We start from the raw sequence: 144,179 nt of genomic DNA, 5'->3' as shown, positions 1-144,179 counted from the left end.
AACAGTCTTATCGTTGTAATTTTAGGCCAGATTGCTGCATAGCTCTACTGCACTGTACACACCAGCCTACACAGGTAAATCTAACAATGCCCTTGTTTCTTTTCATTGCTGTGTCTGGGCCTCAACAGAAATGAATGGGCAATCTGAACTTTAGAAAGAATGTAGGACACAATGGGGATACAAATAACATTAAAGCTGTCCTTCTTTAAGATGCCCAAACTTTTATAACATTCACCAAACACATTACTTTTCTGATGTTTCATCTCAGTGTTGTCCACATTTCATTTCTGCAGCCAGAAAAGTAACACAAGTAGCACTGCACCTTTTAGGAAGTACAGGACAAAAGTGGTCTACACTACCACCTGGTGGCAAATAATAAAAGCGACTGCTCTGTTACAGGCATGAATGAGGTCATTCATCACCTGGTCAGACATATTTAGTTCTAGCTAATTGCTAGTTGTATATTTAGCATTCAACACATTCTGTAAAGTAAAGGTTTTATTGTACAGTTTAGTAACCAATTTTTTGGCATATTGATTACAGTTTTTTGTAGTTTTACTACACTGCTGTGCTGTATAAATCAGTGGTAGAGGATTGCATCATTGCAGGGGCACAAAATATGCTGATGGGTTTGAACCAAAAGAACAAATAAACTGATAAAAATGTATACCTCGTAATGCACTGTAAGTCACTTTGGATAAAAGTGTTTGCCAAATGCGTAAGTGTATTTGTTATGGATTATTTTACGTAAAAAAACATGTTTAATATCCGTAAGGTTTTTTTGGTGCTGTTGTGTATAAAGTCCACCTCTCAAAGTGCCTGTCCGATTAAGATATGCTTGAGGAAGAGGGTTAACAGATTCCGTTAATTGTTGAGCTGTGAAAATGTTTGCTGAAATAACAGGATATAGGGGTGTGTGCATGTCTACTATGACAGCAAGAGAGATTTATAGAAAAGAGATCAAATGATAGACCGTGATTTTCTTTCTAAAATAAACGCTAGATCTCCTTTCATTCCTAATGCTTCTACATAGCTGCGAGCTCCTGTTTAAAAGCGGATGTGTTTCTATATATATACAATAAGAAACGTGAAACATGAATCAATCCTCATAGACATTTAATATCCGATCAGTATGATCAAAATGCAACAACAGTTATCAGTGCACAGATTCAATTACACAGAAGGCTTGCGGGTCACAATACCATATAACCATGATCAACAACACAACACCCTAACGCATCATGCAAGTGCCACATATCATTTTATATGTAGTATCTCATCTATATCCAATTATATAACATTGCTGAGAAACATTTTATAGATATATTTTTATCTGATGCTAAGAAACAAATAGATCTTGGCTTTGTATACAATACAGTACATATGATAATGTTAATGCACAATACAAACAAAAGCTGTACTCTTTAATTGATGAAACAGGGCAACAGGTCTTATCTGGCAGACAACAACTGCAATCACACCTGATTCGAGTTTAAGGAGTGGTTTCCCAGACAGGGTTTAGGTTAAGCCAGGACATTTACTTAGTTTTTACAAACATACATTACAAAAAACAATAGTGAGACAAAACAATGGCACTATATGTCAGGGTGTTTTTAAATTAAGGCAGATCATACATGCATTATAGTCTAGGATAAGCCCTGTCCGGGAAACTGTCCTTTAATGTAAATATAAATTCGATCCATTCTGCACATTCTGAGGTTTTAATGACCACGATTAAGCTACACATCAAATTGGTCTTTTTAATATTGAATCAAAGAGCCTGTCTTTAAAAAAGCATTCCCTTTAGGGTGATGTCACATACACTGAATGCAACCTGCATACACTTAGATATACTACATTGTGGGAATTAAAAAAGGTTTACATTTTCAAATAATGTAGTAAAACTGTCAAACCGACATAAAAAAAAAATTTCCGCAGCTGCATAAGACCCAGCAGGTTTGTTAGTTAAACTGGCCTGTACCAGAGCAGGATCTTTATTATCTTAAATATTTAGAGAGTCTTTCTTCTTCTGTCTCTATTCTGCCAACATTAAGGCTTTTGGTGATAGATGTGCTTTCTTCTCAGACATCTGTGTTTGTGATTCAGCAGGGGACATTTTCAAAGAGGCAACATCTGATAACATCTGCAGGACCAGAGATGATTGAGGGGTGAAAGAGAGGGTGAGAAAGAAAAAATAAAAAAAGAGAAAAGAGAGAGAGAGAGAGAGAGAGAGAGAGAGAGAGAGAGAGAGAGAGAGAGAGAGAGAGAGAGAGAGAGAGAGAGAGAGAGAGAGAGAGAGAGAGAGAGAACTGAGAAGTGCACTAAAAGTACAAGAGTCCATAACCAGAGCTCAAACAGTTTTTGAACTAAAGCGAACAAACTAAAAGTGTTGTTTTAAACACATTGGGGACAAAAATGAAAGAAAACCATTTTAAGTACATTTCAGGTGTTTCTGTCTCTCTTTATATCATTTAAGGCAGAAATTATATTTTATAGTCTTTTATAAGAAACTTTGACTGAATTTTAGGAAAACCAAATTTTTTTCTATTCATTGAGGGACCTATAGTATCCATTTGAATGTATGCTTCACTAGCAATGTTATCATTAAAAATACTGTAATTTAATTTTGTGAGATAATTTGACTTTAGATTGAGGTCGAGTAAAATATCCAATCTGTCTTTTTAAGCATAGGTGTCATTTACACTGGGGACGCTGGGGACATGTCCCCACCACTTTTTGAAAGCATTTGGATAAAATGTTCTTAAAAATCAAACAATACCTGTGCGACTTACACTGCAAAAATGACTTTCTTACTTGGTATTTTTGTCTTTTTTTCAGTAGAAATATCTAAAAATTCTTAAATCAAGATGCTTTTTCTTGATGAGCAAAATGACCTAAGAAAATAAGTCTAGTTTTTAGACAAAAACTTGACAATTTAAGTGAATTTGTGATTAAGCAAAAATATCTGCCAATGGGGTGAGACAAAAATCAAAAAATAAGATTTATTTTTTCTTAAACACTTAATTTAAGAAAAATGTTTCACCCCTTGGCAGATATTTTTGCTTGTTTTAAGCACAAATTCACTTACATTGTATAGTTTTTGTCTAAACACTAGACTTGTTTTCTTACATCATTTTGCTCATCTTGATTAAAGAATTTTTAGATATTTCTAATGAAAACAAGACAAAAATATTAAGTAAGAAAGTCAGATTTTAAATAAAAAAATTCTTGTTTTCAGTAAAAATATCTAACAATTCTTAAATTAAGATGCATTTTCTTGATAAGCAAAAATCTAGTTTTTAGACAAAAAATATCACATTTAAGTGATTTTGTGCATAAAACAAGCAAAAAAAAATCTGCTAATGGGGTAAGCAATTTTTTATTGAATTTTTCTTGAATTTAGTGTTTAAGAAAAATTTTCAAGATTTTTTGCTTACCCCATTGGCAGATTTTTGTGCTTGTTTTATGCACAAAATCACTTACAATTGGTATTTTTGGTCTAAAAACTAGATTTATTTTCTTAAGCCATTTTGCAAATCAAGAAAAAGCATCTTAATTTAAGATTTTTTAGATATTTTTACTGAAAACAAGACAAAAATACTGAGACATTTTTTTTCTTGAAAATCATTTTTTGTAGTCTACGACTGGTTTTGTGGTCCAGGGTCACATATGTTGCGTTGTGCTTATAGTGTATTTTCTTTTACATATGTAATGAATTTCATTGTAATCATTGACTTGACGTGCTGCTGTTATCTACAGTATGGTGTATTGTCACTGTGCAGTCGACATTGTTGAGGGTTTTATGCTGAGTATTTTTGTGTTGTTGACCGGCCTACACTATGCCCATTTTTGATGGGCCGTTATTCAACACTTTTCCCGTCCTGCTGTAATGTTTTTTCATCTGATCTTTTGTCCCCACCACTTTTCAACACAAAGTGACGCCCTTGTTTTTAAGTACATACTGGCAAGTGTTTTGTGATATATCATATAATGGACCTCTGTTATGCAGATTAACTGTGGGGATTCTGTAAAATTCTATTGAACTGAAATTAAAATTCAATTTGAGGCTGGTTTGTTTATACAGTGACAGCTCTCCTTGTGTTCCCACATCAAACCCGCTTTAAAAGCCTCTTCCAGTCGCCATGCACTGAAAATAAACAGCTAAGCCAGCAAGTGCACTTTGCTCACAGGGGTTAAAAAGGTCGGCCATCTTCCTCCGCTTCATTGAACGAGCCCTGAAAGCGTTTAATTTAGTCATGCAAAATAACCCACATCTGCGAGACCGTCTCGATCAGGACATTATGTAACCATGTCTTTTAATGTTTGATGAGAACAAGCTTGAGTAACTCCTCGTGTGGTTTCCCAAAGATCTGTCACTGTGAACATGTACATTATACAACCTAAAAAGGTTTCAATGATTTACAGGAAAGACTTAAATATTTCAACACCAAGAGCTTCATTCATCTGCAACACTAGCGACATTCCAAAAAAACACATTCATGATATCTGTAAAACATTCACATAACCACATTTAAAAGGGACATGTACCTAAAAAATTTTGTCATTTACCCAACATCATTTATTATTACAACAGCTAAAATTATGAAGAACAAAAAACATGAGTATGTGCAAATAATGGAAGAATCTTCTCTTTTTTTGTGAACTGTATCGCTTTAAGAGAAGCTATTTTAGTGGGAAATGACAGAACATATCAAAACTCATTTGTTAAGCCACATGTCTTAACTTTATAAATATTGTAGCATGTTTTCTTTTCCCTGCAAAGGACAGAACAATAAATAACACAGTAAAGAAAGCACTTGGAATGGCTGGACATCAGTAGGACAAAGTTAACATTATTGGATCTTTGTTGAAAGCTTGCATCTCTGGGGTCAGTTAACACAGCGCTCAGACCTGTGATTCACATTAAATATTCAGTCTATTCTACAATCAACACTTTTGTGTCACAGATGACAGCAAACATCACTGTAAAAGATGTTGGGTTATTTTTCAACCAAACGTTGGGTCAAAAATGCACAAACCTAGCTGTTGGGTTAAATTAACCCAGAAAATGTTTATATTTGACCCAATAATGGGTTTAAACAACCCAGTATTTTGGATTGGAGCCATCCAGCATATGTTAAATTATAACCCAACGCTTTTTTAACAACCATTCTGTTCTTTGGATTAGATGGCAACTCATTATGTGCATGTAAAGTGTTAATATATTTAGTTAGATTATCTTTTTCATCAAGTGAGCTGTGTGTAAGTTTATAGGTGTTAAATGCGTGGTCTTATGAGGCACACAATTATATTTCTTTTGTATTTCTCTACATATAGTGGAATGCCAAAAAAGCTCACTTGAACTTAACGTTACACTGACCATAATTTATAAAGACGATTAATTTATTTTCAAAAAAAGTTGCTGTACTAGCACCATAATGGTTGAATTATATATTCTTATATACTTATTAATGAATGTACGTCATATGAAGAGTTTGGTTCCAAAACTCAATAAATGCTATTTAAAAAAAAAAGTGTTATCGCCAAAATCAGTATTGTATCAGGTCAGTATTAAAAAGTAAATTCTTAATGTTATGCAAAATCCAATATCCGTTGTATTATTGTGTCACATTTTATCCCTTTTTTACCAGAACGCGATAAACGCCAGTCCTAATTCTCTGCAGAATGCAATAAATCCGCTCAACAAATCGCAGCGCACCATTCCACGCATTGTATACAACAATGGCGGCGCGTTGAATACACATTGAATCTTAGTTTTTCTCATCTACTTCGTACTTTCTGATCAACAAACAAACAAAAACAAAATAATACTTTTGATGGCATTGATAAACCTGTGGTAGCCATCAAAATCGAATAATTTATGAGAGAGGCACTCGGGAGACGGAAAAATGCCGGCTGTTGCTTATTCTCCCGACAGCATCAAGCTTCTGTCATGCTAACACATTGCCCCAAGTGATCTTATAAAAAACTTTCCATTATTTTACTCAAAGCCAATGAAAATCTAGCAGGACCAAAACATTTCACAGCTGATCGCTGTCAAAAAAGTTCAGTGACGATATCCCAATGATGACCGCAGTAATGACAGTGTTATTATTATGACAAAGCAAGTGTTTTGATTAATGCCATTAATGTTTAATCAGTGTATACCACTAGTAAAATAAATAAATATAACATGGTAAAGATGAATAGACATTTATATATTGATTCAAATCATTTATAGCATTTTGAAGAAAAAAAACTTAAACTTATGTGGAAAAATTAATCAATCAAATATTTAAAAATCAAATTATGGATTTGAATTTTTATGTTTTTATAACCTATAGCTGCTATGTGAACGTTTGTAACAGAAAATAGTGGTTTTCATCTCGTCACATTCTTGGTATAGAAAACACATTTTTACCGAAATTAGTCAAAATGGATTTATTGCGTTTTGGAAGCAAACTCTTCATATATTCTTCATCAGAGTATATGATCTCTCATTTAATATGCACCTTAAGTGTAGATGTGTAGTTGTCTCACTGTCATGGCAAAAACTTTTTATGATGAAAAGAAATTGATTTAAACACTATTCAAACTATTTTTGGAAACCAAACCATAGTTTTGTTGGTGAAAAGAAGAACTACGTGGTGATGTCTGCGCTTTTGGGAGAGAGAGGGGCGACCTCCCTCTGTGAACGTTTGATGGCGCTTGAAATCGATGATGTGGAGGCATTGGCGGGGCTGCGCTGGTGATGCAGGGGCCGGGGAGGGTGCAACGGGGCCCCTCGAAACATCACAACGTCCCTCACCGCTGCTCTGAAGGGCTTGCTGACAAAACAGTACAGAAAGAAATTCACAGCAGTGTTTAGCATGGCTATCATGTTGGCTAGGTCGTAGGCGAGATGCACGCGCCAGTCTCTGTACACCGATGACACGTAGAGATGATAGAGCACCACTCCGGTACGAGGTGCCCATAGCACGGCGAACACAGAAGTCACGGCTAACAGCATAGCTGTGGTTTTACCCAGCTTGCATGGCAATGCCAGCTGCTGCCCGACGTCCTCTTGGCACATGTGCTTCTTCTGTCTATTCCGAAGCCTTAGGATGATCAATGAGTTTAGCATCAGGAAGATGCTGCATGGAAGAAAGTAAATAATAGTCACATGGCTCCAAATCAGGGCGGTGTCCAATGAGTTAGGTGGATGGCCGACCCTCCACATGTCCGACCACCAGAAGAACGGCACACCGGATGCCAAAGCTAACGTGAGCACCACTGCAATGATCCGTCGGGCCCGTGCCGGGTAACTGATCTGCCGGTGAAGCAGCGGGTGGCACAGAGCAACGTAGCGGTCTACCGTGAGAGGTACGGTGGCCCAGATGGAGGCATGGTTAGCGGCAAACTCCAGCATGTTGACGGACCGGAGCAGCAGCACAGGGACGTCTCGGTGGAACACGGCCGTTTCCAGGAGGAAGCCCACGAAGATGATGAAGAGCTGGCTGAGGATGTCCGAGCCAGTTAGAGCCAAAAGATACACATAGAGCGATTTCTGGGTCCGAACAGCCAGTCGGGAGAGAGCCACTAATGTCAGGATGTTCACTGGAAAAGAGGGAATAGGGATTAGAAATAATAAGGTAGAGGAGGATAGACATAGCATAAACGGAGTGTTGGAGGCCACAAAAGGGAAAACAGAAGAACGGGGGGAGTTGAAACAGCAGGATTGATGGGAAGTAAAAGATTAGGGGGTCAGATTTAAAAAACATACCGGCCCCTGGAACCTTTGCCCTGGTTTTCCACAAAGAAAAGTTTACACTAATGCAGAAATTGTGCTTGTTTTTCTTCTTCAAAAGATAAGGATATTTCAAGTGCTTTATTAATAAAGATTTATATACTAAAGCTATTCAGGGAAAAATCTGTACCACAGAGGAGTCTGAGGAGTGAAACTAGAGAAAGATGGATAATTTAACTCACAGATATTACATGTTTCATGATTAAAATATTTTCATAGCTGTTAAAAATGCAAAAAAACCCTGATTATTCATGCTCATGAGTTTTTGAACACATCCTTTTTATAAGTTTATATATACGTTTTTCGCAGCAACAACATAAACAAATGGCTTTTGCGTCTCTCCGTCTCATGAGTCTGAGGAATGAAACTGGAAAAAGATGGATAATTTAACTCACAGATATTACATAATAATATCATGATAAAACGGTTTCATAGATGTTAAAATGAAAAAAAAAGAGTGATCATTTACTCATGCTTATGTCATTAAATTCAAGCTCATATAGACGGTTTCGGCAGCAACAACATAAACAAACGGCTTTTGTGGACTAAATGCAAGTTCCGGTAGACTATTTATTTTTGATAACAAGGAAAATAAATTACAAATAAATTACTTTTATTCATATATCATATCTAACGCGTATCAACTACTACTGTACACTGAGCTAATGTTACTGTGTAAAATTAATTGAGTTCTTGCCGGACTGCCAAATCTCTCCGAGCAGTTGTGATTCATGCTCATTGTCTCCCCTCATCCAAAGCATTTTATTTTTGACAAGGTATTTGTTTCAGAGATTAGTTTAGCCACTAGCCAGACTATTAAATAAATACAGACCGGAACTTCATTTGAATTCAGACGCGTAACCGCAACAATGCATGTGCGCCGTCTGATGAAACTATAGTGGTCTATAGTTGTCTAATGCTCTAAAGTGGTCAAAATATAATCATTTAAGTCCATATGACTTTTTTTAGGGAAATAATGCTTTGTGTCTCTTGCACTTTCAGATAAAAAAATGCTGTCAAAAGTGTTATGTTGCCAATTCTTCAAAGATTCAGACAAAACGACAGAAACAAGAGGGTGAGTAAACAATTCACGCATTTACATTTTCTCCTATTGATCGGATCAGAGATTGGACTACACCACCCCTTTCAATACGATCGAAATTTGCATCCAGTTGACCTCAATCGCATTGATTAAGGTGTTACATGAAGACTTTTCAATACGATTAAGCCATCAATACGATTACAAACAGATTATTTGGTTGCATGTAAACCCACCTTTTGCCAGAATATTTATTGTTAGAGAAATTATTTCTTCAAACTTAAAATCTTTATAATACTATTTTTTAGTGATGCACCGATGTATCGGCCGCCGATATTTATCGGCCGATTTTTGATGAATTTGAAACCATCGGCATATCGGCAATAGCACGAGAAAGGCAGATACCGATTGTTTATTAATTAACTGCATAAAGAAATCCATTATATGTAAAAAATTAGTTCATGTCGTTAATAAAATAAATGCTGAATAGCAAAAACCACCTTTGAAGGTTGTCATATTGTCTTCTTATATTTGTTTTAGCTTAATTTGTGCCTCTCTTATTATGTTGGTCAGTTGAATGTTAATTAGATCCAATCCGTGTTCAGGTAAAAATAATTTGATGCAGAAATAAACTAGCTAATAGACCAACTGTATAGTATTGTATACAAGTGTTTAATATCGGTATCGGCATCGGCCAGAAGTTGTCTGTTTAAATCGGTATCGGCCCAAAAAAATCCTATCGGTGCATCCCTACACCTTTTTGCTCTTTATATATCATCTTCCTCATTTATGTTACCTCAAAGGTACATACTGGTACCCAGTGTTCGAATTGAAGGGGGTCTGGGGGGGTCCCGGACCTCCTATAAGCCTTAAGGGACCCCCCATAAAGCACAAAAATATAAATTAGGGGGGGTCCCCTGGTTTTTATTAAAATTTAAATAATACATGAATTTAAAATTCTCATGTTGCGTGTCACAAAGCGAAACTGTCTTTATTTGTCCCAATTTCGCAATAAACTAATTCAAATGACTTCTGTCTGAAATAAATAAACTCGCAAGTGCGCCTCATGCTGTTTTCTGGAGGAATTGACAGACAAACAGTGGCAAATCTATCCTCTCAGTCTGACGGCTGGTCCACCCAGTCACACAAAATATTTTATTGGGGAAGCAGAAGAAATCACGCTTAAATGATAATAAATGATAGTCTCAACTGCGTTTGTGAGCGGCATTGACAAGTACATAAACCCTGTGCATGTTTGCTGTGATTGTTTTTAATGATAGAGAACACGAACCATTTGATATTTCAGATGAAATAAAACTTATCACTAAGTTAAGCAGATCTTACTTGTAATTGTCATCTATGTGACGCGACAGTCAGCACTCAGCAGCACATCATCATTTCAAATCCGTTTACAAGATGAATTCTCTTGTTGTGTTAAATATGAAGTTTACATTGCGTTGTAAAAATGATGAAATTATCTTCATACGTGCTTAATTCATAATGAGAACGTATTAATACAAGCTTTTTTATGCTGCTATATTATATAACAAAATAAACAATACATGTCATTTTATATACAAACTATAATTCTATCTTGACAAGCACATTATCTGCTTCATGTTGGTCCGGTTTAATTCAGAGGACTCATTGCTTTGGTGTATTCATTTTCATTTTAAGCCTTTAAAAAGTAATTATTTTAGATGCAATTTTGTAATATTTATAGCTTAAATTATCTAATATAATTTTTAAAACATTTAAAATCATTTTGCAGAATTCCGCATATTTTTCCAAAACATTTCCAGAGATAAAGTAAAAAAAGTCTGCATATTTCGTCTGGCCCGATTTATCGCTCAAATACGCATCATTCAGAAATAAATAACTATATTTATAGAAAGTATCTTTTGCATGTTTTTTTTAACCTTGCAAATGTTAACATGCAAGCAATTTTAGACAATTTGAGCGGAAGATGTTAAAGTGGGCTGTTTTATGTGCGCAAAGACAAGGACGCGTCGCGCACACATACTTAAATGGACGCAACACTCATAAGCGGACGCACGGAGACGCGCGATTCCTAAAGCATGCAAACACAAAATTATTTGGAAATACCACAGTCTTGGCACCTATTCTCATAAAAACATTCAGTTATGTTTTAAAGTAAGTGCAATCAGTTCAGAAAGAAATCAGATGTTTGTGTTGGTCTGAAAGTAGCAGTTCCCTTTCAGTCGGTCACTACGACGTCACGTCGTGACCGACGAATTGGGAACTCGCTTAGAGAGACCAATCTGCTTCGAATACTACTAAAACGCCAATGAACTTGGCATTGAGATATTTGCATAATGCTGGCGCCGCCCCGCCAGGTGCGTATATAAGCAGCAGGTGCAAATAAGGAAATTAGCTTTTTATCGCTTCGAAAGCCGGCAGTATCTGCTACTGAGAAGCTACTCTACTCTGGTGGGATTCGATTGCTGAAGTTGGTTGGACTAGCAGTACCACAGCGGACGCTTCGCTTAATTCCACGACTCTACACCTGTTTGTTGTTTTGAGTTTAGTGTGTGCGTTGCCTTTCCCTGTGCGCATCATCAACTGAGCATCTGAGTGAATTTCCCTAAAAGAGTGATACGAGAGAGCTTTGTGCCTTGTTAAAGGCAGCCACTCTCTCGTATATCCGGACATCAGCGTCCTTTTCAGGATGGCTTTTCGTCCGTGCGATCTTGGGTGCGGCAAATACATGGGTCCGAAGGACGGTCACGAGCGTTGTCTTTCGTGTTTGGGCATCGAGCACGCAGAGGCAGCGTTCGCTGGGGGTAAGTGTTCTCACTGCGAGAACATGTCCCTTGTGGATTTGCGCAGACGGTTGTCTTTCCTCCGGGAAAAACGCAACCCTCGTCATGCGAGTGCTGAACGCCGCCACGGTGCGGCTGTGAAGCTCTCTAAAGACGACCTGCGCATCACTGTGCTGAGCCGAGCGGGGGATTCGTCCTCAGGCTCTCAGCCTCCTCATCCACAGCCGGTTGATGTGCCGATGGAGACTTCAGCGTCGTGTTCTACGATGTCTCTAGAATCCATCGTGCCGCCCTCCGGGTCCACCGACGCCGCAGCATCCGAGGGTGGGCCTCCTCCCCCTGACGTGGACCCCGACGCCCTTCCTCCCTCTGGTCGGGTTGGGACGCCGGAGTTCGATCCAGAGATGGTGGCCGTGCTCGCTCGAGCGGCGGAGACCGTAGGGTTAGAGTGGGTTCCCCCCCCTCAGCCCGAACCGTCCCGCCTGGATGATTGGTTCTTTGGAGCTGCCCGGGTTTCACAACCCTCTCCACCGGTGCCTTTCTTCCCCGAGGTGCACGAGGAGCTGACTAGAACCTGGAAGTCGCCGTTTTCCATGAGATTACGGCCGTTTCAGCCCTCCCCCCTCACCTCCCTCACCAGCGGAGCCGCTAAGGGTTATACGGGGATCCCTCCCGTGGAGCGTGCTGTCGCGATGCAGCTGTGTCCGGCACACGCTCCCTCTTGGAAGGACCGCCCAACCCTCCCCTCTCGTGCCTGCAGACAGTCCTCCGGTTTAACGGGCGCTGCCCACCAGGCATGTGGAGAGGCGGCCTCAGCCCTGCACGCAATGGCGTTGCTGCAGGTTCACCAAGCCAAAGCCTTGAGGGATCTGCACGAGGGAGGACACGACTCGCCTGTCCTTTCGGAGCTCCGGGCTGCCACTGACCTGGCTCTTCGCGCTACGAAGGTGACAGCGCAGGCGATTGGTCGTGCCATGTCCACGATGGTGGTCCAGGAACGCCACTTATGGCTATGTCTGGCCGACATGTCGGATGCGGAGAAGAACAAGTTCTTGGACGCTCCAGTGTCGCAGGCTGGCCTCTTCGGTGAGTCGGTGGAGTCTTTTGCCCAGCAGTTCTCCGCCGCCCAGAAGCAGACAGAGGCGATCGCTCAGATCATGCCCCGGCGCAAGCGACCTGCATCTCGCCCTCCAGCGCCGGCGGGCCCGTCTGCTCCTCGCCGAGGGCGCCCTGCGGCGGCTGCCTCCACCCCCCCCACTAGAACATCTTCCAGGCCACGGAGGGGGAACAGCCGTCGGCAGCCCGCCCCGCCCGCCCCACCCGCTTCCCGTGGTAAACGGAAATCGAAGCGGCCCTGAGACGGGCGACCTGGAATCGGATGGGATCACTCTTCGGGAGACGGTGACGGCACCGCTCCCTCCACCGGTAGAGGGCCGGATGGAGAATCCTTGGTTTCGTTTTGTTTTTGTTCCGCCGGCTTCTCAGCCGGCACCCACAAAACCACAAAAAGAGTGCATTCCTATTCCTTCTCCAGGTCTTCAGAGGATCGAGAGAGATGTGAGCGGGCATTCACATGCTCTTCCTCCCTCTCCTCTATCGCCAGCGGGCGTTCTGAGGAGTTCCAGCTCTCCGCTGAGGAGACGGGACCACCAGCACCCTCTTCGGAGTCTGTGCTCTCCGCTGAGGAGACCAGACGACCGTCACCCTCAGCGGGCTCAGGTCAGTGTCACACACACACATACTGTAGATACTTATGCTGTCCCAGCAGACGTACCGGCAGTACCACCTGTCCCGCTCCGCCGCCCCCCCGCGGGTACCCCGGTAGTGCCGTTAATTCCCCTCGTACGGTCCCTGGGGGCTTGGCTTCAGCTTCCCAGCCCGTCTCGTTGGGTTTTACGCACTGTCCGCCTCGGTTACGAAATACAATTCAACCGGCACACTCCCAAATTCTCGGGCATTCGTTTCACCACGGTGAAAGCGTCCGATGCACATGTACTGCGTGCAGAGGTCGAAGTCCTGCTGGCGAAGGACGCGATCGAGCCGGTCCCTCCAACCGAGATGAGATCGGGCTTCTACAGCCCGTATTTTATAGTACCCAAAAAGGGCGGGGGGTTACGACCGATCTTGGATTTGCGCGTTCTGAACAAATCTCTGCAGAGGAGGTCTTTCAGGATGATAACACCGAAGCAAATATTCAATTCAATTCGCCCCCAAGATTGGTTTGCGGCTATAGACCTGAAAGACGCGTACTTTCATGTGTCCATTCTCCCTCGTCACAGACCGTTTCTCCGGTTTGCATTCGAGGGACGGGCATACCAGTACAAAGTTTTACCGTTCGGGCTATCCCTCTCTCCCCGTGTGTTCACGAAAGTAGTAGAGGCGGCGTTAAAACCCCTCAGAGAGAGCGGCGTTCGCATATTGGCTTACCTCGACGATTGGCTTATAATAGCGCATTCTCGACGGACGCTTTGCGAACACAGAGATTTAACGCTTCGGCATCTCGCCCGTTTGGGTCTTCGGGTCAACTGGGAAAAGAGCAAACTCTGCCCCACGCAGAGGATCTCTTTTCTCGGGATGGAACTGGACTCGATCGATTTATCGGCGCGTTTGACAGAAGAGCGCGTCCAGTCAATTCTGACTTGCCTCGGTTCATTCCGAGGGAAGAATGCGGTCCCGCTGAAACAATTTCAAAAGCTCCTGGGGCATATGGCAGCAGCAGCGGCCGTGACACCGCTCGGACTGCTCCATATGAGACCGCTTCAGCGTTGGCTTCACGATCGAGTCCCGAGGAGAGCGTGGCGCGCCGGCATCCATCGTGTAACCATTACACCTGCGTGTCGCCTAACATTCCCCCCGTGGTCGGACCCCGCGTTTCTCAGGTCCGGTGTGTCCATGAGACAGATCGCTCGGCATGCTGTTGTACATACAGATGCGTCCGACACGGGCTGGGGTGCCACGTACGACGAGCTTACGGCTTCAGGGGTGTGGACAGCACCCCAGTTGCACTGGCATATCAATTGCCGAGAGTTGTGGGCAGTATATCTGGGACTTGTACGCTTCGCTACGGAGCTGCGAGGGAAGGATGTACTAGTACGCACCGACAACACTGCGACCGTTGCGTATATCAACCGTCAAGGCGGTTTGCGCTCCCGTCACCTGTCGCATCTCGCTCGTCATCTCCTCCTTTGGAGTCAGAAGCATCTGAGGTCCCTTCGTGCCATTCACATTCCGGGCTCGCTCAATACAGCGGCGGACGCGCTTTCTCGAGCTGCGCGCCCCGGCGAATGGCGACTCCACCCCCAGACGGTCCAGCTAATTTGGAAGAAGTTCGGTCGTGCGCAGATAGATCTGTTTGCGTCGCCGGACGATACCCACTGTCGCCTATTTTATTCACTAACCGAGGGCAGCCTCGGCGTGGACGCATTGGCACACAGCTGGCCTCGGGGGATGCGCAAATACGCATTCCCCCCAGTGAGCTTAATCGCACAGACACTGTGCAAAGTCAGGCAGGACGAGGAGAGCCTTTTACTGATCGCCCCATATTGGACGAGCAAGAATTGGTTTCCAGAGTTAATGCTCCTCGCGACAGCCCCTCCCTGGCGGATTCCCCTGAGGAAGGACCTTCTTTCTCAAGGAGGGGGCACATTATGGCACCCGCGCCCCGACCTGTGGGATCTCCATGTGTGGTCGTTGAGCGCGCGCAAGGTTTAGGTGATTTACCGCAAGCGGTATCTAACACAATCAACGCGGCACGAGCTCCGTCTACGAGACGGGCTTACGCGTTTAAATGGAACCTTTTCGTCACCTGGTGCTCTTCGCAACGCGAGGACCCCAGAGAATGCCCTATTAACACCGTGCTTTTATATCTTCAACATAGGTTAGACGGTAGGCTGTCACCCTCCACCATTAAAGTTGATATCGCTGCTATTTCTGCTCATCACTCACTTATTAACGGCAGAACAGTTGGCCAGCATGATTTGGTTGTTAGATTTCTAAGAGGCGCTCGTAGGCTAAACCCCTCGCGCCCTCCTTCTATTCCTCCCTGGGACCTGTCCATGGTGCTGAAAGCCCTTCAGGCCCCCCCGTTCGAGCCTTTGCAGTCTGTGAGTCTGAAGCTTTTATCAATGAAAGCTCTGACCCTGCTAGCATTGGCCTCAGTGAAGAGAGTAGGGGATTTACATGCATTCTCTGTTGACGACTCGTGCCTTCAGTTTGGTCCTGCTGCCTCAAGCGTAACATTGAGGCCCAGACCAGGCTACGTGCCCAAAGTTCCCACGACTCCTTTCAGAGACCAAGTGGTGAGCTTGCAAGCGCTGCCTCCGGAGGACGCAGACCCAACCATGGCTTTGTTGTGCCCCGTACGCGCACTGCGACTCTACGTGGATCGCACGCAAAGCCTCAGGACCTCAGACCAGCTCTTTGTTTGTTATGGTGGCCAGCAGAAAGGGAAAGCTGTCACTAAGCAGAGGATGTCTCATTGGATAGTTGATACTATCGCCCTGGCTTATAATCTTCAGGGTATTCCTTGCCCCTTTAATTTGAGAGCGCACTCCACACGGAGCGTTGCCTCATCTTGGGCTCTAGCTCGTGGTTCCTCGCTAACAGACATCTGTAGAGCTGCTGGTTGGGCGACACCTAATACGTTCATTAGATTTTACAGTGTTCGTATTGAGCCTGTATCCTCTCGTGTTCTTTCCTCACCAGGGGGAGCACGGAGAACAGTCTCACAGGTCGGCTTGCAGCCTCCAACTGATGCTTCATAACTGTGTCAGTATGGAAGGCCTTCAGAACAAAAATGCGTAATGGTTTGAATTGTTCTTCCTCCGCTGCCCTGGCAGCCTTTGTTGCGGAGCATTGGCTGTCAGCCTTTCACTAGCTGTATCCTCGCGAACCTACGTGTCTGGCTCGGGCTCCACATTGTGTCCCACCGGGTTCCTTTGTGAGTATTTTTCCGTGGGGTTAATCCTACCAGCCCACGTTTCCCTTAGCAGAGCACTGCTTTGCTTACACAGCCACGGCTGTCTTTATTCCTCAACTACGGTTGACTTTCGCCCACCATTAGCCCTTAAGACGGGCGGTGGCTTCCGCAGCGTTCCTATCCCGCTCAGGTAGGGCGCTTCCCAGTCGCTGGCACTTCTGTGGGGTTAAAGGAACATCTAGTGCCCGGCCTTCTGCCCTAAAACCTACCTCCTCCTCCTTAAGTGGAACCGGAGGGCTTTTACGCAGTCACTGGAAGAGGTCAGCCCCTAGTGGCGTTTTGATAGGGATTCCCAATTCGTCGGTCACGACGTGACGTCGTAGTGACCGACTGAAAGGGAACGTCTCGGTTACGGATGTAACCCTCGTTCCCTGAAGGAGGGAACGGAGACGTCACGTCCCGTCGCCACAGGTGCTGCCACCTGCTGTTACGGCCGGTCACACTTTCCGGCTTTCTCAGCGAAAAAGAAGCTAATTTCCTTATTTGCACCTGCTGCTTATATACGCACCTGGCGGGGCGGCGCCAGCATTATGCAAATATCTCAATGCCAAGTTCATTGGCGTTTTAGTAGTATTCGAAGCAGATTGGTCTCTCTAAGCGAGTTCCCAATTCGTCGGTCACGACGTGACGTCTCCGTTCCCTCCTTCAGGGAACGAGGGTTACATCCGTAACCGAGACGTTCTTATCTGCTTGTGTTTCTGTCATTTATATTAATTAAACAACAGAAAACACTTCTAAAAATTTCTATTAAAAAGGAAAATCACTTCTGTATCTAAAAACAGATTAATTATTCAATGAAGAAGACAGTGTTATTATTCATTTGATTCTATTTATGTACCTAAATATATCTTACTTTATTTGTAACTTTGTTCTTTTCTATTTTTAATGCTCATAATTTCTTAATTTGTTCTTATGTTATTTTCCCACCCCCAGTTTTGCTGATCTGAAAAGTATTCGATCTATGACTCAAAAAACGCAATGTAATCCATTTAACCACTACTATACTGTATAGTAAAATTATGTAATTTAAAAATAAGGTCCACCCTATTTCACCCCTATTCTGTGTAAAATTTCTGCCCTTGCCAGTGTTTCACACTAATTTGAGGGGTAAAAAATGTTTTAGAGTTTGAGTTAAGGGTAATTTGGGGTTTCTTTGATTAAAACCAGGATCAGATGATTACTGATCAAGGACGATCACATCTTACTTTGTGAAATCACAGCGACCCTATGATAAGGGGGTGGGGCTTGGCCAGGGGGTGGGGCTTGGCCAGGGGGTGGGGCTTAGCTAGGGGACCCCCCATAAGCTTTGACATAATTCGAACACTGCTGGTACCAAATGTATACATATCTGTACCTAAATGGTAGGACGCATGACATCTTGGGATAATTTTTTACCAGTATTTTCTAACAATCTAGCAGTGGCGGCCATTGACTTCTTTTTTTCGAGGGCCCTCGATGTGAAGTTTGTCACAACATGTATGTAGCTCGTCATGTGTGTGGTTCCTTTTTTCAAAATATGTGTTCTGCGCATCGAGAGATCCTGTGTGAATCACGTGTCTTGACAAAATAAGTGCCTGCTGCAGATGCGTCTAAAGGGTTTATGATAAAAGAGACGCTCACGTTTGCCAGATACTCGCATAATCTCATGCGTAATCATAATTTAGTGTTAAGGGAGTGACTTAGGTGTTTATTTTGTTAACGTGACTGATTCTTTTATCATAAACGGTTTTGACAAAACACGTGCACATGACGCAACAAACACATATTTTGAATTAGCGCCCCTCGGATGAGCAGTCACGAACCGCCACTGCAATGTAGTAAATGGTTTAAAAATGTCCAAAGACTGTTAAATGTCAAGCATCTAGTTTACATCAGCAGTGTGACCTTCAAACAGGCGACTAATTAATCATTCGTTTATGCATTGATTTATTGATTGGCTTATTTCCCTCCAGACAGCTTTGTGTCAGACTAGTCTGAAGTGGCTGCAGTGAAATGTTTATGGATACTTAAGGATTTCTTGTTTGGTCTGGTGTGTGACTCATTTAAATGAATCCACCATGACCTTCAGAAAGATTTGTTTTAAATGTGTGAATGAGAAAATTTATGGAGAATTCAAATAAAAAGTATTATAGTAGTTAGTGAAGAATTTAAACAGGTATTAAAATACTCATACCTGGGACTCCAACACACAAGAGAGCACTGTAGTAGATGACAGGAATGTAAGACAGCACACACTTTGATCGCTCCTCAATGCTGTGTTCGTCCTCCATGGGACCGGGCACCGTGCCATTGTGCCAGTCAATCATGACCTCTGACTTCCTCTTGTGACAGGAAAGAAAACAGAATTTTTTTCTGAAATTGACCTAAAACTATGAAGAAGAAAGGAAAATAAAGAGAGCACCAGTGCACATTTTTATAATTAAAATACACAACATGACCTCACAAATTCCGTGTAATAGTCACGAAATATTTTGCTAATTTTTCTGTGTCATTGTCATGTATTTCCGCCATTTTACGTGTCTTTCTTTTCGTGTCAGTTTCACGTATTGGTTACTCAACTGTTTTTCCTATTTTTAAACCATTGTCGTTTGGTTTGGTGTTAGATTTGCTTTTTGCGCTAGGATGTCACTTTCAGTATTGGTTTATACTATTTTTTTTGTATGCTTTTTAAACCATTGTTGCCTGATGTTAAGGTTAGAGTTGGGTTTGGCTAAGGATGTCATTTTATGTAACAGAAAGTCGTTCTTACCCCAAACCGAAAATGGTAAGAAAATAGGAAAAAGAGTTGAGTAACCAATACGTGAAACTGCCACAAAAAGAAAGTCGTGGCACGGACATGTAAAATGGCGGAAATACATGACAATGACATGAAAAAATGAACAAAATATTTCGAGACTATTTCACGTAATTTGTGGGATCAGGTTGCATATTATGCAAAATACACTTTTACAAGGTGTTTGGACATGAGTGTGTGTTGGCAGTGTGGGAACACAACCCTACAATGAAAAAAATCCACCCACTCCTCCTTTTTTAATCGCTATTAAACCAAATCAATATTATTAGACATGCCGTTTTGATTTTCTTGGTAATGTGATGTCACACAAACAAAGCCCCACCCACGGCCACTGGCTGACTGGTTCATTTGACCCAAAAGCTTGGTTTGTGAGCACATTATAGCTCTAATGCGGCTAAAGATACTATTGTCTCAGACTGCACTGCACAGTTTTTTTTTTGCTGCCTTAAATTTTTTTGTCGAATCAACTCAAAAAATCTACCAATCATTTCAACTTAGTATTATTTTATTATTTATTTATTATTATGAGTTGCTTAAACTTATAAAATTAAGTTGACTTCTTTCAACTATTTCAACTATATAAAATATAACAATAAGTTAACAACTCATCTCTAGTCAAGATAAATAATAGTAAGTTGAAATGACTTGTAAATCTGAGTTGATTAAAGGCGGGGTGCATGATCTCTGAAAACCAATGTTGACATTTGAAGTCACCTAAACAAACACGCCCCCACCCCAATAGAATCTGGACCTTCTTTTGATAGACCAGCCCCACACATACACAACCCAGGCAACAATGTTGGTTAGTAGACGCCCCTTACTGCTGATTGGCTACAAGTGTGTTTTGGTACGCACCCCGCCTTTATAAAAATAAGAGAAAAAATTAAAATAATGAAGGCAGCAAATACATTTTAAAAGTGTACTTTTTAAACACAACATCACAGAAGCCGTGTGATGGGCCAGCACGACCTTACGTTTTACGTAACCATGTCGAAATGACGTATGTGAAACTACTGCTCCAGTGTTTACAAGTGTGTAGATGGAGCACCGTTCCGACGTTGTTGTAAAATTATGCTAATTAATGTCTTTGGGTCAGTTTATTGTTTAAAATGGTCCACAGGTGTGTGTTTTATATATGTAACGCCTGACCTTTAGATGTTACATAATATTTAAGGTCGCGCTGGTGTGTCACGCGGCTAGTGCAAGATGAGAAGTTGTGTTTAAATTTTTTTTTTAGGTGAGAATGACAATAGTTTTGCTAGATAAGACCCTAATGCTCCGGTTGGGATCATTTAGAGCCCTTTAAACTGCATTAAAACTGCAATTTTAAACTGCATTGAAATCATTAAAATTCTTTTTGACTTAACAAAGACAAACAGCGCCTTTTTTTTCTTACCCCATTGGCAGATTGTCATGCTTGTTTTATGCACAAAATCACTTACATTTGATAAATTTTGTCTAAAAACTAGATTTTTAGATATTCTTACTGAAAACAAGACAAAAATACTAAGCAGAAAATGATATGACAAGAATAAGCTCTAAATTTAACTGGCCCCTCTAACAGTACAACTGGCCCCTGATTCCCCCCCCCCAGTTGAAATGGTCTAGGTCCTCCACTGGATATGATTTGCCACGAAAACACGCGCTATTCACCTCAAACGCATCTTTTCCCAAGTTGAAAATATTCAACTTGAGGAAAAAATTCGCATGACACAAAGTTAAATCCCGCAAGTAATCTAGAGCGACGCGTTTGGTGTGTACGTAGCATTAGGCCACCATGCTACCATTATATTTGTTGTTTTTGCAATGGTATAATGATCATATATAATTATTTCTAAGTCTCTTTATTAGAATACAACCAGAAAATATAGGAAATGTGAATGAAGTATTAAAAACAGTATAAAAGTATAAGCTGAAGTGAAGTGTTAGGTATTTAGGGTAAACTCCCCTTAAACTTGAACAATAGCAGGCAGCTGCAGGATCTCTTAAACATATGTATTTCTAATTTTAATCAAATGACTTCAGGACTTCAGTCTTCCCAAAAAAGCTCAAGATGGGTTTCGTGCCAATAGAGGTCACACTAAATGCTGACTGATGCCTGAAGAAGATATTTAGTTCTGAAAATTGTTTTGTTTTTAATTTCGTGCACATATTTCCAGTTTTTTCTATTTGTATGTTAAAAAGAGGGAAAAATGAATATGGATGGACATTAAAACTTTGCTAAAACAACAAAGCTGGTGATGGTGGCCTAAGACTTTTGCATATACTGTATATATATAAATATATAGAGAAGCATCATTCTTTTCACCTGTCAAACAGACAATAATCAAAAGGTTTATGTTGTGGAACATTATTGTGTTGTGGTTTATTGGCCGCTGGCTCTGCCTCTGCAAAGTCACAACATGGGTGAGAATTGAAGAAAGCAGGAATGATTGGTTTTCTGTCACCTTATAATTACTTCTGGGCCTCACTGAGGATTTACCGTATGTGAGGAGCATAAAGAATTCTTCTCTGTTTACAGTTGATGTTTATTTTCTAAAGGACAATCTACTTGGCAAACTTGTACATAAATATCCAATGGCTCTTTCTGTGAATCGGTTAGGAAACAGTAAACTTGAAACACTTTAAACATCCATTTTTTTTTCATATGTTTGGAAGTCTAAAATTGTAAGAACTAGTGATGGGGACGAGACCGCCTATGCCGAGTCCGAGTCAAGACCGAGTCCTTTAGGAGTCGAGACCGAGTCGAGACCAAGACCATAAAAACATATTCATGATTTATTATCACCCCAGTTTATAATCAACAGTTAGGCATAGAGACTAAGAGAAGCAGTCTTAATGTCTTAATATGGACTATATGCTTTTACTATCATTAAAAAAAATCCTTAATACATGCATCAACTCTGACTATTTTTCTAGAGATAAATAAATGGCTCTGATGGCAGTATCTTTGCATTGCACCATGGGATGTCATTTTCAGATAATGCCCGTCAACATTTCATTTTATTATTGTTGTTGTTAAAATGCGTTGGTCTCGAGGACTCGGTCTGAAATTACGAGTCCTTCTCCTCCAACGGTGGTCCAAGACTAAGTAAAGACCGAGTCTTTGAAGGAACGAGTCAGAGAAAGCAGAAATCGGTCTCGAGACCGGTCTTGAGTCCGAAAGATTTATCATCCAGCTCCGAGACCGGACTGAGTAAGGACCTCCAGAATTGCAAATAGCTCTTCCCAGCAAGCAATAACCATTATTTTACCACCTATAGTAACACACTTATAGCCAAACCAACATGATCTCACAAAGTTCCGTGGGATAGTCACGGAATTTTGTGCTCATTTTTCCGTGGCATTCTCACGGATCTCCGCATTTTTCCGTGGCCCTGCTACGGACTGTCTTTTTCCGTGGCATTCTCACGGATTGGTTACTCAACTGCTTTTTCCTATTTTCAAACCATTTTCGCTTCGGATTAGGGTTAGATTTAGTGTTTGCATTAGTATGTCACTTTAACTATTGGTTTATATAATTTTTTCTGATTTATTCTTTTATATTTTCTAAACTTTAAACAATTGTCGCCTGGCGTTGGGGTTAGAGTGGGGTTTGGTTAGGGATGTCATTTCATGTAAATCTAACCCTAAACCGAAGCGAAAATGGTAAGAAAATAGGACAAAACAGTTGAGTAACCAATCCGTGAGAATGCCACGGAAAAAGACAGTCCGTAGCAGGGCCACGGAAAAATGCGGAGATCCGTGAGAATGCCACGGAAAAATGAGCACAAAATTCCGTGACTATGCCACGGAAATTCGTGAGATCAGGTTGGCCAAACTAAACTTGAATTTGGTTAAATGTCATTTTGCCATAATAACTTAGCAAAATGTATGATATTTCATCATGTAGGCAAAGTCAACAGTGATTACAAGGTGAATGGTTTTGATTAATTTATTAATTTTCAGCCCAAATTTTTGTCTTGTTTTGGCCTAGATGTCTGCAATGGGTTTGTACGTCTTTTAAATGCACAATGCATGTTCGATTATTACGAATCCACAAATAATAATATTAAAAATAACGTGTCTCTATTATTTTCACTTCCAGTTGAGCGTGATTATTTTTTATAGTAGTAATATATGTTGTTATGAGTCTTTTATGAGCCCTTATCATCCATCACTCCGTAGCATTTCTGAAACAGAAGCAGAGCTGGATGATAAATCTTTAACCACAGGTAACGTTTGCTAGGCTACAGAAGAGATGCTTTCCCTAAAAGACTTTAAGCCATTCACTTATGTTGTTTATCCTCTGAAAATATTCAGTAGATTCACAAGCGTGGTGAGGAGCTTACATGTTTGTAAATGGGTCTGTATGTTTATATATAATCTGAGTATTAAAGCACGCATCTAAGGCAAAATCAACTGTTACAAAAGTTCTGTATCTCCTCCAGACAGTGTATGTATCACACATTGTAAATGTTTTGGTGACACAATTTCTCAGTGGGGAAAAGTCTTCTAGAAAGTTTATTGAGAAAGAAACTGTTCCCATGCTTTAGGCGTTATTGTTTGTTTTGGTAAAAACATTAATATACCCACATCAAGGGAAATTGTTTAGGGATGCTACTGAGTGTATTCTCAACGGCAAACTTCTTCTTCTTAATAAATACAATTGTACATCTATTATAGATGCATAGATGTATTATCTTCAATTTTATAGATGCAAGTCCATGACAAATTGAATTAGGGGAGGAATAAAGGAAAAATGTAAACCTTCTGCCCAAATCTGACCTGGTCTTGCACTTTATATTCCTTTAAAAGATCTTAAATCCACGATCAGGGAATTCTCCAGTTCCCATTTATAAGCCACTGTGCTGAATCAGGGTCCCAGAAATACTTATACAGAATAATTCATACAAGCTGTTTAAGCTCAAAGCATGACGTTTTAGCTCGAAGCATACACTGTAAAAAACTTCCGTAGAAATTGCAGCTGGGTTGACGGTAATTTACCGTAGATTTACATTTATGTTATTTACTGGCAAGAGTTTGTTCAAAGTTAAATGAACATTAAACATTTACAAGTCTTTGTCTTTACAGAGTAAAACTAAAAAAAAAAACAGTATCAAGCAAAACATTCTGGAAAACAAAATCTGAAGCAAAAACAGAAAAAGGTTGATGATGATTTCTGGTTCCCAGAATGCTTTGCATGAGGCTGTTATTGTATAGTTTTATTCTGTAAAGATAAAGACTTGTTAATATTTAAAATGTATTTTACTTTGAACAAACTCTTGCTAGTAAATAACATAAACGTAAATCTACGGTAAATTTCCGGCAACCCAGCTGCAATAACATTGTAATTTCTACTGATTTTTTTTACAGTGTAGTCAGCTTTGTATTACGAGGCCAGTTCACATGTATTGCTTTGTGCCTGAGGGTACCCAGCCAAGCAAACATCTACATCATCTACATCTGTTTAAACAGAGGATCAGTGCTTAAGCATGAGGGGACAAAAATGGCTAAATGGGAAGGGATGTTTTTTTCTGAATGATGCACTGAGGCTTTGTTTAAACAATCTTATGGTAAATCACTTCATGTTGTAGTATCACCGCAGACTCACTGTGCAGTAAAACCAATATAATCAAACAATAAAACTGGGGGAACCAAAAACATATTTGTCAGCCAATGATCTGGATATTTGTGGTGATATATAGACTCTGTGTTGTATAGCATCTGAGTAAAACCAGTGCTTTACCACTGCTGCCTGGAATTTCTTCTGGTTTGACTATGAGGACTCGCCTATATAATCCTTAAACAACTGTAAAATACTTGGTGTCATAACAGACATTAACACTTTTAGCCTATCGGAAGCATATTTAAAATTTGTTGCACTACACAGATTTCCATCCAATCAGAAACTTTTAAGTTTGCAAATGTCCATCAGCAAGTACCAAATTATGGATGATGAATTTTTTAATTCAACTAAAGTCTACTGGCTATACAAAAGAAGGGACAGGCTTTCAATACGTCCCACCTAAACCTTCAGTGTCAGGAAATACGTCAATGCAGAAAAACCTGCACTGGTCAACTGATCCCATGGGTTCATCCGAGTCAAAAATAGCCAATGTTCACTGTTTTGCAGTCTGGGATGTTGATGTGTAAGGTTTCAGATCTCTCTCCATGGACTTTTTGCTCTACTGAACACTCTTAATTATTCATATTGAGCTGGTACACCTGAGACAATAGTTATGAGCTCAAGGACAATGATATAGCAATACCATCCATACATCAGGGTCCACAAATACAAATAGTGTGCATTACATAGTTTTCTGAATAATGGAAAATGATCCATAGAGAAAACTGAGGCATTGCTAACAAACAGTGTTATGGATGCCAGAAATCATTTTCGCAGCTTTTTTTTGGAAAACAAGGGTAAGGGTTTTCTTGACTTCCAGGGCTGACCTCTGGATATCCTGTCGTTCTGAGAAAATAATACTGTACGTTGAAATAACACCAAAAATGAACCAAATTTTCTAAGGCATGGTTTTACAAACAAGGCTTAGTTGAATTAAGATGTTTAAGCATCTTCATGTTTACATTTCTGAATGTATCTTTAAGCTTTGACAGAATATATGTAATCCTGGACCACAAAACCAGTCTTAAGTAGCACAGGTATATTTGTAACAAAGCCAGAAATATATTGGGTCAAAATTATCGATTTTTCTTTAATGCCAAGGTTATTAAGTGAACATCATGTTCAATGAAAAGATTAGGTAAATTTCCAACTGTATATATTTTAAAACTTTATTTTTGTATTTTATAAAAACTTTTATATGTGAATTACTTTAAAGGGATATTTTTTTTCAATATATTGATTTTTGCACCATTAGATTCCAGATTTTCAAATAGTTTCTTGGCCAAATATTGTCCTATCCTAACAGTTTATTTATTCAACCTTCAGATGATGTATAAATCTGAAAAAACTGACCCTTATGACTGGTTTTGTGGTCCAGGGTCACATATAAAACACAACAGAAGGAACACATTCAACAGGTATAAATCAAACTAAATTATTTTTACATACAAACACTTTAAAGTAAATATGCATGTTGCATGGTTTTATGTAATTGTTTCATTTAATTCAAAATGAAACGTGCAAATGGTCTCTTTTTTCTTAAAACAGATAAATATACTAGGGATGCACCGATAGGATTTTTTTGGGCCGATACTGATTTAAACAGACAACTTCTGTCCGATACCGATATTAAACACTTGTTTACAATACTATACAGTTGGTCTATTAGCTAGTTTATTTCTGCATCAAATTATTTTTGCTGAACATGGATTGGATCTAATTAACATTCTTAAAACAAATATAATAAGACAGCATGACAACCTTCAAAAGTTGTTTTTGCTATTTAGCATTTATTTTATTAACAACATTAACTCATTTTTTACATATAATGGATTTCTTTATGCAGTTAATTAATAAACAATCGGTATCGGCCTTTCTCGGGCTATTGCCGATATGCCGATGGTTTCAAATTCATCAAAAATCGCCCAATAAATATCGGGGGCCGATATATCGGTGCGTCACTAAAATATACAAATGATGTCCAACTTTGTTTAAATATTTTATTAAAGATGCATTAAAATGTTTGTATGCATGTTGCATTTGTGATAAAGTTAAGAAGAATTTAAGGAGGCTTAGCAAAAAAAACATATATGTGAAAAGTTAAAAAAAATGTAGCCCAGAACAATGACTAACCAAATATTAGATTGATAACAGATGAAATTGGTGTGCGTTATTACCTGTGAGATTTTGTTGTATATTTGAAAAAATAAGTTTGCCCCTATTTGCCTTATTTATTTTGTAGAAATAAATACCTTAAAAGTTTGGTCCATTTTCTACCATATTTTAATGGTGTAATTTAACCTGAAGGGGAAATTAAAAGCAAATATTGTACAAATCCCCCAGACATCCCTTTTGACCACTTCTGCACATGTACACATGCATAAAAAAGAATGGACAGGCAGACTTACCCTCACAAATCACTAAAGGCCCCCATCTGCGGACCCCAAGCGGCGTCCTGACCATCAATGCCCGACAACGGAGCTCTTGAGGAGGACAATGAAGAACAGAGATCTTTGCATAATAGACTCATCACTGCAACCAGCGAGTGAGTTTGAGGTTACAGAGAGAGAGAGAGAGAGAGAGAGAGAGAGAGAGAGAGAGAGAGAGAGAGAGAGAGAGAGAGAGAGAGAGAGAGAGAGAGAGAGAGAGAGAGAGAGAGAGAGAGAGAGAGGGGGGGGGGGGGGGTAAGGAGGGAGGGGATAGGGAAGTGAGATACATTTCTATTGGGAGGATTTTGGTAAACAAGTGAAGCATAAAGAGATAAAATGATAGAGGGCTGAGGTGGGGGGTATAGGTGTACCTTTATCTGGGTGTTGGGCGTAGTGCCAGTTAGCAAGACATGAAGAAGAGGGTGTATAATTTCACACAGCAATGCTTTCAGACCCATGGGACTTCTTATCTGATGTAATTGTATTTTTCATTAGAGCTCATCATAGCTTTCTTCAGCAGTGATCCAAAAATAAATTTGGCATAAACTAAAAAATAGATAATACTTTCATCTCTAAACTTTAAGCAGTGCAAATAAGAACTCGATTTTTGCATTGTGCAACGCAAATTTTAAAGGTGCTTATTCTTGCAAAATCTCCCTAGGATGTTCTGAGTGGTTGCCATGACATTACAATGTGGTTGCTTAGGTCTTCTGAGTGGTTTTTAGCATCATGATGTTGTTGCTACTGGGCTTTGGAAGGTTACGTACAAGTCAATAGCCCCACTTGATGTGCAAGTATGAACAACAGTAGCATTAATGTTTAATTCATGCATCACCAACCTAAGGCTTAACTTAAAGACAATAAAAATGCACAAAAGAGAATCAATACTGTGGTATTCAAGATCTGGTGGGCTGCAAATGCTTTCTAGACGAATCCAGCAACATCTTCAGATGGATAAACAAAATTATCTGGACACGGAGGAGAGAAAGTGAGAAGGCACGGATGCTCTCTCTCTCTTTCTTTCTCTCTCTCTCTCTCTCTCTCTCTCTCTCTCTCTCTCTCTCTATCCTGAATGGTAAATATTGAGTGTTAACTTTGATGAATTGCCTCTAAACTGGCCTTGCACTATAGCAGAGAGTTGGTCAAGCAGAAAATGAACTGTGTAAACTTGCTGTCATTGGTTGTGGTGTCAGCAGTGGGTTTGTGGGATTGTAAATGTATTAATGTAGTATAGATGTGAATGTTTTTACTTCGTTTTGTCTTAATAACATTCACCATCCCAATATGAACCAAATTAATTTCAATAGATTGTTTAATTTACTTTATACATTTTGGCAGTTGGAAAACACGGGTTATATTGATTAAAGGAACTTTGTTAAAAATTATTATGTATTACCAATTATTATTTTTTTAGATAAAATAATGCATTGCAAAATAAAGCTGGTTTCACTTATAACAGATAAAAATGCATAATAAAACAAACGTAAAAAAAAAAAAAACATAGTTTCTAAAAAGGGTTCCTCACAGTTTTGCGAAACAGAAAGGTTCTCTGGATGTAAACAGTACTTTATAGAATAAAAGGAGGACAGAAAATATAAATCAACATGCTCTTTTACTGGTCTTGGCAGTTACTAAACTATGAAAACATGGATTCCACGTTCAGACCACACAAAGATGATTCACTCCTTGAAAAAGTGAAATGTTTTATTGAAGTATGTCTGGAATCTAAAACGCTATGATACAAGGCTGCTTTCACATCACTAGAGAGATGCAGAACTTTTATTCATACTGCAGAACATGGTCTTAGGATCAGGGGAAACAGAAAAATAATATAAGACATATTTTTAAATATATTAATATTTTAATGATTCTGTTATATTCTATTCCATATAATACAATTGGCCACGCTATATTGTGTCATTTATAATAATGATATTTAGTATTGACTATACAGTACACTCACCTAAAGGATTATTAGAAACACCATACTAATACTGTGTTTGACCCCCTTTCCCCTTCAGAACTGGCTTAATTCTACGTGGCATTTATTCAACAAGGTGCTGAAAGCATTCTTTAGAAATGTTGGCCCATATTGATAGGATAGCATCTTGCAGTTGATGGAGATTTTTGGGATGCATATCCAGGGCACGAAGCTCCCGTTCCACCACATCCCAAAGATGCTCTATTGGATTGAGATCTGGTGACTGTGGGGGCCATCTTAGTACAGTGAACTCATTGTCATGTTCAAGAAACCAATTTGAAATGATTCGAGCTTTGTGACATGGTGCTGGAAGTAGCCATCAGAGGATGGGTACATGGTGGTCATAAAGGGATGGACATGGTCAGAAACAATGCTTAGGTAGGCTGTGGCATTTAAACGATGCCCAATTGGCACTAAGGGGCCTAAAGTGTGCCAAGAAAACATCCCCCACACATTACACCACCACCACCAGCCTGCATAGTGGTAACAAGGCATGATGGATCCATATTCTCATTCTGTTTATGCCAAATTCTGACATTTTTCCAGTCTTCAACTGTCCAATTTTGGTGAGCTTGTGCAAACTGTAGCTTCTTTTAGTGGTGATGATAAGTGGTACCTGATAGGGTCTTTTGCTGTTGTAGCCCGTCCGCCTCAAGGTTGTGCGTGTTGTGGCTTCACAAATGCTTTGCTGCATACCTCGGTTGTAACGAGTGGTTATTTCAGTCAAAGTTGCTCTTCTATCAGCTTGAATCAGTCGGCCCATTCGTCTCTGACCTCTAGCATCAACAAAGCATTTTCACCCACAGGACTGCCACATACTGGATGTTTTTCTGTTTTCACACCATTCTTTGTAAACCCTAGAAATGGTTGTGCATCAAAAACCCAGTAACTGAGCAGATCAGACCGGCCCGTCTGGCACCAACAACCATGCCACGCTCAAAATTGACATTCTGACATTCAGTTTGGAGTTAAAGAGATTGTCTTGACCAGGAACACACCCCTAAATGCATTGAAGCAACTGCCATGTGATTGGTTGATAATTGCATTAATGAGAAATTGTAAAAATTATAAAAAATATTATAGACAGACATTTTAGTTAAAATTATGAGTTACAAAAAAATTTGTCTCATCATTTTAACTAAAATGTCTGTCTATAATATTTTTTTCATTTGGAAGCTATGCAACATAAACATAAACACTCACCTAAAGGATTAGGAACACCTGTTCAATTTCTCATTAATGCAATGTTGTCATGAAGGGCAAAATTAGCTATACAGACCAAAAACACTTTTTGTACCAGGCTGTAAACATATTCTACTGTAAAGTTGGGCATTTCAACATGGAGGTCTATGGGAATTAACTCCCTTTTGGAGCCAGCCTCAAGCGGCCAGACAATTCCGTATTGGCTTCATCAGAGAAATCGGAAGGCTGCCCCTCGAAAATACCATATAGACAATTTATTAAAGCATGTTTAAATTGCTACTTTGTACACTCTCAGAAAAAGAAAAGGTTCATGAAGGTACAAAAGTTGTCACTGGGGTGGGACCTTTTCAAAAAGTTCACTTTTGTACCTTTAAGGTGCATATTGGTACCTAAAATGTACACATTGGTACCTTAGAGGTATATTGGTTCCTACATGTCTGTACCAAAATGGTACATATTAGGATCTTTTTAAAGGTACCGCCCCAGTGACAACATTTGTACCTTTATTTCTGAGAGTGTAGGTGTGAGCAAAAATTTCGTTTTTGTGTGTGTCCTTTTAAATGCAAATGAGCTGATCTCTGCACAAAATGGCAATGGCGTGGTTGGATAGTGCAGATTAAGGGGCGGTATTATCCCCTTCTGACATCACAAGGGGAGCCTATTTTTTCACATGCTTGCAGAGAATGGTTTACCAAAACTAAGTTACTGGGTTGATCTTTTTCACATTGTCTAGCTTTATAGAAGCACTGGGGATCCAATTATAGCACTTAAACATGGAAAAAGTCAGATTTTAATGATATGTCCCCTTTAAGATATGTACTGTATACATTTGATAACAATATGTACATTTGAGGTACTAATATGCACTCTTTGGTACCAGTATACCTCTAAGTAGGGTTGCATAATATATTGCAATGATTAAAATGTCGCAGATGTTATACGGCAATATGCATATCGCAATAGTTATTGCAATAACTCATTAATTTTACTTTCAATTGTTATGTATAATCCAAGTTTTATCAAAGAAGCTGACGTGTGGAAAATTATGTGAATATGAAACATGTATGCTTATGAAACATTTTATTGAAAAATTAAAAACATTGAGTTCAAATTAATTTTATAAACTTGAAGCATAAACTGTTAAAGCACTGTATATCGAATAATTTAGCAAGTTATCACATGTGGCATATCTGAGGTACTATGACCTCTTTAGGTGCAAAGGTGTTGTTTTTGAAAGAGTACCGACCAAAAATGTTTTGACCATTTCAAACCAACTTTATGAAGTTCAATTTCTTTATTATTTTTTATTATTTTTAACTGTTGAATCAATTGTTTCACAAAGCAATAGAAGTCAATAATCAAACACCAATCCCAAAATCCCTCAATCTCAACATCTGTGTAGGAATTTTAGGCATTGCTCTACAAAGGCCAATTCATCTTAACTCTAATTTTTATTTATCCCTGAAGTCATTGTACACAGTTCCACTGAAAAGCCATAAAGCACTGCGGTGTTAAAGGAAAACACCACAGTTTTTTAATATTTTACTATGTTCTTATCTCATCTTAGACGAATTAATGCATACCCATCTTTTTTCAATGTGTGCACTTTTAATCTTTGTACAGCGCCTCGTGAATGTGTTAGCATTTAGCCTAGCCCCATTCATTCCTATGGCTCCAAACAAGGATGAATTTAGAAGCCACCAAACTTCCAAACACTTCCATGTTTTCCCTTTTTAAAGACTGTCACATAGTTACACAAGTATGGTGGCACAACATAAAACTTTTGTTTGGAGCCATAGAAATGAATGGGGCTAAGCTAAATGCTTACACATTCAAAAAGCGCTGTACAAAGATTAAGGGCTCTATCTTACACCTGGCGCAATGCAGCGCAATGGGCGACGCAAGTGTCTTTCGCTAGTTTCCACCCTAATTTTCACGTTTAGCGCCGCGTTGTTTAAATAGCAAATGCATTTGCGCCCCCTTTTGTGCCCATGGGCGTTCTGGTCTAAAAACGAGGTGTGTTCAGGCGCATTGTTGGCGCGTTGCTATTTTGAGGCAACTAAAATAGACTACGCCATTGACCAACAAAAACCTGGTCTAAAGTCTAAAGTCAATGGCGCAATATATTTTATGTTATTTAAAGAGCGCAATAGTAAAATGCGCCTATAAACGGGATGACAACGCAGGTTTGCTTATCACAAAGTACATGAATGCGCAGCAGCACAAAAATGCTTTTAAATATGAAAGATTAAAGGATTGAATGTAAAAGATTATTATTGAGTCTCTTGGACATAAATGAGGAGTAATTATGAGACGTTAAAGGCGCAAAGAGCTGCTTCACCTGCAGCCTGGTAAGTAAATAAATGCTTTCCTTTAAACAAATGCATCTGTTTTTAAATGTTTTTTTAATGCTACCTCACGGATTTATTGTATATGATGACTCTGTATCTGCGGATATGGTGAGATGAGAAACATTTTTAAGTAATGCTTAAAAAAAACTCTTTGCTAAAAAAAACGCTGTCCAAAGTGATGAAATGTGAGGAGAGCCGTTTGTAAATTCTTTATCTCCTGTTTGTTAAAAAAATTTTTTTTTAGAGTACAAACCTTATCTTACATACTTGTAAATTATGTTTTGATGATATTGGATAGCCATACATTTAAAGCAATTACAAGCCTGCTTTTTTACTTCCATGACTAAAAGAAAACGGGTTTTAAAAGTTTTTAATAAAAAAAATAACAATTTCAATACAAGTAAAAAAAACACAAATATTTAACATTAATCTTAAACTGGGGATCTTCTCCCTCCGCTTAGTTTTTCAGTTTACAAAGTCCGTCATCTAAATAGGGATATGACATAGCGCCAGCGCAACTTGCCTTTAAAGGGGATGAGAGCTGAGACTCTCATTGGTTTACTGCACGTTACACCCAAAATACTCCCATTACAATAGGACCAACCCTTTTCGACCATGCGCTCGGCGCAAAAACAATTTTTCCCGTCGTTAAATTAGCAAAAGTGGATTCAGACACGCCCATTTAGACGTTGCGCTGTGCGCTTTAGACAATGCGCTTAGATCGTTAAAATAGGGCCCTAAAAGTGCACGCATTGAAAAAAGATATATGTATTCATTCATCTAAGTTGAGGTAAGAACATAGTAAAATATAGAAAAACGGTTGTGTTTGCAATATTTAAACTCTTTCCACACTACTGTTCGCTTTCATTTATCTCAACTTTTTGTATTTTTGCACTTGCATGGCTAGGCTGAATTCACCAGCAGAGAAAGAAAAATTGACAATGCAAACCCATAGTTGAACCCCTTAACAGAAGGGTATTTTTTATTTAAATACATTAATTCATAACAGCACATAATGTAATTACTTTGAGCAGGGTCACCGAGGCTAACATTATTAATGTGATTTTAATTATGCATCATTTTTAGTCATGTGGGGGAGATGAAGCAGCAGATAAAAGAGTTAATGGAGAGATGTAAAAAGTATAAAGATAGAGAGATATGATATGAATGACATTATGATTGCTTTGTTTCTATAACAGCAGAAAATGGGTTATACAGTACAATGCAAATTTCTTTTGACAAGACTGCCCTCTAGTGACAATAGTCATAAGTGTAGTAAAATGCACAGTGTTGTTGATTTCTATGGAGATATGTAAAATAATAGCATGTGAAATCATTTACTTAAAAAACTAAAAGAAAAAGTAAACAAATTTAGTAAACACACACACAACCCGTGAATACAAATTATATGCTGTCTAGCTCTTTCATGATGTCTTTAAAGAGCAAACTCAGACATAACGCATTAAAAGGTGTCAAGTAGGTCAAATATGGAGAGATAGAGAGAGAGACAGAGAGAGAGAGAAATACTGGGTCAATGTATCACTGGTTTTGACATCCTCATTAACAATAATCAATATAACTGCAGGCCAACCAGAATGGCTTCCTCTTGAGTGACATAACTGACTTAAATATAATTGTGTAGCCTAATTCATTTTAGTAACATGTTATAATTAGGTTTCATTTGTTAACCTTAGATAATGCGACAAAATAGCATGAAATAACAAATCACTTTTTTTCCCTTTTTTTTTTTAAAAATAAACACTTTACACGCTGCTGTAACGGGATGTTATTGATTATGGACACACCAAAAAATTATCAGTTTTTTTGTCTTGTTTTCAGTAGAAAATCAAAAAATTCTTAAATCAAGATGTATTTTCTTGATCAGCAAAATTACGTTAGAAAATAAGTTTAGTTTTTAGACAAAAACTATACAATTTAAGTGAATTTGTGCTTAAAACAAGCTAAATTATCTGCCAATGGGGTGAGAAAATTTTGCTTAAATTAAGTGTTTAAGAAAAAGAAAACTTATTTTTAGATTTTTTGTTTCTCACCCCATTGGCAGATATTTTTGCTTGTTTTAAGCACAAATTCACTTAAATTGTATATTTGTGGTCAAAAAACTAGACTTTTTTCTAAGATCATCTTGCTCATCAAGAAAAAACATCTTATAGATATTTTTACTCAAAACAAGACAAAAATATTAAGTAAGAAAGTCATTTTTTGCAGTGCATCAACTAATGTTATAATGATTTGTTACAGTAATATAATTTCTGTATTAAGAATGATAATATCTTGGTCACCTTTTGGTCTAACCATGATTAAACTACAGTACATAAGACATCATTTCTAAGCTTTGTATATTGTAAATACATCGCCATGTGGATATAAACAGTATATGCCGGTGACTGTAGATGAGAACATTCTGGTTAATTGCAATGAGTCATCACTAATACAGTATTTACTGTGCTAACATGCCATAATATTGACTGTTCCTATAGGTTACCAATGAAACACTATAAACATTGTGTTTAATCCATGTTTTTTTTAGCATTCACCAATATTTGACAAGCTCCAGGTAAACTCTTTTAATACCATTTGTTCTACGAAACCAACTTCTTTAAGATAATATAACTGGTTTGGTGTGTATCTTATTTAAATTAAATGAGAAGTACTTTAAATTGGTAAGCTTTGCGTGGACACTCATTATTATTGCACGTTACGTGTGAACACGTGCAATGAGGCGTCATCAGATCTAGTAAACTTTGTCCGTGACCCAAATAAAAATAAAATCAATTTTGATGTATGCACACCGCGAGGCAAATCCATTCACAACTTTCGGCCTAGTTCAGGAGCTATGACAGGGTTTCTCATAAGTAAATGATTTACCTAGATTTTCCTTGGAAGTCCCTCACACACGCACACCACACCCACTCAACTACACAAACATGCGTATATCTCTTCCTACTGTTGCTGTTTCTGGCATTCCTCACCAAATTTCCATTTCTCCACAGCCATAAGCAAACATATGACATAACCTGTAACTAAAAGTCTTTCCAGCTGGGAAAGATGTCCTTACATACAGGGAGAAAAATAGACTTCTTCTAATCCCAAGTGTTGACAAAATGAAACAGTATCGACACGTTCAGCTTGGATAAGTGACTCGCACAGTGCTTAGCATCAACCACATCCCAAATTCTGCCTAGTGGAATAGATATTTCTGTCTGGAGTATTTCACAATGATACATGCAATATGAGAATCAACCAATGAGGAGATCTTCAGAAGTTTATTTCTATTTGTGGATAAAGCAAGCATCACTTTTTCTATTTTTCATACGAAGGGACCTGTACCCCAACTTATTTTAATAACATTTGGCATGTATTTCATCCAGTACTGTACTGCTACAGTATAAAAACCCCATAGCATCATGCATGAAGTTTGGCATTGCCATGCGCTCTTGAGTTAAAAAAATATATTACTATTGAGAAAAAGCGTGCATCCAGTTATGCATGCAAATGCATTTGCATAAACATGTGGATAATTCATGCATGCAAACGCAATTTCGTTCCAACACGATTCATGCATGCTTCGACTGAACATCTGAGGATCTATATCATATAATATTGAAAAAGAGAAAAGTCAAAGCCGTTGGCATGGCAACAGGCGTTCCTTCCCACCAAAACTAACTCCCCACCCCCTATAGGTTCCATTGATCGATATGATAGCATGAGGGTGGAACTGACCCAAAACAATCAGTAACCTACATGCCAGCCATGTACCATAGACTTTATGCAACGTAAAGAGAACCTTCAGGATATCCATCATCCACGAAGTAGAAACAGAAAAACAAAGATATAAAAGAGATAAAGAAAGGGGAAGATACAGAACAGAGTCAGAAAATAGAAAGGAAATAAAAAATGGGAAATTTGGTTGATGCCCACATCTACCTGACGTTCTTGCTGTTGGTCGTCTTGGCCCATAAGCAACTTGTCCTTGGAGGTAAGGGAATTTCTCTTTTGTTTTCGTGCACAGATGATAAAGACAGTCTTGGAGGCAAAAGAGAGCTGCACGTCAAGATTTATATAATTTATATAACAGCATAAAATTAATGACAAAGAAGTCATTTTTCTTAAAGACATTGATATACTTGATCATGCCAGGCCAGTTAAAGCAAAAACAAAATTGATTGATTAATAATACCATTGTTAAATAAATCAGCTTTTATTGATTTCTGTCTATATTGCATTATGTTATTAAGGACATTTATTACGACTCATAATGGTTGTGCTATAAGTGGTTTGTTCACATGCACACACTTCAAAGCAAATACCTGAGCACAAACAGATGACGGGATTTCTAAGAAGTCTAATATTCTAGGAAATACAGAGACTTTTATGAAGTGGATAATCTTTTTGAGGATGTAGATCCACTTGTACATGATCAAACACTTGCTGTTTAAACATACTTGTTCCCTTCTGGGCAAACAGGAAGGTTAAGACACATCTATGTGTAATTTTAACAATGAAAAAGAGGAAACACTGAACCTTAATACAACACACGCTCTAAAAAAATGCTGGGTTATTTTCAACCCGCCATTGGGTCAAAAAGGGACGAGCGCAGGCTGCTGGGTTGTAATTTACCCATGCTGGGTTGTTCAAAACAAAATGCTGGGTTGTTTTAAAGGAATAGTTCGGCCAAAGATAATATTAACCCATGATTTACTCACCCCCAAGCTGTCCGAGATGCATATGTCCATCATTTTTGAGACAAACACATTTTTAGTTATTTTAGAAAATGTTTTAGATCTTTCAGTTAATCAAATGTTAAGTTACAGGGTCCACTTCCTAAAGTCCAAAAAATTTGCATCCATCCTTCACAAAGTGAAGGATTTATACCCAGCCTGTTGGGTTGTAATCTATCCTAATCTTTGGTTATGCCAATGATGCTAATGGTCTAATCAGATTCAATGAATTGTGCTAAGCTATGCTAAAAATGGTACCGCCAGACCGGAAGATCGGCTGAATGGATTCCAAAACGGTAAAAATCAAATGTTTAACTCTAGGGGAGCTGGTTAAAGGGCATATTTTCAAAAAAGGAGGAGTGTTCCTTTAAGTGAAAGTAGTTAAATATAAAGAAATGCCATGTACAATATTATTACACCATTTCTCACCTGCAGCAGGTCTGAGGACAGAAGGTCTGCTAGAGGACACCACAGATGTGATCAGTCATTCTCAGGGGTTCTTGGCACGGCTGGAGGGTCTTCTGGTGCTGGGGAATAACAGTGACATTTCTGTGCGTGTGGAAACCGTGGATGCGGACGAGGTCAAGGTCATCCAAGCCCACACGCTGGTGTTGTCGCTGCAAAGCCGAGTATTTGATGAGATGCTCAGAAACCGCAATGGGAGCACGTTGGTGCTGCGAGAAACGGCAGAATGTACTGCTGTGTTTGATAAGTTCATCAGGTGAGAACCTTTACCTTTAGGAGGGAAGTATGGGATTAACTTAAAGGTGCCAAAGAATGCATTGAAATAATATGTCTTTATTAAGTGCAGAAATTATCCAGAGACGGTTTTACATGTCCATTTACAACCTTAGGATTTTCCTTTAGAATTAAATGATCTATATTATTGCCTTATTTGAAAGGGTCATGATGAATAATAATCTTGAGCTCTGCTCTGATTGGCTGTTTCACAAACCAGATCCTTCAGAGGCTCTCTGTGTGTGTAAACAGACCTTAAGTACAAAGTTACAGAATTTGAGGAATAATCAATTGTTTGGAGATTGTTAATAGACGTTTCTGAGTGGTAAGTTTGAGTTTTTTTCAGTACGGACCTGCAAAACTTAATGGTAACGTCAATAATAGAACTTTAGCTTAAACGTTAGCATATAGCATTAACTAGCATATAGCGCTTACTTTGTTCTTAGCATTGTAACAACATTGTAATTAATTTAATGTGTAATTTAATGTTGGGGGCATAATCTCGACTGTAACATCACAATTGATGTTGAGATTGGCTTGTTTTCCAACAGTCTTTGCATGCCCAAGGTGTACATAAGAAGGAGGAAACAATCACGTTTGAGGCTCACGATATGTCATTACCATGTACAGAACTCTTATTACTCATTTATGCCTAGGTAAATACAGTTTTACATTCCACTTCACCTTTCAAGGGACACTCCACTTTATTTTTTAAATAGACTAATTTTTCAGCTCTCCTAGAGTTAAACATTAGATTTTTTACTCGGAGATTCAGCCAATCTCAGAGTTTGGTGGTACCACTTTTAGCATAGCTAAGCATAATCCATTGAATCTGATTAAACCATTAGCATAATTAGCATAAACAAAGAGTTTCGATTTTTCCTATTTAAAACTTGACTCTTCTGTAGTTACATCGTGAACTAAGACAGATGGAAAATTAAAAGTTTTGATTTTCTAAGCCGATATGGCTATGAACTATACTCTCATTCTGGTGTAATAATCAAGGACTTTGATGCCGTACCATGGCTGCAGCAGGCTCAGCAATATTACGCAGTGCCCGAAAAAAGTTCCCTGCTATTGAAAGTTACCAAGCTTTAAATAGGAAAAATATTGAAACAATTTAGTTATTTTTGAGCGTTATGCTAATGGCCTATGCTAAGATTCAATAGATTATGCTAACCCAGCTAGCAAAAATTGTGCGGGCCGAAAGCGGAACGATTAAGGCTGGAACAGTCGGCCGATCCTCGGCATGAATCTAGGTCCGATTGCTCTGCGAGCGCTCGGTTTTAACGCGGCCCGAACACAAGGCCGAGCACTCGGTTTTAACGCGGCCCGAGCACTCGGTTATAACGTGGCCCGAACACACGTCCGAGCACTCGGTTATAACGCGTCCCGAGCACTCGGTTATAACGTGGCCCGAACACACGGCAGAGCACTTGTTTTTGACGCGGCCCGATTGCAGAACCCCGAGTGAGAGGACGTAAGCTCCCCTCCAATCCCGTTCCTTATTTAGGCTTGTATAAACCTTATTGATTTATTGTTTGGTTAATACTAAAATTGCTAAGCAACTGTAATGCAACATAAACTAAAATTAAAACAGCACAAGGAAGACGAGTTTCATGTTTAATGCATTTTTATTCACTTGAACACACATTCTTTCTCTGACACACATACACACACACGTTTTGTGGGGACATTCCATAGACGTAATGCATTTTATACCGTACAAACTGTACATTCCCCTTCCACTAACCCAAACCCAAACCATCACAGAAAACTTTCTGCTACCTTAGATTTTCAAGAAACATCATTCTGTTTGAAACTCTCAGACCGTAAAAAAACATGCACAGACAAATCCAAATTAAACCCTGCTGCTCGTAACGACACAATGATGTCCTCCGAAATGAAACGATCGTTTTGAGCGAGAAACCGAACAGTATTTATATATTTTTTACCTCAAACACAGTATAGTATGCCTAGACAAATGAGCCCGTGCACAGCACCTTCTTATTTTGATTTTTTACCCCGAATACAACGCCTTCTTCTTCCTTTGAGTTTTAATGACGGGTTGCGAAGCAAGTTCATAGTTGCATACCGCCACCTAATGTTTCGGTGGCCCTGTATAGCCCTCAAGCCGTACACCCGATACAGTAGGTGGCAGTATGGAACTATGAACTTGCTTTGCAACCCGCCATTAAAACTCAAAAGAAGAATAAGGCGTTGTATTCGGGGTAAAAAATTATATAAATACACTTCGGTTTGGACTAAAACGGTTGGAGTTACAAATCCACATTTGTGTTGAAGAAAAAAGTCACCTACATCTTTGGCCTCCATTAAAACCATCCTTGATTTAACATAAGCTGAGTCATTTCCAGAAGTGGTCCAGATCATACAGCCAGAGCTGGGTTACTTACGGTGAACATGAATCGAACCAGAGCTTACACCCGTAACAAAAATGCATGTGCCAGATCGAGCTGCGGGGCACGATCGGCCAGGTTAACACACGCCGATGCCGAGTCTGAGCCGCAGGTCCCGCAGGGCAGCCGAGCTCGGGACGCTTATACATGCTAGCTGGGAAGCTATGCTAAATGTGGTACCGCCAGCCCCCGAGATCGGCTGAATGGATTCCAAAACGGTAAAAATCAAATGTTTAACTTTAGAGGAGCTGGAAAATGAGCATATTTTAAAAAAGATGGAGTGTGCCTTTAATCAAAACATTTGAAATTGTAATTTTAGAATGTATATATTTTTACATTGACAATTGTTTGTAAGGACTATGTGATGAAGGTGAGTGTATAATGCTGCATTCCAGATAAATTATGTATTTACATTTTATGATTTAATTATTATTAATTAATTGTTTTTCATCAACTCATGAACCCTATTGGGAAACCCTGCCATATGAGAAGACACATAAAAAAGGCATTTCTTTCTACAGATTTTATGTACAAAATATCAGACAAAGGTCCTAAAGGTAATAATAACAATAACTATGTTGAATTTTACTAATAAAAACTTTAAAAATGGAAAAAAAATGTTTTCGAAGTTCAATATGCAAATGTGCTATTCAATTATTTAAATATTTACTTAAAAATTCAGGGGGTACATCTAAGCAAAAACATTTCCTAGTTCAGTGGTCAAAATATCATTGACATCTAATTTGTTATCATCTATATCTAAAAAGGACAAAACATTTTTGAATGTTTCATAATATAATTGTTGTGGGTTTGCGAAGAACAGAACACCAAAAAACCTGGACCGTCCTTTGAAAAAGGGGACATCTTTAGGTGCATCAGATATATAGGTCAGGGGGTCAAGTTTGAAACCCCCTGTCCTATGGCATTGGTGCAGAGAAACCCTTTAGAACAATAATTTTAAAGAGCATAGATGAGAAAAACGTGCTGTGATGTACCATACCAAAAACATGTCAGGACATGTAGTGTATATGATCATCACATTCCCACATGTCCAAGACTCTACCTAATGGACAATGTTGGAATTACAACCCCCCTGTTAATATTAGTGCAGATACAATCAATGAAACATAACAATGATTTAAATCTTTCTGATCTTGCGTAAGCCAGCATTACTGTATGATAACCAGGTGATATTACAATGGTAAAGTGTGGCTAGCGTGAGAAGATGTTTTGGTTTCAAGAGCACACACCGCCTACACAGTCAGAATTAGCTGAACTCCTTTGTTTAGGGTTTTATTAGCTCTATAGCAATCCAATGGATAAGTCAACAAAGACACAGTTAAAAGGATTTTAAAGAGATGAAATCAATTCGACTGGTAGACAAGATTGACTATACAATACTTAAATGATACATTAAATCTTCCTATAATGCCAGGTGTATTTAGATTTACATTTTTGTGCACATTGCTTTATCGGATTATGACTCACAGAGCACATACTGTACTTGCTATATTGAATCGAAGAACTGTCTCTCTTTCGGTTCATAAGGAATTTAAATGTGCCGCACCCTGCAGGATGTTTAATTGGACTGACAGGAGAATTTTTACTGAATTGCATTTGAAAAAAAAAAAAACTTGACACAATAAAGCAATGGTGTGCTCTTCTGCCATGGTCTATAAATAAATGTTTATTTATTGTAATTACATACAAATAAATACTGTATGTGTCAAGTAAATGCAATTTTTTTAAATGGCATTTAAAATATTGATCATTGATCTACACTCTCAGAAACAAAGGTACGAAGCTGTCACTGGGGCAGTCGACTTCAAAAGGTCCTATGAACCATTTAGGTACAGTTATGTATACAGTTGCTACTAATATGTACCTTTAAGGTAGTAATAAGGTATAAACTAATTTAAGGTATGAACTTGTATGTTTCGGAAGGGTACTACCCCAGTGATTATTTTTCTTTTTAAAATTTATTTTATTTAAATTTCTTAGAAAGATATATATATATATATATATATATATATATATATATATATATATATATATATATATATATATATATATATATATATTAGGGCTGGGCATAGATTCATCTAGATTCATCTCATACAAAATAAAAGTAATTTTTTGCATAATATATAAGTTTGTGCTGTGTGTAAATATTATGCATATTTAAAAACACACACATACATATACACACATATATATACACATTTAAGAAATGTTTTATTTATATATAGTTTTTATTTATATATAATATAGAATATATAAAAATATAAATAAATATATATAGATATGTAAATGTTTCTTAAATACATACATAAATGTGTGTGTACTTATATATATATATACATAATAATTACACACAGCACAAACTCATATTTTATGCAAAAAATTACTTTTATTTTGTATGATATTAATCTAGATTAATCTATGCCCAGCACTAATATATATATTTCAAAAAAAGAAAAACATATGATAATGTGCTTATGTGTAATCTATAATGAAAAAATATAGATTAATTTCTTTAAATACACATTAAGTAATTACACATTTATGAATTTCGCAGATGCTTTTGTGTAAAGTGACTTAAAGTAAATTTTAAGGTTTCTTTTATCAGTATGATTTTTCTCTGTGAATGTGGACACACTTTCACGGCCTTCACTTTGTATCTAAATAAAAAAAATAAAAATAAACATCTATTTCACTATTATATTATTTTTTAAAAAATAAACAAAATATCTATTTCACTATTTTCCAAAATGGACTTCAAAATACAAACTTCATCATATAACCGATTTTAATGAAAAAAAAAAGGTTTTTATGGAAGCAACACCCCACCCCACACACACATTTTGGCATATGTGGTACACACGGATACGCATATTTTTACACAACTTTATTAGTAACTTTTTGCCATTTAATTCCTTTTTATTACAGTGCAATGATCTATTGTACCAATTAAGCTACAGGAACACCATGTAACTACATTTAAGATAATTTCTATTCCATTAATTTTTTATAAAATTTAGTAATTATATAGGTACACAGCCCTGCAAAATTTTGTATAAGAAAGGTATTAATTTTTTCTTTGTTTGCAGATATCTGTATTGTGGAGAGCTCTTGCTACAGTTGGACCAGGCCACACCACTGCACAGATTGGCTACCAAGTATGGCATATCCAGCCTCCAGCAAGGTCTTACCCGGTACATGAGCCAGAATTTGGCCAGTGATTCACTGGGCGGTCATGTGGTGAGTTGGTTCCAGTATGCCACAACGGTTGGAGACACAGTGTTGAAACACAACTGCCTTCAGTTTTTGTCGTGGAATCTGTCATCTGTGCTTCAGAGTTCAGAATGGCCAACGGTTAGCGTGGAACTGCTAATGACCCTGTTGCAGCGCTCTGACTTAGTACTGAAGAGCGAGCTAGAACTATTCGAGGCCCTTGAAATCTGGCTCACCCAGAATGACCCGGACAGCCTAACTGCAGAGAACGCCCTTCGCCTGGTGCGCTATGCCATGATCCCTCCGAGAGATCTCTTTCGCCTGCAGCGGCATTCGCCGATGCTGACACGCTACCTCGAGTCGGTGCGTGATTTGCTTTACATGTCGTACCAGTTCCACTCTGCTTCACCACTTCAGCTGGCGAAGTTCTTCGAAGTAAACTGCAACCTCTTCGTGCCCCGCAACTATCTCTCGCCCGTATGGGGCTCCCAGTGGATCATTAGTAACCCGTCACGAGATGACCGCAGCAGCAGTTTTCAGACGCAGCTTGGCCCGAGTGGTTTTGATTCTAGTAAGCGGGTGACGTGGAACGCCCTGTTCTCGCCCCGTTGGCTTCCTCTCAGCATGCGGCCTATGTTCACTGAGCAGGGTGCCATGCCGCCTCTGCGCTCAGATGGAGGAAACGGAGCCGGCCGGCCTCGTATCATCATCACACCTGCTACTTCCAGTGCCGATTTTGCGGGGGTTAGTTTCCAGAAGACTGTGCTCATCTCAACAAAGCAGCAAGGAAAACTTGTGGTCCGGCATGTTTTCAGCTTTCACCAAAGCACAGAGGAGGTGGACTTCCTTTCTGATGTGGACCTGCAACAACGTACATCTGAGTACCTGGTGGATGGAGCACTGCACTTGCGCATCATTGTAAAGCCTATCTACCAGACTATTGTAGCAAACAAGAAATAATGTAAAAGAAACACTAGTTTGATACATTTGGCAGACATTTTTATCTAAAGCAATCTTGGTGCATTTTCATTTTTTACATTTCTATCAGTTAATGTTCTTACAAAGGGACTTAAGCATCATGGCCTAGTATTTGAGTTCCAAAAAACACAGAAAGTAGGATGACATATGCATGTTTTAGAAGGTCAAAGCAATATTAAAATGCAATATAAGAATAGAGAAGAGATACATCCCACCTATCTTACATAATGGGTTAGATAAAAGCAAAAAATTAAATACTATGTAAACTCTGTGAATATGGCTTATGTTACTAAATGAATATAGACTTTGACGTACACCCAGTGGCGGCTCGTGACTCAAAATAAGTTTTTTTGAGTGTCATGTGTGTTGCTTGCGTTTTCAAAATATGCATTGCGTCATGTGAACCATGTGCATCGCATGTTTTGTCAAAATAAGTGCCTGTGGCACACGCGTCAAAACCGTTTATGATAAAAGAGACGCTCACGTTCACAATATACACGCAAGACACTCACTTAATTTTTTAAGATTATGCGAGTATCTGGCTAACGTGAGTGTCTCTTTTATCATAAACCCTTTACGGCGCATTCACACGGGGCGTCAGTGTTAACGCTTCCCATTCACTTTTAATCGGTGATGTAATGCGTTTCAGAACTGAATTGTGGATCTGTCGGCGCCGCGTCAGTGCCGTTGCTCGCGGCAGAAGTTGAAAATTTCTCAACTTTTCAAGCGGCAACGCGTGCGTCAGCCAATCAGATCGCCTTATGCAAATAACCTAGGCAGAGCCAGCCAATTACGTTTATGGAAGAATGGAGAATGTGTAGCCACCACTGTGATTGGCTGTTGGCCACGCTTCAGACAAGCATTCCATTAAAAGTTAACGCTTACGCCCCGTGTGAATGCGCCGTTAGATGCGTCTGCAGAAGGCATTTATTTTGACAAGACACGTGATGCACACAGGATCTCTCGACTCGCAGAACATTTTGAAAAAAGGAACCACACACATGACGGGTTACATACATGTTGTGACGAACTTCGTATCGAGCGCCCTCGAAAAAGAAGTCATCGGCCGCCACTGCATACACCACATTATTATTTAATATTTAAAGGGTTTTTATGTGCTAATGAAAATTATGAGAAATATTAAAGATATTGGATATTAGAGGCACTCCTATTACAATGAATAGGCGACGATGCAACGCTCAATATGGCCGCTCTGGTGACAAAAGTCCCGCCTTCCAGTTAAAGAGCCAATCATCAATTGATAAAGACTGACGATTCTCTATCACAAGATTGAGCACTCCTATTACTATGAATAGGGGACGATGCAACGCTAAATAAGGCCGCTCTGGTGACGGAAGTCCAACCTTCCAGTTAAAGAGCCAATGGATAAAAACGTACGATTCTCTGGGGGAGGGGCTCTATACAAAGTCACGTGAGAAGCCAACCTGTGCACATGCTCACTAGTTAAAATGACTTCAAATTTTGTTTTTTGAGCTGAAGAAAAAGGGTGGTGATGATGTCAAGTTTAATTGTTGGTTTAATTGTGATTTTAGCATGTGATTTAAGAGATATCTCTCTTTTCCCATTCAAGTAGATAGGACTTTAGTCTTGCATGATTGAAAAGCCTGGAGGAGTTGAAATCATAGCTGCCGGTGGCGCGACATTACTAAATCAACTTGATTTACACTAATATGTCAAGCTTTATTATGTAGATTAACTTTGATATATTATTCGGTGTGATCCTGTCCATGGCTGTACAATTTTTAAATAGATTATGTATGTTTAGTAGGCATATGCATTGTCTCATTCAACAGGTTACATAATAAAGCGCTCCCTGTGTTTGTGTGTTTTCCCACTTTGTACATGGCTACTTACCAAAGAAATAAAGCAACAAATCATCAAAATTTGGTTTGAGTTTACATTTTATAAACTGTTTTTCTTATTTACAATACTTATCAACATAAACATTCCATTTGAAAGAGTGACCAAAAATGTAAATAATATAAGCCTTGGAAATTTAAAGGGATAGTTCACCAAAAAATTATGTCATAATTTACTCACTCTCATGTTGTTGGGTCAGTGACAAAAACGATTTGGAGAAAAAAGATGAGAAATTCAAAAATATTTTTAAAAGCATGCATCAGGTTTATTTCAATGCACATAGTGTATTTATGTTGATTTTATGCAATAAAAAATGACATTTGCACAATTTTTATGAAAGTTAACACTCAATGGACCTGAAAATGTCAAATGGTGTAACTGCCAATCGTGCCAAAGAAACATTAAATATTTTATCCACCTTGATGGCATGTAAGCGTAATCAAAAAAAAAAAAAAAAAAATATATATATATAAAATAATTAAAATATCATTTTATTAGTTATTTCTAAATGTAAAGTTTAATGCGTTTTTGTAACATTTGTCCTGACATATGCTGAAAACAGCTCTGTTTTCTAAATACTCTTTGACAAATGATGTAAAAATGTATGTAAAAATCATATTACACAAAAACTATATGATTATATTTTGTTCTAAATTAATATTTTTATTTTTTAATAAAAAAAAAAATACTAGTTACACCAATTGACACAGACTGGTAACAACATATTGACATTTTTGCAATTATAGCCCAAATATTCTTTTAAAATGAAATAAAACCAGAAATTTTAGACTTGGTCCTCAAAAAAGAGAATGTATGAAAGTAATCTTCAAATTTATTTTTAAATTTTAACCCTTTTAAATTTAATTGAACCACACGGACACAAAATAATTAACGTTACGTCATTGACCCTGTTACAACTCTGTATAAATTTCTTTGTTTTGATGTACAGGAAGGAAGATATTTTAAAAGAATGTTTGTAACCACACTGTTCATGAGATCCATTCTCTTCCATAGTATTCTTTTTTTTCCTACTATGGAAGTGAATGGGGCTCATCAACGGTTTGGTTACAAACATTCATTAAAATATCTTCCTTCGAGTTCATCCAAAAAAAGACATTTATACAGGTTTATAACAACATGAGGGTAAGTAAATGAGGACATAATTTTTATTTTTGGGTGAACTATCCATTTAAATGAGTAAAAGTGCTGAGAAGAAATAATATCTATCTATCTATGTCTGTTTTTGGAGCACAGTTGACTTGGAAAGTATTTTTCCTACTATAGAAGTCAATGGTGATCCAAAACTGCTTGATTACAGACATTAATCAAAATATTTTCTTTGAACAACTTAAGGGTAAGTAGTTACATGATGACATAATTCTCATTTTTGGGTAAACTATCACTTTCAAAGTATATTATAATTTAGCATTAGCCTACTTTGAATATAAACTATTCAAACAAGTAGTCTACTAAATAATAATACTTCAGTAATGAAGTACTGTAAGTAAATTAGTTAACATCCCTTACACAACCTACCTACCATACACACTTTTGTTGCCTGTATGAGCACAACGGCTCCTCCTGTTTTACCGACGCGCACCATTTACGTGAAACTACCAAACCCATGATCCCTTGCGCCAGGCAGGAAGAACGCGTGTTAGCAGGGGCTCGCGCCGATCCAAGTTAGGAGCTCTCAGCTGCTAGCCTTGGCCCATGATGTAAAGTGCCTGCCGAGGTTTCTTTTGCAGAGCGCTTGCAGAAATCTCCCAGTCGCGCTTTGCGAAGCGTGCAATTGAAATTCAGTCGTTTGCACGGAGAAGAGCTCACCCGACGGCCAAAGCGTCCTAGTGCATGAAGATCGGGGCTTGTATTTTGCACCTTTGTTGCAAAGCAAGCCCGCTCGAAGCCTCGCCGCGAGGGATAGATGGAGGGAGGGAGCGACAAGGAAGGCAAAGTCTTTTGTGCTTCCCCTTCCCCCAATCCAAAAGGGGAGATGTCTGTGCCAAAACCAGGAGGTAAGTACTTTTTATTTGATCCGTGCAAAACCTCGGAAATGCAGCCAGCGTTGCACGGCATGCAAAGTGCACGATGCATCTTAAAAGTTTGATGGCTCGCGAGGGTCACTTGCATTTCCTGTTTTAATCAACTGCCCGTTTTTGCAGAGTTTCTGGGGAGGCGAATCACCCCTTACTCGCTATTTGCATTCTCGTTCTGCCAGGATTATTAAAAAGATACGCCTTCTTTCCGCGTTGAGGAACTGCCTAGCCAGCAATGCGAGCGATTGTGCAACGGCAGCGTCGCCCGCGCCCCACTTAATAACGCGCGCGCAAGGCGATTTTCTGTGGGGAAAGGGGTTCGATTGTGACGTCACGCGGGTTTCGGTCGCGATCCGACGATTTAAACTCGCGTGCGGGACTTCTGACGTCGTTGCACGCGAGGTGCATTCAATAACGCTAAACTTTGGCCGACGGCTGCAGATAGGTAAACTGGGACCTGACAACCAGGTTGCGCACTGAAAAAGACGACGACGACGAACTTAAGACGATTTTTATGAGTTGCCCGTTTCGTCCCCGCCGATGGGCGTAATGGAAAATAATTGGGATGCTCTGTCATGCAAGCAAGCTTTGTTCCAGCAGTAATGCATAGGTGGACGCTGCAAAAATAAAGAGCTAAATATAGTTTTGTTGCGAGCGTCTGCCGCTGCACACGGGGTTCATATGTGCAAGTCTCCATGCACAATGAAGATCCATGCAATCTCAAGCCAAAAGCTGCAAAAGACAGCTGGTGCTTGCCCCACACCCTGTGCATGCAAGATTACTGCTAACCTGTTTAGTACCTTTTAAAGAAGCAATGCTGGAATTAGACTTCATAGCTACACTGGTTTACATAGGAGCACTGTATAGAGCCTGCATGTTAAGTTTCTCACACCTTTGGCCAAACTGGCTTGCATGCATGCATGAGTCCGAATCAATGTAAAGGTCAGCTGTTGGACCTGATTTTGCAGGGCCGGTGCCTGATCCCTGGTTGCAATGCAAGAATGTTTTAATTCGAAACACACAAGGAATCGTGCATTAGTAGGCGTGGTTCAAGAATGTCTGACACCATAATGAGGTGATTTTTTTTTTTATCGTTGAATAAGCAGTAATGGCGTTGTTGTGCAACAGTGACACACCTGATGAACTAAATCCCTGTGAACCCACCCCTCTGTGGTGCAAACAAACACAGCTTTACCTGTGCAGGGAGGGAAGTTCTAGGTAGTGGATTGTGAAGAAGACGTTAAGAAGAACCTCCTCTTGTTGCAGTTTGGCTGCTTTTTATTGCATGATTGTTTAAACAGTAATGTAAGCTCAAAATGATGCATTACCCTCCTCCTTTAAGGCATGCAATTCTGCATGCATTATATTTCATGCATATACCTGTTATTTTAGGTTTAAGTTACTTAATTTCATGCATTTTTTGTCATCATTCGAAAGCACAAATGTATTTTCACTGTGAAAGTATCTTGAATGTGCAAAGCTCTTTATGCCAAGTGAAAGTGCGACTGCAGGACTGTTTTGAGTACAGTGTGTACCGTGAGGAAATGCAAGTAGATGTTTAAGCCTTGGCAACTGTTTTCCTGGCCTGGAAGTGATCTCTTGGAAATACAGCCCCCCCTCTGTCAGTCGGGGTCTATCTTGTGCATATTAGCCGCTGATTTACTGAGTTTGCACTACTGCTGAGAATGGGCCGAGTTACATAGTGTGCCCCCCTCTTGACCCAGCGGTGCACACATGCCATGCCTTTCCCCCTGCAGCCGGCCCTGCTGTTTTGCAGCGTGCTGCTGCCACACGCAATTGTTACGTTTGTCATGCAAATAGGAGCCGTAAGCTTCGGTCGCAGAGATGCTAAATCCCCCGTGCGGATGGCTCAATTGTTCGTGACCATTCAGCCTTGCTGTGTTTTTTGATGCAATAGCAGTAGAATTGTTTTAAGCTTCGTGCATCTGACCTTTCACCTTTTGGCTGCATGCATGATGAATAGGACGAGCATGCCTCCTCGTTCATGTTAGTGCATGCATATGCTTGAATGCTGCAAATCAGGGCATTGGATCCATACTGGATGCTTGCATGCAAATGCCAGACTACAGGTTAACAGGCGTGCACCTTAGTCTCTGTGGCTAGTAAAAGCAATGCATGCATTTTCATATGCGACTAACCTGTGTTTAATGGGGCACAGAGCTGACAAGCATGGGAGTGTCCGGCTATTGAATTGTTTGGGTGTGACTATTCTGATGACTCTATTGGCTCTTAGGGAGGCCCGCGTCTACTGTCTTTTTATTTTCCGTTTCTCTCTCTATCTCTTTGTCTTCTGTGGGACATGAGCTTTGCTTGGTCGCAGGAACTGCATTCTGACATTGATCTATCTTATTGCAGACTTCTGAATAATTGACTACATTTAGAGGTTTTTTTCCTCAAAGACAGCCAGGGTGTCTCTTACCATAGTATTACCAACAGTATCACTTTTCCACAAAAGACAGGCGTTAGTTTTTTGGGATTAGGGTTGTCATAACAGCAATTTCAGCTAGCAAAACCAATGCCAGTGCAATTTTTGAGATTCTTTGTACTAGTGTCGACACCAAAAAAATGAAATGCAATTTCATTTATAAGTATTTGGGATGCTCCTATCAGGATATTTGCGGCTGATTTGATCAGCCTTCTGGAGACCGTACAAAAGACGAGGGCAAGTCTATCCTGCATATTGATCATTTGAATGTATAGGCCATTTGGTTCACACCTTGTAGACACGTGTGTCTTTACACATGAAAAAAATTTGCACAAATTCCCACAGCCGATACCAAGTTCCGATTCTTCAAGCTGTGATTCTTCTGTCTTTGATATTGTCATCGTTAAATGTACACTGATTCTTATGAAGTACAGCAAAGAGATGTTTGCTCTGTATTCGTGCTGAATGACAGGCTTAGGTGTCTGTGTGCGCGACGGGTGTTTGTGGACAGGATTAGCTGGAGGTGAAATGAAAGTTTAAACTGTCAAAACTTGAAAACGCATGCAAATTATAAACTTTCGACATGATGATGCAATGTCCGCAATAGACATACATGCTGTTTGATGGGATGTGAAGGCATTGCATGTTAGGACTGGAGAATGCAATGCATCATGATTTTAATGATGATGCTAATCCAAATTTGCATGTCGTACATGAACAACTCTTTGTTAAAATGCTAGAACTGAGTAAAAATGGTTTCTAAATGCGCCCGTATTCAGGAGCCTGATCATGAAATGCATGTTTGTGATGCATTTGGGTGATTCTCACGAAATCCAGATTTAGAAGGTGTCCAGCATCAGATTTTTAAAAAGCCCTTGAAGCCGATTTTTTGCACATATAAGATTAAGGTCTGAACTTACTATAACCATTATTTTTAGAGGATTTAGCAAATATATTTCCTAAAGAATTATTTACATTTTTTAGATTATCATTTTCAAAAATTACCATTACCGCAACATTACATTAAATATATGCATTTACAAACTCATGTTTCGGTAATGAGAACTAAAAGTTGTCTAAGTACTATGACAAACAAAATGTCAACTTTTATCTGGAGAGAAAAAATTAGAACTGCTTACCTGGTAGCCATCTTGAGTGTCAGTCATTTATGTCCCTTCCAATATTATTTTTGAAAAAGTTAGTTCCTTGAGGGCTTAAACAATGATTGAAAATTGTTGCGGAGAATGAGAAAATTTGTCTTTGACACATTTATATTCCTTATTATTGTCTCTACATTTACCAATGATTACCAAATAACACACATTTCTTTACTGTAAATGTTTACAGTATAACATGCACTGAAGCTTTTTATCTTTTTGATTTTTTTTATCAAAATTATGTCCATGTCAAAGAACCCAAATCTAGTCATGGACACGTTGCGGTAGTGAAAATTCTCCCCTTAAATGTGGAAAAACAACAAAATTGGTTTATAAGATGTCATTTGAAATCTTGTGCAAAAGAGTACGTGAAGAGATGTTTATAACGGTATGCTTCTTATTTTGATACCCTTTCTTTGCATTTACATTTTTTATCAAAATGTTTCATGACACCTCATAAGTCTAATTTCATCAGAATCACCCAACGGCCGAAAAAGACGTGGTCCGTCATGTCTGGAGGATAGCCAGTTGATAAAACGCGTGTCCGTGAGAACTGTAAGTGGACTTATGTTTTGGGGTTATTTAAGCCTGTTACTGTATTAGTTCTTGCAAATTTAAAGTAAGTTAGCTGGTGATTTTGTTGTTTGAGCAACCTGCTAGCTAGGTTTCACGTGCCTGTTGATTAGATATAATTGTGGAGCGCTCTTGATCATGTTATTTAGGTGCATTATTTACATGCTACAGTTGTTGCACTCCTTTAAAGGTGCAAAAGAGGATGTTTGTTTTATACATTTTTGCAATATTACTTGAAACTGTCTTTACTAAATGATAAAAGACTATTTATTAGCTGCACTGAAAGTAATATTATTAATATACGTCATCTGTGCACAAGATAGGGCCTTAAAACATCAGCCAATTCATCATGCGGTCATCGCATAAGCGATTGGCCCTCTGGCTTGTCAATCACTGCCATTACGATTCTTGTGAGAGACGTGCGCTCTCCAGTAACTAAACACAGGCGATGCATGCGCATAGCGCATGAAACTCCGTCTTATAGGGGTGTCAACAATAATCGATTCGGCAATGCATCGCAATGCGCACATGCACGATTCAGCATCGATGCAGCAAATGCCATAATCGATTATGTCACTGTTTATTTTCTGGAGATGACCGTGATAGACGGGTAAATAAAAACGCACCCTTTTCCATGGAAAGTGGACATATGGGCACATTTCGGATTCTATGAAGTTAATGGGGAACAAGACTTACGCTGTGTGTAAAATTCTCATCTGGGGCAGGGCTCGCAAAATCGCTAGCCCAACGTCTCGTTTCAATTGTGAATTCCTGTCGGGGTACCAAAATGTATCTCCACCCTGCCCGTCGGGCTATCTTGGGGAGGAAATAATATTTTAATGTTTTTGCTTTGTCTCAGATTTAGTTAGGTAATTATAGTGTATGTATTTCGGTGTCCTCTTGTCAGTCATTATCCTCACGTACCAAGTGAAACTGTCAGGAAATGAAGTGAAAGCATAAATAAACTCATCCTCTAATGTGCATGTCTGATATATGCGCGCGACCCTCTGGACGCGCTTCTACCGGCTAGATTCTTCACGAGCACCTGCTTGCGCGAACTCAAGTCATTTAATAAAATAACGTCATTTCATTTTTACCTCATAGACTAACATTGTTTTATCGTATTTTTTTTCTTTCTTCAGTTAGTAACTTAAATATGTGAGAAGGAAAATATGTTTGAGTGATTTACGTCTAGGCTATTGAGAGTATGATGTTACAAGCTGATAGGTGACTAAACAGCAGTGGTAAGATATGTTTACCTAAAGCAAATGGAATGTGTGTTTGTCATTTCGTTTTACCTCAGAGTCTAACATTAGGGGAACATAAAGGGAATTATGTTTATTCCTTTTTAATAAATATCTGCTTTAACTCTTCTATATTGTGTTAAAGTCACTGGTTGTTTATATATTTGATAAAATGCCATGTTATCTAAATAAAATGTGTGATGTGTTGAGGTATTTTTTATAAAAAATAACCTGTGTTATAATACATTCATATAATATTTCAGTAATATAACAATTAAATTATTATAACGTTAGGGGATCGTTAAAATAACCTAAAAATAACATTAGGGGAATGTTTATTTTCTTAAAGAAAACATTCCTGGCTAACCAAAAACCTTGGAAAATAGGGGAACGTTTTGGGAACCAAATTGTTAGCTGGGATGGGCAGGAATATTTGGCTTACATGGAAATCCAGGATTTATCAATATTCTACATTAAACAGAGTATTTTTTATTCTGGCTACTTATATTCATTTCGGGCTACCAAAAATTAAAGAGTGTCTGCCCGAAGGGCTACCAGGGATTTTAAAATTTTGCGAGCCCTGGTCAGCTTTCGTTTTTGTTGAGAATAGTTGCACTTGAGTTTACTTCTTGACTTATCAAAAATTTGCCTTGTTGTGTACAGTAGAATTCTGATGCATCGCAATGCATCGTAGAATCGAATTGAATCGAATCGTTACCTGGTGAATCGTAATTGAATTGTGAGGGCAGTGCCAATGCACACCCCTACCGTCTTAAGTTTCGTTTTGTTTTCATTGTCGATCCTGCTTTCCTCCTCGAATTTGCACCACGGTAGAGAAGAAACTCGAAGGAGGACGCAAAAGAAAGACTTTTTTAAGCCGCTGGCAATAGGAGAAAATTGTCAGAAGAACGTAACAATGTAACCAGAGTCGTTATTGGAGAAACATTTCAACACTGGAGAGCAATGAAGGAACAGAGAGGTGTCAAGACAGACGCGCAGTTCGCAAAATTCTTCCCGACAGGTAACAGTGATTATTCTTTCTTTGTGGAATAATTATTGTTGTACTGTTATTCAAGTATATTGATGTTGTTCTTGTACTGTAGTTGTAAGGCAGTGACCAGTCTGCTACATGCTAGTTGAAATGGGAGTAGCGTCGACTGATCTAAAGTTTTAACGTCTTATTTGTTTATTATCATCATTTCACACAATGAATCCACTGATGTGAGTCACGCGACACAGCATATGCCGGTGTTAAACAAACACTCGTGTTCAAATATTCGTGCACGAGTTTTGGAAGGCGTTCCCTAGAAATGAGCTGTGAAGAAGGGAGGCTGTTCTTACGCATGCGCTCATTTAAAAAACTCAGTAACCGTTTTTGGATTCTCAGTCGGCGAAAAACATCTTCCTTTGCGCCTTTTAAGATAGTGGGAAATAATAAGTTTTTTATAATGATAATCTTTTATCGTTCGCCTGACGTTCAACAACATCTGCTTTAGTTTGTGTTTATTAACCCTTTAGTTTCACTTCATCACACAGCTATTCCAATTAGATGTATCTGTTAAAAACATTTAATTAATTAATAATCTCGTATGTGTTCATTTTCTATCATAGTTTCTTCTAAATTAAGTTTTATTTGAGTGTTTTAAATAAAAATATTTTAATTTTCATCGTGACACATACGCCCTGCCCCTTTGATTGTCACGCTCTCTGCCCCGCCCACTCGCCCAACGCTACCATCTTAACTAACAAATTTTCAGCGGGAAACCCTGAACTTATTGTTAAAATGCTAGCACTGTAATGCAATGTAAAAATGGTCTCAAAATGTGCCCATATTCAGGAGCCCCATGAAATGCATGTTTGTGATGCATTTCTGAATTGCTTTAAGGAAACGGTTGTGCATTCTGTTTAATTGTAATGCAAGTTTTTTTGCTTTCTCGTCAAGGTTGTTGTTTACTAAACAGGTCTGTTTGGCCTAATGCACAGGTCTCGTGTTTTGAGATGCATTTTCCCCCTTCTGTCTGTTTACTTTCACACACGCCAAAATTGCATTGTTACCTCGATTTTGGCCATTTACGATTACAGATCCTTACCGTGAAAAACAGGCGCTCTTCATAGAGCATGCATGGAAATGCTCATGTGAGCTTTAGAAAGCAGACATCTCAGTCAGACGCTGTTGTGGTAAATTAAGTTAGTATTTGGTACCACTGATGTTCTAGATAGACTCGCATTGTTACTTTATTTAGAATCGACCTATGTACCAAGCCCAGCTTACATCTCTAATTTCGATTTTGCTTTCGAAGAGCGTGTCAAACAGATTTAGTATTTACAGCAGGAGGAAGGACGTTTTTTCTGCAGGGGGCAGTAAATTGCTTTCTGTTGTTATCCAAATGCATTTGGTATCATGTGCACAATTGTCTGAAACTCCCTTATATGCAGAAGTAATCTTGCAAGGTCTCCAGTCAGATTGACTCTTAGGAAAACAATGCGTTTATGAAGACATTAAGAATTGTGCTCATAACATTCAGCATGCTTTTCTACACATTATGGATTGGTTTTAAGTATAGTCTGCTTAATATTTACCCGTAACAGTGGTGGTTTATCTAATGCTTGCATTTCTACTGTTATCATCTTGCAACCAATTATGCTAAGTGCTGAATAAAAGCGAAAGATTTGATATTTCACTTATTCTGACTGCTGCAGTGTTGTATGAAAGTCGAAGTGGAGATGAACTCTCAACAGGTTGTCGACTCCGCCCACCAATCCTCCCTCCCGCCTTGCTCTGATTCTGTCGAATGGTCCATGCATCATGAAATTGGGACACATCCGGGGGTTACACCATGTGTCCCAATTTCTTATGCTTGGAGGTGAATAAAAACATTATTGACCAGGGACTGATGCAAATCTTATCTACTCATTATAAATAAACCACACAAAATAAATGGACTATTTTTGAACAGGTTTCCCAAACTCTCCCCCTTCTTCGATAACGTACTTTTTAACATATTGCCAACATTATTTAAATGCTAGTCATTAGGGATGCACCGATAGGATTTTTTTGGACCTATACCGATTTAAACAGACAACTTCTGGCCGATACCGATATTAAACACTTGTATACAATACTATACAGTTGGTCTATTAGCTAGTTTATTTCTGCATCAAATTATTTTTACTGAACATGGATTGGATCTAATAACATTCAACTGACCAACATAATAAGAGCGGCACAAATTAAGCTAAAACAAATATAATAAGACAGCATGACAACCTTCAAAGGTGGTTTTTGCTAGTCAGCATTTATTTTATTAACAACATTAACTCATTTTTTTACATATAATGGATTTCTTAATGCAGTTAATTAAGAAGCAATCGGTATCAGCCTTTCTCATGCTATTGCCGATATGCCGATGGTTTCAAATTAATCAAAAATCGGTCGATAAATATCGGCGGCCGATACATCGGTGCATCACTACTAGTCATGTTTTGATTAGGGCTGGGTATCGAAGCAGATGGATCGATTCGATTTCGATTCACAATCGATTTCCTGTTCGATTTCGATTCTCTGAATTTTTTTTATTAGGGGTGCACCGATAAATGCCGGTATACATTGATAATACGTGGCCAATAACTATTCTTAATAGCACAGCCGATAATATTCACAGCTATTTCATGTACTACGGCTTTTGATCAGTAAGTCCGTATAATGAAAAACGCCATTTTAAGCACTGAATGAATGAATGACAGGCTCGCCTCTCGCTCCTTGGTAACATCGTGCAAGGAAAATAAAAGGGTGACATCTAGTGGAGATGTTTGCAGAAATAAATATGAAAAAAAAAATGGATTCATGGCCTTTGAGAATCGGTTTTGAAACGACCACATAAAAACGATTAATCGAAAAATCTTTTTTTTGCCCAGCCCTAGTCTTGATAGAGATGTAGTGTGTCAAAAGAAATTGCACACAATAAATAAAGTTTTCCCGTCTTTCATTGGTTGGATTGTCCAGCTTCAAGCCATTGGTTAAACCAGTGTTTCTGCTATTGGGCTTGTTAAATGCTAAGAGTAATGTTTTAAAATAGATGTAGTGTAGTGTGTGTACTTAATAGTCGATTCCTCCCAAAATTACTGACTTATGGTTGCTTATTAAGTATCGATAGAATATACTATGTTTTGTACTTTGTAGTCATTATTGGCACTTATTACACGGCTCTCTGAAATGCTTGATTCTGATTAGTCAGTTCAGACATTTGCAGGTTCGTTCTTTTCAAATAATAACCGCTCCAAAGTAATAACGCATAGCCGGTACTACTTGTACGATTAAAATCGCTCCGCGCCAATACAGATTACTAGCTGTTTGGCGCCATCTTGTGACAAACACTGGACCACCATAATTTTAATATGTACGGAAAAAACAAAACATTTAAACAGTGGATAGAAGAACGAACAACGACAAGACACAGAGAGCTTACTGAGACTGAACTTGACAAAACAGAGCATGACAGCTACGAAGCCAACACACAAAAAAATACAGAATGGGCATTAAAACTTCTCAAAGACTGGCTAAAAGAGAAAAAAATGGAGACAGACAAGTATGAAGCAGAGGATCTTAATAAGGTATTACGATCATTTTATGCATCTGTGCAAAGTTTCGCGGAAGGATAAAAATGTTAACTTTAAAACAAAAATGCCAATAAAATGTTTCAAATTCATATTCATGTCCAGTTTTTTTCTTATTTGGCAAGTAACCGTGTAATAAGCGGTACTGATCACACTGCTTCGCGTCGGGTCCTGATCACACTGTCGGGGCTTATTTCCCGATAACTACCGGCTGCCTCTACATTATCCCTTACATAGAGTATTTGCTTGATAACACAGACTGTTATTCGTCTCGGCCCAAGATGACATGTCATTGTGGGACGGACCTGTCAGTAAAAAGACAGTGGAAGATGAACGGCCCGAAGCAATGACGGCATTAGTCTTAAAGCAGCGCCCCCAGCTGCCGTAAAGAGAGGGGTCTGCCATCTTTGGAAGTGTAGAGTGTCTTCCAAACTGCCAGCGTGGTCAGAGGGGCCACACAGAGAAGTTATTTTGATCTCTCTCTCTCTCTCTCTCTCTCTCTCTCTCTCTCTCTCTCTCTCTCTCTCTCTCTCTCTCTCTCTCTGATTCACCGGTCCTCCTCTGGGTCCCTGAAATTCCATTGAAGAACTCTTGGGATTGTTGGAATTCTGGGCAATGCGCGTGAGTGGGATAGTGAAGGGCGAAAAACTGTCTCTTGGTTCTTCTGGACTGCAGACATGTTGACGTTCGTCTCTGGGCAGGCGACCACCAGTCAAACAAACTGCAGCGAAACGTCTCAGACATGAACAGCGGGTCAATAAAGTTCATGTTACACCATAGTGGTAAACACTGCGCCATTGTCCCTGCATGCATTTATATGGTAAATCGTCACCTGAGGACAGACGCTGTACACATTTGTACTAAATCGGACCAAAAATTTGCCATTTAATTTGACGTATTTGAAAGCTGTAGCTGTGTACTTTTAATGCCATTAGAAGGCTGAGCTCAGCAGAAAGCTGTGTGTGTTCCTAAGTTGTCCTTAATGTTAAGCAATTGAAAGCCACAAGAACTTATATTTCAAGTTTTATACTATAATTTTCAAAACCAGCTGTTCAAATATTGAAGTTGACATTATGTTTTTACTACATATTCTGAACCATACTTTTGATTTCTGCCAGTGCTGCATTATATAATCTCTTGATCTATTTCTTCTTGCTTGTTTTATATACACACACACATCTTATATCATTCCCATGTTTTTTATTTTTCCATTTACTGCCATGGTAGTATGCTATAGGTCAACTCGAAGTTTTTAAACAAGAATGGGTAATGCATCTTAACAACTAAATCCTTAATTAACACCTGCTGATATGTTACTATTAATGCACTGGACTGGATTAAAGCAATAACTTGACCTTTTTTTATAAAATGGTTTTAAATCGATAGATTGAAAGACAGTTTGCCCTAACTTCTGGAAATAAAAACAAAACTTTACGGCAAATCCAAGGACACTTTTTTTTATCAAATCAAAAGCAAAATCAAATGATTACCCCGCAAAGCAAATATTTTGCTATTTTAGATATCCATTTTGTTGAATTTCAAGTGCCTTTATTATCTCATCCATGCAAATGACCTTATGGCAAGAATTTCTTTGCAAACAAAATATGCGTCCATGTTGCGTTTTTCTTCTTGGTAGCTGATAATTTGCATGGTGGGTAAGACGTTCCCCAGTCTGTATGTATGACACGCCGCTGCATGTCCTGGCAGCTAAAGGCGATCTGTTTACTCCTGCACAGTCTAAAGGTACGTTCATACTGACAGCTATTAAATCAGGTTGTAGAGTCATTGCTGTGGCTTAACCCCGCCCCCAGTGAAAATCTCAAAGGGCTGTGATCCACAAAACTGTATTGAAGTCAATTCAGAATCAAAACAGATCCTGTTTGCTTTAAAGGATTAGTCCATTTTCTTAAAAAAAAACAGATAATTTACTCACCACCATGTCATCCAAAATGGTGATGTTGAGAAAAAAAATTTGTTTTTTGAGCAAAACATTCCAGGATTTATTTTTATTTTAATGGGTTTTTATTGGACCCCAACACTTAACAGTTTTAATGCGGTTTAAAATTGCAGTTTCAACGCAGCTTCAAAGGACTCTAAACGATCCCAAATGAGGCATAAGGGTCTTATCTAGCAAAACGATTGTCATTTTTGGCAATAAAAATAAAAATATGCACTTTTAAACCACAACATCTCGTCTTCCTCCGGCTGTGTGGCGAGTAGGGCTGTGCAAAAATATTGATACATCTAACTATCGTGATACATTTATTTTTCCACGATAGTGTGTCGATATTTCAATCTCTACTATTGATATTAAAAAATAAAAATAAAATCCCTCTGTGTGCATCAAACGACCTTCTCCGCCGCTGCTGTAGTTGTCGCTGTCCAAGTGTCTGTCATATACCACCATTCGGCCAATGTCTCAGACGTTAGCGGGAGTGAGAAAATGGCAGAACATTTTAAAACGCATGCAGCTTTCAAAGCAGACGTGTGGAAGCACTTTGGCTTTAAGAAAAAAGTAAAAAAAATTGGCTCTATTTTTTACATTTTTGATAAAAAAAGGAAAGTATTGCAATGTATCGCATCGCGCAACGTATTGTAGCGTATTGTGATACATTGTATCATGCCACATGTATCGTGATATGCATTGTACCGTGAGGCCTTTTCCAATACCCAGCCCTAGTGATGAGCCAGCGCGACCTAGCATAATTGCGTAATAATGACGTCGAAAGGTCACGTGTTACATATATGAAACTCACATTTGCGGACCATTTTAAACAATAAACATACACAAAGACGTTAATTAGTATCATTCGACATACAACAACGACGGAACGGTCCTCTTTTTCCACACTTGTAAACACTGGGGCGTAGTTTCGATACGTCATCTGTGACCTCTTGACGTGATGGAGTATTACGTGAGGTTGCGCTGGCGCGTCACAGGATCGTAGGAAGATGAGAAGTTGTGATTTAAAAGTGCATATATTAAATTTTTCTTCCCAAAAATGACAATCGCTAGATAAGACCTGTTTGCCTCGATTGAAACTGCAATTTTAAACTGCATTATAACTGTTAAGTATTGGGGTCCATTAAAATGAGAAAAATCCTCAAAAACATAATTTCTTCTCGACTGAACAAAGAAAGACATCAATATTTTGAATGACATGGTGGTGAGTAAATTATCTGGATGTTTTTTAAGAAGATGGACACACATGTTGCATGGTTCATTGTTGCATGCTATTGCAAAAAAAGTTGCTTAATAATCATCAGCCTGAAAGGAAGTTGTTTCAGAGATGACATCACTAATCCATTTTTTTGCGTTATCATGCTGTTTTATGTTGTTTTTCAACATCAGATGAATTCTGAATTCTGAAGTCATGTGTTCGATCCCATGGATCACATATATTGATAAGATGTATAGCTTGAATGCACTGTAGGCTGGCTTGGATAAAGGTTGCAATGGTCATGGATCCCAAAATCACACTTGCTGATTAAATGTAAAGCTTAAATGCACAAAGTCATTTTGGATAAATGGATATTTAAGTTTGCACAGTATATGTGTGCTTTGCTTTAAAATGATGAGACCCATCTCTACCTAAGAAAAGGACAATCCGGTATTCAGCCGCATAACCGAGTCCTAATAGCTGCGATCTGTCGGTTCAGCACTTGTTATATTTGGAGAGACTGAAGTGGCCGTTTAATGCTTATGCAACAGTTTTGATGAATTCCCCAGTTACCAAAGTCACAAGGAGGGCCGCTCGGTGAGACTAGCCTTTATCCCACATGGCTGATCTGATCAGAATGTGGAAGGCTATCGGGTGTCGGCCAGTAATGCGTCAGCATGTGTGATTTTTAAGGATTAGGCCTTTCAACATAGAACGCTGCTTGAGTTGTTGCTAGGGAGTGATTTCCAAATGTGGCGCAGTTATTTTGGCAGCGTTGACCCGTGATGCTTTTTCAATCGTTTTGTGGTTTTGTACCATCACTTTTAAAGGAAGTCCTTAGTGAGTTTTTTGCGTGTCATCTTTCCGTATCCTTTGTTGTGTGTGTAAATGCAAGCGGGAGGGGTTCAGAACGACTCCTTTTTTTTCCAGGTAACAATAGTGTAACAGGCATACTACGGGGTAAGAGGTGAAGCTTGATAATATGCATCTACCTTCTCACGCTACTGTGGTAAATGTGTGTTGCTGCTCTGGATGAGATGCACTTTATTGTATAATGGTGAAAAAATGGGAAGTGTCTCAGTTTTTATTTCCTGTCTGTGGGTGTGTGGCGTAGTCAGGATTGTTCAGAAGCCACACCTTAGTTTGCAAGGTTTTTTAACCTTGTGTAGTGAGAAACTATGTGTAGAGATGTTAAATGTTTGTTGAATGATTAGAAAACCATGGAGAATTTGATATCACCACCGATTTTAGTTTCATGATGATTCCTTGTCTGTATTTCTATAGACCTTATTCTTGACAAAAATGAAATGTTACTTGTTCCTTATTATTTCTAAAGCACATCATTTATAATGACCAAACTCTATTCTGAATGTGTGTCTGTATTGACTTTGTTTATATAACTATTTGTAGTTATTACACTGATTTAAGTCTCCGAGCCTTGTGTACACACAACACGGTAACAGGTATCGGCTAATTTCAAGTTGGAAATGAAAATAATGACTTGCGGTTTAGTGAGTGAGTCAAAAACCTCTCCTGCCCATTCATTCAGCAAATGACTCAGACTGCTTCAGTCCTATAACTCATGTATTAAAGACATTTTTTGTCTTCTTGCTGATTCGTCATAAAAGCAATAAATAACTTCTGGTTAAAAAATATAAAAATGGGTTATCCAGAAAGCTGAATTTACATAAGCTTAAAGTAATGATTTATAAGTAAAGCTATCAGGTAAGATTTAGCTGGAAATCAGTTTTACATCATTTCATTGTAACCCATGTAAAGATAAGCATGTCAATTAACCTGGAATTTTATGTTTCAAACAAAGATGGCAATATAAAGGCAAAATTTAAAGGAAATTTGCATTGTTGGTGCAAATCAGGTGTAAATAATAAAATATATTTTTATATAATAAAAATAATATTAATATTTTATATAAAAATAAAATTGTATATACACATGCAAATTGCAAATATGTGTTTATATATACATAATTATTATACACAGACAGTTAACCCACATATATTCCGCATATAGTCGTGACTAATCGTCGGCATCCTGCACAGACTGACAGTATTGTCAGTAAATTAAAATATGTGCTTTGGTAGCACATGGACGTTACGTGGACATATTTAGAGTGTCAAAATAAAGGTACCTCATATCGAAATTTTTACATGTGGCATCGTTAGATTGTATCATTAGACATATCAATGTATTGTTATATCCCTAGGGTATACCCCAGGGCTCTGCAACTAACTTTTTGCACTGGTTGGACTAGTGCGCCTAACTTTTTTCTTGGGTGCACCAGCACAAAAGTTAGGTGCACCCACATTTTTGACTGCATTGCATTTAACACTGCAGTTTTACAAGCGCCCTTAGTGGTTACAGGTACAGAAAATAAATTAACATGTATTTTATAATTTTCATGCTGTGATTCTTTTTTCCCTTATGGACTATTGCGTTTATGTTTGTTTTAAAATCTATGTCCTAAAAATACATTTATTACATTGCTTTGTTCCAATCTTTCATTGTAATTTAATGTTGTGTGCAGGATTTGCCATTGCTGGAAACCCAAAATAAGTTATATATGAGGTTAATTTCTGGTTAATGAGTATGCTACAACAGCACACAATGGATTTATTTAACTGATTTGACAATAGAGAATTCGGTATTAATGAGATATTAGTCGATATAGTGGTAATAGGTAAAGGTGTTTCATGTATTTAGGCTTCCTTCTCTTGCGCAAACTCTGTTTTGCACGTACACATTTTGTCTCTCTCTCTCTCTTGTGCGCACAGACTTAGACTTTTTGTGCATTTTGGCTCCCTCTCTCTCTTTCGTGAATTATTTCTCTCTCTTGCGTACACAGACTCGGACTCTTTCGTGCATTTTGTCTCTTTCGCTCGCACAGACTCTGTCTCTTTCGTGCATTATGGCTTTCTCTCGTCGGCATTTGCTTCACATTTGTCCACAACCGCGGTTAATGCCATTTCACGCTGTACGGGGTAAGTGGCGGAATCGATGTAAAATAAATCGTTGGTGTCTAAAGAGTATGTAAGTTTTAGCTCAAAATTCCCCACAGATAATTTATTATAACATGTTAAAATTGCTATTTTGTAGATGTGAGCATAAATGTGCCATTTTGGGTGTGTATTTTTAAATGCAAATGAGTTGATCTCTGCACTAAATGGCAGTGCCGTGGTTGGATAGTGCAGATTTAGGGGCGGTATTATCCCCTTCTGACATCACAGGGGAGTCAAATTTCAATGACCTTTTTACACATGCTTGCAGAGAATGGTTTACCAAAACTAAGTCACTGGGTTGATCTAGGTTGATACAAACACTGGGGATCCAATTATAGCACTTAAACATGGAAAAAGTCTGATTTTCATTAGGGCTGCATAACGATTAATCGCGATTAATCGTTTGCAGAATAAAAGTTTTTGTTTACATCATATGTGTGTGTGTACTGTGTATAATAATTATGTATAAATAAATATACACACATGCATGTATAATTTTAAGAATAAAAATATTTATAGATTAAATATTTATATATAATATAAATTGTACATAAATATAAAAATGTATATACACACACATATATGATGTAAACAAAAACTTTTATTCTGCAAACGATTAATCGCGATTAATCGTTATGCAGCCCTAAATATGTCCCATTTAAAACGGCGGGCAGTATATGTGATATAATTTGTGCTCCGCATTGGGTTATGTGTAAATAATAATCAGAAAATAAAAACTGCATTTAAACAGGAGTGAAAAGGTTAGCTCCACTCATGTAAACATCTGAATGGGATAAAATCCTTGGAAATAATTGCATTATTGGTATACATGTAAACCTAGTCATTGTTTGCGGCACCAGCAATGATATCCAGTAAGATGGTCTTGTTATTGTAATAAATCGGTTCTTAAAATGGTTCTCCATTCCAACCCTACGAATGCTAAATGCCTTCAGCACTTTCTGTGGCTCTTACTCTCAGTCGTAATTCCTTGCATATGTTGCACACACACACACAGCCTTTCAGCACAAGTTGTTCCCATTGTTTGCGTTTAGCAGAGTGCATCTGGTCGTCAGGTGGGCGTGGCCGTGATGCGTGCTTCTCGCATGGCGTCAGGTATGCGGATTGCCCCACTCGGGTGTCAGTCAAGATGGGTCACGCCCGCAGCATTAGCGCCTGGCGGGGCATCTCTGCTCCGTTTCAGACAGAGAGAATGCACCTGACCCGGCCGCCTCGCCTCCCTCTCACACACGTGCACTCTCTCACTCTTTCGCTTTTGCTCGGCCAGGATCTGGAGCCGCTGTCTGAACGTGAGTGCCAGGATCTGATAGGGAATCTGCAAATTCTGTTTTCCTAGGAATTCTGCCTTTTGATTTTCTTATCAAGCTTTGTACATTTAAAGGCATCTTTTTCATAACCAAACCAAAACATCTCTTTAGACTTTGATGTAACAATGATGTCCTCTTCACAGGTAAAAAGAAGGTTCCACTCAAGCTTCCAAAAGAGGCGTTTGAGAAACCCCAGCCTGCACCCACGTAAGATTTTACAAAGATTTCAGCTTTTAGTATAATTTTTCTTGCTTTTACTGCGAGTGCTTTTTTATTCATGAAGTGTGTTTAAAAGTAATATTCTGAGATTCAGTCCGGGTTTGTAGGTAGAATAGATTTAGTAATTAAAGCTGGAACCCGTCAGATGTGAATGCTCAATGGAATTTCTCTATCTTACAGACCCCCGAGAGACCTGGACTCTAAAGCCTACGTTACCATTGGAGAAAAGGTACAGCTTATTATTCATTCATTCATTTTTAATTAGACTGACTGAAGAAAAAGCTGTGTGTCATTTCATGTTTCAGCATCGTCTGCTTTGTGTTTTACCTGCACCTTTCTTTTTTCTTTCTACATACTTTTCTCCTAATATGGTTAATAAAAAAACTATGTGGTTAAAAGGAAAAAATGACACATTTATACTATAGTAGGGCTGGGTGGTATTGATCGAAATTCATATTTCTATCATCTTAAGATGAATTGCGATGTTAGAGATGATAAATATCTCTGTATTTTCATTGAAGTGGAATAAATGTCTACATCCTCAAGTCAAACAACTTTATTGATACAATGTATGATGAAAATAAAATTAGACGGGGGTTCCTCCCAATTTTAAAATATACAGCTGCACAATATGCAAGCTGTTTGAAAAGCTTACGTCTGACCTCACTGTACATTTTCACAAAGCTGCTGGGGTAGATGGGGGGTGTTAATATCAGACCATCCCGATATAGATGATGTTGTTTCATCCTGTATCCCTCTGGAAAAATATTGATGTAATACCCAATTTCAATATACTGCCCAGCCTTAATTACAATCAATCTATATAATGGATAACTTGATATTGAGTTTATTGATTAATGATAAATTTAATTAAAAAGATTTGTTCAATAACAGTAATGTAGTTATTTTAATAATGTTATTAGTCAGTTCTTCCAGAAAAACGCTGAGTTTTCTTGTGATTGTTGCAGGCAAAAATCTTTGATCTTGCGGCACGTTTTCTAAAAAAAATGCCATGGAATATTCGGGATATTTATGCAATGAAATTGCGGGAACTTGCAAAAACTGCGGGAACTTGCAAAAACTGCGGGAACTTGCAAAAATCATTTGCAGCTTTTCAATGGTGTTCACGTCACATTACCACTTCATAATGTTCCCATGGCAACAGGGGACATGGCTGCGCTTGTGTTAAGTAAATGTAAAATTTTGGACACACTTTATTTTATGGCATCACTGTTGCAGTGTATTTATACATTTAAGTACTAAGTAATAATCATTAACAACATGTACTTACTTTAGGGTTGGGGTTAGGATTAGGGTTTGGTTTAGGGTTAGTTGCATGTAATTATGCATATTAACTTTTATTACTCTTAATAATTACATGTAGCATGTTTAACAAAGACATTGTAAAATACCGTAAAATAAAGTGTTACCAAATTCTTTTTTAACTTTCTGCTAAGAGATGTTTCACATGTTTTAATATGAAATAGTTATAACTATTAGGTGTGTGACGAGACAGTTAATCCACGAGACGAGACGAAACACAAGATTGGGTTCACGAGAACGAGACAAGACGATTTTTTTTACAATTTTTAAGAAATCCTCAATGATAAAATGAATGATTAAGAAACTGAAATCACGTCATTTTTAAAAGTTGACGTGAAAAGTCCCTAACAATTATTTTGCTAACTGATAATGAAGTAATTTGTTATTTTAGGGTAATAAAAATAGACCCAAGTGAGCAGTAGCCTTTAAAATTACATAATAACGAAGATGCAATAATAAATTGTTCAAATAAAGTATTAAAACCAAGTTACATTAGACAACATTACATTAACAAACACATTAAATCTCTGTCCTATAAATAGAAAGCATTATGTATGTTATATAACAAATGCCTGCAGGGGGCGATAGAGGACTTGTCTCGCGGACGCTATCTTCACTTTCACTTTAGACGGAGAGAAACGCTTATTTTTAGCCAAACAATGTTTAAACCCATTTGAATATTTAATATATGTCCATTTCTTTACAATAGAAATGATACAGCCACCGTCATTTTTGAGCAAGAACATGCAAACATTAAATCATGAACTCTGAGTGCGGGTTTAATCTGCTGAGACTTCACATCTGACACTGATCAACAGACAAAACAACGCGTCTCAGACTTCACACGAGTTCACAAACGAACATTATTGGAAACCCAAACAAAAAAGCAAACGCTGTAAAAGACAAATATAATGCATGCACAGTAAAAGGATCTAACAGAAAGCTGCATTCTCCGGAGGTCGCATATGCAGGCTGCATATGTCACCAAGGTTTATTTCAGGGCGCACTCACACTATCCAAACCAAACCGCGCTCGGGGGCGTTTGACCCCCAAAGCCTGGTTTGATTGACTAGTGTGATCGCTCTGATCCGTGCCCGGGCGCGGATTGATTAATCGCGCCGCGGCCGGGTTGCAGAGGTGGGCCGGAGCGCGGTTCACTTGGGCTCAGGCGCGGAAGGCTGTGGTGTGAGCGCATTCGCGCCTGAGCGCGATTCAAAATGTGAAGATGTCAGTTGCGCCACCACTCACCTTCATCTGCCTCCGTAAAAACCTTTTGACCTTTTATTTGAGAAACGGCCAGCATTTCACCTTTACAAGAAGTCTCGCGAGACACATTTAATCTCGCGAAACACATTTAATCTCGCGCACGAGATCTCGTCACACCCCTAATAACTATATCAAAATGTTTCTGAAAACGTGTTGCTTAAACATGAAAATCTTGAGTATCTGTAATATATAATATAAAACGATACATTTCAATCTCAGTTTTTGTAAATGTTGCGTTATTTATAGCTGTTATGCAAAATAATAGGAAATTCCTGGAAACTATTTTAATAATTCACTAACGTTTGTCACTACAGGCTTTCAATTCAGTTTCTCATCTGTATTTAACACTAACAGCATCCATGTTGTCACCTAAATGCAAAGGGTTGCGGCTAGCCATTTGCATGTTAAGGCTATATGACCAGGTTTCATGTCGCATCTTTTTAAATGTCATATTTTGCATTGCTTCGTATGGTGATGCAAGCTCGGCTCGGACTCGCGTGTCGTAAAGAACGGCCCGATGCACATTACTGCCCTTTTGAATGCGACTGATTGTAGGCAGCTTGGAATGCACTTTACTGCCGTTCAGGCTGTAAAAATATTTATTTTAAACTCATCAAATAAGTGGAATTTTCCATTGGCAAAGATGGAGGCTTTTTGTCTTGCAACCTAACACAGAGATACATTATCCGTGGTTGTATTTATGATAAAGTAAGGCTGGCATGCCTTGCAAGGATCTGCGTTTCGTGCCTCCGAGCTTTGAGGATTTTGTTGTGATTGCTGGCGATTAGCAAGCAGACACGAGGATATGAAGACATTATTTCCAGGAATAATGAAGGGATGGCTTTTCCGTCCTGTATACCTTCATACATCAATTTTCAAAGAAATTTGCCATCTCTTTTTCCATTAGAGATCTTCCAGACTATCTGTTAGGAATTTGGGTTTCCGTCTGTGATTGGTCGTCTGCATGTTTGTTCATTATCTGACTTTCATTGGTAATCAGAATATTGTCGCTCAATGAAATACCTTAAATTCTTTTGTTTGTTTATCTGAGCAGAACTTTGTGGTGAAGGCAGATGATTTGGAGCAGATTGGAGAGTTGGGTAGAGGAGCGTATGGAGTGGTGGACAAGATGAAACACGTCCCGAGTGGAGTCATCATGGCTGTGAAGGTGAGTGGATACAAATCCACTCAAGGACTGCACTAGGCAAACTAATGCGAAACCTCTAGTTAGAAAGTTTCACATAACAAAATCTTGAAGTTTATTAAAATGCAGTGAAATGGTCAAGGGTTTTGGTTTGTCTTTCCTTTAAGTTAACATTTAAGTTTATCTCGGAATTCAATACACACTTGACAAGCAATAATTCACAGAATATCTAAAAGAAAATTAAATAGACATTTATACACTGTTGTTTAAAGGAAAACAGCACTGTTTTTCAATATTTTACTATGTTCTTATCTCAACTTAGACAAATTAATACATACCTATCTTTTTTCAATGCGTGCACTTATTCTTTGTACAGCGTGTCGTGAATGTGTTAGCATTTAGCCTAGCCCCATTAATTCCTTAGGATCCAAACAGGAATAAATTTAGAAGCCACCAAACACTTGCATGTTTTCCCTATTTGTTACATGAGCAGTTACACGAGTAAGTGTGGTGGCACAAAATAAAACATGGCGATTTTTTTAAGTGGATAAAAATGAGAACTATATTGTATGGCGGAAGAGCACTTAGTTTGCAGCACTTCGTCTTCTTATCTATACTCAATATATCTTTGAGGCTGTTTACACTTGGCATTAACATGCGTTTTCGTCGATCCGATCACAAGTGGACGACGTTAATGCCAGGTGTAAACCGTGTTCAAAACGTTTTGAACGCGTCCACTTTCGACCACTTTCAACCACATCCAGAGGTAGTCGAAAACACTTTCGATCAGATCGCTTTGGAGCTGCGGAACACAATGTGGTTGAATGTGTTTGAACAGCCACACGCGACCGCCTTCTCTCCGCCCATTTATCTAATCTGAGGTATTAAACACAAATGTTACGTCTTTTTTGACTTCTGGCATGAAGATACGGTGAACAGCGCTATTTTTAGCCTTTCATTGATAAAAAACTACTGCGGGTGTTCTCCGTAGTTTCGTTTTGAAAGCGTGAAAGTTGCGCAAATCCTATTTCATCAATTGCGCTGAAAATTCAGAGAAAGGTCTAACATACACACGTACAAAACTCTGTGCAGCATGTTTACTTGCTAAACAAGCAGTGGACTCCGACATAATATTAGTTTGCGTCCATATAAACTCATAATTACTCCCGCTCGCGTTTGAATGACAGCAGAGAGACTCGCCCACCGTCTCACAGACCACCCCCTCACAGTATTCAGGACAGAAGTGGTCGAAAGTGGACAAAAGAGACGGATTTAAATACCAGGTGTAAACGTAATGTGTCTCTCTCGTCCACTTGTGATCCGATCGATGAAAACACATCTTAATACCAAATGTAAACAGCCCCTTTGCTTCAAACTGCTCACTTGTTCAACTGTGATTGGTTACATGTTTTTGATGTAGGGGATTTCAAACCTTAAAATCTGTGAAATTTGGAAAACTGCAATTTTATAGAGAAAATACTCGGCAATTGTGCTGAAAAATAAATTAACAAATTGTTTATATTAAGGCATATTAATAACGCCTCATAGACATAAAAAATAGCAATGCTGACATAGCGTGAACGCGTGTCGAAATTCTTATGCTGAGTTTACACCAAACGCGGTTTGGGCGTCAAAATCGCGTCTACCGCGCGTGGTTTGCCGCTTGAACAATTTGGATGCTTTCGCGCGTGTAGAGCGGAGTAGACGCGCGGAAAAAGCAAGCATTTGACGCGCGTCCGAAGCAAAATCCGCTTCTTGTGGGAGGGGCAACTGCTGTGCGAGTGTCTGTTTGCAAGATGACTGATGTTACTTGTGCATTTATCAAGAGAGTTACCAGTTTTGTATTGGGTAACCTTACTATGGGGAAAAATAAACGGCGCGGGTAGATAAACGTCACGTGACTCAAAAGTGAAGCGTGTATTACAACTTACCAAGTTGCCCAAAGTCTTTACTGACACTCTTCCAAGCGAGGTCCTTTTTATTCCTGTCTCCACTATAGAAATAACAACTTGTGTCATATAGCTTCGAGTGACTGCTTGAGTGAGTGACTCCGGGCGGGGCTGCCACCACAGCAGCAAACAGGCTCCTGATTGGTTAACGCGGCGCGAAATTCCGCCAAAGTTCACATTTTTCAACTCGGGCGTCAGCCGCAAATTCGCGTGAACCGCAAGATGCACAAAAAGCACAATCTGAGCTTACCGCGCGTACCGCGCACAACGCTCAATTCGCGCCTTTCGCCCGAGCTTCACGCGCGAAAGAGGCGGAAACGCGTCTTCCGCGCCGAGCGCCTCTTCCGCGCCGCGGGACCTCCTGACGCGCGTCAACGCGTCTTCACATTGACTTAACATTGAAGTCACTCGCGCTTCACGCCCTTACCGCGGTTGGTGTAAATGCAGCATTAGGCATAAAATCTGTTTCACTTTTACAATGCGTCTCATGCAATACCATATCCTCGTCGCATGGTTATAGTATGTTTTCACTTAATATGACAATAAATACGTCAAGTCCGACCACCGGAAGCGTTTAATATTTTGAGCTTCCAATTTTTGAGGTGCTTTAGTTCACAGAAACGGTTTAAAAATTTTGTCACATTCAACTGGTCGGTGTGCCAAAATATATATCTTTGATCTTGGTACTGAAAAATGGTAATCTAAATCTATAGAGGAGATTGTATTTAAATAAATTGCAAAAATTTGCATATTACGTTTCTGGTAATAGACTACAGTGAACGTCCTTCAGAACGTCTACTGTTCAAAGAACCATGGTTACCATTGGTCCGATGCCCATTCCAACAAAAACAGTAAATGTTCATGATATAATTTGAAAGAACTAACAAAATTCTACCTTCTGTTAAAATTTCATGCAAATATCTGATAAAATAATAAAGTTACAAGCAAAAACACGAGAATAAGCAGCATTTTCGGTCACACCCATTCCATTGACATCCATATATAACTTTTTCCTCTGATCTCTAATATTAAAAATATCATAATTCTCAATCCTCAACGGATTCGTAAATGGGAATGTCTGCTCTGTCTATTCATGTGATAAATTTTAAGCTTTGGAGTTTTTGAATTTTTTTTTGAACAACAATATTTTATTTTCACCACAGGGAGGACTTTAAATATACGTTAATGATTAAATGCATTCAATAATTGCCAACATTATTGTTCTTACACATTCTCTTCCTGCAGCGCATCCGGGCCACAGTAAACACACAGGAGCAGAAACGACTGCTGATGGATCTGGACATATCGATGAGAACAGTCGACTGCTTTTACACTGTTACCTTCTACGGGGCTCTTTTCAGAGAGGTACAGCCACACGCACATCAAACCACTGCGCACAGCAAGGGAAAAACCGAGCGCACTTAACTCATGAGTTGATGCATATGATGTTATCAACGTCAGATTTTTATCAAGCGTCTACTTTACCTAATGAAGCGCTATAAATACCATGCACAAAGCAGCACTGGGGGTCGAACAAACCCTGCAATCTAAATCGGTTTCCTCACGTCTGGGCTCCGCTGTTATAAGTCAAACCAATAGAAAAGTTCCACAGGAAGTCCTACAATGGGAATGCTATTAGTCATTTTCCTGCTGTCTCATTTGTATGACTTTGTTGTTGTTATTTCTCGCTCTCTAATGCATGACTTTACCTGATTGGTTTGTTTCATTGTCAGGGCGACGTGTGGATCTGCATGGAGCTGATGGACACCTCTCTGGATAAGTTTTATAAGCAGGTACATGAGAAGGGTATGGCCATACCCGAGGACATTCTGGGAAAGATTGCAGTCTCTGTGAGTACAGACTGAATTTTTCAGTTGCATCATCACTCACAAACACTAATTTATGGGGATTTGTGGCAGCCAGAGTCTGAATTTCCTTTAGCATTCCGGGTCACTGGTTCAATTCCAACTCGTGTACTAATAAAAATTAATTGGAAGTTGCCTTGGATAAACACATCAGCCAAATGTAAAAATGTTGAATGTGATGAATTTGTATATATGGCTTAATTTGAGAATTGTATAAACTTCATACCCAGGTTTCTGTAGCTCAATTGGCAAATGTGGTGCTTATGAATGCTTTGGATAGAAGTGTCTGCCAATATATTAGGATAAATGAAAGCATCCATCAGGAGGCTTATTCTTTAGGCCAAAATGTGGTAAATGACTGCAACTCAAATTTGTCTTTGTGCACGCCTCTTATACCCCATCGCTTGTTTTTGACATTAAAGGAGAAGTTGGTAATTTCTATTCCTCTATCAACAGAAATGATGATTTTTTTAAAGGCAATTGTATCAGACTTTGTCTGTCATTGGTTCGGTAAATAGATAGTTCCGCCCCAATTGATTAATTATGCCCGTATTGACATGGCTGGATTACATTAGGGCAAGTTTTTTTTTTAAAGCATCTGTAAAAATGTTCAAACTAAGAGTTATTTTTATCTTTAAAAGAATTAACCCTTTATTGCCATACATTTTGCACTTTCTTATCTCCTCCACTTATTTCACCAAAAAGCGATATGAGCATAGAGCTGAGAAAAGATTGGATCGTGATTAGAGGAGCGAAATCTCCTAACAAATTAATACAGATTTAATGCTTAATACTTTTATTTGCATGCCCAGTACCTGAACACATGAGATCATTTTAACACCATCTAATTCTGAGCCCCTGCTGATCTGTATTGAGTCTGATGTTTTATATCCTCACTGCAGATCGTGAAAGCATTAGAGCATCTCCACAGCAACCTGCAAGTGATCCACAGAGGTGAGATGAGGCTCGAGTTTTCCTCACTTTGCTTTTACAGACTACATTTGATTTCTCAGGTGTAGGTGTGACACATGGATGATAAACTTCTGCTAAAAGCTCCTTCAAGATGTGTCTCTCTCTCTCTCTCTCTCTCTCTCTCTCTCTCTCTCTCTCTCTCTCTCTCTCTCTCTCTCTCTCTCTCTCTTTCTACATATTTTCTAGTTTTAATTTTTTGCGTCTGCCCTTTTCCAGATGTGAAACCCTCTAATGTCCTGATAAACATGCAAGGGCAGGTGAAAATGTGTGATTTTGGCATCAGCGGGTATTTGGTGGATTCAGTGGCGAAGACCATGGATGCCGGATGTAAGCCATACATGGCGGTAAGCATGAGTTTATTTTATTATTATATATTTACATTTGTGTGCCCTTAATGCTTTGCACCAGGCTACACTAGACAGTTGTAGCCTAGTGGTTAGAGAGTCGAGCTTGTAACCCGAGAGTTGCCAGTTCGAGTTCCAAGTCTCTGCGGGTTTTGATCGTGGTGCCCTTGAGCAAGGCACCTTACCCTAATTGCTTCCCGGGCGCTGGGATAGCTGCAGTGCTCGGCTGGAAAAAGCTGCCAAGCACCTACAGTTTGCGTCCACATGGCATTTTGTACATGCCTCCAAATAAATTTTCTAAGTTAGGGATGCTCCGATCAGGATTTTTGCGACAGATACCAATTTTTCAAGCTGATATGCAAGCTTTTGATGACTTTTACATTTTTTTTTAAATAAAGCAATACTACAGATGTTGCCTTTGTTATATTACTTGCAGTAATTAGGTATATTATTGTTATAAAAGAGAATCAAATAAATAAGCACAACAAATATTTCTTATGCAAAGAGAAATTTAATATGCCTTTTAAAAAGGCTTACGTCTGTTAAAAATAATAAAACACTTCACACTCTGTACTGTATTAATTAAATATACACACATTTCAAGTACAACAGTTCTTCAGTAAAGAGCAGAGAGGGATTTTATTGAGAGATAAATTAGGTTACTGTAGCTTTAAGACATGGGAGCGATCGCTCTGTTTACGTGCACTGATGACAGGCTGCTGTGTGCGCGCACGTCGGGTGTACGCAGACAAAAGCAGCTGATGAAAAATGAAAGTTCAAACTGTCAAAACTTTAAAACGCATGCAAATAATAAACTTTCAGCATGAGGATGCATTTGTCAGCAATAGATATGTGTTGTATTCGCTGTTTGATGGGGATGTGAAGATGCAAGACGCGTCGCACTGTTAGGACCGGAGCGCATCCTCATAGAAAATACCCATATCTCTGTAAGGGCAGAGAGAGAATTTCCAAATTCAGTTTGTAACAACTAAAAACTTTTTTCAACTTAAATTGTAAATGAAAAATGCTTACATTTTATTGGTGTTACCAATTGAAGTATTTTTTAACTCTTTCCCCACCATTGACGAGTTACAGTTCAAATTCTGTGTATGTTTTGAGGATTGCTTTGAATCTGATCTCTATCAAAGTTCTTTACAAAAATGCAATTATCTCAGCTTTTTGTTTAAAATTATGTATTTTTGAGGAGACCTACCCATATTTGAGAGGTGATAAAAGAAAACAAGTGAAGGTAGGATGAAACTTTGTTTGAAAGCAGAGGGTCTGTTCTTTTATTTTATATATTGTATGTTTATATATTTAAAAAGAACATTTTCTGGAAGTTGTTAAATTTTTGTGAAAATCATAAAAAATGCTGGCGCTGGCAACTTTTTTATAAAAATGCAGCCGGGGAAAGAGTTAAACGTTTTTTCACTTAAAGTGAGAAAATTTAAATTGATATAACATAATTGTTTTTAAATGTTACCAATTGAAGTCTCTTTTTTTAAGTAGTTCCAACTTTCACTTTTTATAGGTTATTAATAATTGATGTAGATATATTTTAGATATAGTTTGTAAAAACCCAGCTTAAAGGTGCAGCGTGTAAATTTTAGCGGCATCTAGTGATGAGGTTGCAAATTGCAACCAACAGCTCAGTTCACGGCTCACCCCTTGCTTTTGAAACGCATAGAGAAGCTATGGCAGCAGACAAAGGACAAACATGTCATCATTGGAGACAATTTAATAAAAAAGTTTGTCCGTTAAGAGCTTCTGTAGAAACATGGCGGCACAAAATGGCGTCTTCCATGTAAGGGGACTCTCGGTGTGTGTGTGTAGATAAAAACGTCTCATTCTAAGGTAATAAAAACATAACGGTTCATAATGAAAGGTCTTTATACACCCCTGATAATATAGTTTTGTATATTATTTTGCATTTCTGTCAAGAGATACTTCTAAAAATTACACACTGCACCTTTAAGTAATTTTTTATGGTTTACTATTTTTTTTTTACATAATATTACCCTATATAATGCATTTTGAGAAAAAATAACCTTGACATCTTCAATATAGTCTTAAACTCTTCCCCACCAGCCTTTTTAAAAAATATATTTGTATGTGATTTTGACAAAAGTTTTGAAAAAAAAAAACTTCCAGGAAAATTTTCTTCTATAAATGTATAAGCATATAAATATATCAAATGAACGAACAAACCCTCTGTTTTTAAACAAACAAAAAAAATCTTAATTTGTTGCTTTTTATATCCTCTTAAATATGGGTAGGTTTCCTCAAAAATACCAAATTCTGAGCAAAAAGCTGAAATAATGCATTTTTCTAAAGAATTTTGTTAGAGATCAGAGTCAAAACGTTTATCAAAACATACACAGATTTTTAAATGTTGAAATATTAGTTTTTGCTTTATTGACGAGATAACTTCAATGGTGGGGAAACAGATAATCATTTGTTACGAAGGTAAGGTTGATTTATAATCTCATTATATTGTATAAACAAACATCCATGGTCAGAAAATAGTTTTGCTTTGGCAGTACATGAATATTTAATTCACTATACTGTGCTTAGACCCAGACATCAGGCTTCGCTCCATTTTAAGAGATGATGAGATGTTGATGAAGTCTGAGTGCTTGGAGAATGAGACACTGAGGCTCCAGAGATTTCTCCTGAAACTTCTCGCCTCAGGCTTTAGCTCAGAGTCTCCATACAGACAGAATCCAATTGTGCCTCTAGTAATGCACGGCTGGATCTGTACGGATGTGTAAATGGTATAAAAATCTAAAGGAGACTTGTGTCTTCAAGGTCAGAACTTAGTACACGCAAAAGCGAGTGTAGCATGTTTCACACCGCTGTTTCAGACTCCCTCATTGTATCATCTTCATCAAAACACACTTTATCTTTTTACAACAATAAATGTTTTTCTTTTGATTCACAGCCTGAGAGAATCAACCCAGAAACCAATCAGAAAGGCTACAATGTCAAGTCTGATATCTGGAGTTTAGGAATCACAATGGTATGTCTCTTACACCCTGAATATGTGGATGTTGTTTTATCATTGAGAACATTGTTAATATACATTCAAATATTTATTTTATTTATATTCACTTCTTGGTAATGCTGTACAATAATGGCGGGTCCACACCACAGGACTCAACGCAAAGTTTTTTTTATACTGGCCCCAATAAAAAAAATTCAGTGGGCGTCACATATTTAAAAAATAATAATTCAAATGTCAAATATAACTGTATACATACAGACATATACAACAGACATGTTCGAAAAAAGGCTCCCAACTTTTCTTCTTTTCCTGTAAACTGACAGCAAACTGTGCAAAATATTGAATTGTTTCTTTCGTCCTGTTTTACCCAAGTAAATGTCTGCTTCCAAGATGTTAAATAATATATATTGATGAAAATATATTTTAGTGACTGAGGGTGAAGCACTGGCCCGATCGGAGAAGTGGGAATACTTTTTACTGGCCTGAACGTCTCTCACGCTTGCCCCGAGCCACCGCGGGCAGTCCTTTATGTTGAGCCCTGCACCAAAAGATTTTTTCACATCTTATAAGATTTTCAAAATGTGATAGACCGCAAAGACAAAGTTCACACCTCTGGTTGATCAGATTTTCAACCAGTCTCGACTGTAAACACAGGAAATCTCGTAAAATCTCGCCAGACTTCAGAATATGCATTGTGGACGATATGTAGGAAGAAAATTCAATGATAGTGTTTGGAGTGATTTTCACAGAAAATAGAGTTTGGGTGAAGTCATGGTCTGTACATGTTCACTTTGCATCAACTTCAATTTGTGCTGCGCCATGACTGCTTCCGATTATCTTGTTTTCTGATTGGATATTGTTTCGTTTCACGTGATTCTCAATAGCGTGCAAGCGTTTGTCCTCGGGGTTCCCCCCACACATCAGGATTTCTGATCATGTCTAACATTTACGATTTGCGATCGGGGCGGTTTCGACTAAGATTGTCGTAAGGGGAGAAATCAGCCCAAAATCAGCCCTATTACATTTTGGTGTGTTCCCAGCAAAAGGTTCTATGTGTTATCATAAACTAACCATGAACAACTTGAACAGAATTGACACTTTAACACAAAACCAGACTGACATCGCACGGGTATATTTGTAGCAATAGCCGTCATTATATATACAGTACATATATATATAACATTTACAAAAACATCTTTTTATGACATTAAAAAAAAAATATATATAGACGGTTTCAGCAGTAACAACATAAACAAGCGGCTTTTGTGGTCAACACGTAACTTCCGGTAAACTCTGCTAAGAATAAATAACAACAAAGTACTTTAAACGTAGTTTATTTATAAAACAAGCAAAATAAAAACACGTACATTACCTAAGGAAACCAAAACATTTGTTATTTTCAACGAGGTATTTGATCAAAAGTTCAGTTTAGCAAGTAGTCAGACCATAAAAAAAACTGAAACCGGAACTGCACGTGCGTTCGATGAAACTATATATATATATATATATATATATATATATATATATATATATATATATATATATATATATATATATATATATATATATATATATATATATATATATATATTTGCTGGGTAAAGATTAATCTAGATTTTAGATTAATCTCATACAAAATAAAAGTAATTTGTTGCATAATTTTGAGTTTGTGCTGTGTGTAAATATTATTTATATTTACACACACACACGTATATATATAATTTTTTTTATTTAGATATAATATAGAATATATAAAAATATAAATAAATAAATATACACACATGTAAATGTTTCTTAAATACATACATGAATGTGTGTGTATTTATATATACATAATAATTACACACTGCAAAAACTTATATATTACGCTTATATAATATATATATGAGTTTTACACTGTGTAATTATTATGTATACATTGATAAATACATAATAAATATATTAATTATTATTTATTTATTATTTTTTTTATATATACATAATAATTACACAGCGCAAACTCATATATTACGCATATAGACGGTTTCAGCAGTAACAACATAAACAAGCGGCTGTCGCGGTCCGCACGTAACTTCCGGTAAACTCCGCTAAAAATAAATAACAACAAAGTACTTTAAACGTAGTTTATTTATATAACAAGCAAAAAAACAACACATAGATTAAATAGGAAACCAAAACATTTGTTCTTTTCGACGAGGCATTTGTTCAAGAGATCAGTTTAGCAACTAGTCAGACCATTAAAAAAATGAAACCGGAAGTAAAGTTCGGATCCAGACGTGTATCACGTGCGTCCGATGAAACCGTATATGTATATGTATATGTGTGTGTTTCTAAGGACTTTATTTGGACAACTTCTTAATTACTCCATCCATAATGACTCTTACTTTCTTATTTAGCTTTCAGATAATGCATTGATATCAATTTAAGAAAAAATGTGATCCAGGGTCAAACTTTATTACTCTTGTTTCATGTTAGATTCAAAATTTTCTAATACATATATAAATTCAAAGGTTGTATTTGGGAACGTTAGTTAATGCACGATGAACTAACATCAATGACCAATAAACATTCTGTATTTATAACTTTGAAATACTGCTAATTGTTTGTTCATGTTAGCTAATGCATTAACTAATGATAATGAATGTAACTACATTGTAAAGTGTTAACTAATTTCAATAAGATTTTGTTAATTGCAAATACAGGTTATAAAACATCAAAATAATTCATGTATGAGATGCACTAAGGCAGGGGTTTTCAAACTGTGGTCTGGCAACCCCCAAGGGGCCTCCAGGAGGTTTTAGGGGGTCCCCAGAAAATTTTAAAATATATTTTAAATTTGTGTGTTTTTCTTATTACAGTCCTTTATCTAATTTATTGGGGGTTATAAGACATGATTTCTTGTAAAGCTGCTATGAATCAAGATTTATTGTCAAAGTTGATGCAGTACAAATACATTTGAATTGAAAATACATGTAACTGTCACGCAACATTCATAAAATCAGGTTTTTGTTATCTGCGTAACGCTCTAATCTGTGATGAATCTATTGTGAGGTGTTTCTTGATGTTTTCAGATTGAACTGGCCATTCTGCGGTTCCCCTATGACTCATGGGGAACACCATTTCAGCAGCTCAAGCAGGTGGTGGAGGAGCCGTCCCCTCAGCTGCCCGCGGACCGATTCTCATCTGAGTTTGTGGACTTCACATCACATTGGTGGGAAAGACTTCATACACGCACACAAATGCACAATAGGGTTCTTTTTTATTTTGCAGTAATTGAGATTTGTACCTACCCTGCGAGCGTTATAGGCCCCATCGCAGGTATTTGTAGTTATATAATTTGTTAATTATGTTGAGCAATGCATTAGCAGTGCAAAGTTCATCGGTTTGATAAAATACTGATAAAATGTATAACTTGAATGCTTTGGTTAACATTTTTAAGATTCTTAAATGTTTGTGTATTTCAAAATATAGCTGTGCGTAATAATACACATTTTTACCTGCTTTAGGTCAGACAAAATTAGCATTAATTTTCATTTTGTTTGCTTCAACCACCTAAAGCAGTTTTTACAGAGTCATACAAGTAATTCAGCTCAGGATGTGTTTTTAGTGACACGTGTGGGATGATGGTAAATCCGTAGAATAGCATTTCTTTAGAATAACACCACTGACACCACATAGTTTCATGAAAGTGAAAAGACTCGTACCTTGACTCTGCATTGAGTAGTAGGAAATCGAACAGGATGTTGAAACCCAGATTGCATCCTTTCTTTCACATCATGTGGGCGCTGCGTTGAGGTTACCGGGCGCTTTTGCTGCAGATGTCTGCGTCTGACACATTACTAACGCACGTGTCTGTTTCTGTCTGCTTGTGTTTCAGCTTAAAGAAGAATTCCAAAGAGCGGCCAAATTACACAGAATTAATGGTAAGTGGTTTTGTGGGTAACAGTTCCCAGGTTTGCCTTTAGATGTCAGCCTTGCACTTTCAATGGCCATTCAACTGCACTTAAAGCAATAGACACAGAAGCTCAGAGCAGCTCTCTAATGCTTTTTTAAAACTTTTTTTAGGGTTGGAAAGGTCATAATCATGAACATTTCTATAGTGCATATACATTTTTCTAGATATGCTTCTTTGTCTTTCTAGATATCTTTTTCTTTCAGTGCAGTTTCTATACATTTTTAGAACTTTTTTTTATACAGTTACTGTTATTTAGTAATTATAACCTGGAGATGTCATGTACTATACTGTGCAAAAGTCTTATGCCACCATTTGGTTATTTTTGCAATGGTTTCTATAATTTTTTCTCAGTCACATTTGAATACAACCAGAAAATACATTAAATTTGTGTGCATTATTAAAGAAAAATGAATTAAATTAAAATTGTCAAATATTTAGTGTGAGCCCCTTTACACTTGAGGTATAGCAGGAAACTGCAGGCTCTCTTAAACCTTAATGAAATGAAATCCTGACTAATACTGACTTTCAGGACTTCAGTCTTCTCAAAGATTAGAAAAATAAATATTGATGTTATTAAAACTTTAACTAAAACACCAAAGCAGATAATGGCCGTAGCTTTAATACTGTGAGGTCATTATCTACATACATTATCTATGTATTAGTGAACAAAGATGGATAGACAGATGGATGGGTAGAGAGATAGAGAAAGATATGGATAGAGGGATAGATGGATGTATGGAGGGATGTATGGAGGGATGGATGGATGGAGGGATAGATGGATGAAGGGATATTTGGATGGAGAGATATATGGAGGGATGGATGGATCGATGAAGGGAGGGATGGATGGATGGTGGATAGATGGAGGAATGGATAAATGGATGGATTGATGGATGAATAGATGGAGGGATAGATTGATGGAGGAATAGATGGATGAATAGATGAAGGGATAGATCGATGGAGGGATAGATTGATGGAAGGATAGCTGGATGGAGGGATAGACAGATAGATGAATGGATAGACAGCTAGATGAATAGATAGACATATAGATGGATTGAGGGATAGCTGGATGAAGGGATAGATGGATGGAGGGATAGAAAGATTGATGGAGGGATGGATGAATGGATGGAGGGATAGATTGATGGAGGGATAGAAAGATGGAGGGATAGATGCATGAAGGGATATATGGATGGAGGGATATATGGATGGAGGGATAGATGGAGGGATGGATAGATAGATGAAGGGAGGGATGGATGGTGGATAGATAGAGGAATGGATAAATGGAGGGATAGATGGATGAATAGATTGAGGGATAAATGGATGAATAGATGAAGGGATAGATGGATGGAGGGATAGCTGGATGGAGGGATAGACAGATAGATGGATTGAGGGATAGCTGGATGAAGGGATAGATGGATGGAGGGATAGATGGATGGAGGGATAGATGGATGTATAGATGGAGGGATGGATGATTAAATGGAGGGATGGATGGTTGGAGGGATGGATGGTTGGAGGGATGGATGGTTGGAGGGATGGATGGTTGGAGGGATAGATGGATGGAGGAATAGATGGATGGAGGGATAGATGGAGGGATGGATAGATGGAGGGATGGATGGATAGATGAAGAGAGGGATGGATAGATGAAGAGAGGGATGGATAGATTGATGGAGGGATAGAAAGATGGAGGGATAGATGCATGAAGGGATATATGGATGGAGGGATATATGGATGGAGGGATAGATGGAGGGATGGATAGATAGATGAAGGGAGGGATGGATGGTGGATAGATAGAGGAATGGATAAATGGAGGGATAGATGGATGAATAGATTGAGGGATAAATGGATGAATAGATGAAGGGATAGATGGATGGAGGGATAGACAGATAGATGGATTGAGGGATAGCTGGATGAAGGGATAGATGGATGGAGGGATAGAAAGATTGAGGGATAGATGGATGTATAGATGGAGGGATGGATGATTAAATGGAGGGATGGATGGTTGGAGGGATGGATGGTTGGAGGGATGGATGGTTGGAGGGATGGATGGTTGGAGGGATAGATGGATGGAGGAATAGATGGATGGAGGGATAGATGGAGGGAGGGATAGATGGAGGGATGGATAGATGGAGGGATGGATGGATAGATTAAGAGAGGGATGGATGGTGGATAGATGGTTGAAGGGATGGATGGTTGAAGGGATGGATGGTTGGAGGGATAGATGGATGGAGGAATAGATGGATGGAGGAATAGATGGATGGAGGGATAGATGGAGGGATGGATAGATGGAGGGATGGATGGATAGATGAAGAGAGGGATGGATAGATGAAGAGAGGGATGGATGGTGGATAGATGGAGGGATGGATAGATGGAGGGATGGATAGATGAAGGGATGGATAGATGAAGGGATGGATAGATGGATGAATAGATGAAGGGATGGATGGATAGATGGATGAATAGATGAAGGGATAGATGGATGGAGGGATAGACAGATAGATGAATGAATAGACAGATAGATGGATTGAGGGATAGCTGGATGAAGGGATAGATGGATGTATAGATGGAGGGATGGATGGTTGAAGGGATATATGAATGATGGAGGGATAGATGGATGAATAGATGGAGGGATGGATGGAGGGATGGATGGATAGATGAAGGGAGGGATGGAAGGTGGATAGATGGATGAATAGATGAAGGGATAGATGGATGGAGGGATAGACAGATAGATGAATAGATAGACATATAGATAGATTGAGGGATAGCTGGATGAAGGGATTGAAAGATTGAGGGATAGATGGATGAAGGGATATATGGATGGAGGGATAGATGGATGATTAGATGGAGGGATAGATGATGAAGGGATATATGGATGGAGGGATAGATGGAGGGTGGATAGATAGAGGGATGGATAAATGGAGGGATTAATGGATGGAGGGATAGATTGATGGAGGGATAGCTTGATTGAGGGATAGAAAGATGGGGGATAGATGGATGAAGGGATAGACGGATGGATGGAGAGATTGCTATAGCGATGGAGAGATGCATAAAGTGATAGATGGAGGGATAGAAATGACATATAAAATTTTCACTATTATGTTTGTTTAGACCAGGGGTAGTCAACATCGGTCCTGGAGTGCAGATGTCCTGCAGATTTTAGCTCCAACCCTGATAAAATCTCGCCTACCTGTAGTTATCAGGTGATTCTTTAGATTTGGATTAGTTGTTCAGGTGTGCTAGATTAGAGCTGGAGCTAAACACTGCAGGACCGACATTGCCTACCCCTGGATTAGACACATACATTAATTTGCTTTTTCTATAAGCAGCGCGTCTGATGATTTTTACTTAATGTTGTCACTCAAACTCTTTTCCCACATCCAGCAACATCCATTTTTCACCCTCCATGACTCCAAAGACACCGACGTGGCTAGCTTTGTGAAGAGCATCATCGGGGACTGAGCACGTCCCTCTCGGCAAACCTGACGTGTTGCCGCGGGGGGAGATGGGACTATTTCAGAAAAAAGCACCAATAGCAAGACTTAACACCTGTAAGACACGCCCACCTCAGCAGCGGTGCACAAGCACTCAGGAGGGTCCGGGGAGAGAACACAAAAACTGAGGGGGGCGGGACGTTTCCTAGCAACACACCATTGTAGGGCCCGGGACGAGATCTTGGCGCGCGTGCGCACTTATGTGTGGGTTCGTGTGTGAGAGCGATTTATGTGCGTGTGAATTATTCGCCTGCCTGTATGTGCGTACGTGTGCATGAAAGGGTTTGACTGTCCCGAGTCTGAATTTCAAGTCACACTTTAGCAGTCAATCTCGGCTTTACCTCTCAGTCCAAAAAGCAGTTTTAGCATCAGGTGAGTCTGTCATAAATGTTGAGTTTCCCCACAGGCACTTCATTGTGTTAAAGTATTCAGCAATGTTACCAACACGCCACGTCCGGTTCTGATAAATCCTATACGAAAAATGAAAATAAAAGAGTGGTATAGATATATTTATCTATTATCTAGATATGCATATATACTCAAATTGTTTCTTGAATTTGTTAAACGAGTACATGAGGACAATATACTGTGTTGGCTGTGAGTGATGGTTATTAAAAAATGGATGAATGAAACATCTCTTTCTTCCCCCCTCTGAATTTGCAACGCCAGTGCATCAGTTTTTAAATGCTGTCAAAGGGTCGGGCATTAGACCCGCCGAGCTGTCCCTGAATCAGATGTTAACAGACAGAAGGGCCTTACTGCAGTGTGTGTGTGTGTGTGTGTGATGTCTGCGTGTGTGAATGTGCGTATGCATGTATGTGCTTTATTTGCTACTATATACTATGGTAATTTGGGGCAAAAGGTATCTTAAGTTTGTTGGCTACAACTAGTTGTCTCTGTTCTGAGCCAATTAAATGAAATTATCACTCTTTCCAACTGCAATCCAACTGGAAAATTACTATTATTTTATTATAATTATTATTATTATTATTATACACAGTGCGTATGTATTAACATTAATGAGGTGTTCTGCAGATTCTGTATGTGTTGTAACTGCTGTTTTTCCTCATTGGAAACTTGACAATTTCTTTTCAATTTTACGGTCGTGAGCAAGTATGAGTGATTTTTTTTTTTTATTCTTTTTTGTTAAAATGAGGGCGTGTACATGTCCGCACGTTTTATGTTAAAAGTCTGAACACACGTAGCTGACACTTATTTCGAAGCGTCACTGTGATTTTGAAGCCTGATTTTGTGCCTATATTAAAAATGCAAAAAAATGTACAATACATTAAAACTGCAAATCCCACAATGCTTCGCTTTCCACAGGTTTCAGTGGCGACGGGTCTGTTGCTTTGCTCTCTGGGCTTCTGGTTTTACTCTTGTAAAATTTCTGTAAGGTGAAGATGACGTATGCGTGCGAGTGTGTGGGATTTTTTTCTTCGTGTTTTTTTTTTGTTCGTTTGTTTATGTCTTGTGACCACTGTATACAGAATGGATAACACTGCTGATTTGCCTGTAATCGTTATATTGTTTGATCCAAACATAAAAGTTCTCTCATATCTTTGCTGCTTGTTTTTGATGTGAGGTATAAGTTTAAATGAAATCAGTTTTATCCTTAAATAGTTGACGCTGAAAAAGTTTATCCATTAATTTTGTTTTATAATTTAGAAAAATATTCTTTATATTTGTGCATTAAAGACGTATTGTCAAACTGCAAAGTTCATTATATTTAATGAAATATGTCATAATCAGGTTCCTTATTTCACCCCAAAATCTTCTTTTTTTTTCAATTTAAAATTATAACTTTTAATTGTAACTCCCACCTTCCTCCAAAATTTCTTACATTTGAAATAAAAAAAATATTATTTTTACTGTAAAGCAAAAATGTATTATTTGTTTAATTTTTATGTACACAGTCTAAAAATGCTGCAGTACCCTTTAAAAGGTCCTAATAAAAGTACAGCTATGTATGCATTTGCACCAATATGTACTTTTTCAGTGCTAATTAATAGTCACTCTTTGATACCAGTATGTACAGTCTTGTACATAATAAGCAGTACAATGTGACTAACCAGAATAATCAAGGTTTTTAGTATATTTTTTATTGCTACGTGGCAAACAAGTAACCAGTAGGTTCAGTAGATTCTCAGAAAACAAACAAGACCCAGTATTCATGATATGCACGCTCTTAAGGCTGTGCAATTGGGCAATTAGTTGAAAGGGGTGTGTTCAAAAAAATAGCAGTGTCTACCTTTGACTGTACAAACTCAAAACTATTTTGTACAAACATTTTTTTTTTTTCTGGGATTTAGCAATCCTGTGAATCACTAAACTAATATTTAGTTGTATGACCACAGTTTTTTAAAACTGCTTGACATCTGTGTGGCATGGAGTCAACCAACTTGTGGCACCTCTCAGCTGTTATTTCACTCCATGATTCTTTAACAATTCATTCACATTTCTTGGTTTTGCTTCAGAAACAGCATTTTTGATATCACCCCACAAGTTCTCAATTGGATTAAGGTCTGGAGATTGGGCTGGCCACTCCATAACATTAATTTTGTTGGTTTGGAACCAAGACTTTGCCCGTTTACTAGTGTGTTTTGGGTCATTGTCTTGTTGAAACAACCATTTCAAGGGCATGTCCTCTTCAGCATAGGGCAACATGACCTCTTCAAGTATTTTAAGATATGCAAACTGATCCATGATCCCTGGTATGCGATAAATAGGCCCAACACCATAGTAGGAGAAACATGCCCATATCATGATGCTTGCACCTCCATGCTTCACTGTGTACTGTGGCTTGAATTCAGAGTTTGGGGGTCGTCTCACAAACTGCCTGTGGCCCTTGGACCCAAAAAGAACAATTTTACTCTCATCAGTCCACAAAATGTTCCTCCATTTCTCTTTAGGCCAGTTGATGTGTTCTTTGGCAAATTGTAACCTCTTCTGCACATGCCTTTTTTTTAACAGAGGGACTTTGCGGGGGATTCTTGAAAATAGATTAGCTTCACACAGACGTCTTCTAACTGTCACAGTACTTACAGGTAACTCCAGACTGTCTTTGATCATCCTGGAGGTGATCATTGGCTGAGCCTTTGCCATTCTGGTTATTCTTCTATCCATTTTGATGGTTGTCTTCCGTTTTCTTCCACGTCTCTCTGGTTTTGCATCTTCATTTTAGCTGAACAGCCTATCATTTTTTGCACCTCTTTATAGGTTTTCCCCTCTCCAATCAACTTTTTAATCAAAGTACGCTGTTCTTCTGAACAATGTCTTGAACGACCCATTTTCCTCAGCTTTCAAATGCATGTTCAACAAGTGTTGGCTTCATCCTTAAATAGGGGCCACCTGATTCACACCTGTTTCTTCACAAAATTGATGACCTCAGTGATTGAATGCCACACTGCTATTTTTTTGAACACACCCCTTTCAACTAATTTAACTAATTGCCCAATTGCACAGCCTTAAGAGCGTGCATATCATGAATGCTGGGTCTCATTTGTTTTTTGAGAATCTACTGAACCTACTGGTAACTTGTTTGCCACGTAGCAATAAAAATATACTAAAAACCTTGATTATTCTGGTTAGTCACATTGTACTGCTATTATTTTGAACAAGACTGTACCACTGATGTAGACTTACCTAAAGGATTATTAGGAACACCAAACTAATACTCCGTTTAACCCCCTTTCGCCTTCAAAAATGCCTTAATTCTAGGTGGCATTAAATCAACAAGGTTCTGAAAGCATTCTTTAGAAATGTTCTTGAAATGTCTTGCAGTTGATGGCGATTTGTGAACATCCCACAAACGAAGCTCCCGTACCACCACATCCCAAAGATGCTCTATTGGGTTGAGATCTGGTGACTGTGGGGGCCATCTTAGTACAGTGAACTTATTGTCATGTTCAAGAAACCAATTTGAAATTATTCGAGCTTTGTGACATGGTGCATTATCCTGCTGGAAGAAGCGATCAGAGGATGGGTACATCGTGGCCATAAAGGGATGGACACGGTGAGAAACAATGCTCAGGTAGGCCGTGGCATTTAAATGATGCCCAATTGGCACTAAGGGGCCTAAAGTGTGCCAAGAAAACATCCCCCACACCATTACACCACCAGCAGCCTGCACAGTAGTAACAAGGCATGATGGATCCATGTTCTCGTTCTGTTTACGCCAAATTCTGACTCTACCATCTGAATGTCTCAACAGAAATCAAGACTTTCAGACCAGGCAAAATTTTTCCAGTCTTCAACTGTCCAATTTTGGTGAGCCCGTGCAAATTATAACCTCTTTTTCCTATTTGTAGTGGAGATGAGTGGTACCCGGTGGGATCTTCTGCTGTTGTAGCCCATCCACCTCAAGGTTGTGCGTGTTGTGGCTTCACAAATAATTTGCTGCATACCTCGGTTGATGCGAGTGGTTATTTCAGTCAAAGTTGCTCTTCTATCAGCTTTTATGCATCAAGGCATTTTCGCCCACAGGGCTGCCGCATACTGGATGTTTTTCCCTTTTAACACCATTCTTTGTAAATCCTAGAAATGGTTGTGCGTGAAAATCCCAGTAACTGAGCAGATTGTGAATTACTCAGACCCGTCTGGCACCAACAACCATGCCACACTCAAAATTACTTAAATCACCTTTCTTTCCCATTAAATTTGGAGTTCAGGAGATTGTCTTGACCAGGACCACACACCTTAATGCATTGAAGCCACTGCCATGTGATTGGTTGATTAGATTATTGCATTAGTGAGAAATTGAACAGGTGTTCCTAATAATCCTTTAGGTGAGTGTACTAATGTTCCGTCTTTAGGTGCAAAGGTGTACTTTTTAAAAGAGTATGTTAAAAAAAACATGGAGTGGGTGGATTTTTTCATATAGGGTGGTTGTCCAAACACCTTGTAAAAGTGGATTTTGCATAATAGCTGCCCTTAAATGCAAATATGTTTGCCTGTGCGTTTAATTGTCATGAAAACTTTATATATGTATATGTAATTACATATTTTGTTCATTTTGGGGTGAAATGTACATGTTTATTTAACCACCTGTTCAGGTTTGTAGCTTGAGTTCAATGCAATGCAAATAATATCAAAGCTAAACAGCTGAAAAGTGCAGGAAGTGACGACTGGATGCCATCCAAAATCTCTGTCCCATTCATCCAGATGAGTCTTTCCAGGCATCATGTGTAACACCATTAGATGATTTTTAAGTGGATGCAACCATAAGCCGACAGTACAAGTGATAACATTTAGCACACACCCTTTAAAAATGACAATTTTGTGACCTGTGGATTAAGACCGATCTCTTTTCCTCTCCAATGGTCTCTTCATTTCTCATTCATCCCAGTTTCATCTCCCATCAGTGCTATCAACTTCTTGTGGCCTCACATTACCATCTCTCACAAATTTGTCTTCGTAGACAACATGATGAGATGATGCAATAGGTTTGAAGAGGAATGAATAGATCAGGGATATATATTCTTTATTAATCAGATACACAAAAGAACTCCATCATCTTGTATCTACAGGAGATCATCTTATAAAAATAATTACGCTCCATCTTTGCCCTCGTACGCAGGGGTTATTCTTTAATTTCGGTCTACTTCTGTTTGATTGGAAAATGTCCAGCCGCATGTCACACTGTAGGTGTCAAAAATTTTATTTTGAGATGGTGTGTTTTTCTGCGATTGTTTGATTAAACAGTTTCAGCTTTCCATGTGATTGTACCTCCATCTGTGGACTCTCATACCCACATGCTGGTTTTTCAACATGTCACCTGTACAACACAATGAAAAACGTGTCCCGTGTGACGTTTCATTTCGTGGAGTTTCGCTTTAACCAAAAGATGATTCTGACGAATCTGTCTCCTTTTGCCAGAATATGACAACAAGACTTAATTAATCTGAGATTTGCGTGCACGTTGATATCCACTGAATGTTCAGAAATAAAGAATTCAAGGAAACGCAAGGACACATCTGTTCCTGCTCCAATGCCATAAAAACAGTGGGAAGATCACAACGGATCCGGAGGGGAGAGAGGATCCCTTGTAAATTTACTCTATAGGTTTATCTTATACGTGGCAAAGCAGGTCTGTAAAAGTGTAGATAGAGCAAGCTCAATAAATCTCTTTAAAAAAGCATACAGCCAAGCTTTTTTTCCTAAGAACCATTTATATCAATTTATACTTGCTTGTATTACTATTTTATAGTCTGTGAAACCTTTTGTGCTACTGAAAGTTGAGAAAAGTTGACATGGGGAGCTTTTAAAAAGCCATCATAAATCAGCCATTAAAAGACTTTTAACGCAAAAGTTACAAACTGAATGCATTACAAACTTATTAATCATTCATTTGGGTTTCTAGGCCACATATTTTAAATAGGCACGATGCTTCTGGCAGGTACTTGTGCAAAATGTTTGTGTGTGTGTGTGGAGGTCGGCAGTAAATGTACAACAGGCTGCGTGTAGACGGGCATTAGTTAAAAGAGCAAAGTGACTTTTTGGCTCAAGGAGCTTGGGGCCCCTTTTTGTCAGCAAATTTTACTTTATTTTTTGTAAAGCTACTGTGCATCTGAGCTGAAGACAGATTGCATTAATACACCAGAGTCAAATAGGTTTTGAGTTCAAGTTACTCGCAAGTATAAATGGAAATAAAGCAGGCTGTATAGAATGGCTAATGTTTACATTAATAATTGTTATAAGCACATGTTTTTTCATCTGTATGTTACACTGACAGGTTTTTTCCATTGGAGCAAAAGTCCCTCAGTAAAGAAGGTATTTAACTTCACAATTGCTATCCTATCAGAAAGAGAAAAGTGGGACTAGTGGACATTTGACACTTGGCTGTGTTCCAGTGTTTAATCAAAAGCTGAAGCTTTGACGAACTTTTTTTAGCCGAATAGGCTTTAGGCAGCAGTCACGTAGCTGTTTGAATTGGTGTATACAGTTAGAAGATCACATGAACTCAATAAACTTGTTGGGGTATTTTGCATAAGAAAAGCCAAAAACAGCAAAGATGTCAGACAAAACATGACAAAATTAAGTCTTGGCTGTCCAAAACTCCTAATGGGAAAATAGTGAGGGAGTTAAGACAAACTTCTTTGGCCTTTCTTGTGGCCCCTGTGTTGCATGATAGCAGGAACGTTTATTCACGGCCACCTGCTTTGATGCGTTGTGTTTTGACGCACGTCCCTTCCCGCATGATGATGTCCGGTTGGGATAAAGAAGTTATTTTTAGCCAACAAGGCCCGTTTCAGGATCTCCTTTGATACTGTCTCTTATAAATGAACTTTGTCCGACATCAAGGTCCTGCTTAAGAGGAAGAGGAACCATTTACATATGGGTAAACAAAAAGGAGTATGGTCTGGTTTTATTTTCGTAGGAAACGGACGTGATATTTACATTTTATTCCAACGTTATAATTACGTTTTTTTAACACCTAAATAAAACGTCTCAAAAATGGTTTATTTTGGTCTGGTTTTGTTTTCGTAGTAAACAGACGTGATATTTACGTTTTTTTACTACCGAAAAAAAACCGTACTAATTAGGTGCTTTTACAACGTATTAAAAACGTCCTTTTTTGGTTACATTGTTTTTTAAAATTTAGGGTGTCGTTTTTAAAACGTTGTGCTGCAACATTACCTAATTGCAACCAAAATACAACGTTGTGAAATGTTGTAAAGACGTTTTGTGTTTGCTGGGATGTTTTATATTTGAGTGTTGGGTTTAAATTTAATTCAAAGGCAAAGTGTTTGAAACATGATTATTATGATGTCTATGTAGCTCATGTTTGGGTGTGCCACCACATCAGGACAAATTAATTGTGTGTGGTTTTCACAAACAGTAGCTTTAGCAATAACATAGACAGTTTCAGCAGTAACAACATAAACAAACGGCTTTCGTGGAACAAACGTAACTTCCAGGAAACCTGTGCAAAGAATCAACAGAGTCATTTTAGATTAGTTTATTTCTTATAACAAGCAAAATAAACAACAATTAGATTACCTTATTTCAAATCAGTACTGAAAATGGTTTAAGGTGGCAGTAGCTGGTTTAAGCTGGCCCTCCCAGCCCGGCAAAGCTGGTCAAGCTGGTGGGTCAGCTGGTCGTCCAGCTAGACCAGCTTAAAAAGTGACCAAAAACAAAGCTAGACCAGCTTGCTACACCAGCTAAAACCAAGCTAGGAGACCAGCTAAAACCAGCTCATGCTGGTCTAAGCTGGATTTTTTTAGTAAGGAGCTAAAGCATATAAAAAATTACACTGAGCTAATGTTACTGTGTGAAGTTATGTTATACAATGTTAACGGTACAGATGGGCTGCCAATCAGGTGTCCATTCATGCCAGTTTCGCCGGCCAGGATTTCGGGTGCGTTTTCCGGAAGTTGCATTGCTTGATGTCATCAAGGTTCTCACATTTCAGTTAAATACAATACATTAGAAAATTAAGATTTTTTTTAAGACATACAATTATTGTAGTTTCATTCTTACCTTGAAATGTAACGGTTGCTTTTCTGATATAGAAACCGAAATATTAAACCTTGATGACGTATACGTATTCTGGAGAACTCACCCGAAATCCTGGCCGGGACGTGTCCGGCGAAACTGTCACGAATGGCCACCGTAGCTGCCAAACCACTCTTCACACAGCGGTGATCTATTATCGTAGTCTCCCCTCGTCTTTAGAAAGCCAACATATGTGTTACTTTCGGCAAGGTTTTTGTTCCAGAATTATGTTTAGCCACTAGGACCGGAAGTTAAGTTCTGTCCAGACAGATTAACTGCGACAACCAACCACGTCCTGCTGCATGCACACCGAGCACACTTTGTGTTCCTCGCTCTAGATTACACTTGGCATTTAACTTTGCGTCATGCTAATTTTTCACTCGAGTTGAAGTGTTTTGTGCGAAGATGCATTTGAAGCGAATAGTGCGTGGCAGTCGCGCTGCCAAATTCGCGCCATTTGCATCACCCAGCATGAGTTTGCATCTATTCACGTCTTTGCGCAACCTACTATTTTAAGTTGTATCTTGTGATAAGCTGACATATTTAATCATATTACAGGTTAAAATAGTTTAATGGAGTAGTCCACTTTAAAGATGGGGTCCATTGACTTTTTATAGTAGGAAAAAAATACTATGGTAAGTCAATGGGCCCCATCTATAAAGTGGACTAATCCTTTACCTTAATTTGTTAAACAAGTAATTAGAATAGCATCTTGGGTTAAATAAACCCACAAAATACGAACATTTTTGTGGCAGTTTCCCAGACAAGGCTTATTCTAGTCCCAGACTAAAATGCATGAATCTAAACCTTGTTCGGGAACTTACCCCATTATGGCTTAATTTAAAAGTCCCAGTGTTTTTGAAGCTTTGATTGTGTTTATAGTGCACAATATAACATGTGTTCATGTTTAAGTAGGTCCTAATATCTACTGCATAGTTTTTGCACTCTTAAGTACCAATATGTGCATTTGAGGTACACAAATGCAGTTATTGGTACCTAAGGTACTAATATGAACTCTTTAAGCACAAAGGTACTTCTGAAGGGGTACCAGCACAGTATAGGGACCTTTTTTTCTTACTATACATTCCAATTAAAATATTTGATTTGAGTATTTAAAACATTTAATAAAAAATGTCTATTAAAGTAATTTCAAGCATTTATTCACCTATATTTCTATGATGAGAGCCGTATGTTCTGTCAGGTGGACTAAACCTTTAAATACAGTTAACCTTCACCAAATTTTAGCAAAGTTGTTTACCCACTTGGCCCTGGACCTGTTTCCTTTTACTCATGAGATTCAAGGCCTGAGGGTCGTAAACACAAGATGTTCAGAGGAAGTGTTAAAATACGCTCTGTACACCAGCATTGTTGTCAAATATGATATTGGTAAATAGAAATATTAAGGTGCTTAATTTAAATAGGAAGAAGTAGTTTTTTTGTCTTACTCAATGTGCTGTTTATATGGTGTATGTGTTTGTCTTATGTGGTGTTGTCATGCTGCAGAAGAAATTTCCCTATGGGGGACAATAATGTTTTTACAAAAAAAAATTGTATATATATATATATATATATATATATATATATATATATATATATATATATATTGTAAATACTTTTTTTTTGAAAGCACTAAAAGGGAAGTCGAGAAAAGTATATATATATATATAGATATAGATATATATATATATATAGATAGATAGATATAGATATATAGATAGATAGATAGATATATATTATTATTTTTTCTCAACTTCCCTTTAGTGTATTCCAATTTTTTTTTATTTGTAAACAATAGTAAATGCATAAGCAAACGTGCAAAAATGCATTTATTAATCTTTGTTCATGTTAATTGTTCATGTTTGTTCATTGTGCATTAACTAATGTTTACAGTTACAACTTGAAATATGTTGCTTATCTTTTCCTCAAATAAAGTTAAAAGTTTTACTTTTTAAACATCTCATTGAGGTTTAACGTCGGTCGTGATGTAGCAACACATTTGCAGACCTGTTAACGTCTGCATCTAAATTTTCATAACTATCTTTGCTATTCCACGGCTTTGTGAAAAACTCTCACACCTATACGCACATGTATAACATTCATCATTGTGAGTGTGTTTCTCAGTGGGACTTCTCGTAGCGTGAGGGGGGCGGTTTCCTCTCCGTGCCCTGGTTTGAGTTTCACAATATAAAGGACCGACTTCCCATACTGACAGCTGATGATGTCATGGAAACTGTTATGACTGCACTTAAAAAAATGGGAAAATGATTTGTAATGAAGTGCAGCTTTCTCACCCGTCGTTTCCTCTCCCCGTCTTCGAGGAAAAGTGCGTGTGGAGGGGTCTTCTTTAAGCCCCTGCGTTCATTTAAATCATCTACCTGAGCTGAACTCAATATACTCGTTTCAGATATTTACGTGTTTATGTAACCCTATTCACGTTGAATTTAAAATGGTGGTTTTGTGTCCAAAAACCGGGCCTCTGGTTAAAGAAGGTCTTAATGCATATCTACATCCGTTTCTTCTTTCCAGGCGGGTCGCTGCAAATTGATTGCAGCACAAAAGACCCCTTGACCCGTAACGCAGGGTCTCACCGGACCTTTATATCAATCTGTCCGCCTCTCATGCCAGGCCGCTCAAACTGAAAAGCATGCTGGGAGGAACCTGAGGGGTTATGTGACTTATGATTATATGACATTGTTAACTCCATGGCTATGGACTAAAAAGACATGACATAAGGATCTTACATAAGGTAACAATCAGACTCTTGCACATAACAGCATGTACTGCACACCAATAGTTCAGCTAGAGCAATGCGTCAGGAGAGCAAAAGGTTGCTCGTTCGTTCTAATGTATACCTTGTAAGTCGCTTTGGATAAATGCAAATGCACAAATAAAGTATTTACATAAATGTAAGTAATCAGTTTTATATAATAATGTTTAGGTTCAGTACTTAAATAAACCTTAATGGAGAAACTGAACGAGGAAAACTTCAAAACAACAGCCACTAAAACAGCAAAATGTGTGTTGTTACGTGTTCGTGCTAGAAAAATCAAAATATGTGAAGTTTTTAATAGGGAGCGTCACATAACAGATGTAGTGGATGTGGAGGAAGATGAGTTTGGAAGATGGAAAAAGAAGGGGGGGGGGGCACTCACCCTGTTGCACCTGCAGTGGCATTCCTCATTGGGAAAAGGAAAAAACAGGATACGGCGCTTAAACAACATCCTGTTACAAACCCCCCCTCCTTCTCCTTGAGCTGTGTGTGTGTGAGCAAAAAGTGGGAATGAAATAATTTAAGATGCAGCGGGGAGAATTGTGAATGGAAAGTGGGTGGTCGTGTCCTCTCAGATGGTTTCATTGATTCATTCACCTCTTCGTTCATTTTACCTTGGGGGGAAGGCAATGAATAGTGTATGTGTTTTTGTGTGTGAGCAAGCGAGAAAGGGAAAGAGAGAGAGAAAGATAAGTAGGGACTGTGTGTGTGTGTGTGTGTGTGCATATCCTTTCCTTTAATGATAGTCTGAATTAGTGGTCTTGTTACTGGAATAAAAGCACTTCCTTTTGTGGAAAAAGTGCCTCATGCCGTAACTGTGCTGCATAAAATTGCCCGAAAGGTGAGAGAATGGCAGCACCATCCCCTCCTTTGCGGTAAAAAGTGAGGCATTATTGCACGTTTACACTGACTTCCTACTAGTTACGAGTGCCTTCCTTCTGTCTGTGTTCAAAGAGACTCGAGGATGTAGTCTCAGTCATCACAATACTAAGATGCGTGGTAATGTTATAGTTAACAGCTGACCTCAGAGTAGTTGTTTGCTTCTATTTTTACCAAACCTGAGTAGTTAAGCGATTCAGGATCTCAATCAATAGTGTAAGCTAATTATGTCTACAAACTTGGATTTTCCAACGTGCTTTTTTGTAGAGGATGAAGCCGTGTGAAGGGAAGTGTGTGTGTCACGATGTTTGTCGATGGGAAGGCGAAGTGTTAACGTTATTTGCTGTGTGGTGTTTTAAAGTGCATCCTGTGTACAAAAAGCACTTCCTGTCTCAGCTTAGCATGCCTTAAACAACAACACGAGAGTGGGGTAGAAAAAATGATGAATTTGAAAGTATAAACAGGTTGTTTAAAGATATAAATGGCGCATCTGCTTGTCTAGTGCATAGAAGTCGACAATACACAGAAAAATCGATTTAAATAAATAGATCACCAGAAAATAAAAAATAAATATTGTAAGCATACAAATCAGCGCAGTAAGTTCAAATATGGCGGCATATCACTAACGTCAAATCTTATTGGGTCTGGCATGTCTCGTGACTAGTTGTTGTATGCATATGCATCATGAGACACTCAAGAACCAATGAGTTTTGACGTTATCCATGTGCCGCCATATTTAGTGCATTTGATTTGTGCCTCGCAAAATATCATAATTTTTTTTTTCTTGAACTATTCCTTTAATAAGATTTTTTGGTCAATCTGGCTCAGTAGAAAATCCATGCATGCATACATGCCTCTCAAGGCATTCACCAGTTTGACTAACAACCAGCATTAATCCAAATAAAGTAGCCTAAACCCTCAAAAATTGGGCAATGTTAAAGGGACATTCCACTTTTTTTGAAAATAGGCTTATTTTCCAGCTCCCCTAGAGTTAAACATTTGAGTTTTACTGTTTTGGAATCCATTTAGTCGTTCTCCGGGTCTGCTGCTAGCACTTTTAGCATAGCTTAGCATAATCCATTGAATCTGATTAGACCATTAGCATTGCGCTAAAAATAACCGATTTTTTATATTTTTTGTCTATTTAAAACTTGACTCTTCTGTAGTTACAACGTGTACTAAGACCGACAGAAAATTAAAGTTGCAATTTCTAGGCAGATATGGCTATGAACTATACTCTCTTTATAGCGTAATAATCAATGACTTTGCTGCTGTAACATGGCTGCAGGAGGCGTAGTGATATTAAGCACTGCCCGAAAATAGTCCCCTGCCATTGAAAGTAACCAAGGAAAAATATTGAAACTCTTTGGTTATTTTTTAGCGAGATGCTAATGGTCTAATCAGATTCAATGGATTGTGCTAAGCTATGCTAAAAGTGCTAGCGGCAGACCCGGAGATCAGCTGAATGGATTTCAAAAGAGTAAGAATCAAATGTTTAACTCTAGGGGAGCTGGAAAATGAGCATATTTTCAAAAAAGTGGAATGTCCCTTTAAAACATCTATTACAAAAATAGTAATACAAAATAATTTTGTCAGATGGCTATATTTAGCTGTAATTGCTGAAAGATGAAAAAATCAGATGGTGTAGTTGCACCAGCTACCAGTAGGGACTAAGTGGCTCTTAACTAAACATTGACCCATTTAGTCTAGACCAGGGGTAGGCAATGTCGGTCCTGTATTGCAGATGTCCTGCAGATTTTAGCTCCTACCTGGATAAAATCCCACCTACCTGTAGTTTTCAGGTGACTCTTTAGACCTTGATACCTGTAGTTTTTTGCTAGAGCTAAAGTCTGCAGGACATCGGCACCCCAGGACCAACGTTGCCTACCCATAGGGTAGGCAACCCTTACATTTTTTATAAAAAAATTAATTCAACACACTTCAATGACTGCATAGACAGTATCTATTGCTAAGATATGGCTTCAGCTGCAGCAGGTGCATGGCAAGCATGTGGATTTTCTGGCACAGCCAAATCACAAGGCTCGATCCTTGTCATTCTGACCAGTTGGCTTGTTTGTTACGACGGACAAAACATGTGATATGATTACACAATTATTAGCTGAAATAAGCCAGATGATGTAACAGATCCAAATGGAAGTCTGTTGGATCAGCCCCAGCCCGTTTCCTTCCAGCTTGCTCTTCTGCTCTTCTTGATGAAAGGATTGATCTATAATTGGGATAATGAAGGAAATAAGCCTTAGAGATCATCAAGACCCTTGTTAGGCCCTAATGTGTATCCATGCCAACTCTACCCGTGCCCCTCCCCATCTACCACTCATGTTTCTGGAACAGGGGTTGGTGGATACTTCTCACATTCTTTGGTCCAGTTTTGGCTCACGCCCTGTTTTCGACTTTATCTCGCTGCATAGGGTGTCTATGAAGTACGTGATTATTTGTGTGTGCCAAACAGATCTTTGCCCATCAACGTGCCATTCAAAGCCATCCTGGCACTGCAGCTGTCTGTGTCTGTCCGAATACACGCCCCTTCTAACAGACAAACCAAACGGGCACACGCATCCAAAAACATCACATGATTAAATTTTTTTAAAGTAAAAAAATTAAAAACAATAAATTCATCAGCATTAACATTAGTATAGGTTCTTTATAATGTAAAGTCTTTATGATGCAAATATATGAACCATTTCCTAATATGGACATAATATATAAAGTGGCCAAAAGTGACATCAAATATTTGTTCAAATATTTTATTAAAGATGCATTAAAACATTTGTGTGCATGTTGCATTGATTGATTGATTTATTGATCGGATTGTATTATATCATAATGAGTCCCTCCAGAAAAACGCAATATGCAATCGCATGATTCAATGCATAATCAGCCAAAGTCTGCATATTTATCCAGGGGCCACATTTTCACTTTCGCCCCATAAATTTCAGATTTCCGCGCGCAAAATATGCGGGGCTTGCATGATTTCATAATCCCCGCATTTTCGTAGCAAAAAGTCACATATATTTTAGCGGAAAGTTGAAAAATGTTGCATTTACTTCACACAAGTGCAGCCATGTCCCCTGTTGTCATGGGAACATTATGAAGTGAAATGATTATGTGACGTGAACATCATTGAAAAGCTGCAAACAGTTTTCGCAAGTTCCCGCAATTTCATTGCATAAAATTGCATAAATATCCCGCATATTCCATGCCCGCAACAATCACAAAAAACTTGCGTTTTTCTGGAAGGATTGCATAATGGTGGAGAGGGATAGACAACAGACACAAATGTGTCATTTTACATTTTATATAGTTAGGGACCACTATAAATATGCAAGGAAAGTTTACAGTACATCATCTCCATTGCAATGGATAGTCCATTAGTAAACTGGTGTACAGTAGATGATGAATTATAGGGAAGAGCTTTGTGGCTTTGTGCTCCCTACAGTGGATCCTACCTCGCTGCCAACAACATTATTAATATAAAGTGTCTTTTGTTGTTTCCCATTGCCTGGTTGACAGCTCTTGGTGATTGAACGTCACCAGGAAAAAGTACTTTAATTCCTAGAAAGAGTAAATAGAAGGTCGGCCTAAAATGTGGTGTTTATTCTGAACAAAACAGGATACAGGTTAATTTTTTTTTTTTTAATAATGTGCACAGATGAATCATGTACAATAAGACCAGAAAAGAATATTAAGGAATAGTGTCAGTTGCGACTTTAAGAAATATAATCTGTCGACATCGTACATCTGTGATGAATTTTACATTTGCTCTGCACGCAAACAAATGGATGGGGATTCTCTAGCCAGTATTTTATAGGTCAAATAAGAAGCAAAAGGTGGAAATGATCCATGAGTCTTGGATGTTCATGCACGCCGTCTGCTAACTCACCCGCCTTCACATGCAGAATCACGTAACAAGGGTCTCCGTTCGGGAAACGGTGCGATTTTCTAACCATTGTGATGGATTTTATTCCCACAAGGCATGAATCCAAATCCAAACTGTTGTTGTTTTGCCTCAACCTATTACAGGATATCTGGAAGCTTTATGAATGTATATCAATTGCTCTGTGGTTGTTAACTCCTGTTGGCTTTCATGAGTCAGAGATACTTTAAAATTGCAACTCGACCCTGTGACAATTTCCTCATCTCCTACCAACAAAAACAACAACAAGTAGTACTAAGTGTTATCATTTTTGTTCTTTATCGCAAGCTCACACAAGTGGGTCAGAAGTCATCAGAGGGGCGTAAACGGAAAGGGCAACGCAGAACAAAGGAACTAGTAGTTGTTATTACGATACAGTATATGTACACACAGGTGGACACAGGGTGAGGCAATAATGTGTAGTTCATAACAAAAAATAGGTAATTTTGAATTGGAGCCATTAAAGGTACAGTATGCATTTTTTTTTATGGCGTCTAGCAGTGAGAAATGCAATGAGAAGCTACAGTAGCTGCCTTTATCGACTGATGATTGGTTCATTTTACTGGACACCAGAGTGGCCATATTGAGCGTTGCATCATCCCCTATTCATTACATTTACGTTTATGCATTTGGCAGACACCATACAGTGCAAGTTATATATTTTTGTTTAATCAGTATGTGTGTTTCCTGAGTTCGAACCCATGACCTATTGCGCTGCTAATGCAATGCTCTACCCTTGAGTTTTACAGGAGCAATGCTTTTCATAGCAATCTTTCTTTGGGCTTAACCTTCAATGGCTCTAATCTAAATGTTACTACTTTACTGTCTGCTTATTTTCATGCAATAAAAAGTGTGCAAAATGTGCATCACAGTTAAATTTGATATTTTTGGGTAAGTCTTTTCAAGTGAAGCTTTTCGATATGTTTAAAGCTTGCTATTCATCATATTGAGTTAGATAAAGTTTGCACAAAAAAATGCATATAGTGAGACGGCTCTTACGTGTGTGTGCAGGACAATGAATGGAGTGTGTGTGGTGAGAGGAAAAAGAGAGAGGATTTCATTTTATTGACTGGACGTGGTTAGGCCCCTGTATGGAGGGAAAAGGAGAGGAATTTCCCATGCGGTCTGTGGTGATTTTAGGAAGCGAAAAGCTTTTAAAAAAAGACCTGTGCGGAAACTGGGAGAGGTGGGGGGAAGTCAAAAAAACGTCAGGCCAGGAGCTGGTGTGAAATTATTCCTGTCCTGAGAATTCCACACACACACACTCACCGGATAAGAAATGTCTTTATGTCTTTAGCCAGCGGAGCAGCGGAGAGCTCAAGGGTCCGCTGGCACGATTGCAAGCTTCTTTCCGACTACCTCTTTTGTATCAGATGTCTTGGTCTCGTATTATTTCCATCGACTTCGTATTCTTTGTAACCCAAGACAACGCGACACAATTTTCAGAGGCCCACGCTAAAAGCCGGCCTTTGCACTGCACAGATAGAGGAGAGGCATGGTTTGAAACCGAGTAATGAGAGTTTGTATGAGATCATGTTCATTTCCAGTTGTTTGTCTTTGTAGTTTCCATTTTACCAGCCAAGGCAATCATATTCCTTGAATGTGTCCCATTCCTGCTGATAGCTCACAGAACGGAGAGCCAGCAACTTTTGCATTTCTGCCTGGGAGATGCGGTCTGTCTCATATGTATAAGGGATCATGCACAGTCACTTTTGGCAAATAAAACCCCCAAATTGATCACACTGGGTCAATACCGTGGCAATGACTGACTATTAAATGTCAAAATGTAAATTTTTAAAAATAAAGGTGCTTCAAAAGTTCTTCACAGCGATGACATAAAAGAACAATTTTTTGGTTCCTCAAAAAGCTATTTAGTAAAAAAAAACATTTCTTTCATACCTTTTCATAGTCAAAAGTACCTTTTGTGAAACCTGTACAGGTATACTAAACATAAAAAGATGTTGTACCTTTTTTCCAGACTGATCTCAAGGAAAGTCTATAGTAACGGAAAATTTGACTAATTTATTTGTGTCCATGGCACGAAATGTAGCTTTTTTGTGGCTTGAACATAAATATCTTTGTCGTGTCACTCGCATGAATTTCTATAAATAGTTTTTTGTGTCCATGGCACTACTCTTTTTCGTGTCATTTTATGTATTGTTTTCTCATTGTTTATCCCTATTTTCTTACCATTGTCATTTGGGGTTGGGGTTAAAATCACTTTCTGTTACATTTTTAGACATCCTAACCCAAACGCCAACTCCAGGCGAGAATAGTCTTAAAAGTGGAAGAAAAACATCTGGAAACCAATACATAAAAGTACATCCTAATCCAACCCCCAAATCTAACCCCAACCCCGAGCGACAATGATTTAACAATAAGGAAAAACAAGAGAAAACAATACATAAAATGACACGAAAAAGAAATGGTGCCACGGACACAAAAATCCTTAAAGTACAGTAAAAAACAACATTAAAGGGATAGTTCACCCAAAAATGAAAATTCTGTCATCATTCACTCACCCTTATGTTGTTACAAACCTGTACAAATTTCTTTGTGCTGATGAACACAAAAGAAGATACTTTGAGGAATGTTTGTTACCAAACCATTTGTGGACCCCATTGACTTCTATAGTAGGAAAAAATAATACTACTGTATGGAAGTAAATGGGGTCCACGAATGGTTTGATTGCAAATATTTCTCAAAATATCCTCCTTTGTGTTCATCAGAACAAAGAAATGTATACAGGTTTGTAACAACATGAGGATGAGTAAATGATGACAGAATTTTCATTTTTGAGTGAACTTTCCCTTTAACTATTTATAAAAAATAATGCGAGGGGCACGAAAAAGATTGAATTTTCGTGCCATGGACAAGAATAAATTATTACAAATTTTTTGTGATTATAACACGACTTTCCATGAGATGTTGCTTTTTAATGTACTTTATTGTTTACCTTTAAAGTTAACTGGTCTACCCCTAAAATTTAACTGGTACAAAATTGTTCATTTAGGTACACAATATGTCCTTAGGAAATTATACCCCAAAATTAACAAAATTTCAATGTGTTGTAAACCCATAAAGTGTACAAAAATTTTGCCTTTGAGTGTACCATCCCATATAAACTTTTTTATGCTTTATATTGTGAATTTAATCAAATTGGCTGTGCTGGTTATTAAACATATTATCTTTACATTTTAAACAATTTCAACCTTTTTTAATAATTTACAGGAACACAAAACAAAATAAAATTTGTATTAACCTATTTTGTATAACTTATAAAATTGCTTTACCTAATTTTATAAGTTAAAGTTTAATAAAAATGTAAAATGTTAAAGTTAAAATGTCTTGCACACAGATAGATTTTTTTACAGAGGTCATAAATGTTGGCAACAGACACAAACAATAAATGCATAATAAATACTGATGTCATTAAAATGATCTTATAATTTGAGAAGAAAGATACAACAGTATGACATTAAACTATAGCTTGTTTTGAAAAATACATTCAGACCCAGCTACTGAAAGTAATATTCCCAAGTTGCTAACAACATTACTGATAAGAGCTATGCATAAGTGACACAGATAGCGACATCTGTGATTTACAAGCACCCTGAAAGCTCTGAACTTCTCACATACCCTCATATTGACAGATTTGGGATGAAGGGATAAACTGGATATGCCTAGACACACCACTCATTAGACAGTCTTGATAGACACCCGTTGACCTTTTTTAAAACCACAGGGCAAGAGTCTGTGAATACTTCATTGTTCTCATCAGAGTCATTTAATAGTCTTATGGGAAATGTCAAACCAGTGCGGGGGTAACGTGACCCCATGCATGCACGACCACGGTTGTTTATCTACGTTTTTGCCTATTTTTGCTTCATGCTTTTTCCAGAGCCTGAAACAGGATCTGTACCTGTGAAGGAAACAAACCAAGCGATCTGGACAGCTGCAAAGATGCATATCATAAAATAAAATAAAAGGTTAAGGGAGTTAATGAGTGAGCGATCAACAAGTGAGAAAACATTGGGGACTTAACCTGAAGGAGGTTTTGCACGTACTTGGTTGTTTATATATACACTTGTTGCATCTTCCCATGTGTACTGACATCTTTCTTTTCACACGCCTGACCCCGTGTGTTTAAATCATACACGAAGTACACACACCCTTCTGCACAGATCTGCTTACATCAGCGGGAATTTACATGCTAGTCTAGACTGGTTTATGCTGGCAGGCTGTAGTCTAGGTAGGTGGTGGATCATCACAGCTGTGCTGTTTACCACAAAAACTGGTTGCTGTTTTCTTCATTTGAAGCCTTTAAAAATATTTTAAAAATAAACGGCACAAAAAAATGAGATTAACCGAGTGCTCTTGGCACATTTAATACGTTCATTAAATACATTCGCTTCAAATCTGCTTAATACCGGACTCAGGCAATTCAGAAATACCCGTTTGTTGGCAAAATCTATTAAGAGTATGATAAAAAAATGCTTATTAACAAGAAAACATGCAGACGCACTTAGAGGGTTTTGCATCTGAGCCCTTCATTTTTTTTATAGTGTATTACAGTCATATATGGATCTATACAACACTTAATACATGCACTACATAATCTCAGAAAATAATGTACTGTATAAAAGCAAAAAGTCCAAGTTAATACCTAAAGAGTGCATAGTACCTTAAAGGTACATATTAAATCTTTTTAAAGGGGTACCTTTCCAGATTTTGTACCTTTTTCTAAGAGTCCACCAAAAGTTCCTGTAGCTTAATTGGTATTGTGCAATGTGTTAGCAACGCAAAAGTTGTGGTTTCATTCTGAGAGAATATATGAGGAGTTTGGTTACAAAATGCAATAAAAAAACGATACCACCAAAACCAGTATTGTATCAGGTCAGTATTAAAAGTCATTTCTTAATTTTACATAAAATTTAATATCCGCCGTGTTATACTGTCATCTTTTCTCCTTTTTTCCCAAAAACGCGATAAACGGCAGTCCTCCTTCTCTGCAGAATGCAATAAATCCACTTAACCAATCACAGCGCACCATTTCACATATTGTGAACAACAATGGCGGCGCATAGAATACACACTGAATATAGTTTTCCTCATCTACTTTGTACTTCGTGATCAACAAATAAACAAAAACTAAATTATACTTTAGATGGCATTGATAAACCTGTGGTGGTTCTCTGTGGTGGAGAAAAAACATAAGCCACTCGGGCAATGGAAAAATGCCGGCTGTTGCTTGTTCTCACACGACAGCATCAAGCTTCTGTCATGCTAACACATTGATCCCAGGGGATCTTATGTAAAACTTTCCATTATTTTACTCAAAGTCAACGAAAATCGAGCAGGACCAAAACATTTTACATCTGATCGGCGCTGTCAAAAAAGTTCAGCGACGACGTCCCAAGGATGACAGCAGCAATGACGGTGTTCTTAATATGACAAAGTAAGTGTTTTGATTAATGCCATTAATGTTTAGTTTTTTTAATAAGTGTATACCACTAGTCAACTAAATGAATTTAACATGGCAAAGATGAATGCACATTTATAAATTGATTCAATAGATTTATAGCATAAAAAAAAAAAACTTGTAATATTGCATTTAGCAGAAAAAAATTATCAGTTTTTATAATAAATCTTTGAAAATCAAATTATGGATTTGAATTTTTTATGTTTTTTTTAACCTTAAGATGCTATGTGAAAAACTAAACAGATATAGTGTTTTTCATCTTATCACTTTCTTGTTATAGAAAACATGTTTTTACCGAAATTAGTCAAAATGGATTTATTGCGTTTTAGAACCAAACTCTTCATATATTCCAATAAAATGTATATAGCTTGAATGCACTGCAATGCCGGTTTCCATTGTATGGTACGACACGTGACATACAAGCGTTTTCAAATCTGAAGACTGACTATGATGTGACAAATTAAACTGTTTTGAATTGTATGCAAGCACACACATCACATTCCAATGAAGAAAGGAAAGTATGAGTGTTTGGAACAACATGCGGGTGAGTAAATGATGACAGTATTTTATTTTTGGATAAACTATCCCTTTAATGTAATGCCAGATTTATACTGTATGTTCCTAACTGTATGTAGCAAAATGTCTTCCTATAAATTAAAATAATAATTTTCACCCTGTTTACTCCTAGCATGAAGATGCTTGTCATGTAATCTGAACACAGGTAATCTGAACACATAACCACATTCAGAGACAATGACACAGATAATTTGAAACATGCACAGCTGAAACTCACTTAATACAGCTGTTCGACTAAAATAGCAAGAAGCATTCCACTCACACATCAGAAAAAAATTAAAAGAAGAGTATTAAAATTCCTAAATTATAATTTACTTACCCCATTGCATGCCATTGCTGTATGGTTTCCTTTCTTCAATTGAACACAACAAATAATTTGATATTAAAATGTTTTCATGTTGTCTATTAGAGTCAACATGGTGAAGGTCCTAAAAGCACAAACATCCGTCACCCAAAATTTCTTCAGTGGGTTAATTAATGTTTTCTGAAGCAAAATTATATGTTTCTGAGAAAACCTATACATCAGCTTGATAAGTTATATGACGGCACATCAATAATGTAAAATCTCATTGGTTCTTGCATGTCTCGTGACAAAGCACAATACACACGAGAACCGATTAGATTTGACATTATTGGTGTTATTCCATGTATATGTGATATATTGATTGCTATTAATCATTAAATATTAAATCAAGCTCAAAATATTAAAACAAATCTTTGAAATGAGCAATATATGAACTCAATGATCTGTCCTTGTATTTACAGTATGCTGAGTTGCCATGACAACATAAACAGCATCTTATATGTCGCGGTGGCAGTGGATCTGGAATATTGAGGTTAATGGTGTGAGAGAGGGGAAGGTGGTGTCTTTTTGGGTCGCGTGTGGGACAACCCAGGAGAGATGTCACGCGGTCAGCTGTGACGCTTTCTCTCTTTGTCCAAAACAATGCACGGAACCAGATGCTTCTGTCAGAGTCACTACAACACCAAGGACCCGACTGTGGACCTGTTTACCCTTGTATTACCCCACCGAGCCCAGGCCGGACAAGTTCCGCCACAGGTTTATCAAGTATTCATTAGCTTGCATTTTGTGTTGTTATTGTATGTTGGTATTGTCACCACAAACTTTCACCTTTACTTTGTATACAGTCACAACAAAGTCATCTGATCATACTTTGAAGATGCGAGCAAATTAATAGTCTTTTGTAGGTACTGTGGTAGGCGGCACAACCATAGATATTTATAATAAAGGCTAGATGTCTCGCCCGCACTGCTGGCCAATGGAGATCGATGGCCGCACCTGGCGGCCATCTTACCTCAGACAGCTCGCTCACTCGTATAGCATTGTGTTTTAATGTTGCATGTACTTTTAAATAAGCATTACTTGCTCAATTTTTTACCGATTTTCAAACAGTTTAGTTTGCTATAAACGTGATGTACCTATGACTATTGAATAATTTTCATGAAACATGTTAAAGCTTCCAGAATTATACCCACGTTAATAACGTTTGGAAGAAACCAAACCATGTGAAATTCGGTAGAAAATTAAGCAAGTTATGGTCATTTAACAGTACCTGCACCATTAAAACACAATGCTACGAGTAATCGAGCTGTCTGAGGTAAGATGGCCACCAGATGATGATGTTAGAGACTCCGCCGTAACACATCTAGCCTTTATTATACATATCTATAGGCACAACCACCTTGCACAAGTCCACTTGGTGACTGATTTCACAAAGTAAGATGCGCTCCTGAATCAAAATTTTGTGTTGGTCCTGGATCAACGTTTTAATCAAAGAAACCCTGCAACATGATTGGTTAATGAAATTGGTTTTACAGAACCAACAATAGTGTTGATCCAGAATCACATTCTACTTGTTGAAATCACATTCACCCACATGGTCGGCAAGTATTTAAAAAAAATAGGATAGATATAAAATATTTGGATAGACAAAAAAGACAAAAAATGTTTTGACTGCTTCACTATTATTTCAATTTTTATTTTTTTCCATAGTGATGATTTACTGTAGTAATCTACTTCAGGTATCCCCCCATCAATGACATTTAAAAACTATACTTTAATAATATTGGAATGTTTAAACCATGAATGGGTCTTTTTTAGGTCGAACCTGTTGCATGATTTATATAAATCTTAAATAACTTAGAAAATGTCAATATTTGACCCAACCATGAATTTTCACACAAGTTTGCAAGTTTGTTCAAATCCAGCGATTGGGTTTGTCCATATTTAACCAAACCATAGTTTAAGTCAAGAGTCTATCTATCCGCTACTGGATTATTTAGATATCCACTTTGCTCTCAACTCACTTTATCTGACATCCATACCAATCTTTTAAACCTAATCCTTAAAGGAATAGTCAATTTTCTTAAAAGAAAAATCCAGATAATTTACTCACCACCATGTCATCCAAAATGTTGATGTTTTTCTTTGTTCAGTCGAGAAGAAATTAAGTTTTTTGAGGAAAACATTGCAGGATTTTTCTCATTTTAATGGACTTTAATAGAGCCCAACATTTAATACTGAACTCAACACTTAACAGTTTTTTTAAACGGAGTTTCAACAGACTATAAACGATCCCAAACGAGGCATAAGGGTCTTATCTAGCGAAACGATTGTCATTTTTGACAAGAAAAATAAAAAATATGCTCTTTTAAACCACAACTTTTCGTCTAGGTCCGGTCCAGCGTGACCTAACGTAAATGCGTAGTGACGTAGGGAGGTCACGTGTTACATATATAAAACGCACATTTGCGGACCATTGTAAACAATAAACTGACACAAAGACATTAATTAGTATCAGTTGACATACAACAACGTAGGAACAGTCCTCTTTCAACACATTTGTAAACACTGGGGCGGAGTTTCGCGTTCGTCCTCTGTGACCTCTTGACGTCATGATGTCTTTCGTGGGGTCACGCTGACGTATCACGACCGGATCTAGACGAAAAGTTGTGGTTTAAAAGAGCATATTTTTTATTTTTCTTGTCAAAAATGACAATCGTATTGCTACATAAGACCTTTATGCCTCGTTTGGGATCGTTTATAGTCGGTTGAAACTCTGCTGAAAAAACTGTTAAGTGTTGAGTTAAGTATTAAATGTTGGGCTCTATTAAAGTCCATTAAAATGAGAAAAATCCTGCAATGTTTTCCTCAAAAAACATAATTTCTTCTGGACTGAACAAAGAAAGACATCAACATTTTGGATGACATGGTGGTGAGTAAATTATCTGGATTTTTCTTTTAAGAAAATGGAATATTCCTTTAACCACAACATTTAGCTAAAGTGTCTCTCTTGAAAACCATAGGTGTGTCCCAAATAGTATACTTATGCACTTTTCTATGCCATTTTGTAATATAAATAGTGTAAGTGGTGTGATAACACAGGAAATTAAAAAGAGAAAGTAGAAAGAAATGATAAAAGTACAGATAATGCATTAGTAGTTAAAGGTGTATCGGAGGATTTTCTCGAATTTTAGAAAAGAACCGTCTTCTCCACTTTTTAAAAAAATGCAATTGCGCAACACTCCTGATTGACAACTAGGAGGACCAATAGTCTTGTTGATCCACCCGGAAAAATTAAATCCTTCGCAATACCTTTAATTTCAGAGTCAATTAATGTTAGAGTATAAGCCAATGCTACTTCACTATAATGTCCTTTCAGCATCTCTCATCCTGCACTTTACATAACTATTACTGTATGTAGTCCCATGGGGGGTAAATTACTGTACAGCTCCAGTTGAGTTTCCTCCTTTTAACTCTAACATTGCCAGATATTTTGATTGTACATTGAAAATAAAAGTAACAAATTTGTTTACAGAAAGAAAGAACAAACACAGATGTACAGATATAAAAAATGCATGTGTTCATTTAAATTTAGAAAATGTCTTTGTAGATAAATCACACATTTTCCAGCTGTGATTGTTCTCGTGACAGGTGTCAGGTAAGAAACAAAAGAGGAAGAGTGAGTTTTTGTTTGTTAGATTTAAGAACATCAACATTAAAAATGAATTTTAAACTTAGAAACACAATCAGCAAAGATACAATGTATAGATAATGATCTGCCGGTCATGACACAAACTGCTGACTGTGTATGTCTTTAAGAATCAGCTAAAAATCCATCTCTTCCTTCATTACTTCACTTCATAATGTATACTATCGTTTTCTATTTTTCCTTTCTTTTTATTTGTACATACATAAAAAAAACTAACCAAAAATGTACTAACCACCATTGGCTATATACTGTGTTGGACTTGATGAGACTATTTTCAGTGCACTTATGTATTGCTGTTCTTGCTTCTATTGTTTACCTCATTTGTAAGTCGCTTTGGACAAAAGCGTCTGATAAATTACTAAATGTAAATGTAAATATAATGGTTCCGGTTTTCCTGTGAATTGTTATGCTGTGGAAAGTAGATGCTTCTACAGAACAGGATATAGATGGGCTAGACATTTCACACAAACATGCTCCCTCGCTCTTCGTGTCTCGCTCTACATATACATAGAGTCCTTGAATATTTTTATAACATTTTTTCATATATTTTTTTATATATGTAACATTTATATATATATATATATATATATATATATATATGTATGTATGTATGTATGCATGTATGTATGTATGTATGTATGTATGTATGTATGTATTTATATTTATTTATTTATTATAGTCTGCAATATATATTAACTAAATTATTTTGTTCTCGGGATTACTTTTAATTTTTTTTACGGGTTTTACATAATTTTAATGCTTTATCACCCAACGCAGAAACCACACATTTAATGTCAGTCAAGCCAAACTGTATACAGGTTGGGTAAGGACAATAGACATCTCCTCAATTGCCAAAAACAACATGTCTTGGGAGGAAACTGGAGTACCCGGAGTAAATCTCCATACAGAAAGACCTCCTGACCCAGCCAAAACTCAAACCGGGAATCTTCTTGCTGTGAGGAAACAGTGCTTCCCACTGAGTCACTGTGCCACCCCTAAATTTATAATTAGATAACAGACTGGAAAAAGTGCTTAAACTTGTTTCCAGTAAAAAAAATTATATTAACATTTCTCTGCCCAAAAATATATATTAAATATATGCTAAATACATTTTGTAGAAAGTAAAGCATAATTAAATATATTTTTTTAATTTAAAAATATTATTAGTTTAAAACTTTATATATTAACATATATTTCAAAATGTATATCAGGGGCAAAAGTACATTTCTAATTTTACAATGAATATAAATGCTATAAAATATTTATTTTTAAAATATATTTCAAAATATAGACAAAAATATATTGAAAATGAAATTTTTGTAAACATAATTCAAAATATATATTTTAGCACATATATTTTTTGGCAATTTTTTTATATATTTTGAACTATATTAAAAATGATATTTGAAAGTATATTTTTCCCCATATGGAATAAAACAAGACATAAAGTAAGTAATAATTGACGACAGGCCATTAAAATTATAAGAAAATAATGCACACCGCGGGTGTGCATTATTTTCAAATAATTCAAAGGACCGGAGTCAATTATTCCTCTTATACCACAGTTACCACAAACATTGCTCTGGTGCCTAGTTTTAAGACATTTGACAAGTTAGGTGTGCGGTTATCAGAAATTAATGCATTTCTTGGCCAATCAGAATTCAGCATTCAACAGACCCAAGGTATAATGGTAATTATGTTACCTAGTTTCTTAGATTTTTCTTGTATCTGTCATTGCCCCAGTGAAGACCCATACAGTGATGCATTATGTAAGGGATAATGTAGAGGCAGCCGGTAGTTATCGGGAAATAAGCCCCGACAGTGTGATCAGGACCCGACGCGAAGCGGAGGGTCTTGTATCACACTGAAGGGGCTTATTTCCCGATAACTACCGGCTGCCTCTACATTATCCCGCTTATTACACGGCTACTTGTCACATAAGAAAAAAACCGGACATGAATATGAATTTGAAACATTTTATTGGCATATTTGTTTTAAATTAACATTTTTATCCTTCCGCGAAACTTTGCACAGATGCATAAAATGATCGTAATACCTTATTAAGATCCTCTGCTTCATACTTGTCTGTCTCCATTTTTTCTCTTTTAGCCAGTCTTTGAGAAGTTTTAATGCCCATTTGTGTATTTTTTGTGTGTTGGCTTCGTAGCTGTCATGCTCTATTTTGTCAAGTTCAGTCTCAGTAAGCTCTCTGTGTCTTTTCGTGGTTGTCCAGTGTTTGTCACAAGATGGCGCCAAACAGACAGTAATCTTTATTGATCTTTATTGGCGCGGAGCGATCTTACTGTAAAAGTAGTACCGGCTATGCGTTATTATTTTGGAGAGGTTATTATTCGAAAAGAACGAACCTGCAAATGTCTCAACTGACCAATCAGAATCAAGCATTCCAGAGAGCCGTGTAATAAGCTTGGATAAATGAAGTGTCAGTAATGAATCTGTGAGATTTTTATCTACTGGCATCTGTAAATTATTTTAGTGGTATATGGTAAACAGATCAGGTGGAAAGTCTGTGGACATGCAGACATGTGTCTTTGCTTTCACGAGGGTCAACTGTGTCCGTCCCACCCTGGGATTTCCCATTATAGTGTCTCTGTGTGTGTAAGAGGAAAACACCATGTTGACCCGAGCTAAGTGTGTGTGAGGCAGCTGTTCATTGCAATGCTAGGCAGCTGTTAAAGGGAGAGAGAGAGAGAAAGAGAGAGAGAGTATTGGATTGTATGCAGCTTTAAAAGGGACAATCACAGTTTGAGAGTCGCTTGATGTTTTTAAGCACCGTGTGTGCTGTTTTGAGTGCGGTTCTAAGTTTCCAGGCCAGATTGGGAAGTGTTTAACCAGCTGAGTGGGAAAGAGGAGACAGCTGGGTTGAAATCTGAAACAGCATCATACAGGCATTTAAAAATAAAACTTTCGTTCCTTTACTAGCACTGTTTTTATTATGTGAAGGTCATTCACGGGGGAAAGTGGGGTCTTCCTTTACAGTAATTGTCATCATAAAAAATCTTTCCATGATGGAGACCTGCTATCTAGCACATGCTGTGTAATGATATTGCAAGGTGTGCAGATCATAAGAGATTTAACATCAGTGTGCATGTGAATTCAACTTTTATTTTTAAGCGTTTATTTATTGACCTTCTTTCATATTTGTGCAACTGGCATGGGTACAAACTGTTCTACAGAGCGTGTTTTGTCACTATGACCCTCTCCCAAATGGCACACTCCGGATTTTGATGACATCATGTAGTGCAGACCTTAGGGACCCTTGACGCAAGTCCACAAGGGCGCACTGGAGTCATATTTTAGGACCGACTCAAGCGTCACACAGGAAATAGGAAAAGAAGTGGTGTGAACTCCTCCCATCTGTCGTCTAATTACTCTATCGCAAAGACTTTTGGGTTGGTAAAGTGTGTGGAGCCTGTAGCTGTGCGGGCTTCGCCAAAGACCGCATCAAGGGTGCAAAGGGTGCGCTGATACGCACACTTCGGAGTGTAAAAATGACAGATGGGACACCTTACGGATTCGTAGAGTAAAGCCCAATTTATAGTCGTGCGTTAGCTCTACGCCGTAGGTTATCCGTAGCTAGGGTGGCCATTCGTGCCAGTTCCGCCGGACACCTCCCGAACATGTTTTCGGGTTCGTTCTCCGGAAGTCGCGTTGGTCAACCGCATACGTCATCAAGGTTTAATATTTCAGGTTTAATTTCAGAAAAGCAACCGTTACATCTCAAGGTAAGAATGAAACTACAATGATTGTATGTCTTAAAATAAATAAATCTTAATTTTCTAATGTATTTTAACTGAAATGTGAGAACCTCGATGACGTATGCGGTCGAGCAACGCGAACTTCCGGAGAACGAACCCGAAAACATGTTCGGGACGTGTCCGGCGGAACTGGCACGAATGGCCACCCTATCCGTAGCCTGTGCATAGATCTGCATAGCCTGACATAACAGCGCGTCAGTTCTACGCAGACCACAAGAGCTGTGATTGGTCCACCAGAACCCCTCCCGTCAGGTAAAAAAAACGGCGTCATAGGTATTTTCATTTGCAACTGTGAAAACAAAGATGGACCAAGTTGAGAAGTTATTTACCTCAAACTGCAACAAAAGTCGTTGTTTATTTACTTCCATCAATGCTGGTCTTCTCAAATCATACACAACAAGTTGCTGTTTCTTCTTCGTTTGTGGGTTAACTTGCAAAGCTTCATTGACGGTCACGCTGCTACTGTGGTTACACGCATGGATACTGCCTACCAGCGGTCGGCGCGTGTGTTTGCACGTCGACGACAACGCAAAAGTATAAATGAAAACTGACGCGGAACCGATGCGGAACCTACGCTGTCGCGGCTACACCGTAGGACCTACGCACAAGTACAACAAGCCCTTAAGCTAGCATGCACAATTTATAGCCACAAAATGTCCACATGAAGTGCGCCATATGGGGCAGGATCTATGTTGTCTCATGCAACGACATGTTTGTCCTGTGGCAGCTACCGTAGCTTCTCATTGTGTTTTAAATTAAGGTTGGCTGCAATTCCCAATCTCAACGCTAGATGCCGCTAAAACACATTACAACATAGACTGTAAAAAAAGATGGACGACGCAACGTCGCCTTCCATTGTAATGAATTGAAGCCAAAAATGTCTGACCATGGTCGCCGCCATGTAACGTAAAAACGTCAGTTTGGAGCCAAGGCATGCGCAGAAGGAATCGTCCGTGGAGCCAGAGGCGGAGCCGCGGTATCAAACTTCTGCCCAAACGCTTGCCCGTCCAATTCAACCGCGCCAATCTTAACAACACGCTCCATTTCTATAGCATCAAATTACTAGCTAAAATAAAACGTATAACAAAAAAGAACAATTAAACATATATCAGCGTGATGTCAACTACCTGAAAGGACCAAAATCATCTTTCGGAAACTTTTATTGGAAGTGTAAATATTTTTTTTATTTAAATGAAGAGGGCGGGGTTTATGACTTGTACTGCAGCCAGCCACCAGGGGGCGATCAAAGCGGCTTCACTTTTCAAAACTTATGAGGCACACCCGCATTACAACTTTAAGGCTAATATACTTCTGGGGTTGGACCTACACCATAGTTTCTATGCTGTAAGGTACATGTCTGCTTTCACTTATGCTTTTGCATCGTTGTTGGTGTTTACGTGCAGTTACACATGCATACCACTAGTAGGCAGTGTCCACGGGCTAGAAGACCAATTACAGCGCTTGGGCGTCCATGTAGAATTGATGCATTGTTACATTTTTGGAGAGGTGAGCGCCAGGCTGCGGGTATTCCAACAAGTAAGGAATAATTTACTACGGGTTGTTGAATTATTGAAGATAATGCACACCCAAGGTGGTGCATGACAAAAAGAGGGTATGCATTATTTTCAAATAATTAAAAGGACCAGAGTCAATTATTCCACTTATATCATGAAACATTGCTCTTGTGGTTATTTTAAGACATTTGACAAGTCAGGTGCGTTTTACAGAAAAATAATCAACACCTGTGAAACATTTCTCGACCAATCAGAATAAAGCATTCAACAGCCCTGTGGTATAAAGAAGTATAAATCACGCTTTAACCGTAAATTACAATAAAGGGTTCTGAGGGTTAAATATGGCATAGGAATCTGAAACTGAAAGTTATAAAGCAAACTGACATCTTCAAAATATCCTCATGTTTTCCCACATGGTATCCCTCCACCAAAAACTCCCTGCTTTAAACAAGATGACATCTGTCTGCTTATGTTATAGATTTTTCTGGATTGACCCTTTTCAATTCAAAGCTGAAAGGAACTATTAGGGTAGTGAAGAGGGGGGTCTTTGTCTTTAACTTTCCAACCACAGCATCAGTTCCCACAAAATGACGTCCTTCTAAACAAGTGTCAAAAGAGAGCATTGTTTTAAAATTATGGGTAAGATCACCCTTAAAAAAAGACCAATCTGAAGGACAGGCTTGAATGGGAAGCATGTCCTCAAGTTCCTTTGGGAGTATCAAACAGTTAGCTTTGAAAAATTCCCCAAGTGGCTGAAATTGGATTCTCGCAAAACATCACTCAACACGGGACCCATCAGGTCAGCCACCGGTGAAGCCCAAATCGGCACTTGAATGTCGCATTTGTTAAATAAGATCTGCATTGACTTAAACCATGTCTGGTACAGTCTTTGTGAAATAACCTTGCTGCTGTACCAGTAAAGCTATAATTAGAATACAGACCGGAAGACAGTAATGTACTATGAATGATTCAAGGGCACACACAGTTTTCACAAATCTGATTAAGAATATCTATGCTGGACTGGGCCTTGAATTTATTGTAGCTCATTGCTGAGTATAAAACCCATTTTTTTAAAAAGTCAGTTTACTTTCAATTAAATACAAGTACTGGTATATTCACAGCAGCGACTTTCCAGCGATTCGATTTCTAAAAAGGGATGGAAGTGCAGAGGGATCACAGGCTTGTGATTAAGATCTGGTCTGGTAACATAAAACAACTGCAATCTGATCCACGACACGAGTGACCTGGGAACTACAGAGTTACTGAGACCCCTTTAGATTGATTATGTTCTTTTTTTCAAGAGCAAATCTTGAAATATTGATACAGTGAATAAATGTTAACAGACCAGTTTACACTTCATACCAATGAGCTTTATTGGTGAACATATTGGGCCCTATCTTGCACCCAGCGCAATTGACTTTGTCAGTGACGCATGTATCATTCGTATTTTGCAACGGCGCACAGCGGGTTTTTCCCTCCACACACGCACGTCGACAAACTAGGGAATGAACTTGCGCTCCCTGGGCGGTTCAGCGCAAAAAAAGGAGGCGTGTTCCGGCGCAAACCATCCCTGATGCTATTTTGCAGTTTCAAAAAACAATTGTGCCACTGACCAGAAAAAAAAAGTTTAAAGTCAGTGGCGCGTTGTTCATTATGCTATTTTAGGGGCGCATGCTTGACCGTATAGCTTGCACAACGCGCATACACTTTGCATCTAATCTACACAGATGCAACAGTTATTTTTGCAAATCATAAATTGTTACACTAAAAAATATTTATACACGAGATAAGGGAAATCATAGTGGTGAGCATTGTGGTGATAGTTTTTATTTATTGTGTGGCTGCGTTAAAAAATTATCATGCAAATAACGATTAAAATATTTTCATAAGTTTGTTGTGTGGCTGTATTACGTTTATTTTATGTAAATAATAATTTAAATGTTTTCATAAGAAACCTTAATGTATATGAACTTGATTTGTTAGTCTACTTTGGGGTTGGACCTTGCGTTTCTTGGGTCCGATTTCAAAGCCCCCAAACCCTTTCAGCGGTGAGGGTGGACGCAGCGATGTCCTCTGCTGGCGTCAGGTCCTGAGGCAGATCCACCTCCCGTTACACAGCGTGCCCGATTTATGCTGGCAAGCTTGGGATTCCCCCGTACAAGGACGTCAGTCTCCTCGGCTGTGAACCGCTCCTGGCGTGCGCCTGGTAAATCCGTCATAATAATAGCAACCCGCCATGGAACTTGCGCCCTTGCGTTTAAAGGGAATGTTGGCTAGCGTTCTGATTGGTTTATTTGACGTTACGCCCAAACCACACCTATGAATAATGAACCTACTTCAGACCAACCGCTTATTGATTTGCGCCCGGCGCAAGAGTTATTTCTCACGCCGGGAAAATAGCAACAGCACCCAAGATCCGCCCACAAACTCACTTGCGCGTTGCGCTTCGCACTTGCGTTTCAGATTGTTAAAATAGGGCCCATAATGTCAGTCATGTAATTGATTAACCTGGCAACAGACACACCTTTAAAAATAAAGTTTCTGCAAGGATCCTTCACTATTTTCATTTGGCCAACTTCAATGCATTACAAGTGTGTGTTCGCTGGGTTTGAACCCATGACCGTTTGAGGTGCTAACGCAATGCTGTACCACTGAGCTATACAGAAGCACAATAGATGATGCCATAGAACAGTGGTTCCCAAACTTTTTCAGCGTGTGGCCCCCCTTATGTACGGTGCACTCCTTCGCGGCCCCCCAAAGAAAATTTGTGACAAAAAACTGTTCTAAAACTCAACATTTTAATAAGATAAAATATAAAATTATACAAAAAAGTAGTGCTTTTGGTTAGTAGCCTTATTTTTTTAGGTTTAATTACACAGAATTCATGATAAATTAATGTATTTCATAAAATGTCATAAAACTGGGGCCCCCCTGGCATCATCTCGCGGCCCCCCAGGGGGCCCCGGCCCCCAGTTTGAAAACCACTGCCATAGAAGAACCATTTTTGCTTTTCTTTTAGTCAAAGGTGTTTTTTGGCCGATTCAGCATATCAAATTGGTGATGGTGTTTGTCTGGGAGTCAAATTATTCTGATTGGCTACCGGCAACCAGTGCACAAGAAGAAAAATGGAAGTGATGAAGCAAACAACAAAATCTTGAGGGAACACACAGAACGTGCATATTTTTTTTGCATCTTTAATTTCAATACGTGAATAATTTAAAAGATCATAAGATATATCACAACTCAGTCTCACAGTCTGCACTATATTTCTTTGGCATTGGTTTGGTGTCCATCCCTAAACAGGGTTTCCCAAACTGGGGTTCGCAAAACCCTGGTGGTTTTTGGCAGAATTGCAGGATGTTTGTGAGAAAAAAATTGTGTTATAATTAAATCATAAAAATTAAATAAATAATTGTAGAATTAAAAACATTTTAATAAATACTTACTACCAAAAAATATATTTTATTTGTTTAATCTTCAATGTCGAATGTGTGACCATTTCACAACAAATACAATATATCAGAAAACTGAGAACTCAGGACAGTTGTATACCAATTAAAAGAATATTACCAGATAAAAGTTATGTAAAAGACTACTGATGAAAACCTTCAAATGACTAAAAAAAAGAGTTTTTGCATGCAAATGTGCTAATAAATTATTGAAATATGTACTTAAAATCTCAGGAGGTACTTCAAGTAAATAATTTAGGTCTAAGGGTTTGGTGGACAAAAAGTTTAAAAATATGCCTACACTGAAAAAATGTGCTGTAGTTATGCAGCTATTTGCCAGTAACTTACATTAGATTGAAATTTATGTTATTTACTGGCAACAGTTTGCTGAAAGTTAAATGAATATTACACATTAACAAGTCTTTGTCTTTACAGAATAAAACTATAAAATAAAAGTCTAATGCAAAGCATTCTGGGAATTTGCTTATTTCCTTCAGATTTTGGTTCCCAGAATGCTTTGAATGAGGGTGTTATTATGTTGGCTTGAGAAAGCCAACATACTGTTGTTGCACTTAAACTTATTATTATTATTATTATTATTATTATTATTATGTTGGCTTGAAAAAGCCAACATACTGTTATTGCTTTTAAACTTATTATGTTGGCTTTGAAAAAGCCAATATATTGTTATTGCTATTAAACTTATTATTATTATTATTATTATTATTATTCTTTTTCTCCCCCCAAAATTATAAACACTAACTCGTCCTAGGGCTTTCAAGCTACATGCACCAAATTTTCCACAGACCTTCAGACTGGTCTGACTTAGTGTGCTATATCTTTTCTAACTGATGGGACCTTCCGAATTCCTAAACGGGGGTCTCGAACACCCCAAAATTTCCATTGACTTAACATTGAGACAAACTTTGACGGGTCATAGCTGTGAGTGAGAAACTTGTAGAAACTTGTGGCATACCACATTTAAGGTGGCTGACAGGCTCTGTAAGAACATACATCACAATGGGGTGTAAGCTATACCCCTGGGGTGTAAGAGGCCCCCAAAATTTCCCATTGACTTATAATGGGGCAGGGAACATGCCCATATAAGGGAATAAAAGCGTCCCAGATGGAATATCTTTACTTTAGAGTGTCGTAGAGACATGGGGGTGGGCTCATTTTACTCAGTCATCCAATCAGTCTCTTAGGATCGCCCCAAAGCTATTTAGCCACGCCCCTAGCAACAATTTTGGGTACCCTAGCAACATCTCCCATAGACTACCATTATAAAAAGCCCAGATGGATATCTTTACACCAGAGTGTCATAGAGACATAGGGGTGGGCTCATTTTACTCAGGCATCCAATCAGTCTTAATAGGATTCTTATTGAGGCATTAAGCCACGCCCCTAGCAACCAAATTTGAGCACCCTAGCAACATAATAAACAAAGCCTTATATCTCTTGGTCTGAACATCATAGAGACATGGGGGTTGGGTCTTTGGGTCATGTTAGCTTCAAGCTAGCTCCATGCTAAGTCATACTAGCTTCATGCTAGTTTAATGCTAGCTTTATGCTAATTTCATAATAAATCTTGCTAACTTCATGCTAAATCATGCTAACTTCATGTTAAATCTTGTTAGCTGCACGCTAAATATTGTTAGCGTTATGCTAATCATGTTAGCATCATGCTAATCATGCTAGCTTCACGTTAAATCATGCTAGCTTCATGCTAATCATGCTAACCTCATGCTTACTTCATGCTAATCATGCTAGCCTCATGCTACCTTCATGCTAATCATGCTAACATCATGCTAGCTTCATGCTAATCATGCTAGAATCATGCTAGCTTCATGCTAATCATGCTAGAATCATGGTAGCTTCATGCTAATCATGCTAGTTTCATGTTAGCATCATGCTAGCTTCATGCTAATTATGCTAGCAACATGCTAGCTTTATGCTAATCATGCTATCATCATGCTAATCATGCTAGCAACATGTTAGCTTCATGCTAATCATGGTACCATCATGCTAACTTCATGCTAGCTTCATGCTAATCATGCTAGCATCATGCTAGCTTCATGCTAATCATGCTAACATCATGCTAACTTCATGCTAGCTTTATGCTTATCATGTTAGCATCATGCTAGCTTCATGCTAATCATGCTGGCATCATGTTAGCTTCATGCTAATCATGCTAGAATCATGCTAGCTTCATGCTAATCATGCTAGAATCATGCTAGCTTCATGCTAATCATGCTAGAATCATGCTAGTTTCATGCTAGCATCATGCTAGCTTCATGCTAATCATGTTAGCAACATGCTAGCTTTATGCTAATCATGCTATCATCATGCTAATCATGCTAGCAACATGTTAGCTTCATGCTAATCATGGTACCATCATGCTAACTTCAAGCTAGCTTCATGCTAATCATGCTAGCATCATGCTAGCTTCATGCTAATCATGCTAACATCATGCTAACTTCATGCTAGCTTTATGCTTATCATGTTAGCATCATGCTAGCTTCATGCTAATCATGCTAGCATCATGTTAGCTTCATGCTAATTATGCTAGCTTCATGCTAATCATGCTACAATCATGTTAGCTTCATGCTAATCATGCTAGCATCATGCTAGCTTCATGCTAATCATGCTAGCATCATGTTAGCTTCATGCTAATCATGCTAGCATCATGTTAGCTTCATGCTAATCATGTTAGCAACATGCTAGCTTTATGCTAGCATTATGCTAGCTTCATGCTAATCATGCTAGCATCATGCTAGCTTCATGTTAATCATGCTAGCATCATGCTAGCTTCATGCTAATCATTCTAGCATCATGCTAACTTCATGCTAATCATGCTAGCAACATGCTAGCTTTATGCTAATCATGCTACCATCATGCTAATCATGCTAGCAACATGCTAGCTTCATGCTAATAATGCTACCATCATGTTAACTTCATGCTAGCTTCATGCTAATCGTGCTAACATCATGCTAATCATGCTAGCATCATGCTAGCTTCATGCTAATCATGCTAGCATCATGCTAGCTTCATGCTAATCATGCTAGCATCATGCTAGCTTCATGCTAATCATGTTAGCATCATGCTAGCTTCATGCTAATCATGTTAGCATCATGCTAGCTTCATGCTAATCATGCTAACATCATGCTAACTTCATGTTAGCTTCATGCTAACATCATGGTAGCATCATGCTAATCATGCTAGCTTCATGCTAATCATGTTAGCATCATGCTAGCTTCATGCTAATCATGCTAGCATCATGCTAGCTTCATGCTAATCATGCTAACTTCATGCTAATCATGCTAGCATCATGCTAATCATGCTAGCATCATGCTAATCATCCTAGCTTCATGTTTATCATGTTGGCATCATGATAAATCATGCTAAATCATGCTACCTTCATACCTAAACATACCAACAGCCAGATAGCCTACTAAACTAAACTTCTGTCAAACCGTTTTAAACGTTCAGGCTACGCTTTTTCAAGCCAACATAAAGTTTGTCTTCAAACTTTAATATCTAGTTATTATTATTCTTTCTTCTCCTCCCAAAATTTCTGACACTAACTCGTCCTAGAGCTTTCAAGCTACATGCACCAAATTTTCCACAGACCTTCAGACTGGTCTGACTTAGTGTGCTATATCTTTTCTAACTAATGGGACCTTCCGAATTCCTAAACGGGGGTCTCGAACACCCCAAAATTTCCATTGACTTAACATTGAGACAAACTTTGACAGGTCATAGCTGTGAGTGAGAAACTTGTAGAAACTTGTGGCTTACCACATTTAAGGTGGCTGACAGGCTCTGTAAGAACATACATCACAATGGGGTGTAAGCTATACCCCTGGGGTGTAAGAGGCCCCCAAAATTTCCCATTGACTTATAATGGGGCAGGAAACATACCCATATAAGGGAATAAAAGCATCCCAGATGGAATATCTTTACTTTAGAGTGTCCTAGAGACATGGGGGTTGGACCGTTTTACTTGTGGCTTGAAGGTTGATCATTATGGGATGCCATTTTTCTCCCTAGCAACCAAACTTATTACCCTAGCAACGGAATAAACAAAGCCTTATATCTCCGCTTCAGAACATCATAGAGACACGGGAGTTGGACCGTTTTACTTGTGGCTTGAAGGTTGATCATTATGGGATGCCAATTTTCTCCCTAGCAACCAAACTTAGTACCCTAGCAACGGAATAAACAAAGCCTTATATCTCCGTCTCAGAACATTATAGAGACACGGGGGTTGGACCGTTTTACTTGTGGCTTGAAGGTTGATCATTATGGGATGCCAATTTTCTCCCTAGCAACCAAACTTAGTACCCTAGCAACGGAATAAACAAAGCCTTATATCTCCGCTTCAGAACATCATAGAGACACGGGGGTTGGACCGTTTTACTTGTGGCTTGAAGGTTGATCATTATGGGATGCCAATTTTCTCCCTAGCAACCAAACTTAGTACCCTAGCAACGGAATAAACAAAGCCTTATATCTCCGCTTCAGAACATCATAGAGACACGGGGGTTGGACCGTTTTACTTGTGGCTTGAAGGTTGATCATTATGGGATGCCAATTTTCTCCCTAGCAACCAAACTTAGTACCCTAGCAACGGAATAAACAAAGCCTTATATCTCCGCTTCAGAACATCATAGAGACACGGGGGTTGGACCATTTTACTTGTGGCTTGAAGGTTGATCATTATGGGATGCCAATTTTCTCCCTAGCAACCAAACTTAGTACCCTAGCAACGGAATAAACAAAGCCTTATATCTCCGCTTCAGAACATCATAGAGACACGGGGGTTGGACCGTTTTACTTGTGGCTTGAAGGTTGATCATTATGGGATGCCAATTTTCTCCCTAGCAACCAAACTTAGTACCCTAGCAACGGAATAAACAAAGCCTTATATCTCCGCTTCAGAACATCATAGAGACACGGGGGTTGGACCGTTTTACTTGTGGCTTGAAGGTTGATCATTATGGGATGCCAATTTTCTCCCTAGCAACCAAACTTAGTACCCTAGCAACGGAATAAACAAAGCCTTATATCTCCGCTTCAGAACATCATAGAGACACGGGGGTTGGACCGTTTTACTTGTGGCTTGAAGGTTGATCATTATGGGATGCCAATTTTCTCCCTAGCAACCAAACTTAGTACCCTAGCAACGGAATAAACAAAGCCTTATATCTCCGCTTCAGAACATCATAGAGACATGGGGGTTGGACCGTTTTACTTGTGGCTTGAAGGTTGATCATTATGGGATGCCAATTTTCTCCCTAGCAACCAAACTTAGTACCCTAGCAACGAAATAAACAAAGCCTTTTATCTCCGCTTCAGAACATCTTAGAGACACGGGGGTTTGACCGTTTTACTTGTGGCTTGAAGGTTGATCATTATGGGATGCCAATTTTCTGCCTAGCAACCAAACTTAGTACCCTAGCAACGGAATAAACAAAGCCTTATATCTCCGCTTCAGAACATCATAGAGACACGGGGGTTGGACCGTTTTACTTGTGGCTTGAAGGTTGATCATTATGGGATGCCATTTTTCTCCCTAGCAACCAAACTTAGTACCCTAGCAACGGAATAAACAAAGCCTTATTTCTCCGCTTCAGAACATCTTAGAGACACGGGGGTTGGACCGTTTTACTTGTGGCTTGAAGGTTGATTATTATGGGATGCCAATTTCTTCCCTAGCAACCAAACTTAGTACCCTAGCAACGGAATAAACAAAGCCTTATATCTCAGCATCAGAACATTGTAGAGACACGGGGGTTGGACCGTTTTACTTGTGGCTTGAAGGTTGATCATTATGGGATGCCAATTTTCTCCCTAGCAACCAAACTTAGTACCCTAGCAACGGAATAAACAAAGCCTTATATCTCCGCTTCAGAACATCATAGAGACATGGGGGTTGGACTGTTTTACTTGTGGCTTGAAGGTTGATCATTATGGGATGTCAATTTTCTCCCTAGCAACCAAACTTAGTACCCTAGCAACGGAATAAACAAAGCTTTTTATCTCCGCTTCAGAACATCTTAGAGACACGGGGGTTTGACCGTTTTACTTGTGGCTTGAAGGTTGATCATTATGGGATGCCAATTTTCTCCCTAGCAACCAAACTTAGTACCCTAGCAACGGAATAAACAAAGCCTTATATCTCCGCTTCAGAACATCATAGAGACACGGGGGTTGGACCGTTTTACTTGTGGCTTGAAGGTTGATCATTATGGGATGCCAATTGTCTCCCTAGCAACCAAACTTAGTACCCTAGCAACGGAATAAACAAAGCCTTATATCTCCGCTTCAGAACATCATAGAGACACGGGGGTTGGACCGTTTTACTTGTGGCTTGAAGGTTGATCATTATGGGATGCCAATTTTCTCCCTAGCAACCAAACTTAGTACCCTAGCAACGGAATAAATGTTAGCTTCATTCTAGCTTCATGCTAATCATGTTAGCTTCATGCTAGCTTCATGCTAATCATGCTAGCATCATGCTAGCTTCATGCTAATCATGTTAGCTTCATGTTAGCTTCATGCTCATCATGTTAGCTTCATGCTAGCTTCATACTGATCATGCTAACATCATGCTAGCTTCATGCTAATCATGCTAGCTTCATGCTAATCATGCTAGCTTCATGCTAATCATGCTAACTTCATGCTAATCATGCTAACAGCCAGATAGCCTACTAAAATAAACTTCTGTCAAACCATTTTAAATGTTCAGGCTACGCTTTTTCAAGCCAACATAAAGTTTGTCCTCAAACTTTAATATCTAGTTATTATTATTATTCTTTTTCTTCTGAGACTAAAATTTCTAACTCTAACTCGTCCTAGAGCTTTCAAGCTACAGCCATCAAACTTTGGACAGACTTTCGGTCTGATCTGACGAGGTGTGCTATATCTTTTCTAACTGATGGGACCTTCCGAATTCCTAAACGGGGCGCTGAAACGCCCCAAAATTTCCATTGACTTAACATTGAGACAAACTTTGACGGGTCAAAGCTGCGAGTGAGAAACTTGTAGAAACTTGTGGCTTACCACATTTAAGGTGGCTGACAGGCTCTGTAAGAACATACATCACAATGGGGTGTAAGCTATACCCCTGGGGTGTAAGAGGCCCCCAAAATTTCCCATTGACTTATAATGGGGCAGGAAACATGCCCATATAAGGGAATAAAAGCGTCCCAGATGGAATATCTTCACTTTAGAGTGTCTTAGAGACATGGGGGTGGGCTCATTTTACTCAAGCATCCAATCAGTCTCTTAGGATCACCCCAGAGCTATTAAGCCACGCCCCTAGCAACAATTTTGGGTACCCTAGCAACATCTCCCATAGACTACCAATATAGAAAGCCCAGATGGATATCTTTGCACCAGAGTGTCATAGAGACATAGGGGTGGGCTCATTTTACTCAGGCATCCAATCAGTCTCTTAGGATTCTTATTGAGGTATTAAGCCACGCCCCTAGCAACAAAATATGAAGACCCTAGCAACATAATAAACAAAGCCTTATATCTCTGGATCTGAACATCGTAGAGACACAGGGGTTGGACCGTTTTACTTGTGGCTTGAAGTGTAATCATTATGGGATGCCAATTTTCTCCCTAGCAACCAAACTTAGTACCCTAGCAACGGAATAAACAAAGCCTTATATCTCCGCTTCAGAACATCATAGAGACACGGGGGTTGGACCGTTTTACTTGTGGCTTAAAGTGTGATCATTATGGGATGCCAATTTTCTCCCTAGCAACCAAACTTAGTACCCTAGCAACGGAATAAACAAAGCCTCATATCTCTGCATCAGAAAATTGTAGAGACACGGGGGTTGGACCGTTTTACTTGTGGCTTGAAGTGTGATCATTATGGGATGCCAATTTTCTCCCTAGCAACCAAACTTAGTACCCTAGCAACGCAATACATGTTAGCTTCATGCTAGCTTCCTGCTAATCATGCTAGCTTCATGCTAGCTTCCTGCTAATCATGCTAGCTTCATGCTAGCTTCATGCTAATCATGCTAACTTCATGCTAGCTTCATGCTAATCATGCTAACATCATGCTAGCTTCATGCTAATCATGCTAGCATCATGCTAGCTTCATGCTAATCATGCTAGCATCATGCTAGCTTCATGCTAATCATGTTAGCATCATGCTAGCTTCATGCTAACTTCATGCTAATCATGCTAGCTTCATGCTAGCTTCATGCTAATCATGCTAGCATCATGCTAGCTTCATGCTAGCATCATGCTAGCTTCATGCTAATCATGCTAGCATCATGCTAGCTTCATGCTAATCATGCTAGCTTCATGCTAATCATGCTAACATCATGCTAGCTTCATGCTAATCATGCTAGCATCATGCTAGCTTCATGCTAATCATGCTAGCATCATGCTAGCTTCATGCTAATCATGCTAGCATCATGCTAGCTTCATGCTAATCATGCTAGCATCATGCTAGCTTCATGCTAATCATGCTAGCATCATGCTAGCTTCATGCTAATCATGCTAGCATCATGCTAGCTTCATGCTAATCATGCTAGCATCATGCTAGCTTCATGCTAATCATGCTAGCATTATGCTAGCTTCATGCTAATATTATGCTAGCTTCATGCTAATTATGCTAACTTCATGCTAATCATGCTAGCTTCATGCTAATCATGCTAACTTCATGCTAATCATGCTAGCATCATGCTAGCTTCATGCTAATCATGCTAGCATCATGCTAGCTTCATGTTAATCATGCTAACATCATGCTAGCTTCATGGTAAATCATGCTACCTTCATACTTAAACATACTAACAGCCAGATAGCCTACTAAACTAAACTTATGTCAAACCGTTTTAAACGTTCAGGCTACGCTTTCTCAAGCCAACATAAAGTTTGTCTTCAAACTTTACTATCTAGTTTTAGTTTAATTCTGTAAAGATAAAGACTTATAAATGTTTAATGTTTATTTAACTGTTGCCAGTAATAACCTATATTTAAATCTACAGTAAGTTACTGGCAAACAGCCAGTATTACTGTAATTTTTAATTTTTAAAGGAAAACACGTGTTTTTTTTATACTTTACTATGTACTAATCTCAGCTCAGAAAAGCACTTAATATTTGTACAGAGCATCGTAAATGTATTAGCATTTAGCCTAGCCCCATTCATTCCTTAGGATCCAAACAGGGATGAATTTAGAAGCCACCAAACACTTCCATGTTTTCCTATTTAAAGACTAAAACATAGCGATTTTTAGCAGATAAAAAATGAGAACTATATTGTATGCCGGAAAAGCACTTAGTTTGCAACACTTGGACCTCGGCACGCAGTAACATCATCACTCCTGACTACTCCCCCTCGCTCAAACTTCCATCAATATTAAGGGCGATTTATAGTCGTGCGTAGGTGCTACGCCGTAGCTACGGCGTAGGCTATCCGTAGCCTGTGCGTAGCTCTGCGTAGCCTGACGCGCACCTCACAAAATTCCTAACAGCGCGTCGGCTCTACGCGGACCGCAAGCTCTGTGATTGGTCCACCAGAACCCCTCCCGTCAGGTAAAAAAAACTGCGTCATAGGTATTTCCGGTTGAGACGCTGAAAACAAAGACGAGCCAAGTTGAGGAGTGATTTAACTCAAACTGCAACATAAGTCGCTGTTTATTTACTTCCATCATTGCTGGTCTTCTCAAATTATACACAACAAGTTGCTGTTTCTTCTTCGTTTGTGGGTTAACTTGCTTAGCTTCTTCTTCTCTGACGACTTCTGCTGCTACTGTGGTTACACGCGTGATTACTGCCAACCAGCGGTTTCGCGTGTGTTTGCACGTCGACGCGGACGGCGACGCACAAGTATAAATGAAAACCGACGCGGAACCTACGCCGTCGCTGCTACGCCGTAGGACCTACGCACGACTATAAATCGCCCTTTACTTTGCCCGAGTTCGAAGTGTTGCAGACTTAGTGCTCTTCTGCCATACAATATAGTTCGAATTTTTTATCCGCTTAAAAAATTGCCACGTTTTATTTTGTGCCACCATACTTACTCGTGTAACAATCTTTAAATAGGGAAAACATGGAAGTGTTTGGTGGCTTCTAAATTCATCCCTGTTTGGATCCTAAGGAATGAATTGGGCTAGGTTAAATGCTAACACATTCATGACGTGCTGTACAAAGATTAAGTGCACGCATTGAAAAAAGATAGGTATGTATTAATTTGTCTAAGTTGAGGTAAGAACATAGAAAAATATTTAAAATGGTGGTGTTTTCCTTTAACAGTGTAATAAACCCTAATAAACATTTTTCACTTCAAACAACCAAGGTTTGTCTATGGCATGGTGTAGCAATGTGTCGTGAGATTAAGGTGTGTGATTGATTTAATAAAACTCCTCTCAGGCCTTCCAAGCTTTGCCATCAGCTTACCGACAGTCTGTTTTAATGTCGCATTTACTTTCATTAGGTGGACACTTCAATTGTCATGGAGACGGGCTGCAAGAAAACCTCTCAGCTCTTGTGTGGGCACAGCGCACTTAATGTGATGCTCTGCACAGCTACAGCACTTGTTTTTGTTCCTTTCGGTAAACTTAAGGAGAATAGACAGGTCGACTGCCTACTAAACGGTCTGATGAACTGTCAGGCATTTCTTGAGACTGTGAGGAAGAAAACTGCACAGTAACAGCAAGTTGAAAAAAGAAAAACCTAATGTCTTCAGTGGAAGTGGATGAGCTTCTTGGAAACTAATGAGCAAGAGAAATGAATTTAGAATGAAAAGAGATAGGAAAACTAGCATTGATGTTTTACATTCACAAGGGACTTTTGTTTAAAACTGATAAGTGAGGAAACTGTAAGATAGTGGCATTGTTAAAGTGTATAGTCTGATATCATTAATAAAAATCATTTAATTTTTATTTGTTTTCAATTTAACACAAAAAACAAAGTATACTAACGCAAACACCAAATCTAACCCTAAACCGAAGCGACAATGGTTTGAAAATAGGAAAAAACAGTTGAGTAACCAATCCGTAAGAATGCCACGGAAAAGAAAGTCCGTGTCAGGGCCACGGAAATATGAGGAGATCCGTGAGAATGCCACGAAAAATGAGCAAAAAATTCCGTGACTATCCCACGGAACTTCCTGAGATCATGTTGGTTTTACTTACCACCTGCGACTCATGACCCATTTCAATGAAATACAGCGTTAAACAAACTCATACGCAAACTCTGCTGCTTGCCCGGATAAACAAAACTTTATCCAAAGGGTTCTTTGGGAAGCTGAACAATCTTAAAGTCGCCCTGAAACGGAAGTAGCGATTGTCTATTTTTCCCCGTGGTGACGTATATCTGAGTGAAACGGCTTCTGAAATGAAAAAAAATGGGCTGGACTTGAATTCGTCCATCCAGAATTGATTGGATTTTTGAAGTTTGGTCATGTTGCTAATTGCTAATCGTTTTGATCTTTTTTCAGACTCCGCCCACCTGCCATACCATATGACCGTAAGTAAAGAGAGGTCGTTTTGAAGAGGGGAGGAGATTTGTGTTTTTAATTAAAGATTATGAGGACACATGAATTAAAATAATGAAAAATAATATCCCAGACCAAATTACAGTTTTTCATTTTAATTTAATTTCAACTTTAAATTTCCCTCACAAACAACAACACACTTCTTTGGTGACATTGATTTTGTGTCAGCTCTTGGTTGGTGTATTCGTGAGCTATTCCGGTTAAAGTGCCCATATAAGGACTTCCACTGTACTTCCTGCACTGAAAGTAAAATACAGCAAGATTGTTACGTATGAATCCTTCGTGTTTGAAAAAACGTTCAGAAACTTGTACGAACCCTGTCAACGTGCATTTGGCCCAGAAATACTCCACCATCTTGTCAATTAAGAGAAAACGCTTCCCCGCCAATGACGAGATTTTCCATCTTTCCGCAATACCGCAATTCCGCAACTTATACAACCCGGAGGTAGCACCTCACGTGAAAGAGAAAGAACTCCTTGTATGTTTTAAAGATCTCTATCAAAAGTCCTTCGCAAAAATGGAATTATCTCAGCTTTTTGCTCAAAATTTGGTGTTTTTGAAGAAACCTACCCATGTTTGAGAGGTGATTACAAGAAGGTAGGATGAAATGTTTTTTTTTTTTTGAAAGCAGAGGGTCTGTTCTTTCATCTGATATATTGTTTGTTTATATATTTAAAGAAGAACATTTTCTGGAAGGCATTAAACTTTTGTGAAAATCATGAAAAATGCTGGCGCTGGCTGGCAACTTTTTTTTAAAAATGCTGGCGGGGAAAGAGTTAAACATTGTTAATAAGTCAGAATGCATGCTTTAGCCCCCCCAACAATTTATATTAATATCATTACAGTTACATTACCATTTTTGATTTAAAAAATGTATAGTAAATGATGAATTAAACATGAACTATGATTAATAAATACTGTAGAAGTAGTTGTTCATGTTAGCCAATGCATTAAAGCAACACTATGTAGTTTCCATGTAAAAATAACTTACAGCTCCCCCATGTGGTTGAAAAGCGCAACAGTGCCTGGTATCAGACACTCTTCTGCAGGCAGGGGGAGGGGCGGGGCTGTGTTTCCTACCCTCCACCGCCACTTTCAGAGTGTGCTTGTAGCAGCTAGGAGGCTGCTCAGGTTGCAGCAACAGTACAATTTGTCCAGTTAAAAGTTGTTCTATCACTGAAATAATTTTAGAGACATTATTTAAAGGTAAAAAAAACTACATAGTGTTGCTTTAAGTAAGGAATATGACGGGCAATTGAATTATACGAAAATAATGCACAACAAGGTGGTACTGCGGCACGACGCGAAGTGTAGTGCCCTTTCACCGCGGGTGTGCATTATTTTCAAATAATTAAAAGGACACGAGTCAATTATACGACTGCTACCACGAACATTGCTCTGCTGTCTATTTTTAAAACATTTGACAGGTGTGCGGTATACAGAAAAATAATTATCACCCATGGAACATTTCTCAGCCAATCAGAATACAGCATTCAACAGACCCGTGGTATAACAAATACAACCTTATTGTAAAGTGTGACAGTTTTTGCCTAAGATTTTTAAAGGTCAAGTTTTTTCCTGATTCCATTTTTTAAACCCTATTCAGTGTGAAATGTTGCAATAATAGCATAAATAATAGCTGTAAAATGAAAAACGATCAAAGTTCACTGCCAGGCGATATATTTTCTTTAACAGAATTTGCCTTTCAATGCCTACAGCCAACGTCCGGTTTGGACTACAACCCTCTACTTCCGGCATTAATGACATCACTAGAACAGTTTGTTGACTAAACTCCACCCACAGGAATACGTCAGTCGGCAGCTACTGTAAGCTAACGGCAAGCTAAGTTGCTATCGAATCACAACACACTAAACAAACTACACCATTAGAACTCAATACGTATTTCTGAAGGAGGGACTTCATGGAACAAAGAAGACATCAGCCTGTTTTGAGGACAGTGAAAACAGCGCTACACAGATAAGTCAAGTTAAACATGAACACATGTTAAATTGCTATATTGCGCACTAGAAACACAACCAAAGCTTCAAAAACACAGAAAGAACGGGACCTTTAAATGACCCAAAATGATGGAATGGGCCCTCCCACAATTCTGCAAAATCATAAAAGTAATAAACTATTTGTTTCCAGGTGCAAAGTCAATGTAGCTTCGGACTTTTGAACCACATTATACCACAGGTCTTGTATATAAGGACTGAACAGGTAGTGCAAGTAGAATAGGATGAATTTAAATGTGTGTGAGAATTAGACTGATGAAACTGTGCCTCTCAGGTTCCCTTTACCTCACCGTCTGAATCAGCATTTCAATCTTATACCTTAAACACACACTCGCATGCACACACATATACATACACACACAAACACACACACACATATACACACACATACACACAGAGACTCAAGGAAGATCCATGTTCCTAGGGCTCTCCTGTTACTTACCTGCTGATTAGATGTGGAAAACCAACCTTTACAGCATCTCTAATGCCGTTCTTATCTAATGGGATTTTCTATCCCAAGCTGGGCCAATAAGGTTAAGATTACATTAACTTAATGTGTTTGTCAATGCGTGCATGTGTGGCAGTGTGATCTGTTCTGCATGGAAAAATGCATTTTCATTTACAGACCCTGTGTACATAAGATGGTTGTGTGTTTGCTTTCGTTTTAAGGGTCTATATGTGTTTATGTGTGTGTGATTTTAATTTACTGTTCGGAGCCACCCAGGCACACCATGTACACATTTGTCATTCACTGATGTAATTGTCTTCATTCCCTGAAACATGAGCTTGTGTAGTAGTTCCACATACATGTACTGTAGAAGTGGTGGTGCCCAGTGGTGTCAGGTATCTATAAATTCAATCCATTTTCTGCACTTCTCACAGAGACCCACAGTGCAAACATTTGCTTACAGTTTTTATTACCTTCGTTTTCTAATGATACTCCAACAGGAAATTAATATATCACTGTCATAAATTATGATTATCTATTGATGGAAAATTCTAGCAGCTGTTAATATAGCACAAGTGCCATTTTACTGTACAAATAATACTACAATTGTCATCTGATGTGAGGTCCAACAATCTGAGAGGGCAGTACAAGTCTGGGATTATTTGTTTTTTATTTTAACATAAATAAATAAATCTTTGTGCACTATTTCTATGGTCAAAAAATGGTCCCTGACTGTCACTGGGGCGATATCCTTTCAAAAGTACACTCTCAGAAATAAAGGTACAAAAGTGGTCACTGGGTAAGTACACTTTCAAAAATGTACACCTTTGTACCCAAAGGGCCCTATTTTAACGATCTGAAACGCAAGTGCGAAGCGCAACGCGCAAGTGAGTTTGTGGGCGGATCTTGGGCGCTGTTGCTATTTTTCCGGCGTGAGAAATAACTCTTGCGCCGGGCGCAAATCAATAAGGGGTTGGTCTGAAGTAGGTTCATTATTCATAGGTGTGGTTTGGGCGTAATGTCAAATAAACCAATCAGAACGCTATCCAACATTCCCTTTAAACGCAAGGGCGCAAGTTCCATGGCGGGTTGCTATTATTATGACGGATTTACCAGGCGCACGCCAGGAGCGGCTCACAGCCGAGGAGACAGACGTTCTTGTAAGAGCAGTCAAAGACAGAGAAGTTGTTTTGTATGGGGATAGGAGAAACCCGCCCAAATCAGCGTAGGTTAAACAGGCGTGAGAGGAAATAGCCACAGTCTCATCAGCTGGCATCCATCGTTGCGTCAAGCGCTACAATGATGTCAGGAGACGGGGGAATCCCAAGCTTGCCAGCATAAATTGGGCACGACGTGTAACGGGAGGTGGATCTGTCTCTACACATGACCTGACGCCAGCAGAGGACATCGCTGCGTCCACCCTCACCGCTGAAAGGGTTTGGGGGCTTTGAAATCGGACCCAAGAAACGCAAGCAAGGTCCAACCCCAAAGTACAATTACAAATCAAGTTCATATACATTAAGGTTTCTTATGAAAACATTTTAATTATTATTTACATAAAATAAACGTAATAAAGCCACACAACAAACTTATGAAAACATTTTAATTGTTATTTGCATGAGAATTTTTTAACGCAGCCACACAATAAATAAAAACTATCACCAAAATGCTCACCACTATGATTCCCCTTATCTCGTGTATTAATATTTTTTAGTGTAACAATTTATGATTTGCAAAAATAACTGTTGCATCTGTGTAGATTAGATGCAAAGTGTATGCGCGTTGTGCACGCTATACATTATGGTCAAGCATGCGCCCTTAAAATAGCATAATGAACAACGCGCAACGCGCCACTGACTTTAAACTTTTTTTTTTGGTCAGTGGCGCAATTGTTTTTTGAAACTGCAAAATAGCATCAGGGATGGTTTGCGCCGGAACACGCCTCTTTTTTTGCGCTGAACCGCCCAGGGAGCGCAAGTTCATTCCCTAGTTTGCCGACGTGCGTCTGTGGAGGGAAAAACCCGCTGTGCGCCGGTGCAAAATACGAATGATACATGCGTCACTGACAAAGTCAATTGCGCTGGGTGCAAGATAGGGCCCAAAGAGTGCATATTAGTACTTCAAAGGTATATATTGTCAGTTCAAAGATACATATTTGTACCTAAATGGTACATATGTTAGGACCTTTCTTAAAGGGTATTGCCCCAGTGACAGCTGTGTACCTACACCTAAAGAGTTCATATAACTCAAAGCTACATATTGGTACCAAAAAGTGCATTTTTAGTACCTCAAGGATTGGTACTAGTGGCGGCTCTTGACTGCTCATCCAAGGGGCGCATATTCAAAATAAGTGTTTGGAGTGTCATGTGTGTTGCTTGCATTTTTAAAATATGCGTTTATTGCGTCATGTTAACCATGTGCATCACATGTTTTGTCAAAATAAGTGCCTGCTGCATACGCGTCAAAACCGTTTATGATAAAAGACAGGCTAACGTTCACAAAATACACGCAAGACACTGACTTAACAGTAAACTCTGATTATGCATGAGATTATGCGAGTATCTGGCAAACGGGAGCGTCTCATTTATCAAAAACCGTTTAGACGCGTCTGCAGCAGGCACTTATTTTGACAAGACACATGATGCACATGGGATCACTCCACGCGCAGAACACATATTTTGAAATAAGGAACCACACACATGACGGGCTACATGTTGTAACGAACTTCCCATCGAGCGCCCTCGAAAAACTTGGTACCAAATGTATACATATCTGTACCTAAATAGTAAATATTGGGACCTTTTTTAAAGTTACTGCCCCAGTGAGAGCTTGGGACAATTTTTTGACCCTTTTTTGTCACTTTCAAATTTGAAAAAGGTTCACTGAGGCACACACAATGTTTTTTTTAAAGAGCACCTATTATGGGATACAGGTTTTTAAACATCCTTTTGTGTGTAAGTGTGCATTAGTACATGCTAACGATATTCAAAAAGTACATACCTCAAAGAAAACGATGACGCGAGTTATCGTCTCTAACGTTCGAGGACTACAAAAAACACTCGGATTGTAGGCAACAGTTTACTTCCTGGGATTAGTGACGTAGATAAGACCAACATTATCATAGTTCAGCCCTCTCTGCTTTGCTTGGGTACGCCCTCAAAGACGAGGGTGGGGAGCGCCGAGTCAGAAGAGAGCTAAAATGGCGGAGGTTGTGAGTCCCTGCTTTGACTCTGTTTGCAAACTCTTGTTTCATTGTTTAAGCGATTAAATCTCTCGAGTAGACGCTGTCTCTTTAGATGCGAGGGAAAAATAGCACTTTATGGACTTCCACAGAGGACATCATGTTTAATACGGTTCCGGAAAAATCCAGTCAGAAGTTGTTCACGGAGTTTTCACAATAACTGCTTCTCATGAACCGAAGCTGGACGTCTCCTCCTGAAAGTTGGATTACTGTGCACTTCTGGATCACAGGCTGTAAGTATTCACGTTTATTATTTGCCTTTTACTGTACATTACGTAACCGGTAACCGGAGATTAACATAATGTGCGTGTAGAGCTAAGCTTGCAAGCTAATTGTTTTGTGTTGTAATACTGTATTTCATAAACAACGTACCATATTTACACACGTGTATGTTGAATTATGCAGACTATCGTTTTTTTTATCGATGTTGGTTTAGACATGTTTACAAACTTGCTAAGTTGCTAAGCTAAATACAAATACAAATGCCAGCTAAACTGTTACCGGTAAAATTTGTTCTCATGATCAAACTCAAGAAACTCTAAGTACAGATGATTTGTTTAAAGTTATATGTATTTTACTGTTGTATTTACTTGAAGCTTTCTTAGATTTTGAAACGAAGTAAACACATAATGTGTGTTGCTAATGTTGGGCCATGTAATATGTAATACATTTACGTTTTAATGAATAGTCTAACGATTTATAGTCGTTGTACTCTATTGTTATAATATTTCTTTTTGACTGAATACATGTTTGTTTTATTTGTCTATATCCTAGATTCGCAGCTGGACACATCCTTCTACACTGTATGCAAACATGCAACATCATAACACACAGTACAAGGAGTCAGACTGGCATATGAGGAGCAAAGGTGTGTAACACAAATGATGTATTTAGCTAGTGAAACCACTACCAGTCTTAGATGTATAACTGATGATGACAAAGTTTTTTTTCTCTGCATAATAATAGGAACCCAGGCAGTAGCATCGTTTCACAATGTTTCCATCACCATCATCAGTGGATGCCTTTGCCGTCCGTAACCTGAGATTTCAGATTTGCAGCAAAAAAATTTTGATTTTCTCATTTATTGGAATGCTGTGCAGGTATTTAAGTATTTTAGTAACTTTGTTAAATAAAGTAGTATTTACTTTTACAATAAATTAATTGCTTGTTTATATTTTACAGGTATTTGTACCTTGCAGCCATCCATTACAATGTCACCAAGCCGTAACAAAAGCAGGAGAGGGAAAGTACAAGGCTATGTTCCCAAAACACACAAGTGACATACCGTAAGCAGTAATGTTTTATTTCAAATACATTCATAATTAAAAACTTAATGTATGAAGCAGGGAAATAAATGATCAAAACAAAAGATTTATTGACTGCAATATTTCTACAGTTATGTGGATGATGTGATCAGGCTTGTGTTTGATGAGGTATTTGAAGATAAGCTGAAGGAAACCCCGATTCCAATGGACCTGGCATCACAGTTTGAGAGACCTTCAAAGGAGGACGTGATTGCATGCCATCTTCAGTGCAGGGGTCGTCGAAAGCCAAAATTGTGACCGATCTGATCAGGAAGCTCCAAGCGTATCTGGAGAACAACACACGACAGGATGATAACCTTATAGTGTCGTCTTAAATAGCACCAGCTGACAAAGCTTTGATATGCCATTTATCTGAATAGATAGCTGTAAGAAATGAATTGAAAATTTTTTGAAAGAAGAGCACAATATGGTTACTAAAGTATGTTTATTTGTTTATTGTTTAACATTAAAACATATATTTGTAATAAATAAAAAAAACTTTTGACTGACTATTATATTTTCTTTAAAGTTACATCTTTTGTTCTTTTGGGTATTTTGTTACTATAATGATACTTTAGTGTTATTGGTTTAAAAATGTAATAAAACTTACTCTAGTCCTTCACCTCAAAGGCTTATAGTCGGTACAATAAATGTTCTGTGTGTAGGGATTTAGACAGTTTGTGCAAAACCTGGATGATGAATCACGCAGGTAAGAGGCCCTGGAACCTGTTGCATTCTCCTTAAAACTTAATAAGTAAAAACATAGCACTTATAAGTAAGCAGTTTTTCATAATAAAGTTTACCATAGTGAAATAATGTAGAACATTCATTTCAATTAATAATACTTTCTTTGTGCTACATTTGGTGTTTCCATATAGTTTGCACAGTGATATAGTATGTAAACAGTCTTTTATAATACAGTTTACTATAGTAAAATAATGTTAACAAATGAAATAGTTTTATAATCATTTCAACAAATACTTTCTATGTGCTACATTTGGTGTTTCCATATAGTTTGCACAGTAATATAGTATGTAAGCAGGCTTTTTTAATAAAGTTTACTATAGTAAATAATGTTAATAAGTGAAATAGTTTTATAATCATTTCAAAAAATACTTTCTATGTGCTACATTTGGTGTTTCCATATAGTTTGCAAAGTAATGTAGTACGTTATAATTACCTTTTGGATGTCTTTGCAACACATTTTCGTCTTCGTTTAGCATTCTGGCAGAACTAAGGACACCTAAAAAAGTTAAATCCATTCGCGTTCATTGACGGAGATCGTTTATATCGTAACGCCGTCTGAACTCTCTGGATCGAGCTTGAAGTGGTAAGGCAGTACAGACACCATCGTTTATAGAGAAATATAGCGCTTGTTTACGTTGCCTGTGACTCTCAGTCAGAACCGGAAAACCCACGCGTAGTCAGGGGCGTAACCTTTCAAACACACGCCGAACCCAGTTGACCAATAACAGTTGAGTAGTCATCTGACCAATCCGAATACACTAGACATTTTGGGAGGCGGAGACAGGAACTAAACCGAGCGTTTTCCAGACATGCAGAAATCGGTGAGGTATGTAAGCAATTTATAAGACTCACAGTGCATTAGTTCAAGTTTTAATAACATGTATGTACTATGGGATATTACAATAACGTGCTAACGTGCTCATTTATTAGCATAATTGGTGCTCTTTAAACAAGATCATACTGAGATAAAGTTGGTCATCATCAGCTTCATGTTTTGTGAAAACCTGAGGGTGGAAATGCATTGTAAGAAAAATTGGAAAATGATGCTTTTTAACTTTTTTACACTAAAATATTTAATTCAATAATCTTTGTCAAAATGTCATTAATTCATTATAGTTCCCTTATTATATTTATTAACTATTTTCTACATAAATCATCCTGCATAATGTAAAGAACATAAAACATTTAAAGGACATTTTTAATATTGAGTAGGTTATCCCAAAGATTGAAATTAAAGTGAAATCAAAATCTCATAATTCTCGGAAAACAAGAGGCGACCCCTCTTCTGATGCCGCTGCATGTAGGTTACCACATGATATTCGGCAATGTTCCTCCCTCAAAAAATGTAAGCGCTACTTGAAAACATTATTTTATGATAGCCTTTGAATAGACAGGAGTGTTTTTTGGGTTTTACTTGCTTTTATTAATTGCCTGTATTATTCTGAGGTATTGTACTTTGTTGGTTTGCATTTGTTTTAGACGGAAATCTTGTGTTCAGTTGTTTTATAATGTTGTTTACCTTGTTAATCCCAGTTTGTACAGCACCGTGGTAAACAACTGTTGTATTAATACTGTATGTGCTCTACATATTGAACATGCATATATTTCTCTTTAGCAGACGGCAAAGTACACAGGGTCAAATATTAGCATTTCATTTTCATAATGACTCTGCAGACTTGCATAATGGTGCAAAATTTTCCTGGCACACCTCTTTCTCGACTTTTCTCCCCTATTTTTCACTCTGTCGGGCGCATTGTTTACCTGTAATCCCGTGTGGCTGGTTGCTATGACTGTGCGTATGTGAGGTTTATGGAGGTGTGCTTCAGCTGATGGAAGAACAGCTGAGAAATATCAGGTGATGGGAGCAAACACTTACACCAAACCATTAGTGCCGAAAACAACTCATGTAAACATTAATCTAACCTGGACCTGTAAAGTAGGTGCATTTTACCAGAAATGTACAAGATGCTCCTGTCCCCACCTATCCCTTTAAGTGTCTGTTTGCGCGTAAATGTCTTTGCTTTACGTGCACCAAGTGTTTCTGTATCTAAGCTGATACTGGTGCCTGGTGTTTGCAATGCCAAGGTTGGGAATAAGAAATGTAGAAATGTTGAATGGACTACAAGTTTTTAGTCACTAAGCGAAAAATGTGCGTCACTACGTTTGAATATGTTCTTTAATATGCAACATATTAACTGCGTAAGCGGGCATTCTGTATGTGCTTATTCTTGTGCTTACATCACCATATCCTTCCCCTCCCACGACTCAATCTTCACTGATGCCTATGTGTTGCCGTGGCGCTGTGTGTGCTATTATTGGATGGTTAATTGGTTGAAGAGCATGGAGGAGGCGCTGGTTCATTCTGCTCCACTTTTTCATGGAGCCAATGATGACGGCAACGATTAGTATGGTGATGATTCACGGTCATTTAAAAGGGTCCAGAGGTCCAGAGTCTCTCGTGTACACATACAATACACAATGGACTACATACACGCTGCTACTTAGAAATTAAGCATGATTAATTGAATTGCATTGAGGTTTAATTAGTACAGGTTTTAGGATAGAGCATATCATTTACAAACACATGTGAATCACTATGACATATGATATGGTGATATGATATAATGTCATATATGTTATTAAAATACATATTTTTATTACATTTTTGTGTAATATTAAACTGTACATGTCAAAATACATATCTGGGAATAACAAACCTGCAAATTATGCTACTGACCAATCAAAATGAAGCATTCCAATGAGCTGCACTTTTAAAAAATGTTTACATTTTACAAGCATTTTTTACAGCATTTCTCAGTTTTTTATTATACACTAAAAGTCTATTGGTATTTTACAGATATTTTCTGTAGTTTAATGTTTTACCATTAAAATTACAGATAAAAATCGAAATGTAAGATTACATACATTTTAAACAAACAATTCATATATAAATGTTTTTTTATTATATTGTTTAAAAAGACGGGCTTCCAATTTTACAGAACAATGAACTCATTTAAAATTAGCGTAAAATCATCTATGTACTTTTATAATTTATTGCACGTAATTTTGAAAATTTTAATTTTTCCGTAATTTGACGGAATTCATCTGGAAACTCTGCTGACAGACTTTTACCCGTTTTTTACAAAAGGGTTTTACAGTGTGATGTTCAAGATGTACAAGATGTTCAAATTTCACGAACAGGCTATTTGGTTTAATTAAAATTTGTAAATATAATGTCATATGTTATTAAAATACATAATTACAGTATATTTAATTTTGCGTAATGTTAAACCGTGCCTGTCAAAATGATTTGCAGCATCCAAGTTACCTTGTGTTATACATTTTTAGCGGTTGTTATCTGGTAATAACAAACCTACAAATGTCGCAACTGACCAATCAGAATCAAGCATTCCAACGAGCTGTGTAATATGATATGATATGATATGATATGATATGATATGATATGATATATGATATGATATGATATGAAACTTTAAAATATGTTTCACTGGGTTGAAAACAGAGACAAACCTAAAGCCTATGGGTTGTAAGTTATTCTATGCTAGGTTGTTTTAACCCATTGTTGGGTCAAACATAAACATTTTCTTGGTTAATTAACCCAACATCTGTGTTTGTCCGTTTTTACTATGCTGGGTTTAACATAACATGTATGGTACACTGTGGTACATTAAGCTATTGTGCAGTACAGTACGATATGTATCTTTACAGTAAGGTCCCATTAGTTAACATGAGTTACATATCTTTGTTAACATAAAATAACTTCTACACCATTTATTTGTCTTTTTGTTTAATTCATCTTTTACCAAAATATTTTTGATATTAGCGTTGTATCTGTTAACAGTTAACTAGCTGGAACAAACATTGAACCACAATGTACTGTATTGACATTAACTAACCTTAACAAAGATAATAATAATAAATTGGCTTGTTCCAATGCTAGTATGTAAT

At 38.3% G+C, this 144,179-nt stretch overlaps 3 protein-coding genes and 1 long non-coding RNA gene across 5 annotated transcripts; 3 read left to right on the top strand and 1 right to left on the bottom strand.

Moving 5' to 3' along the window:
* Positions 1-3,644: 3,644 nt before the first annotated feature.
* On the bottom strand, positions 3,645-27,536 carry gpr142 (G protein-coupled receptor 142). Its single transcript, XM_065262915.2, has 3 exons — positions 27,397-27,536; positions 18,760-18,907; positions 3,645-7,596 (listed from the first exon to the last, which is right to left on the bottom strand). The coding sequence occupies exons 2-3, from the start codon at positions 18,890-18,892 to the stop codon at positions 6,641-6,643; spliced, it is 1,089 nt and encodes a 362-aa protein (XP_065118987.2). The 5' UTR covers positions 18,893-18,907; positions 27,397-27,536; the 3' UTR covers positions 3,645-6,640.
* Positions 27,537-36,824: 9,288 nt separating this feature from the next.
* btbd17a (BTB (POZ) domain containing 17a) lies at positions 36,825-47,357 on the top strand. The gene is made up of 3 exons (XM_065262604.2): positions 36,825-36,949; positions 38,127-38,412; positions 43,957-47,357. The coding sequence occupies exons 1-3, from the start codon at positions 36,868-36,870 to the stop codon at positions 45,038-45,040; spliced, it is 1,452 nt and encodes a 483-aa protein (XP_065118676.2). The 5' UTR covers positions 36,825-36,867; the 3' UTR covers positions 45,041-47,357.
* Positions 47,358-48,585: 1,228 nt separating this feature from the next.
* On the top strand, positions 48,586-87,594 carry map2k6 (mitogen-activated protein kinase kinase 6). 2 transcript variants are annotated; one of them, XM_065262914.2, is made up of 12 exons: positions 48,586-48,954; positions 66,656-66,719; positions 66,912-66,960; positions 70,375-70,488; positions 73,659-73,778; positions 74,147-74,263; positions 75,181-75,232; positions 75,467-75,594; positions 78,536-78,613; positions 81,670-81,809; positions 82,476-82,521; positions 85,926-87,594. In XM_065262914.2, exons 1-12 carry the CDS (start codon positions 48,864-48,866, stop codon positions 86,001-86,003), a joined length of 1,077 nt encoding a protein of 358 aa, XP_065118986.1. In that variant the 5' UTR covers positions 48,586-48,863; the 3' UTR covers positions 86,004-87,594. The 2 variants fall into 2 exon arrangements, with proteins under 2 accessions (XP_065118986.1, XP_065118985.1); XM_065262913.2 differs by lacking the exon at positions 48,586-48,954 and adding an exon at positions 66,304-66,494.
* A 50,262-nt stretch (positions 87,595-137,856) lies between these two features.
* LOC141282995 (uncharacterized) lies at positions 137,857-139,881 on the top strand. The gene is made up of 5 exons (XR_012337940.1): positions 137,857-138,392; positions 138,934-139,027; positions 139,126-139,259; positions 139,342-139,445; positions 139,556-139,881. It is a non-coding gene; the product is annotated as an uncharacterized lncRNA (long non-coding RNA).
* The last annotated feature ends 4,298 nt before the right edge of the window (positions 139,882-144,179 follow it).

The sequence above is a fragment of the Paramisgurnus dabryanus genome, chromosome 1 (genome assembly GCF_030506205.2).
Source record: "Paramisgurnus dabryanus chromosome 1, PD_genome_1.1, whole genome shotgun sequence".
Taxonomy (NCBI): domain Eukaryota; kingdom Metazoa; phylum Chordata; class Actinopteri; order Cypriniformes; family Cobitidae; genus Paramisgurnus; species Paramisgurnus dabryanus.
This window is presented reverse-complemented; position numbering and strand designations above follow the sequence as displayed.

Coding starts and splice junctions, on each gene's coding strand:
- gpr142 (XM_065262915.2), bottom strand. CDS start 18,892: ATGATTGACTGGCACAATGGCACGGTGCCCGGTCCCATGGAGGACGAA. Junction 7,597..18,759: donor CTTGTGTGTTGGAGTCCCAG/GTATGAGTATTT, acceptor CCTCTTTTCCAG/TGAACATCCTGACATTAGTG.
- btbd17a (XM_065262604.2), top strand. CDS start 36,868: ATGGGAAATTTGGTTGATGCCCACATCTACCTGACGTTCTTGCTGTTG. Junction 36,950..38,126: donor TAAGCAACTTGTCCTTGGAG/GTAAGGGAATTT, acceptor TCTCACCTGCAG/CAGGTCTGAGGACAGAAGGT. Junction 38,413..43,956: donor GTGTTTGATAAGTTCATCAG/GTGAGAACCTTT, acceptor CTTTGTTTGCAG/ATATCTGTATTGTGGAGAGC.
- map2k6 (XM_065262913.2), top strand. CDS start 66,335: ATGGGTCACGCCCGCAGCATTAGCGCCTGGCGGGGCATCTCTGCTCCG. Junction 74,264..75,180: donor TGGGAAAGATTGCAGTCTCT/GTGAGTACAGAC, acceptor TCCTCACTGCAG/ATCGTGAAAGCATTAGAGCA. Junction 78,614..81,669: donor GGAGTTTAGGAATCACAATG/GTATGTCTCTTA, acceptor TGATGTTTTCAG/ATTGAACTGGCCATTCTGCG.